At 47.6% G+C, this 144179-nt stretch overlaps 1 protein-coding gene across 2 annotated transcripts; it reads right to left on the bottom strand.

Annotated features, from left to right (window-relative positions):
* Window positions 1-89777: 89777 nt before the first annotated feature.
* lrrc32 (leucine rich repeat containing 32) lies at window positions 89778-131355 on the bottom strand. 2 transcript variants are annotated; one of them, XM_070892555.1, is made up of 3 exons: window positions 131285-131355; window positions 109084-109172; window positions 89778-96104 (listed from the first exon to the last, which is right to left on the bottom strand). In XM_070892555.1, the coding sequence occupies exons 2-3, from the start codon at window positions 109165-109167 to the stop codon at window positions 94197-94199; spliced, it is 1992 nt and encodes a 663-aa protein (XP_070748656.1). In that variant the 5' UTR covers window positions 109168-109172; window positions 131285-131355; the 3' UTR covers window positions 89778-94196. The 2 variants fall into 2 exon arrangements, with proteins under 2 accessions (XP_070748656.1, XP_070748655.1); XM_070892554.1 differs by lacking the exon at window positions 131285-131355 and adding an exon at window positions 129718-130077.
* Window positions 131356-144179: the final 12824 nt, after the last annotated feature.

Below are 144179 nucleotides of genomic sequence, written 5' to 3'. Positions count from 1 at the left end.
AACATTTGCAGGGCTATGGGGAAGGTGTCAGGCAGGAAGTGGGACTAATTAGATTGCTTCTTTCAATGAGTCGGCACAGGAACGATGGGCCGAATGGCCTCCTTCAATGGCCTGAGAGCAACTTGGACTGCAGTGATTCAAGAAGGCGGCTCACCACCACCTTCTCAAGGGGGCAATTAGGGATGGGCAATAAATGCCGGCCTTGCTACCGACGCCCACATCCCAGGAATGATTTTTTTTTAAATTAAGAAAAAATCAAAGAGCAAGTTATTATTTAAATGGAGAAAGATTGCGAAGTGCTGCAGTACAGCGGGACCTGGGGGTCCTTGTGCATGAAACACAAAAGGATAGTATGCAGGTACAGCAAGTGATCAGGAAGGCCAATGGAATCTCGGGCTTTATTGCAAAGGGGATGGAGTATAAAAGCACAGAAGTCTTGCTACAGTTACACAGGATATTGGTAAGGCCACACCTTGAATACTGCGTGCAGTTTTGGTTTCCATATTCAAGAAAGGATATACTTGCTTTGGAGGCAGTTCAGAGAAGGTTCACTAGGTTGATTCCAGAGATGAGGGGGTTGACTTATGAGGAAAGGTTGAGTAGGTTGGGCCTCTACTCATTGGAATTCAGAAGAATGAGAGATGATCTTATCAAAACGTATAAGATTATGAGGGGACTTGACAAGGTGGATGCAGAGAGGATGTTTCACTGATGGGGGAGACTAGAACTAGAGGGCATAATCTTAAAATAAGAGGCCACCCATTTAAAACTGAGATGAGGAGGAATTTCTTCTCTCAGAGGGTTGTAAATCTGTGGAATTTGCTGCCTCAGAGAGCTGTGGAAGCTGGGTTAGTTAATAAAGTTAAGGCAGAGATAGACGGTTTCTTATCTGATAAGGGAATAAGGGATATGGGGAGCGGGCAGGGAAGTGGATCTGAGTCCATGATCGGATCGTATTAAATGGCGGAGTAGCTCGAAGGGACCATATGGCCTGCTCCTGTTCCTATTTCTTATATTCTTATATATTTGTGAGACTTGCTTGTGCACAAATTGGCTGCCGTGTTCCCCACATTATAACAGTGACTACACCCCAAAGTACTTCATTGGCTGTAAATGGCGATGGGGCGTCCTGAGGTCATAAAAGCGGCTGTATAAAGGCAATGGGATTTGTTTGTAATTCGATGAATAATCGTCTGAAAGTCATGTCTCATTTTTCTGGGAAAGGGGCAGGGTTCAACCTTACTTCGAGCAGTGCGTGAGTCATCAGGTGATAATACATGAATCGAGGTGCTTGGCTACGGCGATTGTCAAAGGATGCACTCCTTCATCGCAGCAACATACCGTCACATCGCATGAGTCAACCGGTCGTGGAATCTTCCATCTGACAGAGCAAGGTATGGAGTCAGACAGTGAGCCCTGCAGCAAAGGAAAAACTTGTCTGTTGCCAAGACGCTTGGATTGTTCCCAATTCCGACTGGGAAAGCGCTTACCTGCGAGCTCGTAGTTACAGCAGGTCAGACACGCGCACAGCAGGCAAGGGCACCAATCTCAACCAGCGCTAAACGCTTCCTGTTCGTTACATTGCACAGGTTCTGACAGGATCATGCCTGTCGGCAAACTCCAGCAGCAATAATAACTTATAGAATCATAGAAATTTACAACACGAAGGAGGCCCTTCGGCCCATCGTGTCCGCTCCGGCTGACAAAGAGCTACCCAACCTAATCCCACCTTCCAGCTCTTGGTCCGTAGCCCTGTACGTTACGGCACTTCAGGTGCACATCCAAGTACTTTTTAAATGTGATGAGGGTTCCTGCCTCTACCACCCTTTCAGGCACTGAGTTCCAGACCCCCACCACCCTCTGGGTGAAGACATTTCCCCTCAAATCCCCTCTAAACTTCCCTCCAATTACTTTAAATCTATGCTCCCTGGTTATTGACCCCTCTGCTAAGGGAAACAGGTCCTTCCTATCCACTCTATCCAGGCTTCTCATTATTTTATACACCTCAATAAGGTCTCACCTCAACCTCCTCTGTTCCAAAGAAAACAACCCCAGCCTATCCAATCTTCCCTCATAGCCAAAATTCTCCAGTCCAGGCAACATCCTTGAAAATCTCTGTACCCTCTCTAGTGCAATCACATCTTTCCTGTAATGTGGTGACCAGAACTGCACGCAGTACTCCAGCTGTGGCCTAACTAGTATTTTATACAATTCAAGCATAACCTCCCTGCTCTTCCTCAAAGCCCAGCAAATGTATCCTTTTCAAATATTTCTCCGATTCCCTTTTGAAAGTTATTATTGAATCTATTATTGAAAAACTTTTAGACTTCCTAGTTGTCAGCCGTGGCTCAGTGGGTACCAATTTGTGTCTCTCCCTCAGAAGGTTGTGGGTTCAAGTCCTACCCCAGGGACTTGATCACAGATTCCAGGCTGACTCTCCCAGTGCAGTGCTGAGGGAGTGCTGCACTGCCAGAGGTGCCAACTTTTGGAGGAGGCGTTAAACCGAGGCCCTGTCTGCTCTCTCAGGTGGATATAAAAGATTCCACAGCACTATTTTGAAGAAGAGTAGGGGAGTTAACCCCAGTGTCCTGGTCAATCTTTATCCCACAACCAACATCACTAATAAAACAGATTATCTGGTCATTATCACATTCATGTACTTACTTTGAAAGCAATTCAGAGAAGGTTCACTAGGTTGATTCCGGAGATGAGGGGGTTGACTTATGAGGAAAGGTTGAGTGAGTTGGGCCTCTATTCATTGGAATTCAGAAGAATGAGAGGTGATCTTATCGAAACGTGTAAGATTATGAGGTGGCTTGACAAGGTGGATGCAGAGAGGATGTTTCCACTGATAGGGGAGACTCGAACTAGGGGGCAGAATCTTAGAGTAAGGGGCCGCCCATTTAGAACTGAGATGAGGAGGAATTTCTTCTCTCAGAGGGTTGTAAATCTGTGGAATTTGCTGCCTCAGAGAGCTGTGGAAGCTGGGTCATTGAATATATTTAAGACAGAAATCGACAGTTTCTCAACCAATAAGGGAACAAGGAGTTATGGGGAGCGGGCGGGGAAGTGGATCTGAGTCCATGATCGGATCAGCCATGATCTTATTAAATGGCGGAGCAGGCTCGAGGGGCTGTATGGCCTACTCCTGCTCCTATTTCTTATGTTCTTATATTCTTAACATAGGCCGGAGCTCAAACCTGAGAACTTCCATGTTTACATGCCTCCGTTTTTTTAATCAATAATATAAATATTTTTCTCGAGCAAAGAAGGAAGCAGCGCGTTTATTTTTTTTTAAAAGCCTGCGGAGGCATAACAAATAAATCTAATTTGGGGTCTTCATCCGTCTTGCGAGCTTGGCTTAGCAGGATTCAACCACAATAGATTGGAAGGGAGTAATAGCAACATTTAATAATGTTTTTCAAGCATCGTAGTCAGCTGCCAATTGTATATTTAACTTTTGTTTTAAAATAGTTTGCGGAAAGGCTTGGCACCTGCTCGAGTGGTGTGCTTTCCTGGACTAAGGTTGTTCTGTTTATTCTGGGAGCTTTTCATCCTATTGTGTCCGTGAGCCATGCACAGTCTGCCAATCAAATCCCCTGCTGTTGCCGAGTGCTTTATTTAGAGGTGGCTCATGATCTACAGGACTGTAGCAATACCCGCCCTCCTGTATGGTCAGATACATGGACCATGTACAGTAGGCACCTCAAATCACTGGAGAAATACCACCAACGATAAACCACGCAAGATCTTGCAATTCCCCTGGGAGGACAGACGCACCAACGTCAGTGTTCTCGATCAGGCCAACATCCCCAGCATTGAAGCACTGACCGCACTCGAACAGCTCCACTCGGCAGGCCACATTATCCGCATGCCTGACACGAGACTCCCAAAGCAAGTGCTCTACTCGGAACTCCTTCATGGCAAACGAGCCAAAGGTGGGCAGAGGAAACGTTACAAGGACACCCTCAAAGCCTCCCTGACAAAATGCAACATCCCCACCGACACCTGGGAGTCCCTGGCCAAAGACTGCCCTAAGTGGAGGAAGAGCATCCTGGAGGGCGCTGAGCACCTCGAGTCTCGTCGCCGAGAGCATGCAGAAATCAAGTGCAGGCAGCGGAAGGAGCGTGCAGCAAACCAGTCCCACCCACCCTTTCCTCCAACCACTGTCTGTCCCACCTGTGACAGAGACTGTCACCTGAGTACTGACTTTTAGAGTGGAAGCAAGTCTTCCTCGATTCCGAGGGACTGCCTGATGATGATATTTACAGGGCTGATACGGTGCAGAGAGGGGGGTGGGTTAAACACGACAACTCGATACTCGAAAGCCATTCTACCAGCCCAGGGGTCAGTACCCTCCTGGAGCATGTTTTTGGGGGTTGCTCTTCTGGCCACCTTCTGGTCATTATTTCACAAAAGCAAAATACTGCGGATGCTGGAATCTGAAATTAAAACAGAAAATGCTGGAAATCTCAAGCGGGTGTGTGAATGGGGTATGATTGGCCACCCCTCATGTAGACTCCACTTTTGCTTCCTGACTTGTGCCATTACCATCTCAATTTGGCCCATCATCCCTTTTGTCTCTCAAATCTTTTCTGCCACTGATGGGGGGAGACTAGAACTAGGGGGCATAATCTTAGAATAAGGGGCCGCCCATTTAAAACTGAGATGAGGAGGAATTTCTTCTCTCAGAGGGTTGTAAATCTGTGGAATTCGCTGCCTCAGAGAGCTGTGGAGGCTGGGTCATTGAATAAATTTACGACAGAGATAGACAGTTTCGTAACCGATAAGGGAGTAAAGGGTTATGGGGAGCGGGCAGGGAAGTGGAGCTGAGTCCATGATCGGATCAGCCATGATGGTATTAAATGGCGGAGCAGGTTCGAGGGGCCGTATAGCCTACTCCTGCTCCTATTTCTTACGTTCTTATGTTGTTCCACCCTATCACAGACCCTCCCTTTTGTCCTTTCCTCCCCTCCCCCCTTTCACTCCCCCAGCACTTCCGTAAGAATCTGTTACATTTCGAACTTTTGCCAGTTCTGACGAAGGGTCATCGACCGGAAACATTAACTCTGTTTCTTTCTCCACAGATGCTGCCTGACCCGCTGAGATTTCCAGCATTCTCTGTTTTTAAGTCATTATTTCACCTTTGGCTCGGAGGGACATAGGAACAGGAGTAGGCCATTCAGCTCCTCCAGCCCGTTCCGCCATTCAATTAGATCTTGCCTCCATCTACCCGCGTTGCTTCTGTATCTCTTAATACCCTTTGCCGAACAATAACCTCTCCATCTCAGTTTTGACATTTTCAATTGACCCCTCCCCAGCCTCAACAGCTTTATGAATTGAGAGTTCCAAATTCCCACCAACCTTTGAGTGAAGAAGTGTTTCCTGACATCACCCCGAACGGCCTGGCTCTAAATTTAAGGCTACGGCCCCTTGTTCTGGACTCCTCCCCCCGCCCCCCCCCCCACTCCCCGCCTCTCCCTCCACCCCAGAGGAAATAGTTTCTCTCTATCTACCCTATCAACTTCTTTAATCACCTTAAACATCTCAATGATAACCCACCTTAATTTTCTATAATCAAGGCAGCACAAGCCTAGTCTGTGCAGAGAGGATATTCCCGCTCATAGAGGAAACTAAAACTAGGGGACACAGTCTTAGAATAAGGGGGCCGCCCATTTAAAACTGAAATGAGGAGGAATTTCTTCTCTCAGAGGGTTGTAAACCTGTGGAATTCTCTGCCCCAGAGAGCTGTGGAGGCTGGGTCATTGAATATATTTAAGGCGGAGATAGACAGATTTTTGAGCCATAAGGGAGTAAGGGATTATGGGGAGCGAGCAGGGAAGTGGAGCTGAGTCCATGATCAGATCAGCCATTGAATGGCGGAGCAGGCTCGAGGGGCCGAATGGCCGACTCCTGCACCTATTCCTTATGTTCTTACGTTCTTAACCTGTCCTCAGAATGAAACAATTTTATCCCTGGGTCTCATTCTGGTGAATCTGCGCTGCATTCTCTCCAAGGCCAATACCTCCTTCCGGAGATACGATGCACAGGACCAAACGCAGTTACTCCTTAAATATTTAAACAATGCCTTTGCTTAAGCCACATAAAATACGTCGCTTTTGACAGGAGGGTATGTGTCTGCTGCGGCCCATTGGTAGCTCTCTCACTTCTGAGGCGGATGATCATGGGTTCAAGTCCCACTCCAGAGACCTGAGCACAAAGACTCTCCCAACACTCCAGCACAGTGCTGAGGGGGTGCTGTGTGCCGTCTCTGGGGTGAGACATTAAACCGAGGCCCCCCCCTCCATCTGCTCTCTCGGGGTGGACGTGAAAGATCCTACGGCCACTATTTCGAAGAAAAGTCCAATGTATTTGCTTCATGGGTTCTTTGCTTAAGAATTCATCGCAATATATTGCTATTAAGAACTAGTCGGTTTATTAACAAAAAATTTAACAATCTCACTGCACATTACCAGTTCATCCACCAGGCTCACAACTGCATACCTCATCGTGGATCCCCCCCGAACCCAACTGGCTGGGGTTTTATTGAGTCTTGTGAACATCACGTGACTGGCTAAGCCACTCACAACGCAACAGCTCCACAAACCTGTGAGCATCCTCACAGGTACATACTTTACAAAAAGAAGGGGCGTTCTCCCCAGTGTCGAGGGCAATCTTTATCCTTCAAATAACAGCAACCGAAACAACAACAACAACAACTTTTATTGTTTGTGGGACCTTCCTGTCTGCAAATTGGCAGCCGTGTTTCTTACATTCACAACCGTGACCACACTTCAAAATGTACTTAATTGATTGTAAAGCACTTTGGGTCCTTCCTGAGGTCATGAAAGGTGCGATATAAATGCAAGTTATTTTCTTGTCCCCCTCCTCCCCCATCTAGAATGTTCCATTAAATTGGTGTAAATTCCTGGTTGGAAAACACAATAACGAGGGTCCATGTTTACCAGATGATAAGATAGCCATGGAGTTACAGCGGGGGAGCTGGATCAGCTCCGAGGAGATTCCCAACCCATGCCTCCGCATTAATTGCCGATATTTTCTCCAGTTGGTACAAAATTGCGCCACAAACTCTGTTCCCGAGCCACTGACTCCATCCTTCTCCCCAACGTCTGTCTGAGGCTGAACCACACTGTTCGCAACTGCTCCCTCCCCCCTCTTCCCGGTGTCGGGTGCCACTCCTAACCCTGGCCGAAAGGCTGCCCCACCCCCCTCTCTGCTCTCTCCTCTTCCCCCCCCCCTCCTCTCCCCTCTCTCTCTCTCTCCCCCCCTCTCTCTCCTCTCCCCCTTCCCCTCTCTCCTCTCTCCTTCCTCCCCCTCGCTCTCTCTCCTCTCTCCTCTCCCCCCTCTCTTCTCCCTCCCTCTCTCTCCCTCCCCCTCTCTCCCCTCTCTGTCTCTCCCCTCTCTCTCCTCTTCCCTTCCACTCTCTCCTCTCTCCTCCCTCCCCCTCTCTCCCTCCCTCTCTCTCCCTCTCTGTCTCTCCCCTCTCCTCTCCCCTTCCACTCTCTCCTCTCTCCTCCCTCGCCCTCTCTCTCTCTCCCCTTTCTCCTCTCCCCCTCACCCTCTCTCTCTCCTCTCCCCTTCCCCTCTCTCCTCTACCTCTTCTCACTCTCCCCTCTCTCCTCCCCTCCTCTCTCCCCTCTCTCTCTTCCTTCTCTTTCCCCACTCTCTCCTCTCCCCCTCTCTCACCTCCCCCTCTCTCTCTCCCCTCTTTTCCCCCTTCTCTCTCTCCCCCCTCTCCTCTCCCCCTTTCTCTCTCTCCCCTTTTTCTCTCTCCCCTCTCTCCTCTCCCCCCTCTCTCTCTATCCCCTTTCTCTCTCTCCCCTCTCTCTCTTCTCTCTTTTCCCCACTCTCTCTCTCTCCCTTCTCCTCTCTCTCCTTTCTCTCTCCCCCCTCTCTCCTCTCCCCCTCTCTCCTCTCCCCCTCCCTCTCTCCCCTCTTTCCCCCATTCTCTCTCTCCCCTCTCTCTCTCCCCTTTCTCTCACTCCCTCCTCTTCTCTCTCCTCTCTGCTCTTCCCCTCTCTCCTCTGCCCTCTCTCCTCTCCCCCCCTCTCTCCCCCTCTCTCCTCTCTCCCCCTCTCTCCTCTCTCCCCCTCTCTTCCCCTCCCCCTCTCCCTCATCTCTCCTTCTCCCTCCCCTCTCTCCCCCCCCTCTCTCCTCTCCCATTCTCTCTCCCCCTTCTCTCTCTCCCCTCTCTCTTCTCCCCCTCTCTCTCTTAATAAGAACATAAGAACATAAGAATTAGGAACAGGAGTAGGCCATCTAGCCACTCGAGCCTGCTCTGCCATTCAACAAGATCATGGCTGATCTGGCCGTGGACTCAGCTCCACTTACCCGCCCGCTCCCTGTAACCCTTGATTTCCTTATTGGTTAAAAATCTATCTATCTGTGACTTGAATACATTCAATGAGCTAGCCTCAACTGCTTCCTTGGGCAGAGAATTCCACAGATTCACAACCCTCTGGGAGAAGAAATTCCTTCTCAACTCGGTTTTAAATTGGCTCCCCCGTATTTTGAGGCTGTGCCCCCTAGTTCTAGTCTCCCCAACCAGTGGAAACAACCTCTCTGCCTCTATCTTGTCTATCCCTTTCATTATTTTAAATGTTTCTATAAGATCACCCCTCATCCTTCTGAACTCCAACGAGTAAAGACCCAGTCTACTCAATCTATCATCATAAGGTAACCCCCTCATCTCCGGAATCAGCTGAGTGAATCGTCTCTATACCCCCTCCAAAGCTAGTATATCCTTCCTTCAGTAAGGTGACCAAAACTGCCGCAGTACTCCAGGTGCGGCCTCACCAATACCCTGTACAGTTGCAGCAGGACCTCCCTGCTTTTGTGTTCCATCCCTCTCGCAATGAAGGCCAACATTCCATTCTCCTTCCTGATTACCTGCTGCACCTGCAAACTAACTTTTTGGGATTCATGCACAAGGACCCCCAGGTCCCTCTGCACCTCAGCATGTTGTAATTTCTCCCCATTCAAATAATATTCCCTTTCACTGTTTTTTTTCCCCAAGGTGGATGAACTCACATTTTCCGACATTGTATTCCATCTGCCAAACCTTAGCCCATTCGCTTAACCTATCTAAATCTCTTTGCAGCCTCTTTGTGTCCTCTACACAACCCGCTTTCCCACTAATCTTTGTGTCATCTGCAAATTTTGTTACACTACACTCTGTCCCCTTTTCCAGGTCATCTATGTATATTGTAAACAGTTGTGGTCCCAGCACCGATCCCTGTGGCACACCCACTAACCACCGATTTCCAACCCGAAAAGGACCCATTTATCCCGAATCTCTGCTTTCTGTTCGCCAGCCTATTCTCAATCCATGCTAATACATTTCCTCTGACTCCGCGTACCTTTATCTTCTGCAGTAACCTTTTGTGTGGCACCTTATCGAATGCATTTTGGAAATCTAAATACACCACATCCATCGGTACATCTCTATCCACCATGCTCGTTATATCCTCAAAGAATTCTAGTAAATTAGTTAAACATGATTTCCCCTTCATGAATCCATGCTGCGTCTGCTTGATTGCACTATTCCCATCTAGATGTCCCGCTATTTCTTCCTTAATGATAGCTTCAAGCATTTTCCCCACTACAGATGTTAAACTAACCGGCCTATAGTTACCTGCCTTTTGTCTGCCCCCTTTTTTTAAACAGAGGCGTTACATTAGCTGCTTTCCAATCCACTGGTACCTCCCCAGAGTCCAGAGAATTTTGGTAGATTATAACGAATGCATCTGCTATAACTTCCGCCATCTCTTTTAATACTCTGGGATGCATTTCATCAGGACCAGGGGACTTGTCTACCTTGAGATCCATTAGCCTGTCCAGCAGTACCCCCCTAGTGATAGTGATTGTCTCAAGGTCCTCCCTTCCCACATTCCTGTGACCAGCAATTTTTGGCATGGTTTTTGTGTCTTCCACTGTGAAGACCGAAGCAAAATAATTGTTTAAGGTCTCAGCCATTTCCACATTTCCCATTATTAAATCCCCCTTCTCATCTTCTAAGGGACCAACATTTACTTTAGTCACTCTTTTCCATTTTATATATCGGTGAAAGCTTTTACTATCTGTTTTTATGTTTTGCGCAAGTTTACTTTCGTAATCTATCTTTCCTTTCTTTATTGCTTTCTTAGTCATTCTTTGCTGTCGTTTAAAATTTTCCCAATCTTCTAGTTTCTCACTAACCTTGGCCACCTTATACGCATTGGTTTTTAATTTGATACTCTCCTTTATTTCCTTGGTTATCCACGGCTGGTTATCCCTTCTCTTACCGCCCTTCTTCTTCACTGGAATATATTTATGTTGAGCACTATGAAAGAGTTCCTTAAAAGTCCTCCACTGTTCCTCAATTGTGCCACCGTTTAGTCTGTGTTCCAGTCTACTTTAGCTAACTCTGCCCTCATCCCACTGTAGTCCCCTTTGTTTAAGCACAGTACGCTCGTTGAGACACTACATCCTCACCCTCTCTCTCCACTCTTTCTCTCCCCTCTCTTTCCCCCCTCTCTCTCTCCCCTCTCTCCTCACACCCCTCTCTCCTCTTTCCTCTTTCCTCTCGCTCTCTTCCCTCCCCCTCTCTCCTCCCCCCCACCTCTCTCCCCTCTCTCTCCCTCTCCCCTCGCTCCTTTCCCCCTCTCTCTCTTTCCCTCTCTCTCCCTCTCCCCTCTCTCCTCTCCCCCTCTCTCTCTTTCTCTCTCTCTCCTCTCTCTCTCTTCCCTTTCTCTCTCTCCCCTCTCTCCTCTCATCCTCTCTCCTCTCATCCTCTCTCTCTCTCCCCTCTCTCTCTCCCCTCTCTCCTCGCCCCCATCTCTCCTCTCCCCCTCTCTCTCCCTCTCTGCCACTCCTGTTAACTGCCGAGAAGGTTTTGCCAGAGCGGTCACACACGGCGTGCTAAGAAAAATTGTCGTAAATCGGAGCTGGGCCAAACTTGCTTAAATGGCCAGAATTGGCACGGGTGGCATGATACGCCTCCAATGAGATTAAAAAAATCGTAGCCTTAAAAAAACCCTACCTGTGAATTACGCCTGCGCAGAAACTTTGGGGAAACTTGGAGGTTTTAATTTACTCCAAAAAAAAACGGTGTAGTCCAAAAAAACGGCGCAGATAATTGGGGAAAATTGAGCCCACTGAGTTACAACAAACCAGAAAGGATCAAAAAAAAACTTCCACACAATCAGATAAACAAACAAGCGTTGTGTTTGTCGGCTGCTGTTAACCAACTTAACTCTGGCCAAGTGTTGACTACAAGGTAAATACTTGTGTCGTATTCTGCTCGGAAAATGTTTCAATATCTCTGTGTGTTTATGTTGCGTTAATTTGTCTACATCTGATTAAAATCCCCGGCGAGCATTGTCATTAATATTTTGGGCCTTTTCCTCTGGATGAGGAGGAAAGCAGAGTGCGTTGCCTACTTTTTTACGCCTTCCAGTTCTCCCTTTAGCCACAGGGTACATTGCAGCAACTCGCCAAGGCTTCTTCGGCAGGGGCTGACAGCAGCCTCGCCCTGAACCCTATGTGGGATAAAGCAGAAGGCAGCGTCATTGAATCTTTAATATTCGATGCAGAGCAACGAGGAAGCAATGGCGATTTATGTCCCAGTTGTGGAATGTGTGTGATTTTGAGAGGATGATTCTCACACTCAACCTGCTGCCCTTGCCAGTGGCGGTCAAGGGTTTGGGAAGTGCTTCTGAAAAGGCCTTGGCGAGTTGCCGCAGTGCATCTTGTAAATAGGAGTCGTGTGAGAAGCCAATCACTGCTGTAAGGGATAAATTGTAAGGTTGCAGATAGGGGGTCAGGATTATACTGAAGGTAGTGAACTTATAAATTGCCTATATATGTAACACTTGCTTATATAGTTATAGCACACTTATACGCATTAAACTCTAGTTTAACCTTAGTAACACATAAACAGCCAAAGTCAGCAATTTTATTTAAAAGTCCCTGACACCCTAGGCGTCAGATAGACTGGGGTAGAGAGCAAAATAGAACAAATCAATGATGGGAGATGGACAGTTGCATGTACCACTCAGAGCCCGTCTGATAAGAGTCGACAAATCAATGTAACTTCGCTGATAACAATAGACCTATCGATGATTTGTAGGAGGATAGCTCCTCTCCAAAACCTGTATAAATTATGCTTGAAACCTCTTGTATTTGGGAGGTTCCACGACTGAACCTACCCGTGCATGCTCGTAATAAAACTGGTAAACCTGAGGGTTTGTTTGTTTACTTCCGTGGTCATTATACAGTGGGAAGCTGGGCGAGGTGTCGATTAACTATATCAGTTAATCCACTTTGAGGGAGAGAAGCCTCCTTTTCTACCCCAACAAAAGGGCAGGTGTTGATTAACTATATCAGTTCATCCACATTGAAGGAGTGAAGCCTCCTTTTACCCCAACACTGCAAAATACACAACCTCTGACCTGCTCTCATAGCCACCACTCTCTCGTGGCTGGTCCAGTTGGGTTTCTGGTCAATGGTGATCCCCGCCCCCCCCCCCCCGGATGTTGATTGTGGGGTGTCAGCGAGGGTAATGCCATTGAATGTCAAAGGGCGGTGGTTAAATTCTCCCTCATTTTGGAGATGGTTACCACCTGGCACTTATTACTTGGTGTTGGGGTAAAAAGAAGACTTCTCTTCTTCATGGTCGACTCCCTGATATAAGGAATCGACAACAGCCCATATCCCCGCCCATATAGTGACCGAGGAATCACTCAGACCAAACCTCGGTTCAACCGGTTTTTATTCAAGCATGTAGGGGAAGGATTCATGGATGAACCTTCTAAGAACAAAGGTTTTACATCTACAGTTATACATTTTCTGAGGTGTACGACCCCCCTACAAACCCACCGATTGCCCGACTGCTATCAGCGAAGTTACAATGATTCATTGACCCTTATCAGACTGGCTCTGAGTGGTTTCCTCAACCTGTCCATCTCCCATCACCTGTCAGTCTTATGGAATGTGTGGTTCAGTGGTGTCAACTTTGCCTCAATTCCTCATGATGTGTGGATTAACCTTGTTTCCCAGGGTTTGCTATCTTAATCCCAAAATCCCTTCAGATGTTGCTACAATAGACTGTTGACTCCTTCCTGTCCTTGGTGGATGTGTTATTCAGCACTGAATGTAAGATTCCCTCAGTCTGCATTAAGGTTAACATAACGGATGGTTCGTTAAGCATCAAACTTTGCTGCGTAGCAAGCTTTGGTGCTTCCCCTTCTTAAAACACCTTGTAAGCGAGTGTATAAGTGTGCTTTACATACATTAGCGAGTTTTACATACAATGAAGAAAGACTGGATCGACTAGGCTTATATTCACTGGAATTTAGAAGAATGAGAGGGGATCTCATAGAAACATATAAAATTCTGACGGGATTGGACACGTTAGATGCAGGAAGAATGTTCCCGATGTTGGGGAAGTCCAGAACCAGGGGCTCACAGCCTAAGGATAAAGGGTAAGCCATTTAGGACCGAGATGAGGAGAAACGTCTTCACTCAGAATTGTGAACCTGTGGAATTCTCTACCACAGAAAGTTATTGAGGCCAGTTCGTTAGATATATTCAAAAGGAAGTTAGATGTGGCTCTTATGGCTAAAGGGATCAAGGGGTATGGAGAGAAAGCAGGAATGGGGTACTGAAATGTCTGATCGGCCATGATCATATTGAATGGTGGTGCAGGCTCGAAGGGCCGAATGGCCTACTCCTGCACCTATTTTCTATGTTTCTATGTTAACAGGCACTGTGTTTTCGATATCTAAAACGCAAATTAAAAAGAAATGCAGAATTCAGGATTGTGGGAGGGGCTGCTTCAAACCACATACTCTGCTCTCCCCCCAGCCTCCTGATTACTTACAGGGTCCCTACCCCTAGGCTAGCTTTCTGCTCGACAGTGTTGGCAAGTGCAAGCCAAACAGTTAGCTTCCATTTGCCGCCGCCCCTTTCTGTGGGCCCCTTCACCTAGACTTCACACTGTGCCTCGTAAAACTCTCATAATTGTTTCCTCCTGGTCAGTTTTTTAAAAATTGAAATCTGTTTCAACATGTTTTGTTTGTCGTGAATACATCAGCGACTGTTACTGGTTTGCCGTGTTCTTTCAAACAAATGTGCGTGATTTTCCGCCCCCTCCATTCCCCCCCCCTTTTGTTTCGTGCGTGAGCCGAGATTTAACAACATTTTTGCATTCATTAAGCGCCTTTAACGTAGTGAAGCGTCTCAAGGCGCTTCACAGGAGCGTAAATCACACACAATTTAACAGCGAGCCACATGTTAGGAGATATTATGATTGCTGACCAAAGAGCTTGGTCAAAGAGATGCAGCAGCAGAGTGGTTATGTTGCTGGTCTAGTAATCCCGTGGCTTGAGCTTAAATCCCGGGGAATTTAAATTAAATGTGGCCCTTACGGCTAAAGGGATCAAAGGGTTGTGGAGAGAAAGCAGGAATGGGGTACTGAAGTTGCATGATCAGCCATGATCATATTGAATAGCGGTGCAGGCTCGAAGGGCCGAATGGCCTGCTCCTGCACCTATTTTCTATGTTTCGATATCTGGAATTAAAGAGCTGCTGTCAGTAATGGTGACCATGAAAGTGTCGTTAAAAAGCCACCTGGTTCACTAATGTCCTTTGGGGAGGATATCTGCCGTCCTTACCCGGTCTGGCCTGGTAAATGACTCCAAACCCACAGCCAACGTGGTTGACTCTCAGCAGGCTGGGCCCATTGGAGGGAGCAGCGTGTGATGGTATACCACTGCAGGGAGCAGCGCGTGCTGCTGCAGGAGGGCGACGGCTGCGAAGCCAGGTCGCTGATTGCAGTGCGGGCAGGCAGGAGGGGCGAAGGAACGGCAAGAGTCTGTAGAGGGAAGTGACCGAGGCCCAGGAGAGGCGTGAGTTCGGGGCCCAGAAGAGGCGAGGGCCCAGGGGCAGCACGGGCCCAGCCCACACTGCTATATGTGCGCGCACTAGGTCCGTGAAGCAGAGCTGGTCTCCAGTCGTCTTGGGTAACCCTTGCCACTGGACCAAGACCTAGCTCTGTCAAGCCCGTGTGGTGGCTGGTGTGCAACGGTCACCACACATTAAAAAAATCCACGCACAGGCATCTTCCACCCTTCAACATGTAGTTCGGGACCTGGAATATTAGGTCCTTCCTTGAAACACCTGTGAACTCATCCCTTTTTGGCGTGGAAGCAAGTCATCCTCGCTTCGAGGGCCGCCTATGTTGATGATGATGATGATGATGATGATGACTCTTAACTGCCCTTCTGTGGTTCAAGAAGGCGGCTCACCACCATCTTCTCACGGGCAATAAATGCCGGCCTTGCCAGCAATGCCCACGTCCCATGAGTGAATAATAATTTTAAAAAGTAGGCTTTAAGGAGCATCTTAAAAGGAATAAGGTCGACAGATGGAAAGTTTTCTGAGGGAATTCCAGAGCTTAGGGGCCTCGACAGCTGAAGGTACAGCCGCCAATGGTGGAGCGATTAAAATCAGCCATGCGCAAGAGGTCAGAATTAGAGGAATGCAGAGATCTCAGTGGATTGTAGATCTGGAGGAGATGACCGAGATGGGGAGGGACGAGGCCATTGAGGGAGCGAGGTCATCGAGGATGAGAATTTTAAATTGACCAGGTGCCAATCTAGGTCAGCAAGTGCGGGGCTGGTGGGTAGACAAAGCAATGTGGTTGACTCTTAACTGCCCCCTGAAAAGGCATGGCAAGCTTCTCGGGGGCAATTAGGGATGGGCAATAAATGCTGACTTTGCCAGCGACGCCCACATGCCGCGAAAGAAAAAAAATGATTGACTGCAGATCTCAACAGCACACACCAGAGGTTGAATCTCAGACCTTCCTTGTCTACCAGGGTTAAGAACATAAGAACGTAACAACAATTTGAAGCAGGAGTAGGCCATACAGCCCCTTGAGACTATTCCACCATTCAATAAGATGAGCTTCGATCTCAACTCCACTTTCTCGTCCAATCCTCATATCCCTTGATTCTCCGAGAGTCCAACAATCTGTCGATCCCCGCCCTGAATATACTCAATGACTGAGTATCCACAGCCCTCTGGGGTAGAGAATTGCAAATATTATGGGGGAGAAATTTGGTTGCGACTCTGTGGCGGCGTCAATTGAGGCGGAGCACTACTTTTAACGCCTGGAAAAAGTTTGTGCCTCTTGCCCAGAAAATTGACAGAATCGGTCGAAGAGCTGACAGGGACGATAACCCAGCCAGAGCTGGGGTGGGGGGGGGGCGAGGTGGGGGGGGGGGGGGAGGCGAGGTGGGGGGGGGGCGAGGTGGGGGGGGGAGGCGAGGTGGGGGGGTGGGGCGAGGTGGGGGGGGGGCGATGTGGGGGGGGGTGAGGTGGGGGGTGCGAGGTGGGGGGGTGCGAGGTGGTGGGGGGAGAGGTGGGGGGGGAGGCGAGGTGGGGGGTGGGGGGCGAGGTGGGGGGGGGGAGGCGAGGTGGGGGGGACGGGTGGGGGCGAGGTGGGTGGGGGGAGGTGAGGTGGGGGGGGCGAGGTGGGGGGGTGGGGCGAGGTGGGGGGGTGGTGATGTGGGGGGGGTGAGGTGGGGGGGGGTGAGGTGGGGGGTGCGAGGTGGTGGGGGGAGAGGTGGGGGGGGGAGAGGTGGGGGGTCGATGTGGGGGGGGTGCGAGGTGGTGGGGGGAGAGGTGGGGGGGGAGGCGAGGTGGGGGGTGGGGGGCGAGGTGGGGGGGGGGAGGCGAGGTGGGGGGGACGGGTGGGGGCGAGGTGGGTGGGGGGAGGTGAGGTGGGGGGGCGAGGTGGGGGGGTGGGGCGAGGTGGGGGGTGGTGATGTGGGGGGGGTGAGGTGGGGGGGGTGAGGTGGGGGGTGCGAGGTGGTGGGGGGGGAGGTGGGGGGGGGGAGAGGTGGGGGGTGGGGGTTGAGGTGGGGGGGGGAGGCGAGGTGGGGGGGTGGTGATGTGGGGGGGGTGAGGTGGGGGGGGTGAGGTGGGGGGGTGCGAGGTGGTGGGGGGAGAGGTTGGGGGGGAGGTGAGGTGGGGGGTGGGGGTTGAGGTGGGGGGGGGGAGGCGAGGTGGGGGGGGGAGGCGAGGTGGGGGGGACGGGTGGGGGTGCGATAACAGAAGTTTGGTCGGTACATTTTGAAGACCCATTGCGCACGCGCGGAACTCCGAATCAGATCCCGGGAAAAGCCGAGTCTTAAAGGCGCGGCCCAGTAATACACCCACTGAACTAGGGGGCATAGTTTAAGAATAAGGGGTCGCCCAATTAAAACTGAGATGAGGAGGAATTTCTTCTTTCAGAGGGTTGTAAATCTGTGGATTTCTCTACCCCAGATAGCTGTGGAAGCTGGGTCATTGAATATATTTTCGACAGAGATAAACAGATTTTTGAGCGATAAGGGAGTAAAGGGTTATGGGAGTGGGCAGGGAAGTGAAGCTGAACCCAAGATCAGATCAGCCATGATCTTATTGACTGATGGAACAGGCTCAAGGGGCCAAATGGCTGACTCCTGCTCCGATCTCTTATGCACTTATATTCTTATCTTCTAATCTTACATGTTTCGATAAGATCACTTCTCATTCTTCGAAACTCCAATGAGTATCAGCCCATTGTACTCAATCTTTCCTCATAGGACAACCCTGTCATCCCAAGGCTCAATCTAGTTCCAGGTTACAGAAATCTAAAATGCCAAACGCCCCTCTTTTAACTATTGAAAAGATTGTCGCTAAACTGTAAGAAAATATATCACTTGGTGCAGTACAGAATGCACCAGAGTCAGCTGTGACTCAGTGGGTAGTACTTTCGCCTCTGAGTCAGAAGGTTGTGGGTTCAAGGCCCAGTTCAGGGACTTGAGCACAAAAAAATCTCGGCTGACACTCCCAGTGCAATGCTGAGGGAGTGCTGCACTGTCGGAGGTGCCATCTTTCAGATGAGACATTAAACCGAGGCCCCATCTGCTCTCTCAGGTAGGCATAAAAGATCCCATGGCACTGTTTCGAAGAAGAGCAGGGGAGTTATCCCCGGTGTCCTGGCCAATATTTATCCCTCAATCAACATCACTAAAACAAATGATCTGGGTCATTATCACATTGCTGTTTGTGGGAGCTTGTTCTGCGCAAATTGGCTGCAGCGTTTGCCTTTATAGCGAATGAAGTACTTTTGAAGTGTAGTCACTGTTATATTGTAAGAAGGCCAACATCCCTAGCATCGAAGCACTGACCACACTCGACCAGCTCCATTGGGCGGGCCACATTGTCCACATGCCCGACACGAGACTCTACTCGGAACTCGGCACGGCAAGCGAGCCCTAGGTGGGCAGGGGAAACGTTTCAAGGACACCCTCAAAGCCTCCTTGATAAAGTGTAACATCCCCACCGACACCTGGGAGTCCCTGGCCAGAGACCGCCCTAAGTGGAGGAAGAGCATCCTGGAGGGCGCTGAGCACCTCGAGTCTCGTCGCCGAGAGCATGCAGAAACCAAGCGCAGGCAGCGGAAGGAGTGTGCGGCAAACCAGACTCCCCACCCACCCTTTCCTTCAACCACTGTCTGTCCCACTTGTGACAGAGACTGTAATTCCCGTATTGGACTGTTCAGTCACCTGAGAACTCACAAGTCTTCCTCGATACCGAGGGACTGCCTATGACGATGATGTAAGAAGCGTGGCAGCCAATTTGCGCACAAGCAAGTTTCCACAAACAGGAATTTGATGACAACAATAACAACAACTTGTACTTGTATGGCGCCTTTAACATAGTAAAACATCACAAGGCACTTCACAGGAGTCTTATCAAAAAAAACCTGACACCCAGCCACATAAGGGCAGAGTTTGGTGAAAGAGTTTTAGGGAATGTCTTAAAGGAGGAAAGAGAGGTGGAGAGGCGGAGAGGTTTGGGGAGGGAGTTCCAGAACTTTGGGCCTTGGCAGCTGAAGGCACGGCCGCCGATGGTGGAGCGATGAGTATTGGGAATGCCCAAGAGGCCAGAATTACAGGACGGCAAATAACTCGGAAATTTGGGGGACACAGCGCCAATGTTTTTAGTGATGCAGGTTGAGTGATTTTGGCCAGGACAGCGGGGCAGAATTCCCCTGTTCTTCTTTGAAAATAGCACCATGGCATCTTTTACCACTGAGAGGGCAGACAGGGTCTCAGTCTCATCTGAAAGTTGGCATCTCTGACAGTGAAGCACTCCCTCAGTACTGCACTGGGAGAACATGCGCTCAAGTCTCTAGAGTGGGATTTGAACCCACAAGCTCTTAACGCAGAGAACATAAGAACATAAGAAATAGGAGCAGGAGTAGACCATACGGCCCCTCGAGCCTGCTCCACCATTCAATAAGATCATGGCTGATCTGATCATTGCCTCAGGTCCACTTCCCCGCCCGCTCCCCATGTGAGGTGAGAGTGCTACCCACTGAGCATTGGCTGATCAAGGGATATGCAGCCAAGGTAGGTAAATGGGGTTGAGATATAGTCAGCCATGATCTTATAGAAGGGCAGTACGGGCTTGAGGGGCTGAATGACCCACTCCTGCCCCTAATGCTCCTATGATTCAATGACACTGCTTTCTGCTTTACCCCCAGATGAACCATCAGTCTCAGTGAGGGGTTGCAGTCAGTTATTACTAAAAGGAGGCGGCACATGTGTACAACAACAACAACTTGCATTTATATAGCACCTATAATGTAGTAAAACATCCCAAGGCACTTCACAGGAGCGATTATCAAACAGAGTTTGACAGCAAGCCACATAAGTTGATATTAGGGCAGATGACCAAATGCTTGGTCAAAGATGATTCCGGAGATGAGGGGGTTGACTTATGAGGAGAGTTTGAGGAGGTTGGGCCTCTACTCATTGCAATTCAGAAGAATGAGAGGTGATCTTATCGAGACGTATAAGATTATGAGGGGGCTTGACAAGGTGGATGCAGAGAGGATGTTTCCACTGATGGGGAGACTAGAACTAGAGGGCATGATCTTAGAATAAGGGGTCGCCCATTTAAAACAGAGATGAGGAGGAATTTCTTCTCTCAGAAGGTTTTAAATCTGTGGAATTTGCTGCCTCAGAGAGCTATGGAAGCTGGGACATTTGAATAAATTTAAGACAGAGATAGACAGCTGCTTAACCGATAAGGGATTAATGGGTTATGGGGAGCTGGCAGAGAAATGGACCTGAGTCCATGATCGGATCAGCCATGATCATATTAAATGGTGGAGCAGGCTTGAGGGGCCGTATGGCCTACTCCTGCTCCTATTTCTTACGTTCTTAGAGGAAAGTTTTAAGGCGCGTCTTAAAGGAGGGAGAGGCGGAGAAGTTTAGAGAGGGAATTCCAGAGCTTCGGGCCCAGACATGCTCAAGAGGCCAGAATTGGCAGAACGCACACATCTAGGGCCCTCAAATCTGGCACCAAGTTTATGGTCTACAGGGCTGTAGTGATACCCGCCCTCCTGTATGGCTCAGAGACGTGGACCATATACAGTAGACACCTCATATTGCTGGAGAAATACCACCAACGATGCCTCCGCAAGATCCTGCAAATCCCCTGGGAGGCCAGACGCACCAACGTTAGTGTTCTCGATCAGGCCAACATCCCCAGCATTGAAACACTGACCACACTCGACCAGCTCCATTGAGCGGGTCACTTCATCCACATGCCCCACACGAGACTCCCAAAGCAAGCGCTCTACTCGGAACTCCTACACGGAAAACGAGCCAAAGGCGGGCAGCGGAAATGTTACAAGATCACCCTCAAAGCCTCCCTGATAAAGTGCACTTGGGAGTCCCTGGTCAAAGACTGCCCTAAGCGGAGGAAGAGCATCCAGGAGGGCACTGAGCACCTCGAGTCTCGGCGCCGAGAGCATGCAGAAACCAAGCGCAGGCAGCGGGAGGAGCGTGCGGTAAACCAGACTCCCCACCCACCCTTACCCTCAACCACTGTCTGTCCCACCTGTGACAGAGACTGTAATTCCCGTACTGGACTGTTCAGTCACCTCAGAACTCACTTTGAGAGTGGAAGCAAGCCTTCCTCGATTTCGAGGGACTGGCTATGATGATGATGATCTAGGGCTGGAGGAGATTACTGAGACCATACCCCGCCTCTGGTGGGTTTTGAGTGGCCACTTTGGAATGAATGTGTTATTAAGGCATCCAGACTCTCGACACGTCTGCTTTGCATCAGCGTGATATCATCCCCCTCTGATGTATCTCCAACGCCTGCCACCTTGTTACTAAGCTAACACTTCAGCCTGATCAAGGGGAGAGTGTCACACAATCTTTGACCCTCTCCACTGGATTCACATCACGGGGAAGAGGAAGGGAGTATCACTGGTGTCTCATCGAAACATTTTTCGGCCATTAGTAATGGGCAGACTGAATGTACAGCAGTTGGAAAACAAGTCCTTTCTTTTCTTTTAACAAAAGTATCGAATTTTTACAACTCAAAGTTGAACGTTTGTCATTTCCTCGTGCTAAACGGAGGCTAAAATAGTTTCCCGCAACCCTTCATAAAACTAGGCTGACACTCCCAGTGCAGTGCTGAGGGAGCGCTGCACTGTCGGAGGGGCCGTCTTTCAGATGAGACGTTAAACCGAGGCCCCGTCTGCTCTCTCAGGGGGACGTAAAAGATCCCATGGCACTATTTCAAAGAAGAGAAGGGGAGTTCTCCCCAGTGTCCTGACCAATATGTCTTGCTCAATCGACATAACAAAAAACAGATGATCTGGGTCATTATCACGTTGCTGTTTGTGGGAGCTTGCTGTGCGCAAGTTGGCTGCCGCGTTTCCTACATTACAACAGTGACTACACTCCAAAAGTACTTCATTGGGTGCGAAGAGCTTTGAGATGTCAGGTGGTTGTGAAAGGCGCTATATAAATGCAAGTCTTTCTTTTTTTCTTTGTCGAGTGAGTGCACCGCAGTCAGTCACATGTCACATTGTGGCCCCCCGACCTGCGAGAGAATATTCCGCAGGTCGGGCTATCAAAGAGCTGGAGCGGCATACCACCATAACCTCCAGCGCGAGCTGCTCCAAGATTTTGAGATGGGCGACTGGGTGACGTCACCAAAATCCTGGTCGTCATTTTGGAGCGTGGGCAGAAACATCGGTGTGACCCAGGTACAGAGGAGTGGGAAGGTCGGGGTGGAGGCGCGGTGATTGTTTTTGTGGTGGGGGACCAGCGAGAGATCATGGCGGAGATGCAGCAAATGAGGGTACGTGGCCCAGAAGAGCCGAGGGCCCAGGGGCAGTACAGGCCAGCCCACACTGCGATATGTGCGCGCTCTAGGTCCAGGCAGCAGAGCAGGTCTCCAGTCGTCCTGGTTAACCCTTGCCACTGGATAAAGGCCTAGCTCTGTCAAGTTTGCCGATGACACTAAGCTGGGTGGCAGTGTGAGCTGTGAGGAGGATGCTAAGAGGCCGCAGGGTGACTTGGACAGGTTCGGTGCTTGGGCAAATACATGGCAGATGCAGTATAATGTGGATAAATGTGAGATTATCCACTTTGGTGGTAAAAATAGGATTATTATCTGAATGGTGACAGATTAGTAAAAAGGGAGGTGCAACGAGACCTGGATGTCATGGTAAGTACATCAGTCATTGAAAGTTGGCATGCAGGTTCAGCAGGCAGTGAAGAAGGCAAATGCCATGTTGGCCTTCATAGCAAGAGGATTTGAGTATAGGAGCAGGGAGGTCTTACTGTACAGAGCCTTGGTGAGGCCACACCTTGAATATTGTGTACAGTTTTGTTCTCCTAATCTGAGGAAAGACATACTTGCTATTGAGGGAGTGCAGCGAAGGTTCACCAGACTGATGCCCGGGATGACAGGACTGACATATGAAGAAAGATTGGATCGACTAGCCTTATATTCAATGGAATTTAGAAGAATGAGAGGGGATCTCACAGAAACATTTAAAATTCTTACGGGACTGGACAGGTTAGATGCAGGAAGAATGTTCCCGATGTTGGGGAAGTCCAGAACTAGGGGTCACAGTCTAAGGATAAGGGGTAAGCCATTTAGGACCGAGATGAGGAGAAACTTCTTCACTCAGAGAGTTATGAGCCTGTGGAATTCTCTACCACAGAAAGTTGTTGAGGCCAGTTCATTCGATATATTCAAAAGAGAGTTAGATGTGGCCCTTACGGCTAAAGGGACCAAGGGGTATGGAGAGAAAGCAGGAATGGGGTACTGAGGTTGCATGATCAGCCATGATCATATTGAATGGTGGTGCAGGCTCGAAGGGCCGAATGGCCTACTCCTGCACCTATTTTCTATGTTTTTATGTTTCTAAGACCATGTGGTGGCTGGTGTGCAACAGTCACCACACGTTAAAAAAAAATCCATGCACAGGCATCTTCCATATCCTCAATTGGAGTTCAGGACTGGAACATCGGGTCCTTCATTGAAAGACCTGTGCATTCATGGAAGCAAGTCATCCTTGTTCGAGGGACCGTCTATCATGATGACATCCAGGGTGGACTCAAATGCTAACAGGCCTCAAGGCTTGGCTCGCTCCTGTCACTTTTATGGTTAAGACGATCCATACACAATACAGAAAGAAAGAACTTGCATTTTATAGCAACGGTCATAACCTCAGGACATCCTAAAGCAATTTTCAGCCAATGAAGTACTTTTTCAAGGCGTAGTCACTGTCGTAATGGGAAAAATGCGGCAGCCAATTTGCGCACAGCAAGCTCCCACAGACAGCAATGAGATAATGACCAAATAATCTGTTTTTAGTGATGCTGATTGAGGGATAAATATTAGTCCCAGAACACCGGGGATAACTCCCCTGCTCTTCTTTGAAATAGTGCCATGGGATCTTTTCGATCAAACCTGAGAGAGCAGACGGGGCAACGGTTTAATGTCTCATCCGAAAGACGGCACCTCCGATAGTGCAGCATTCCTCAACACTGCAATGGGAACATCAGCCTATATTTTATGCTCTTGTCCCTGGAGTGGGACTTGAACCCACAGCCTTCTGACTCAGAGGCGAGAGAGCTATCCTATGAGCCAATAATTAACCAGCGACAGGTACAACGGGTTTCTATGGTAACATGCAACACCAAGAATTGTCGGGCTGAGGTTTACATAAGAACATAAGAACTAGGAGCAGGAGTAGGCCATTCGGCCCCTCGAGCCTGCTCCGCCATTCAATGAGATCATGGCTGATCTTCGACCTCAACTCTACTTTGCTGCATCATCCCCATGTCCCTTGATTCTCTTAATATCCAAAAATCTATCGAAATCTGTCTTGAATATACTCAAAGACTGAGTATCCTCTGCCCTCTGGGGTAGAGAATTCCAAAGATTCACCACCTTCTGAGTGAAGAAGTTGCTCCTCATCTCAGTCCTAAATGGCCGATCCTTTATCCTGAGACTGTGAGCCCTGGTTCTAGACTCTCTAGTCAGAGGAAACATCCTCCCTGCATCTAACCTGTCAAGTCCTGTAATAATTTTGAATGTTTCAATGAAATCACCTCTCATTCTTCTAAAATCTCAAGAATATAGGCCTAGTCTACTCAATCTCTCCTCATACCCTGCTATAACTGTATAGGGTATTGATGAGGCCACACCTGGAGTACTGCGTACAGTTTTGGTCTCCGTATTGAAGGAAGGATATACTTGCATTGGAGGCTGTTCAGAGAAGGTTCACTCGGTTGATTCTGGAGATGAGGGGGTTGACTTATGAAGATAGGTTGAAGAGGTTGGGCCTATACACATTTTAGAAGAATGAGAGGTGATCTTATTGAACCTTGAAAGATAATGATGGGGGCTCGACAAGGTGGATGTTTCCACTCATAGGGGAAACTAAAACTAGGGGACTATGGGCTAGAACCTTCACTTTTGTGGTGGGCGATATTTCCGGCATGGGCGGTAAAAAAGGGTTTTCAGGTCGCTGGCTTCTCGCCCATTCTCAAAACACGAGTCTCCACTTTTGAAAATGGGCGTTACCGCGAGCGATATAAAATGGGCGGTAGCGTTAAATTTTTTTGACCTTAGCAATGGCATGGCAACACTCGATTCCCACGATTCTGGAGGTCAAGGGTCACCATGACATGCACAGAAGAGGAGACACAGAGAGAGAGGGAGCTCAGAGGGACTGAAGGTGTGGCTGGGTGTGGTGTGGCTGCTTTGGGAGGAAGGAGGGAGATTTTAGAGCTTCACAGCAAGTCGGCATACAAAAAGTAGCTGTTACCAGCCACATATTTGACCGAATTTGGCCTACAATGGAGAGAGAGGAGGAGACATCACAGCACGCTGTGGAGACTGACACTGGAGAGCGCAGTAAGGTGGGCGAGGAGCACATTGGAGGCCACAAAAGAGCAAGGAGGTTCTCGAACGAGGCAAATGCCTCCCTCCTACAGGAGCTCGAGTTACGCTGCGGTGATTTGACACAGGGAGGGTGTGGGAAGCCCACCCCAAAGTCCTACCAGAGGATATGGACCGAGATAACAGAGGTGGTCTCGTCGGCGACCAACGAGGTGCGTGAGGGCAACCAATGCCGCAAACGATGGAATGACCTTGTGGGATCCGCAAGAGTAAATATTACACTGATTTACATGTACTTATGTATTTATATAATTTGATTTGCAACAGTCATGAGTGACTATCAGCAGATGTGAGGTCTTGCACTTTTACTGGGAATGTTTTACTCAAAGCCTGCGGTCACGTTATGCGTCTTTAGGTAAAGAATGATAATAATCATAATATTCATGATTACATCTGTCGTTCATGTGTTGTATCAGTGTCTGTGACAGTACCTAGTAATGATATCACGCAATGATCTCATGCCATGTCGTCCTGTCACCTTTTACAGAAGAAGCTATCGACGATGAGGTCCGTGCAGAGGCGAATGTGGGGGGGGGGGGGCACCAGTCCCCAACAACATCACTGAGATGGAGGAGCGTGAGCTCGCACTCGTGGGGAAGCACCCCCGGACAGCCACGGACGCAACTGCAGACTCTGAAGTGATGCCACGTGAGTAAAGCTGACACCATTGCGTCATGTAAAGTCCATAGATGCCACACCCACTCATATCTGAACAATCATATATAATAGATGATTTCTAAAAGTGTCATAGAAATAATGCTGGCCTAATGAAAATCATTGCAATGCACAATGTGTTGATGGTCACGAAATGTGATGTCTGTGATGATTTTGATAGCGGTGGTGCTTTTGTCGTGCATATGCTGCGTGTAGCGCTGGGCTCACCTTGTCACCCTAGCATCTCCTTCTCCTCTAATAACCTCATTTGTGTTTTGCAGTTCAGCCAGCAGCGTGGCCCCAGGCAAGACCACAGAGGCCAGAAGGTGGGGGCGCGGGGCAGGAGTCGGCGGACGGTCTTACTACATCTGGTGCTGATGAGCTCCGATTCTCGCCCGTCAATCCGCTGGGTCTGTCCTCCACGGATGAGAGCTCGGACTTCGAAGATCCTTCATCGTCACACTCCAGAAGCCATTCCACACCAAGGCCATCTAGTGGTCCTCCGGTCATGCCCGCCTCCACTCTGGAGGTACCGGCACAAGCACCTCTCCACAGGGCACCCCATTTGTCCTGCGGAGGCAGGTCTGTTCCACGAGCGCGACATGACAGCGGAGAGATGATAAAGTTGTCCAGGAGGACTGTAGACATTGGTGACCAGCTCATCGAAGCATTGGGGGGAATATCCCGACAGCTGGCCACCATGACCGAGTACATTCCGCGCATGGCGGAGCCCCTGGTTGCAATAGCCAGCAACACTGCTGCCACAGGCCTCCCAGTGGTCCCTGAGCACGGCAATACACCCCCAGTTTCCGTACCACCACTGTGAACGACGGATGAGAGCAAGGACCAAGATCCTGTTTCTGCATCAGAGAATGTTGCCCCCTCGGCACCCCCCTCTCCCGTACCTGTGCAACGACTGCAACTGCCTTCATCCTCCCCAATGAGGTAGCGCCTGAGGAGCTCCTCGGCAAGGCGCTATGGAGCAAGAGGGGAAGGGGTAGAGGTTGGGAGAAGGAGGGGGGAAGGAAAGTGAGGTGCATGTGCACAGGTGATGGCTGTGTTATATCTCCATCTGGGTATATGCAATTTAGGGTGTGAAACATAGAAACATAGAAACATAGAAAATAGGTGCAGGAGTAGGCCATTCGGCTCTTCGAGCCCGCGCCGCCATTCAATGAGTTCATGGCTGAACATGCTACTTCAGTACCCCATTCCTGCTTCCTCGCCATACCCCTTGATCCCCCTAGTAGTAAGGACTACATCTAACTCCTTTTTGAATATATTTAGTGAATTGGCCTCAACAACTTTCTGTGGTAGAGAATTCCACAGGTTCGCCACTCTCTGGGTGAAGAAGTTTCTCCTCATCTCGGTCTTAAATGGCTTACCCCTTATCCTTATCCTGGTTCTGGACTTCCCCAATATTGGGAACATTCTTCCTGCATCCAACCTGTCTAAACCCGTCAGAATTTTAAACGTTTCTATGAGATCCCCTCTCATTCTTCTGAACTCCAGTGAATACAAGCCCAGTTGATCCAATCTTTCTTGATATGTCAGTCCCGCCATCCCGGGAATCATTCTGGTGAACCTTCGCTGCACTCCCTCAATAGCAAGAATGTCCTTCCTCAAGTTAGGAGACCAAAACTGTACACAATACTCCAGGTTTGGCCTCACCAAGGCCCTGTACAACTGTAGTAACACCTCCTTGCCCCTGTACTCAAATCCCCTCGGTATGAAGGCCAACATGCCATTTGCTTTCTTAACCGCCTGCTGTACCTGTATGCCAACCTTCAATGACTGATGTACCATGACACCCAGGTCTCGTTGCACCTCCCCTTTTCCTAATCTGTCACCATTCAAATAATAGTCTGTCTCTCTGTTTTTACCACCAAAGTGGATAACCTCACATTTACCCACATTATACTTCATCTGCCATACATTTGCCCACTCACCTAACCTATCCAAGTCACTCTGCAGCCTCATAGAATCCTCCTCGCAGCTCACACTGCCACCCAACTTAGTGTCATCCGCAAATTTGGAGATACAACATTTAATCCCCTCGTCTAAATCATTAATGAACAATGTAAACAGCTGGGGCCCCAGCACAGAACCTTGAGGTACCCCACTAGTCACTGCCTGCCATTCTGAAAAGTACCCATTTACTCCTACTCTTTGCTTCCTGTCTGACAACCAGTTCTCAATCCACGTTAGCACACTACCCCCAATCCCATGTGCTTTAACTTTGCACATTAATCTCTTGTGTGGGACCTTGTCGAAAGCCTTCTGAAAGTCCAAATACACCACATCAACTGGTTCTCCCTTGTCCACTCTACTGGAAACATCCTCAAAAAATTCCAGAAGATTTGTCAAGCATGATTTCCCTTTCACAAATCCATACTGACTTGGACCTATCATGTCACTTCTTTCCAAATGCGCTGCTATGACATCCTTAATAAATGATTCAATCATTTTACCCACTACCGATGTCAGGCTGACCGGTCTATAATTCCCTGTTTTCTCTCTCCCTCCCTTTTGGGGGCTGGGGACCACGCTCCTGGTTTACCTTTGTATTCTGTGCTGCTGGACATGTTGAACATGTGATTTATGTCAATGATGGAAAAAGTGGGGTATGGGCGGGTGTTGGGTGTTATTGGCTGTGATACTTATGATTTCAGACCAACGTTGGTATTAAATTTTTGTTATTGAACATAATTTTGTTGCACATTGTCTCAGATAGCTGGACCGTTACACACTGGTGATTCCTTACCATGAAAGGGTTAAATACAACTTATCAATCAACGTAAACTTTAACTGGCACCAAGGTGATGGGCACCATTGATGTCTGAGCTGCACACACACAGCAGTGTGTCAGCATTGTCACTCACATCAGCGCTCTTTCAGGCAAATCTTTCAGATATCAGCTCCTCACATAAGAGTGGGATTTAACAAATGCAAGCCACACCGCTGCCGTTTGTTCCGGTTAGTTCCACTTTTTGTGGGCGGTTTTTTGAGCAAGTGATATTGTGGGCGATATGTGTGCGAGGTGGTGAAATTGTTGATGTGCGATCTCCTGGCTGCTAGTTTGGGTAAATATGCTCTTTACGACAAAAAACAGTGGGCGGGCGGTCATATTTTTTCTCGGCGTTAAGCACATGGGGAAAGTAACGCTCGGCGATAAATGTCCTAAAAATGCCCATCAGTTTCCATTTTGTGCCAAAATGGGCTATATATGGCCGTTATACATCATTTCAGCGGTAAAATGGATTTTAAGTGGGTGTTAAGCATGCAAAAAAAGTGGATGTTCTAGCCCCATAGTCTCAGAATAAGGGGCCGCCCATTTAAAACAGAGACGAGGAGAAATTTCTTCTCTCAGGGGGTTGTAAATCTATGGAATTATCTTCCCCATAGAGGCTGGGTCATTGAATATATTTAAGGTGGAGATAGACAAATTTTTGAGCGATAAGGGAGTAAAGGGTTATTGGGAGCAGGCGGGGAAGTGGAGCTGAGTCCATGATCAGATCAGCCATGATCTTATTGAATGGCGGAGCAGGCGTGAGGGGTCAAATGGCCTAGTCTGCTCCTATTCCTTATGTTCTTATGTTCATAGGACAATCCCCCCATCCCAGGAATCAGACTGGTGAACCTTTGTTGCACTCTCTCTATGGCAAGTATATCCTTCCTTAGATAAGGAGACAAAAACTGTACACAATACTCCAGTGTGGTCTCACCAGGGCCCGAGATAATTGCAGTAAGATATTCTTAATCCTTCTGCCATCTACTCTATCGAAATCCTTAACCTAATTGTCAATCCTGTGCTACAATACCAAGCAATGATGGGATGCCAGTTTGATAAGCTCCCAGTTCTCCGAACTAAAGACGGGAAGTCATTCCCAGGCCACTTTTATATGGCTCTTTTTGTTTCATTAAGAACTAGTTGGTTTATTAGCAAAGGTTTAACAATCACACTACATATTATCAGTTCATCCACCAGGCTCACAACCACCTGCCTCATTGCGGATCCCTCCGAATCTAACTGGCTGGGGTTTTATTGAGTCGCGTGAACATCACATGACTGGCTAAGCCACTCCCAACTCAACAGCTCTACAACTATTTTAGTAGACGCTCTTTGCCACTCCTGAGTTGGTGGGAGGGCCAGGGAGAGGAGGCTCCCCGAATTCCTCACTCGCTTTTTAGGTGTGGCCTGGGAAGAGAGCGAGAGGAACTGGGGGAGAATCAGAGGAACATGATACACAATCCGTTATCCAAATATTTAACAAAACTGGCTATTTTTATCTGGCATTTACAACAAAACCCAATCCTAGCACAAGCGCAGTTTCAATCGTGTGTTTCTTCCTCCGCTTGGCAAACAGTTCAACCTTCCTCTAGGTTTCGCAGGGCCTTCTCACTCATAAAACAAAGAGAAGTATTTGCTCGTGTTATTCCTAGTTACCCACAATGTGCATTTATATAGCGCCTTGAAGGTAGGAAAAGGCCCAAGGTGCTTCACAGAGATGCAACCAGACAAAAATGGATGCTGAGCCAAAGATTAGATAAGCTCGGTCAAACTGGTAGGTCTTAAAGAGCGTCTTAAAGGAGGAGTATATAAGATCATAAGAGATAGGCCATTTGGACCTTCAAGCTATTCAATAAGGTCATGGCTGATCTTCTACCTCAAGAAGGAAAGTCTTGCATTTATATAGCGCCTTTCATGAACACCGGACGACCCAAAGCGTTTCACAGCCAATGAAGTACTACTTGGAGTGTAGTCGCAGTTGTCATGTGGGAAATGCGGCAGCCAAATTGCGCACAGCAAGCTCCCGCAAACAACAATGTGTTAATGACCAGACTATCTGCTTTTGTTATGTTGATTGAGAGATAAATATCGTCCCCAGGAATAACTCCCCTGCTCTTCTTCACAATAGTTCCATAGGATCTTTTACGTCCACCTGAGAGAGCAGTTGAGGCCTTCGTTTAACATCTCATCCGAAAGACGGCACCTCTGACAGTACAGCACTCCCTCAGTACTGCCCCTCCAACAGTGCAGCACTCCCTCAGCACTGCACTGGAGTGTCAGCCTAGATTTATGTGCTCAAGTCCACCTTCACACATCATCCCCATATCCCTTGATTCCCTTATTCCCTTAATATCCAAAGAACGATTGGCAGGTGGATGGAAAAAGGGAGATGTGGAGGTGGAGAGATTTATGAAGGGAATTTCAGAACTCAGTCGTCAATGGTGGGGCAAGGGAAGGTGTGGATTTTGTCATCGGTGACAATGTTGAGTCTTTATGAATGACGCAACCTGTCAGAGGTTACAGTAGCTAATAAAAGCAGGGAAGTCCTGCTATGACTGTACAGGTCATTGGTGAGACCACACCTGGAGTACTGCGTAGAGTTTTGGTCTCAGTATTTAAGGAGGGATATACTTGCATTGGAGGCAGTTCAGAGAAGGATCACGAGATTGATTCCTGAGATGAAGGATTGGCCTTTGAAGAAAGGTTGAGCAGGTTGGGCCTATACTCATTGGAGTTTAGAAGAATGAGAGGTATTCTTATTGAAACGTATAAGATACTGAGGGGGCTTGACAGGATAGATGCAGAGAGGATGTTTCCCCTCGTGGGGGAATCTAGAACTAGGGGGCATAGTTTCAGAATAAGGGGTCGCCCATTTAAAGCGGAAATGAGGAGGAATTTCTTCTCTCAGAGGGTCGTGAATCTTTGGAATTCTCTGCCCCAGAGAGCTGTGGAGGCTGGATCATTGAATATATTTAAGACGGAGATAGACAGATTTTTGAATAGATAAGAGAATAAAGGGTTATGGGGAGCGGGCAGGGAAATGGAGCTGAGTCCATGATCAGATCAGCCATGATCTTATTGAATGCTGGAGCAGGCTCGAGGGACCAGGTGGCCTACTCCTGCTCCTATTTCTTATATTCTTATTTTCTTTAATTATCCATTGTTCCAACACCCATTATAGCCATGACACCTGGAATCCTGCAGCCCAATTCAGTGGCAGGTGACAGTGGGCTATGCTGATGAAATGATCCAAATTCTGATCTTATTCAGTGGAATTCCAAGAGTTTTAATCGACGTTTTAGAGATCGCTTTACACAATTCCATTCACTGAAGATCATTCCCTCCAGTGACTACTTAATAAGATGAATTCCAGGATTGTTACTGGTGTCCTGGGAATCGCATCCTGTGAATCCATTATTTTTTTCTGTGGAAACTACAAACCAGTGAACTCGGCCTTGATTCGATCTCCATCTGAAGACTGGAAAGATGGTTTTTTTTTGTCATTTTGCCAGTGTCACTGCGGCCCACGACCTGGGTTATTGAGCTCAGCGACATACACTGTCTCGGTTCCCGTGGCAACTTGGCCAGCGCTTCTGTGGAGACATGTCCTGATGCCGCGGGTCTTTGAAAAGCTAAAAATAATACAACATCCTGCCTGGGGAGCATCCTGGGTTATCCCGTGGTCTCAGCCTTTCCCTGGTCACTGAAGACTTCATCATCATCATCATAGGCCGTCCCTCGAAGCGAGGATGACTTGCTTCCACGCCAAAATAGGATGAGTTCACAGGTGTTTCAATGAAGGACCTAATATTCCAGATCCTGAACTACATCCTGAAGGGTGGAAGATGCCTGTGCTTGGATTTTTTTAACGTGTGGTGACCGTTGCACACCAGCCACCACACGGGCTTGACAGAGCTAGGTCTTGGTCCAGTGGCAAGGATTAACCAAGACGGCTGGAGACCAGCTCTGCTGCACGGACCTAGTGCGCACACATATCGCGGTGTGGGCTGGGCCCCTGCTGCCCCTGGGCCCTCGCCTCTTCAGGGCCCCGAACTCACGCCTCTCCTGGGCCCCAATCACATTGCTCCACAGTCTCTCGCCGCTCCTTCGCCCCGACCTCGCCGTTCCTGCTGTACCTGCCCCCGCTCCAATCACCGACCTGGACCTTGATGACGTCACTCTTTGCTGCCGTCGCCCTCCTGCACCAGCTCGCACTGCTCCCTGAAGTAGCATGCTCCAAGCTGCTCCCGGGACCTCCACGCTGCTCCCGAGGCCGCTCACCGCTCCTCTTATGGTCCCGACCTACCAAGGCAAGTGAGAACGTCGGCCGGTGAGGGGATGAAGGCTTTGGCTAAAAGGTCTTCACTGGTAGAATTTCTATTGTGTTTTTTTTATATACACGCACAGCACAGAAACAGGCCAATCGGCTCAACTGTCCATGCCGATGTTTATGCTCCACACTAGCCTCCTCAAACCCTACTTCATCTAAACCCCTTCAAAATAACCTTCTATTCCTTTCTCCCTCATGTGTTTCTCCAACTTCCCCTCAATTGCATCTCTGTTTTTTGCCTCAACCACCCCTTGTGGTGGCGAGTAATCATTTAAAATCTCAGATCGATAGATTTTTTTTGCTCGCCAAGGGTATAAAATTATATGGAGCCAAGGAAGGTGGATGCAGTTAAGGTACAGATCAGCCATGATTTAATCGAATGGCGGAACAGGCTCATTATCATCACAGGCAGAGCCTCGAAATCGAGGAAGACTTGCTTCCACTCTCAAAGTGAGTTCTCAGGTGACTGAACAGTCCAATATGGGAATTACAGTCTCTGTCACAGGTGGGACAGACAGTGGTTGAGGGAAAGGGTGGGTGGGGAGTCTGGTTTGCCGCACGCTCCTTCCGCTGCCTGTGCTTGTTTTCTGCATGCTCTCGGCGACGAGACTCAAGGTGCTCAGCGCCCTCCCGGATGCTCTTCCTCCACTTTGGGCGGTCTTTGGCCAGTTGTCAGTGGGGATGTTGCACTTTATCAAGGGCGGAACAGGCTCAAGGAGCTGAATAGCCTACTCCTGCTCCTATGAGTTCCACATTCTCACCACTGTCCAGGTAAAGAAGTTTCTCCTTAATTCCCTATTTGATTTATTGGTGACTATGTTATATTGCTGGACCCTAGTTCTAGCCTCCTCCACAAGTGGAAATATCTTCTCTACGTCTACCCTTTGAAACCCCTTTACAATTTCAAAGACCTCTATCAGGTAGAAGACCCGTCAGCCTTGTTTCTTGTAGAGAAAAGAGCCCCAGCCTGTTCAATCTTTCCTGATGGGTATAACCTCTCAGTTCTGGTATCATCCTAGTATATCACTTTAAAAAATAATTTATTCGTTCATGGAATGTGGGCGTCACTGACAACACCGGCATTTATTACCCATCCCTAATTGCCCCTTGAGAAGGTGGTGGTGAGCCGCCTTCTTGAACAGCTGCAGTCCGTGTGGTGAAGGTGCTCCCACAGTGCTGACCTTGTCGTAGAGGATTGGTATAACTGAATGTCTCGCTGGGCCATTTCAGAGGGAAGTTAAGAATCAACCACATTGCTGTGGGTCTGGAGTCACGTATAGGCCCAGACTGGGTAAGGATGGCAGATTTCCTTCTCTAAAGGGCATTAGTGAACCGGATTGGTTTTTCCGACAATCCTGGTAACTTCATTACCGATACTAGCTTTTTACACAGAAACATAGAAAATAGGTGCAGGAGTAGGCCATTCGGCCCTTCGAGCCTGCACCACCATTCAATAAGATCATGGCTGATCATTCAACTTCAGTACCCCTTTCCTGCTTTCTCTCCATACCCCTTGATCCCTTTAACCGTAAGGGTCACATCTAACTCCCTTTTGAATATATCTAACAAACTGGCCTCAACAACTTCTGTGGTAGAGAATTCCACAGGTTCACAATTCTCTGAATCAAGAAGTTTCTCCTCATCTCGGTCCTAAATGGCTTACCCCTTATCCTTAGACTGTGATACCTGGTTCTGGACTTCCCCAAAATTGGGAACATTCTTACTGCATCTAACCTGTCCAATCTTATCAGAATTCTATATGTTTCTATGAGATCCCCTCTTATTCTTCTAAATTCCAGTGAATATAAGCCTAGTCGATCCAGTTTTTCTTCATATGTCAGTCCTGCCATTCCGGGAATCAGTCTGGTGAGCCTTCGCTGCACTCCCTCAATAGCAAGAATGTCCTTCCTCAGATTTGGAGACCAAAACTGTACACAATATTCCAGATGTATTTAATTAACTGAATTTAAATTCCCCCAGTTGCCGTGGTGAGATTTGAACTCATGTTCCTGGATTATTAGTCCAGGCCTTGGAATTAGTAGTCCAGCAACATAACCACTATGTACCACACCGGTACATGGTCGAGTTCCTAGACTGATGGGCTGAAAGTCTCTTCCTTTGGAGGGATGCTGAGTTTTCTCAGTCCCAAGATGGTTTCTACTTCATAGCGTTTTCAGTCTGTGCAGAATTCACCCGGATAAGCCAGGAGATGGTTGGGAATCAAGATGTATGGTCGTGATAGAGAAAAGAGAGGTTTACTATGTATCTAACACACGGCCTTCAATTGCGGCCACTCTGTGTGCGTACAATGTGCGCTCGCGCCCAAAGACGTAGCTAAGGAGATCAAGCTAGCATGTGATGCCTCTCCGTATAGAGTTAAGGCAGTGATCTCTCATGTACTCATGTGGGGAGGAGAGACCAATTGCGTATGCGCCTGAACCCAGCACTTGTGATCTGTCAAAATGTCAAATTGCACACACCCTTCGTGGGCGGAGATTTGGATTATTTGCCCAACTCCTGCCCAGCGAATGTCCATCAAACTCTTACACCTGGTAAAGGAGGATGTAAGGCCAGCTTGCCAGGTGTAAGAGTTTTAATAGATAGAAAAAAATTAATGTTATTACTTAGTTTTGTCTTAAAAACCCTGCTCATGAAGGTAAGTTTATTTTTAACACTACTAAAATATATATTATTTAAATTCAAAAAAATTAATTGTTCTCCAAAGCATTTAATTTAACGTAATTTCTATTAATTTTTTAAAAGGTGAAGTGTTTTTTAAATTTATGTTTGTGTTATATTTGATTTTCGGGGTATTCTCATTGATTGTAATGGGAGCTCGGAGCTGGGAGTGCCCATTACTATCAATGAGAATACTACATTGTGATTGGTGGTCCAGGCCCATGTGATCCCACTGATGCCCGAGCTCCTGGATGTGTGGCCCTCTGCACTGGACTGCGCAGTTAATCCCGCGGGAAGCCTCCGACCGCAATTTATGGCCCATAGGAAATTCGTTATGAACGATAGTGAATTGGCAGCTTGCTTTACACTCCGCCCAATCTCCTGTCCCATTGGCTTCACTGGGCAGGGTATACATCATCATCATAGGCGGTCCCTCGAACGAGGATGACTTGCTTCCACACCAAAAGGGATGAGTTCATAGATGTTTCAGTGAAGGTCCTGATGTTCCCGTCCTGAACTCCAGGGGTGGAAGGTGCCTGTGCGTGGATTTTTTTAACATGTGGTGACCATTGTACATCAGCCAACACACGGGCTTGACAGAGCTAGGTCTTGGTCCAGTGGCAAGGGTTAACCAGGACCACTGGAGATCAGCTCTGCTGCACGGACCTAGTGCGCACACATATCGCAGTGTAGGCTGGGCCCGTGCTGCCCCTGGGCCCTCGGCTCTTCAGGCCCCGCACCCTCATTCACCGCACCTCCGCCACGATCTCTTGCCGCTCCTCCGCTGTGCCTGGTCCCCGACGATGTTCCTTGCCCACGCTCCAACCGGCGACCTTGGCCTTGATGACGCCACCCAGTCGCCCACCTCAAAGTCGTCGCACACTTGGGACGACTCGCGCTGGAAGCTGTGGTGTCCGTGCTCCAGCTCTTTATACTCCCGGCCTGCGGTGGTGTCCTCTCGCAGGTCAGGGTAGCCCACGACAAGATGCCGAATCGCCACGAGTCCGTTATCTCTGCTGTACTCAGCGCCGAGCCTGCGACCAACATCTCGCCATAGGCAACGAGGCCCATACCGCAGCGCCTGGTCTCCAGTCAGCTTGAACCCCTTTGCCACTGGACCAAGACCTTGCTCAGCTAAGCCCGTGTGGTAGCCAGTGTGCAACGGCCACCCCACGTTAAAAGAACCCACGCACAGGCATCTTCCGCTCCTCTAACATGAAGTTCGGGACCTGGAACATCAGGCCCACCTGTGACAGGGAATATAATTCCCATATTGGACTGTTCAGCCACCTAAGGACTCACTTTTAGAGTGGAAGCAAGTCTTCCTCGATTCCAAGGGATTTCCTATGATGTTGAGACCAACCTCAGCCGCCTTCATATCCACGTCGGATACACAGACTAGAATGGTTTTCCGTTTACTCAACACTGGTATCCTTCATGTTGAGAGGCATGACAGTTCTCTCCATAAACATAGAATTGCAAGGTCAATCCTCTGCCCTCCACTTAGTTTTCACGATAGCCAACCCCCTGAAATAATTTACGGGGATTGTTACAGACACAAACAAGTAGCTTAAATAGCTCATCCTTATCATAGAACAACAGGGCCAACAATCTGGAGCACTGTGCACAGTTCTGGTCTCACTAACGAAGGAAAGATATACTTACCTTAGAGGGAGTGCAACGAAGGTTCACCAGATTGATTCCTGGGATGGAGGGATTGTCCTATGAGAAGAGATTGAGTAAACTGGGCCTATATTCTCTAGAGTTTAGAAAAATAAGAGGTGATCTCATTGAAACACGAAATTCTTAAAGGTGCTTGACAGGGTATATGCTGAGAGGCTGTTTCCCCCCTGGCTGGAGAGTCCATTGGTCGGCCATTTAGGACTGAGATGAGGAGAAACTTTTTCACTCAGAGGGTGGTGAATCTTTGGAATTCTCTACCCCAGAGGGCTATAGAGGTTCAGTCATTGAGCATATTCACGACAGAGATTGATAGAATTTTGGACACTAAGGGACTCAAGGACTATGTGGATAGTGTGGGAAAGTGGAGTTGAGGTTGTAAATCAGCCATAAACTTGTTGAATGGCGGAGCAGGCTCCAGGGGACGAATGGCCTACTCCTGCTCTTAATTCTTATGTACTTATGTAATCAATGGTACTTAATAATGGATTATTTTGGGGACGAAGGTTTAGAACTCTAAGACACCGTTGTTCACATGAAAAACCGTGGTGATGAAAATGCAGGATGGATGATAAGCGGTGATCTTATCGAGACATATAAGATTATGAGGGGGCTTGACAAGGTGGATGCAGAGAGGATGTTGCCACTGATGGGGGAAACTCGAACTAGAGGGCACGATCTTAGAATAAGGGACCGCCCATTTAAAACAGAGATGAGGAGGAATTTCTTCTCTCAGAGGGTTGTAAATCTGTGGAATTCGCTGCCTCAGAGAGCTGTGGAAGCTGGGTCATTGAATAACGTTAAGACAGAAATAGACGGTTTCTTAATTGATAAGGGGATAAGGGGTTATGGGGAGCGGTCGGGAAAGTGGAGCTGAGTCCATGATCGGATCAGCCATATCTTATTGAGCAGGCTCAAGGGGCCGAATGGCTACTCCAGTTCCTATTTCTTATGTTCTTATGTTCTTATTATCTGGATGTTAAGCCCTTTCCTCACAGCACCCAGACTGAAAAGGTTCCTGGGTAAAGAAGGAATTGCAATGATATAGCACCCTTCACATCTTCAGAGTGCTCCAAAGTGCTTCACCAGCCAATGAGTTCTTTTTAAATGCTGTCATGGTTCAGTCCTGGATATGACTGACGGGAGATCCGAGAGTTCAGGAGGTCAGAAGGTCTGAGAGTTCGGGAGGTCAGGAGCTCACCGCCATCATTCGGGCAGGTAAGTGATTGGCTGTTTGATTGGTAAGTAATCTCTCTCTTTTATAATCGGATAAGTCTAACTAGAGGGATGGCAGGGCAGCTCAGACCCGTGGAGTGCACATCCTGCGACATGTGGGAAGTCCTGGACGCTTTGCGTGGCCTAGACAACCACGTGCGCAGGAGGTATCTCCAGCTTCAACTGCTCGAGTTCCGCGTTTCAGAGCTTGAGCGGCGGCTGGAGTCAATACGGTGCATCCGCGAGGCTGAGAGCTACGTGGATAGCTCGTTTCAGGAGGTGGTCACCCCGCAGCTTAAAGGCGTGCAGGCAGAGGGCAGTGGGTGACCACCAGACGGCGGAAGAAAGTTAGGAGTTCTCCCCCCCCACCCCACTCCGCCCCGAGTCCATCTCAATTTCAAACCGTGGGGATGGTGGTGCCTCTGGGGAGTGCAGCCAGAGCCAAGTCCAAGGCACCACAGGTGGCTCAGCTGCATAAGGGGGAGGGACAAAGAATGAAAGAGCTGTAGTGGTGCAGGATTCAATAGTTAGGGGAATAGAGAAGCGTTTCTGCAGCCATAGACGTGACTCCAGAATGGTATGCTGCCTCCCTGGTGCCAGGGTCAAGGATGTTACAGAGCGGACGCAGGGCATTCTGTGGGGGGAGAGGGTAAAAGCTAGAGGTCGGGGTCCATCTCAGGACCAATGACAGAGGTAGAAAGAGGGATGAGGTCCTGCAGGCAGAATTTAGGGAGCTAGGAGAAAAATTAAAGGATAGGACCTCAAAGGCAGTAATCTTCAGGTTACTACCGGTGTCACATGCTAATGATTACAAGACTAGAAGGGGAGAGAGGATGAACACGTGGCTGGAGAGTTGGTGTAGGAGGGAGGGCTTTAACTTCCTGAGGCATTGGGACCGCTTCTGGGGGAGATGGGACCTGTACAAACCAGACGGGTTGCACCTTAACAGCGCCGGGACCAATATCCTCATGGGGAGTTTTGCTAGTGCTGTTGGGGAGAGTTTAAACTAGCTTGGCAGGGGGATGGGAACCTGAGAACTAATTCAATAGGGAAGGAAGTAAAGCTGAAATTTGAAAGCAAGAATGTAGAAAGTGAATTTGTAAGGCAGAGGAAACAAGGGTTAGTAAGTAGTAATCAAGGTGGTCTTCCTGTGCTAAATGTTATATACTTCAATGCAAGGAGTATGGCGAATAAGGCGGATGAGCTGAGAGCACAGGTAGACACTTGGGAGTATGACATTATAGCCATTACAGAAACATGGCTGAAAGAGGGGCAGGTTTGGCAGATCAATATTTCTGGTTACAGGACTTTTAGACAGGACAGAGAGGGGGTAAAAAAAGGGGGGTCATGGTATTGATTAAAAAACTATGAAGAAGGATGATATGTTAGAGGCATCATCAAATGAGGTCATATGGGTCAAACTGAAAAATAAAAAAGGGGAAATCACACTGCTGGGCGTGTGTTATAGACCCCCAAACAGTGGGAGAAAGATAGAAGAGCAAATATGTAGGCACATTTCTGTGAAGTCCAAAAACCATAGGGCAGTAATAGTATGGTGTTATACTCATAATAAATGGTCAGACCAAGTACTGTGTGTAATGAGCAAGTGTGACCTTAGCTCCTTGATTGTAGTTCCAGAGTGCAGGTACCTCGTGGGTGGCCTGCTTATATACTGTACTCCCAAGGGATGCTGGGATCCCTTGGGACTCCAACAGGTAGGCCCTCTGGTGGACAGGTGTGATGCAGGTTGCAAGGTTACAAAGGGTTAAATACATAACATAGGGGATTTCAACTATCCTAATATTGATTGGGACAAATATAGTGTGAAGGCTATAGAGGGTGCGGAATTCCTAAAATGCATTCAAGTGAACTTTTTTAGTCAGTATATAACAAGCCCAACACGGGAGGGGGTGGTTCTGGATTTAGTTTTTGGGGAATGAAGCTGGGTAGGTAGAAGGGGTATCAGTGGGAGAGCACTTGGGTGCCAGTGACCATAGTTCAGTCAGATTCAAGGTAGTTATGGATAAGGACAAGGATAGACCAGGAATAAAAGTCCCAAAAAGCTAACTTTGCTAAGTTGAGGAGTGATTTGGCCACAGTGGGCTGGAAACGGCTACTTGAAGGTCAGAACAGAGGGAGGCATTCAAGGAGGAGATCCGGAGGGCTTAGGCCACACATGTGCCCTTAAAGAAAAAGGGTGGGAATAACAAATCTAGAGCCCACTGGATGTCTAAGGGCTTACAGGGAAGGATAAAGAAAAAAAGGGAAGCTTATGTCATAGACCGAAGGCTAAATACTTTAGAATCTCTGGAGGAATATAAAAAGTTCAGAGGTCAAATTAAAAAGGATATTAGGAATGCTAAGAGAGAGCATGAAGAATTCTTGGCAAGTAAAATCAAGGAAAACCCAAAGATGTTCGATAAATATATTAAGAGTAAGAGGGTAACTAAAGCAATGGTAGGATCTATTAGAGACCATGAGGGTAATCTTTGAGTGGAGGCGGAAGATGTTGGTAGGGTTCTTAACGAATACTTTGCATCTGTGTTCACAAAGGATACTGCTATCGAGAAGGAATGTGAAATTCTGGATGAAATAAACATAGTGCAAGAGGAGGTATTAAAGTGTTTAGCAGCTTTGAAAGTGGATAAGTCCCTAGGCCCGAATGAAATGCATCCCAGGCTGTTGAGCGAAGTAAAAGAGGAAATAGCAGAGGCCTTGACTATCATTTTTCAGTCCTCTTTGGATCTGGGAATGGTGCCGGAGGATTGGGGGACTGCTAATGTGGTTCCCTTGTTTAAGAAGGGAGAAAGGGATAGGCTGAGTAATTACAGGCGTGTCAGCCTAACCTCAGTGGTGGGAAAATTATTGGAAAAAAATCCTGAAGGACAGGATAAATCTATATTTAGAAAGGCAAGGATTAATCAGGGACAGTCAGCACAGATTTGTTAAGGGAAGATCATGTTTGACTAACCTGATTGAATTTTTCGAGGAGGTAACCAGGAGGGTCGATGAGGGTAGTGCTTACGATGTAGTGTATATGGACTTTAGCAAAGTTTTTGATAAGGTCCCACATGGCAGACTGGTCACAAAGGTAAAAGCACTTGGGATCCAGGGCAAAGTGGCAAGTTGGATTCAAAATTGGCTTAGAGGTAGGAAGCAAAGGGTAATAATGGTTGATGGATGTTTTTGGGATTGGAAAGATGTTTCCAGCGGGTTCCGCAGGGCTCAGTTTCTTTTTGTGATATACATTAATGATCTAGATTTGAATATAGGGGGTATGGTTAAGAAGTTTGCAGCTGACACTAAAATTGGCTGTGTGGTTGATAATGAAGAAGAAAGGTGTGGAACTGCAGGAGGATATCAATCTACTGGTCATGTGGGCGGAACAGTGGCAAATGGAATTTTATTTGGAGAGGTAATGCATTTGGGAAGGGCTAATAAGGCAAGGGTATACACATTAAACGGTAGACCACTTAGAAGTGCAGATTAACAAAGGGACCTTGGAGTGCTTGTCCACAGACCCTGAAAGTAGGCCAGGTGGATAAGGTGGTTAAGAAGGCATACGGAATACTTGCCTTTATTGGCCGAGGCATAGAATACAAGAGCAGGGAGGTTATGCTTAAATTATATAATACTCTGGTTAGGCCACAGCTGGAATACTGCGTGCAGTTCTGGTCGCCGTATTATAGGAAGGATGTGATTGCACTGGAGAGGGTGCAGAGGAGATTTACGAGGATGCTGCCTGGAATGGAGAATCTGAGCAATGTTGACAGATTGAATAGGCTGGGTTTGTTCTCCTTGGAACAGAGGAGGCTGAGAGGAGACCGCATTGAGGTGTATAATATTTTAAGGGGTCTGAATATAGTGGATAGCAAGGGCCTATTTCCCTTGATGGAAGGGTCAATTACGAGGGGGCATAGGTTTAAGGTGGTTGGTGGAAGGTTTAGAGGGGATTTGAGGGGATGCTTCTTCACAGAAGTGAGGGTGTGGAACTCACTGCCTGGAAGGGTGGTGGATGCAGAAACCCTCACCACATTTAAAAGGTGCTTGGATGGGCACTTGAAGTGCCGTAACCTGCAGGGTTACGGACCTAGATCTGGTAAATTGGATTAGACTGGGTAACCTCTTGTTGGCTGGCGCAGATACGATGGTAAGTACTTCAGGAAATCAAATATGGCCAGGGTGAACTCCTGGACAAGTTTTGATCACCTGGATGGGTCAGAGAGGAACTTTCCCAGATTATTTTTCCCCAATTGGCCGGGGTTTTTATCTGTGTTTTTTGCCTATCTCAGGAGATCACATGGCTCCGGTTGAGGTGGAGTGTAGAATGATGGTGTATCGCAGTTGTGTGGGGAGACTGGTTGGGCCGGGTGCTCTTTACCTTTCCGCCGTTGTTCATTGTTCATAGGTTTATATGTAACCTTCAGGGCTGCTGACCGAGGGCCGTGCGGCTCTTTGTCGGCCGGCGCGGAGAGCGGACACGATGGGCCGAAATTGCCTCCTTCTGCGCTGAAAACTTCTAATGTTTTTAAATTTCTATGTAAAGTGTAGTTACCGTTGTTAGGTAGGAAAACACCGCAGGCAATTTGCGCACAGCAAGCTCCCACACGTAACAAATGAGATGAAGGACCAGTTAATCTACTTTTGGTGGCATTGGTCGAGAGGAGGAATATTAACCAGGAATATTGCACTCGGATCTTTTACATCCACGTGAATAGGCAGCTGGGGCCCTGATTTGCTCGAAATGGCACCTCTGACAGTGCAGCACTCCCTCAGTGCTGCTCTGAAGTGTCAGCCTAGATTACGAGATCAAGTCCTGGAAAGGGGCTTGGAGCCCACAGCCATCAAATACAGAGGTGGGAACGCTACCAACTGAGCCATGGCTGGATAGAGACCATGAGGGCTCTTTCTGTTCTCCTGGACATAGACTAATCGATTCGGGTGGTGGAACATTGCTCGAACATTCTTCTTAGTGTCAACTGTGGCTCAGTGGGTATTGCCCTCACCGCTGAGTCAGAAAGTTGTGGGTTCACGTTCCACTCCAGGGACTGAAGCACATGAATCTAGGCTGACACTCCAGTGCAGTACTGAAGGAGTGCTGCACTGTCGGAGGTGCCGTCTTTGGGATGAGATGTTAAACCGAGGCCCCATCTGCTCTCTCAGTGGATATATAAGATCCCAGGGCACTATTTAGAAGAAGAGCAGGGCAGTTATCCCTGGTGTCCTGGCCAATATTTATCCCTCAACCAACATCATTAAAAGATCAGATTCTATTTGCGGGATCTTCCTGTGCGCAAATTGGCTGCTGCGTTTTCTACATTGCAACAGTGACTACACTCCAAAAGTACTTCCTTGCGCTTTAGGACATCCTAATGTCACGAAAGGTGCTGTATAACTGCAATTCTCTTTTTTCTTTTACGAATACCAAACACTACCTCAATTGCGTACAGTTTTGGTCTCCCGTATTTAAGGAAGGATATACTTGCATTAGAGGATGTTCAGAGAAGGTTCACTAGGTTGATTCCAGAGATGAGGGGGTTGACTTATGAAGATAGGTTGAGTAGGTTGGGCCTGTACACATTGGAGTTCAGAAGAATGAGAGGTGATCTTATTGAAACTAATAAGATAATGAGGGGGCTCGACAAGGTGGATGCAGAGAGGATATTTCCACTCATAGGGGAAACTAAAACTCGGGGACATAGTCTTAGAATAAGGGGCCTTCCATTTAAAACTGAGATGAGGAGGAATTTCTTCTCTCAGCGGACTGTGGAATTCTCTGCCCTAGAGAGCTCTGGAGGCTGGGTCATTGAATATATTTAAGGCGGAGATAGACAGATTTTTGAATGATAAGGGAGTTAAGGGTTATGGGGAGCGGGCAGGGAAGTGGAGCTGAGCCCATGATCAGATCAGTTATGATCTTATTGAACGGCGGAGCAGGCTCGAGGGGCCGAAAGGCCGAATCCTGCTCCTATTTCTTATGTTCTTATGTTCTTTTGTAACTGCTACCATATAAAATCGATACACTCAGTTTCTTGACGAGGGAAACTTTATGTGGATCACCTCTACAGGAGGTCTGGTCTTGTAATTGAGAACAGTAAAATTCAAAGTTTGCACAGTTACAGATTTGAACAACAACCCAGGAGACAACCCACCGACATTGCAAAAACAAGGAGAAATTCTTTGTGCCGAATGAACCACTCTGCCTAACTTCATAGTGATGTCGGCTGAGTGACCACAACCATGTGTGTTCCATTAGCGAGGAATGTCTGCTTGCCTGTGGCAGCCTGGGCCCGTTGCGTCCATTTACAATTGAATCTGGTAAAGGTTGGGACGCTGGTTGAGGACGGGCAACAAGCAGCCAGGCCTTAATTAGGCTGTGGCCCTAACAAAACAGAATGAATCTACGGCGAGTTTAAATACACATCGTCAGAGCAGCGCAATGTAATAAATGGGTTCATCGCCTCAATCAGCCCAGACCACAGCACTGATAACTGTGTAATGTGGTCTGGGACATTGATAGTACAGACCGCAAACATTTGAGATTCAATAAATACGCGAGTCAGTTTTTGTGAATAGACCCAGTATCTATTTCTCCCCCTCCAAATTTGAAAACAGATTTTATAAACATGGAAACATATCGCCTTGAATGCACCACTGTTTACATAGGTAAATTGGAATTGCTAGATGAGAAACGAGTTCCCCATCTACCTTCTTGGGAGTCGCATGATCCACCGAGATCATCATCATAGTCAGTACCTAGGAATCGAGGAAGATTTGCTTCCACTCTAAAAATGAGTCCTTAGGTGGCTGAACAGTCCAATACGAGAGCCAGTCGCAGGTGGGACAGATAGTCGTTGAGGGAAAGGGTGGGTGGGGAGACTGGTTTGCCACACGCTCCTTCCGCTGCCTGCACTTATTTTCTGCATGCTCTTGGCGACGAGACTCGAGGTGCTCAGCGCCCTCCCAGATGCATTTCCTCCACTTAGGGCAGTCTTTGGCCAGGGACTCCCAGGTGTCGATGGGGATGTTGCACTTTATCAGGGAGGCTTTGAGGGTGTCCTTGTAACATTTCCTCTGCCCACCTGGGGCTCGCTTGCCGCGTAGGAGTTCCGAGTAGAGCGCTTGCTTTGGGAGTCTTGTGTCAGGCATGCGAACAATGTGGCCCGCCCAACTGAGCTGTTCAAGTGTGGTCAGTGCTTCGATGCTGGGGATGTTGGCCTGATCGAGGACGCTAACGTTGGTGCGTCTGTCCTCCCAGGGGATTTGCAGGATCTTGCGAAGACATCGTTGGTGGTATTTCTCCAGCGATTTGAGGTGCCTACTGTATATGGTCCATGTCTCTGAGCCATACAGGATGGCAGGTATCACTGAAGAACAACGAGAATGGAGTTGTTGACTAACCTCAGCAATCGTACGAACAATGATGGAGAGGTAAAGAACTTGGGTCCATCCAGCCTGTGCCACACGATTGCGATGTCTTGGTATCATAATATACACATTCCCCACCCACCCCTCCCTGCAACCATGCGATCATCTGGGAGAGGCGGGAAAACCCAGGCCAAGTTGGGAAAAAAAACAAGTCTGGAAAATTCCTCTCCGACCGATCTAGGCGATCGAAACTAGTCTGGGAGATCACTCTGGCCCTGGATTCCCTACCCTTCTGGAAGAGGTGATTTCCGTCCCCAGCCAGAAACAGTTCCAGCTCTTGCTCGAAGGAATTTAGCCAATCAGCATCCACCGCACGAGACGCAGCCTGTTTCAGAGGCAATCAATCTCTATCAAAGACTATACAACAGACCCATACAGGAGATGAGGAAAATCCCCGGTGGTGGAGAGCTTTGGAAACCATAGGTCGAAGTGGAGGAAGAGCATCCGGGAGGGCACTGAGCACCTCGAGTCTCATCGCCGAGAGCATGCAGAAAGCAAGCGCAGGCAGCGGAAGGAGCGTGCGGCAAACCAGACTCCCCACCCACCCTTTCCTTCAACCACTGTCTGTCCCACCTGTGACAGAGACTGTAATTCCCGTATTGGACTGTTCAGTCACCTGAGAACTCACTTTTAGAGTGGAAGCAAGGCTTCCTCGATCTCAAAGGATTGCCTATGATGATGTCTAATACGTTATGTGGACCACTTTCCATACCTCGGGAGCCTATTATCAGCAAGGGCAAACATTGACGACGAGGTCCATCACTGCCTCCAGTGTGCCAGCGCAGCCTTGAGGAAGAGAGTGTTTGACGACCAGGACCTCAAATCTGGCACCAAGCTTATGGTCTACAGGGCTGTAGTGATATCCGCCCTCCTGTGTGGCTCAGAGACGTGGACCATATACAGCAGACACCTCAAAGCACTGGAGAAATACCATCAACGATGTCTCCGCAAGATCCTGCAAATCCCCTGGGAGGACAGACACACCAACGTCAGTGTCCTCTCATAGGCCAACATCCCCAGCATCAAAGTTCTAACCACACTCGGCCAGCTCCGTTGGGCAGGCCACATTGTCCGCATGCCCGACACAAGAGTCCCAAAGCAAGCAATCTACTTGGAGCTACGACATGGCATGCGAGCCCCAGGTGGGCAGAGGAAACGTTTCAAGGACACCCTCAAAGCCTCCTTGATAAAGTGTAACATCCCCACCGGCACCTGGGAATCCATGGCCAAAGACCGCCCTAAGTGGAGGAAGAGCATCTGGAAGGTCGCTCAGCACCTCAAATCTCGTTGCCAAGAACATGCAGAAAGCAAGCACAGACAGCGGAAGGAGCGTGCGGCAAACCAGACTCCCCACCCACCTTTTCCTTCAACCACTGTCTGTCCCGCCTGTGACAGAGACTGTAATTCCCGTATTCGACTGTAGTCACCTAAGAACTCACTTTTAGAGTGGAAGCAAGTCTTCCTCGATTTCGAGGGACTGCCTATGATGATGACCACATCCTACAGTGGGATCGATTTTCAACTTTCCGCCTGGGGGTAAAACTGGCTTTGCGGATCAGTTGTCCGTTATTGAAACCGTCGCATTTGAATTCCCGTTGGTACAAGCATATTAAGGAACAGGAGGAGGCCATTCAGCTCCTCGCATGTCAGCTGTGGCTCAGTGGGTAGCACACTTGCCTCTGAGTCAGAAGGTTGTGGGTTCAAGTCCTACTCCAGAGACTTGAGCACATAAATCTTAGTTGACACTCCCAGTGCAGTGCTGAGGGAACGCTGCACTGTCGGAGGTGCCGTCTTTCAGATGAGGCATTAAACCGAGGCTCCTGTCTGCTCTCTCAGGTGGGCGTAAAAGATCCCATAGCACTATTTTGAAGAAAAGCAGGGGGGGTATCCCCGGTGTCCTGGCCAATATTTATTCTTAATCAACATAACAAAAACAGATTAGCTGGTCATTATCACATTGCTGTCTGTGGGAGCTTGCTGTGCGCAAATTGGCTGCCGCGTTTCCCACATTACAACAATGACTACACTCCAAAAGTACTTCATGGCTGGAATGCGCTTTGAGACATCCGGTGGTCGTGAAAGGTGCTATATAAATCCAAGTCTTTCTTTCTCGAGCCTGTCCCGCCATTCAATTGGATCATGGCTGATCTGAATCTCAACTCCATTTACCCACCTTGGCTCAATGTCCCTTGCTACTGGTACCTAACACAAATCTAGCGATCCCTGTCTTGAAAGTTCCGATTGACCCCCCAGCATCCACAGCCTTTTGGGGGAGAAAGTTCCATATTTCTGCTACCCATTGTGAGAAGAAGCACTTCCTGACTTCACTCCTGAACAGCCTAGCTCTAAGTTTAAGATTATTGCCCCTTAATTTTGACTGCACCCCACCAGAGGAAATAGTTTTTCTCCATCTATCCTATCAACTCCCTTAATCCCCTGGAACACCCCGATCAGATCATCCCTTAATCTTCCAAACTCAAGAGAATCATCATAGACAGTCCCTCAGAATCGAGGAAGACTTGCTTCCACTCTTAAAATGAGTCCTTAGGTGGCTGAACAGACGAGAACCAGGTGGGACAGATAGTCATTGAGGGAAAGGGAGGGTGGGACTGGTTTGCCACACGCTCTTTCCGCTGCCTGCGCTTGGTTTCTGCATGCTCTCGGCGATGAGACTCGAGGTGCTCAGCGCCCTCCTGGATGCACTTCATCCACTTAGGGCGGTCTTTGGCCAGGGACTCCCAGGTATCAGTGGGGATGTTGCACTTTATCAGGGAGGCTTTGAGTACTCAAGAGAATACAAGACTAGTTGATGCCACAAGGTCACATAATTTAACTCCTTTAGTCCCCGGTATCATTCTGGTGAAACATGCGCTGCACTGCCCTCCAAGGCCAATATATCTTTCCTGAGGGGCGGTTCCCAGAACTGAACGCTGTTACTCCAGACGGGGTCTGGCCAAGACTCTATACAACTGAAGCAGGTTTAATTTTAAGAAACAAATTCCACTGTTAAGTGCCGCAGTCACAGGAGGGCATCAATTTAAGAACTTCACCAAAAGAACGAAGTTAGGCAAATCTTTTTAGCGCAGACGATTTCTTACTCTCTGGAGTTTAGAAGAATCTCGAGAATCGAAGAGTTCAGAGTTGTTAACCTGTGTAATTCCCTGCCGCAGAGAGCTGTTGATGCCAGTTCATTGGATGTATTCAAGAGGGAGTTAGATATGGCCCTTATGGCTAAAGGGATCAAGGGCTATGGAGAGAAAGCAGGAAAGGGGTACTGAGGGAATGATCAGCCATGATCTTATTGAATGGCAGTGCAGGCTCGAGGGGCCGAATGGCCTACTCCTGCACCTATTTTCCATGTTTCTATGTTTCTGTTCTGGACTTCCCCAACATCGGGAACATTCTTCCCGCATCTAACCTGCCCAGTCCCGTCAGAATATTATACGTTTCTATGAGATCCCCTCTCAGCCTTCTAAACTCCAGTGAATAAAGGCCCAGTTGATCCAGTCTCTCCTCATATGACAGTCCAGCCATCCCTGGAATCAGCCTGGTGAACCTTCGCTGCACTCCCTCAATAGTAAGAACGTCCTTCCTCAGATTAGGAGACCAAAACTGAACACAATATTCCAGGTGAGGCCTCACTAAGGCCCTGTACAACTGCAGTAAGACCTCCCTGCTCCTAAACTCAAATCCTCTCGCTATGAAGGCCAACATACCATTTGCCTTCTTCACTGCCTGCTGTACCTGCATACCAATTTTCAATGACTGATGAACCATGACACCCAGGTCTCGTTGCACCTCCCCTTTTCCTAATCTGCCGCCATTCAGATAATATTCTGCCTTCGTGTTTTTGCCCCCAAAATGGATAACCTCACATTTATCCACATTACACTGCATCTGCCATGCATTTGCCCACTCACCTAACCTGTCCAAGTCACCCTGCAGCCTCTTAGTGTCCTCCTCACAGCTCACACCACCACCCAGATTAGTGTCATCTGCAAACTTGGAGATATTACACTCAATTCCTTCATCTAAATCGTTAATGTATATTGTAAAGAGCTGGGGTCCCAGCACTGAGCCCTGCGGCAAATCCACTAGTCACTGCCTCCCATTCTGAAAAGGACCCGTTTATCCCAACTCTCTGCCTCCTGTCTGCCAACCAGTTCTCTATCTACGTCAGAACATTACCCCCAATACCATGCGCTTTGATTTTGCACACCAATCTCTTGTGCGGGACCTTGTGCGGGACCTTGTCAAAAGCCTTTTGACAGTCCAAATACACCACATCCACTGGTTCCCCTTGTCCACTCTGCTAGTTATATCCTCAAAAAATTCCAGAAGATTTGTCAAGCATGATTTCCCTTTCATAAATCCATGCTGACTTGAACCGATCCTGTCACTGCTTTCCAAATGCGCTGCTATTTCATCTTTAATGATTGATTCCAACACTTTCCCCACTACTGATGTCAGGCTAACCGGTCTATAATTATCCGTTTTCTCGCTCCCTCCTTTTTAAAAAAGTGGTGTTACATTAGCTACCCTCCAGTCCATAGGAACTGATCCAGAGTTGATAGACTGTTGGAAAATGATCACCAATGCATCCACTATTTTTAGGGCTACTTCCTTAAGTACTCTGGGATGCAGACTATCTGGCCCCGGGATTTATCGTCCTTCAATCCCATCAATTTCCCTAACACAATTTCCCGCCTAATAAGCATATCCTTCAGTTCCTCCTTCTCACTAGACCCACTGTCCCCTAGTACATTCGGAAGGTTATTTGTGTCTTCCTTCGTGAAGACAGAACCAAAGTATTGGTTCAATTGGTCTGCCATTTCTTTGTTCCCCATTATAAATTCACCTGAAACCGACTGCAAGGGACCTACGTTTGTCTTCAGTAATCTTTTTCTCTTCACATATTTATAGAAGCTTTTGCAGTCAGTTTTTATGTTCCCTGCAAGCTTCCTTTCGTACTCTATTTTCTCCCTCTTAATTAAACCCTTAGTCCTCCTCTGCTGAATTCTAAATTCTCCCAGTCCTCAGGTTTGTTGCTTTTTCTAGCCAACTTATATGCCTCTTCCTTGGATTTAACACTGTCCTTAATTACCCTTGTTAGCCATGGTTGAGCCACCTTCCCCGTTTTATTTTTACTCCAGACAGGGATGCACAATTGCTGAAGTTCATCCATGTGATCTTTAAATGTTTGCCATTGCCTATCCACCGTCAACCCTTTAAGTATCATTTGCCAGTCTATTCTAGCCAATTCACGCCTCATACCATCAAAGTTGGGAGTCTCGTGTCGGGCATGCGGACAATGTGGCCCGCCCAACGGAGCTGGTCGAGCATGGTCAGTGCTTCGATGTTGGTGCGTCAGTCCTCCCAGGGGATTTGCAGGATCTTGCAGAGACATCGTTGATGGTATTTATCCAGCGATTTGAGGTGTCTACTGTACATGGTCCATGTCTCTGACCCAGATCTTCAGAGTCTAGAACTGGGGGGCACAGTCTCAGAATAAGGGGTCGGCCATGTAAGACTGAGATGTGGAAGAATTTCTTCACTCAGAGGGTTACGAATCTTCGGAATTCTCTACCCCAGAGAGCTGTGGATGCTCAGTCGTTGAGTATATTCAACGCTGAGATCGATAGGGGCCAAAATTGAAGGCCTTGCCGCGGACTGCCGCTGAGATCTGCCGACGTTTCTCTTCGGGTTCCGCCCTGTGCCAGTTTGCACTTGGGCTGGAGTGGGCAGGAGGGGAGAACTGCCGGGAATTGCCCGCTGACATCAGCAGACGGCCGAGTGGCACAAGGGACCTCCCGCCCACCGAGGTGCCAGATTGGTGCGAGCGGGAGTTGGCGCCAGAACGGGGAAGGACCGCTTCGTGGAGGCTGGTCTATCCCCGATGGTAGGCATGAAGACCTGCAAAAAAAGGTTAGTGAACATTGAAAAAAAAATTCTTACACTGACTTACCTGCATGGGGTCCCCTGAAGGTGTTCCTTTTTTTTTTCATTGATTCTTCTTTTCAGCTCTTCGACCTTCCGTGGGCCCGACTCCTTCCTCAGCGGCACTTGGACAGCAAGAGCTTTTGCCGCCGAGATTGGGAGCTCCCGTCCGCTGCCGCCCAGATTGACGGCGTAAGTCCCTCGATGGCCGCCGGACGCCCTTTCAAGGACCTTTTTGCCGAAACTCCCGCCCTACCATCAGGTATCTCGGCGACCATCGGTGGTCCTTTGGGCGGCACTTGGTCTTCACCAATTTCGGTCCCATTGATTTTTGGACTCTAGGGGAATTAAGGAATATGGAGATCAGACAGGAAAAGTGGAGTTAGGGACGAAAATCAGCCACGGTCTCATTGAATGGTCAGAAATCAGTGCGGTCACAGTCTGCAAGACCATCATCAGGCCAGGACCACTGCAGGGAGCAGCGCGTGCTGCTGCAGGAGGGCGACGGCTGACTCTAGTGTGGGCAGGTACAGCAGGAGCGGCGAGGTCGGGGCGAAGGAGCGGCGAGAGTTCGTAGAGGGATGCGATTGGGGCCCAGAAGAGGCGAGGGCCCAGGGGCAGCACGGGCCCAGCCCACACTGCGATATGTGCGCGCACTCGGTCCGTGCAGCAGAGCTGGTCTCCAGTCATCCTGGTTAACCCTTGTCACTGGACCAAGACCTGTCGAGCCCGTATGGTGGCTGGTGTGCAACGGTCACCCCACGTTAAAAAAAATCCACGCACAGGCATCTTCCACCCTTCAACATATAGTTCGGGATCTGGAATATTAGGTCCTTCATTGAAACACCTGTGAACTCATCCCTTTTCGGCGTGGAAGCAAATCATCCTCGCTTCGAGGGACTGCCTATGATGATGATGAATGGCGAAGCAAGCTCGAGGGGCCATGTGGCCTCCTCCTGAATCTAATTCTTATGTTCTTATGTTCTAACTGAGTCGTGAAATGCCTGACCTGAAAGAGCGGTGGGGGTAGAATCCCTTGTAGCTTTAATAAGGGAGGTGGATAAACGGTTAAAATAAGTAACAATTTGAAAGGATAGGAGGAGAGGAAAGAGGAATGTTTAGGTGGAGTGCTCCTTCAGAGAGAGCAATGGGCCGACTAGTGTGACGTTGTCTGATTCCACAATCCACAGTCATTTTCTGCTAGTTGATTTATGAGATTCTAGGAGTCGTGTATCCGGCCAGATCCATACTCTGTCTGGCCTGCTGTTCTTTGGAACTTATAGCCACGGTGTCTTAATCGCAAAAACACCAAGAGTTGATGAATGCCAGACAGGTGGGGCATTGCACCTGACAAGTTTCTCTCAGATAAGCAAAAACACTAAATAATCCACAACGGAGGGTTAATGTATTATAGGAGCTGATTCTTAAAGGGGAATTGCAGTCCAGAGGAGGTACATTTTGTTCAAAGTACTTTTCCTTTACTTTTATTTTTCCTTTAGATTGCAATCACAGATAGATAGATTTTTAATCAATAAGGGAATTAAGGGTTACGGGGAGCAGGCGGGTAAGTGGAGCTGAGTTCACAGCCAGATCAGCCATGATCTTGTTGAATGGCGGTGCTGGCTCGAGGGGCTAGATGGCCTACTCCTGTTCCTAATTCTTATGTTCTTTATGTTCTTATTATCTGGTCACTTGGAAACATAGAAACATAAAAAATAGGTGCAGGAGTAGGTCATTCGGCCCTTCGAGCCTGCACCACCATTCAATATGATCATGGCTGATCTTGCAAATTTAGTACCCCATTTCTGCTTTCTCTCCATACCCCTTGATCCCTTTAGCCGTAAGGGCCACATCTGACTCCCTTTTGAATATATCCAACGAACTGGCCCCAACAGCTTTCTGTGGCAGAGAATTCCACAGGTTCACCACTCTCTGAGTGAAGAAGTTTCTCCTCATCTCGGTCCTAAATGGCTTACCCCTTATCCTTAGACTGTGACCCCTGGTTCTGGACTTCCCCAACATTGGGAACATTCTTCCCGCATCTAACCTGTCCCGTCCCATCAGAATTTTATATGTTTCTATGAGATCCCCTCTCATTTTTCTAAATTCCAGTGAATATAAAAGTTCATAGCTGTTTGTGGGAGCTTGCTGTGTGCAAATTGGCTGGCACCTTCCCTGCATGTGGCTCAGTGGGAAGCACTCCTGCCTCTGGAGTCAGAAGGTTGTGGGTTCAAGCCCCACTCCGGGGCCTTAAGCACACAATCCAGGCTGACACTCAGCGCAGTACTGAGGGAGTAAAGCACTGTCGGAGGTGCCGTCTTTCGGATGAGACGTTAAACCGAGGCCCCATCTGCCCTCGCAGGTGGATGTAAAAGATCCCTAGCGGCATTTTGAAGAAGAGCAGGGGAGTTCTCCCCGGTGTCCCGACCAATATTTATCCCTCAGTCAACATAACAAAAACAGTTTATCTGGTCATTATCACATTGCTGTTTGTGGGAGCTTGCTGTGCGTAAGTTGGCTGCCGCGTTCTCACATTACAACACTTCAAAAGTACTTCATTGGCTGTAAAGTGCTTTGAGACTTTGAAAAAGGCGCTATATAAATGCAAGAATTTCTTTCTTATTATCACGTTGCTGTTTGTGGAAGCTTGCTGTGTGAAAATTGATTGCCGCGTTTCCTACATAACAACAGTGACTGCACTTCAAAAAAGTACTTCATTGTAGCGAAGCGCTTTGGGACATCCTGAGGTCACGAAAGGCGCTACAGAAATGCAAGTTCTTTCCTTTCACGACCTCAGGACGTCCCAAAGTGCTGTACAGCCAATGAAGTACGTTTGAATTCTGGTCACTATGACATCAACAGAATTGATACTCATGGCCAAATCGGGATCTCTGATATTTCGCAGTGGAGTATGGTGAGCTGTAGAACTTTGTGATTGGCACTGTGCAGTACATGAATTTAGCCAACAGCTGTTAAAGCTTGGGAATGACATTAAGCAGGTCCCCAGCTCTATGTCACGCCAGCCTTTGGCTGCTGGTTCTGATGCTTTTATTACCAGCCAGAGATTAACCATTTTCTTTTTTGAGAATAGATCAAAATTGGCACAGGCTATTTATATCGTTAGATTTCAACACACGGCAGGGCGCCTGCTTTTCCGAAGGCACCGGCCCATGCTCGGGCATAGTTCCACGGGTGCTGGCAGCCCCCTGTTGCCTTGCCCGACGGGCCAGCCATCAGGTCTTCGCAAACTATTCGTCCACCAAAGGCATCACTGGCGAGGACAATTCTGTCCTCAGACGTCAGCCGTGGAACAGTGCTAGCTCGCTCACCTTTCTTTCTTAAATTCTCTCTTCTCTTTCATTCTCTTTCTCTCTCTCACTTTCTATATTTCTATCTTTCTATCTTTTACTCTCTCTTTCGCTCTTTCTTTCTCACTCTATTTTTCTCTCTCTTTCTTTCTTGCTATCTCTTTCTCTTTCTTTTGGTCTTTCTTTCTCTCTTTTTTCCTTCCTCTCTTTTTTTCTTTCTTCTTTTCTTTCTTCTCTCTGTCTCTGTTTTTTTCTTCCTTCTCTTTCTTTCTTCTCTTTCTTTCTCTCTTTCTTTCTTTTTCCCTTCCTTCTTTTTTCTTTCCTTCTTTCTTTCTCTCTTCACGCACTTGCGCTTTGCAGTAGGAGTTAATGAAGTGCGGGAACCCTGGTTGATCTTTTGCTGTCATTTCCCAGCCTGGGTACACTAAGACTACTTGCAATCTCTTGATTTAGCTTCCCAACTGTTGCCCAAGTTGTCATCATCCGAAGAGATGCATAGCATCGTGCCTTGGTGCTAAGATCACACCTTGGCCCAGGCTTGAGGGAGTTGAATGCCAATGATTCCCACTTCCAAGCAGACTAATGAGCGGTGAGGGTTTGGAAGGGTTGCAGAGTCAATATAGGGCATCTCCTCCAATCTACGATGGACTCAGACCCTCAACTAAAGAGCAGACAGAGGAATTTCCCTCATTACTAATGCTGTCTAGGAGGCTCGCTGCGCTTATACTCTGTCATCATCATCATCAAAGGCAGTCCCTCGAAATCGAGGACAACTTGCTTCCACTCTAAAAGTGAGTTCTTGAGTGAATGAACAGTCCAATACGGGAATTACAGTCCCTGTCACAGGTGGGACAGACAGTGGTTGAAGGAAAGGGTGGGTGGGGAGTCTGGTTTGCCGCACGCTCCTTCCGCTGCCTATGCTTGATTTCTACATGCTCTCGGCGACGAGACTCGAGGTGCTCAGCGCCCTCCCGGATGCTCTTCCTCCACTTAGGGCGGTCTTTGGCCAGGGACTCCCAGGTGTCCCTCAGTACCGCCCCACCGACAGTGCAGCGCTCCTTCAGTACTGCCCCTCCGACAGTGCAGCAGCGGCTCCCTCAGTACTGCCCCTCCGACAGTGCATGCTCCCTCAGTACTACCCCTCTGACAGTGCAGCGCTCCCTCAGTACTAACCCTCCAACATTGTGGCACTCTTTCAGTACTGCCCCTTCGACAATGCAGCACTCCCTCAATACTGCTCCTCTGACAGTTCGTTGCTCCCTCAGTACTACCCCTCCGACAGTACAGCACTTCCTCAGTACTGCCCCTCCGACAGTGCAGCGCTCCCTTAGTACTGTCCCTCCGACAGTGCGGTGCACCCTCAGTACTGCCCCTTCGACAGAGCGCACTCCCTTAGTACTGCCACTCCGACAGTGCAGTACGCCCTCAGCACTGCCCCTCCGACAGTGCGGCGTTCTCTCAGTATTGCCCCTCCGACAATGCGGCGCTCCATCAGCACTGCCCCTCCGACAGTGCGGCACTCCCTCAATACTGCCCCTCCGACAGTGTGGCGCTCCTTCAGCACTCCCTCAGTACTGCCCCTCCGACAGTGCAGCACTCCCTCAGTACTGCCCCTACAGCAGTGCAGCTCTCCCTCAGTACTGCCCCTCCGACAGTGCGGTGCTCCCTCAGTACTGCCCCTCTGACAGTGCGGCTCTCCCTCAGTACTGCCCCTCCGACAGTGCGGTGCTCCCTCAGTACTGCCCCTCTGACAGTGCGGCGCTCGCTCAGTACTGCCCCTCTGACAGTGCGGCGCTCCCTCAGTACTGCCCCTCTGACAGTGCGGCGCTCCCTCAGTACTGCCCCTCTGACAGTGCACACTCCCTCAGTGCTAAACTGGGAGTGTCAGCCTAAATTCTGTGCGCAATTCCCTGGAGTGGTCCTTGAACCAAAAATCTTCTGGCTCAAAGGCGAGTGTGTAACCTATTGAGTTACAGCTGACACCTTTAGAATGCAGATAAGGGAATAAAGGGTTATGGGGAGAGGGCAGGGAAGTGGACCAGAGTCCATGATCGGATCAGCCATGATCATATTAAATGGCGGAGCAGGCTCGAGGGGCCTTATGGCCTACTCCTGCTCCTATTTCTTATGTTCTTATGTAGTGCATCGTTTAATTTAAAAAAGAATTAAAACAGTTTATCCTGCCCAGTGACAGGTGTCACTGTGCCTCCTGTTGCAGTGTCTGCCGCAGTCACCCTATTGTCTCCTCCTCTCTCGGATAAACAGCCTCGCTAATCTGAACACGGAATGCCTTTCCAAGCAGTGTTAAGACAGAGAAGAATTCTGCAGACCCATTAATCTGCATTGTTATGACAAACTTATAACCCTTCCCAGACATAGACAGTGAAAGCATTTCCTTATGACGTGAACAGAGCCTTGATAAGAGTTTCAGCAACTAAGTTTCATGAGGATTTGTCGGGTCAAAGATTCGTCACTAGGATCCGGTCTAAATGTGACTCACCACTGGCTTTGTTTGGCCAGTCAAGCGTCTGGAGACGTCCACTTGAGATGGTCTTTTAATGCCGGCTGTTATCGGCGATGTTACTTAATCAAAACAACCAGGGTCAACAACCACGGGGCATAGATTTAAAGTAACTGGGGGAGGTTTAGATGAGATATGAGGGGTAGTTTCTTCACCCAGGGGTGGTGGGCGTCTGGAACTCACTGCCTGAAAGGGTGGTAGAGGCTACGGACCAAGAGCTGGAAAGTGGGATTAGGCTGGATAGCTCTTGGTCGGCCGGCGCGGACACGATGGGCTGAAATGGCCTCCTTCCATGCTGTAAATTTCTATGATTCTATGTTTCTAAAACCCAATCTTCTTCTTAGGCAGTCCCCCGGAGTCGAGGATGACTTGCTTCCACACTAATACGAGTTCTCAGGTGACTGATGAGCCCAATGCGGGATCTACAGTCTCTGTCACAGGTGGGGGCAGACAGTGTTTGGAGGGACGGGTGGGTGGGGTGCTTGGTTTGTCGTGCGCTCCTTCCGCTGTCTGTGCTTGGCTTCCGCGTGCTCCCGGCGAAGAGTCTCGAGGTGTTCGTCGCCCTCCCGGATGCTTCTCCTCCACTTTGAGTGGTCTTGGGCCAGGGACTCCCAGGTGTCGGTGGGGATGTTGCACTTTTTCAAGGAGGCTTTGAAGGTGTCCTTGAAGCAATTCCTCTGCCCACCTGGGGCTCGCTTGCCGTGTCGGAGCTCCGAATAGAGCGCTTGCTTTGGGAGTCTTGCGTTGGGCATGCGGACAATGTGGTCCGCCCAACGGAGCTGGTCGAGCGAGGTCAGTGCTTCGATGCTGGGGATGTTGGCCTGAGCGAGCACACTGACGTCGGTGTGCCTATTCTGCCAATGGATTTGCAGGATCTTGCGGAGGCAGGGTTGGTGATACTTCTCCAGTGCTTTGAGGTGCCGACTGTACATAGTCCATGTCTCTGAAGCATGTAGGAGGGCGGGAATCACTGCTGCTCCGTAGACCATGAGCTTGGTGCCTGGTTTGAGGTCCTGATCTTCAAACACTCTCTTCCTCAGGTGACCGAAGGCTGCACTGGCACACTGGAGGCGGTGTTGGACCTCGTCATCGATGTCTGTCCTTGTTAGATATAGAAACATAGAAACATAGAAAATAGTTGCAGGAGTAGGCCATTCGGCCCTTCAAGCCTGCACCGCCATTCAATGAGTTCATGGCTGAACATGCAACTTCAGTACCCCATTCCTGCTTTCTCGCCATACCCCTTGATCCCCCTAGTAGTAAGGACTACACCTAACCCCTTGTTGACAGTAGGCTTCCGAGGTATGGAAAATGGTCCACGTTGTCCAAGGCCTCGTTGTGGATTTTGATCATCAGGGAACAGTACTGTGTGGCACAGCAGACAGGCGCTAGTCAAAGACCCATCATGCTTTTCTGAAGGCGAATATTGGCCAAATGATACATAGTCTTGTACCTATTAGTGACAAGGAAATTCTTTGACAAGATAAACTGAACTCCTTCCCCTCCCGTGCACCGTGAAGGGGAGGGAATCTATGTCTACCTTAATTCTGTGTGAAACATTCAGTGATATCTGTTGCAGGAAATATGAGCCAAACGGATCTGGAACCTCAAAATGATCCATCTTCTGGGTTGCTTTGCAAATATAATGTATTTGCTTCATGGGATCTTGCTTAAGAATTCATAGCAACACATTACTATTAAGAACTAGTTGGTTTATTAACATAGATTTAACAGTCATGCTACACATTACCGGTTCATCAACCAGGCTCACAACTGCATACCTCATCGTGGATGACCTAGACCCAACTGGCTGGGGTTTTATTGAGTTTTGTGAACATCATGTGACTGGCTAAGCCACTCACAATGCAACAGCTCCACCATGCAGCATACTCACATTACAGCAAATTCGATCCTTCCCAATTACATCACAACAGTGACTTCACTTCCAAAAGCACTTCATTGGCTGTAAAGCGCTTTTAGAAATCCTGACGACATGGAAGGTGCTATATAAATGCAAGTCTTGTTATTTTCCAATTAGGTTGGCCTTTCCCTTTGAACAATGTCCTTGGGCGCATTCACAGTGGTCAGTTCATCTACCATAGCATTAGTCACACAACCTAGAAAGCACTGATTTCCACCAGCAGTTTTAGTTGGAGCTTTGCACCCAAGACGCATCTCTAGCAATACATAGCTAACATCCTCTCCCCCACCTCGCCCCGTGTGCCCCTGCCACTTTGGTACTAAACACTTAGTATAGGAAGATGAGGGACTTCAGTTATGTGGAGAGACTCGAGAAGCTGGGGCTGTTCTCCTTAGAGCAGAGAAGGTTATCATCATCATAGGCAGTCCCTCGGAATCGAGGAAGACTTGCTTCCGCTCTTAAAATGAATCCTTAGGTGGCTGAACAGTCCAATACGAGAACCACAGTCCCTGTCACAGGTGGGACAGACAGTGGTTAAAGGAAAGGGAGGGTGGGACTGGTTTGCCGCACGCTCCTTCTGCTGCCTGTGCTTGATTTCTGCATGCTCTCGGCGATGAGACTCGAGGTGCTCAGCGCCCTCCCGGATGCACTTCCTCCACTTAGGGCGGTCTTTGGCCAGGGGCTCCCAGGTGTCGGTGGGGATGTTGCACTTTATCAGGGAGGCTTTGAGGGTGTCCTTAAAACGTTTCCTCTGCCCACTTTTGGCTCGTTTGCCGTGAAGGAGTTCCAAGTAGAGCGCTTGCTTTGGGAGTCTCGTGTCTGGCATGCGAACTATGTGGCCTGCCCAGCGGAGCTGAACAAGTGTGGTCAGTGCTTCAATGCTGGGGATGTTGGCCTGGTCGAGGACGCTAATGTTGGAGCGTCTGTCCTCCCAGGGGATTTGTAGGATTTTGCGGAGACATTGTTGGTGGTATTTCTCCAGCGACTTGAGGTGTCTACTGTACATGGTCCACATCTCTGAACCATACAGGAGGTTAGGGTTAGGGAGGAGATTTGATAGAGGTGTTCAAAATCATGAATGGTTTTGTTAAAGTAAATAAGGGGAAACTGTTTTCAGTGGCAGGAGGGTCGGTAACCAGAGGAGACAGACTGAAGATAATTGGCAACGAACCAGAGGGGGGGCTGAAGAGAATTGTTTTTACGCAGCGAGTTGTGGTGATCTGGAACGCGCTGCCTGAAAGGGTGGTGGGAGCAGATTCAACAGTAACTTTCAAAAGGGAATGGGATAAATACTTGAAAGGGAATAATGTGCAGAGCTGTGGGGGAGGAAAAGGAGAGTGGGATTAATTGGAAAGCCCTTTCAAAGAGCCGGCAGAGGCACGGTGGGCTGAATGGCCTCCTTCTGTGCTGTACGATTGCATGCCTGCAAGTCTACCGATTGGTGGGGGGCTTTCGAACCCCTCAGTAAATACGTTGACTATGACTTGAAGTTCAGCCTCTGTATGTGCACAGATGCAGGCGTCGTCTGCGTACTGTAGCTTGACGCCCTCCTGTATGGATCAGAGACATGGACCACGTACAGTAGACACCTCAAGTCGCTGGAGAAATACCACCAACGATGTCTCCGCAAGATCCTGCAAATCCCCTGGGAGGACAGATGCACCAACGTCAGTGTCCTCACCCAGGCCAACATCCCCAGCATCGAAGCACTGACCACACTCGATCAGCTCCACTGGGCAGGCCACATTGTCCGCATGCCAGACACAAGACTCCCAAAGCAAGTGCGCTACTTCGGAACTCCTTCACGGCAAACAAGCCAAAGGTGGGCAGAGGAAACGCTACAGGGACATCCTCAAAGCCTCCCTGATAAAGTGCAACATCCCCACCGACATCTGGGAGTCCCTGGCCAAAGACCGCCCTAAGTGGAGGAAGAGCATCCGGGAGGGCGCTGAGCACCTCGAGTCTCGTCGCCGAGAGCATGCAGAAAGCAAGCGCAGGCAGCGGCAAACCAGACTCCCCACCCACCCTTTCCCCCAACCACTGTCTGTCCCACCTGTGACAGGGACTGTGGTTCTCGTATTGGACTGTACAGCCACCTAAGGACTCATTTTTAGAGTGAAGCAAATCTTCCTTGATTCCAAGGGACTGCCTATGATGATGATGAGTTGAAGTTAATATTGGTCATGCAGTACAGTGAGGTTGTGCAAGTCACATGTGTTCGTTTTGAGATTATGGGGTAGAAATTGCGGTTGGAGGCTTCCCGCGGGCAGATACCTCCAACCTGCAAAATATCTACACATTTACCTGGAGGTTCGTAGATTCATGGTCCTGGGCCTCCCTGGGTACCCACGGGTGGGGACCCACGCATCCCAGGAGTGCAGGCGGGTTGCAAGCGCCCTATAGATCACGTGGGCCGGACCAACCAATAAAGGAAGGGAATCCCCATTCATACTCTTGGGGAGTTCCTTATGTACAGAATCACCATTAGTATGCATGGAGATCATTTCAAAAACACACGCACACATGAAATATATATTTTTTAATTACATATTTAAAATGAATTAAAGTGCCATTTAATTAAATATTTTAAACAAATTTGTAATAAAAAAAATGGTATGTTTTAACGGGGCTAAAATAAACTTACGTTAATGGACAAGGTTTTTAAGGTATAAGTCATGAAATCATAGAAAATTACGATACAGAAGGAGGCCATTCGGCCCAGCGTGTCTGTGTCGGTCGAAAAAGAGCTACCTAGCCTAATCCCACTTTCCAGCACTAGGTCGGTAACCCTGTAGGTTCCGGCACTTCAAGTGCAGATCCAAGAACCTTTAAATGTGGTGAGTGTTTCTGCCTCTACCACCCTTTCAAGCAGTGAGTTTCAGACCCCACTACCCTCTGGGTGAAAACATTTCCCCTCAAATCATCTCTAAACCTCCTACCAATTACTTTAAATCCATGCCCTTTGGTTATTGACCTCTCTGCTAAAGGAAACAGGTCCTTCCTATCCACTCTATCTAGGCCCCTCATAATTTTATTCACCTCAATTAAATCTTCTATCAGCCTCCTATGTTCCGTGAGTGATAACATTTTATTTTTCTAATTTTTTAAAATCCCTACGCTGGTAAAAGCAGGCCTTACAGCTGCTTTTACCAGGTGTAAGAATTTCAAGGACATTCGCTGGGCAGTAGTTGGGCTCTCCACCCACGGAGGACCTTTTCTTTCGAATTCATACGGTTTGTCCAGAGGATTCTCGACAGATCGCAAGTTCCGGATTTCAGCGCATGCCTAAACCCAGAACTTGCGGGGCCCCACGGGCACGCGCGCACCTCATACAAATTCAGCATCATTAACTATCTTCTCCTCAAGTCTAAATCTTGTCAGTTCATCTAATCGAAATAATGAATTTGTCTTCTCCCTCCCCCCACCACCACCACCATCATAGGCAGTCCCTCGGAATCGAGGAAGTCTTGCTTCCACTCTAAAAATGAGTCCTTAGGTGACTGAATAGTCCAATACGAGAACCACAGTCCCTGTCACAGTTGGGACAGATAATCGCTGAGGGAAAGGGTGGGTGTGGAGTCTGGTTTGCCACACGCTCCTTCCGCTGCCTGCGCTTGGTTTCTGCATGCTCTCGGCGATGAGACTCGAGGTGCTCAGCGCCCTCCCGGATGCACTTCCTCCACTTAGGGCGATCTTTGGCCAGGGACTCCCAGGTGTCAGTGGGGATGTTGCACTTTATCAGGGAGGCTTTGAGGGTGTCCTTGTAACGTTTCCTCTCCCCACCCGTGGCTCGCTTGCCGTGAAGGAGTTCCAAGTACAGCGCTTGCTTTGGGAGTCTCGTGTCTGGCATGCGGACAATGTGGCCTGCCCAGCAGAGCTGGTCGAATGTGGTCAGTGCTTCGATGCTGGGGATGTTGGCCTGGTTGAGGATGCTAATGTTGGTGCGTCTGTCCTCCCGGGTGATTTGCAAGATCCTGCTGAGACATCGTTGGTGGTATTTCTCCAGTGACTTGAGGTGTCTGCTGTACATGGTCCATGTCTCTGAGCCATACAGGAGGGCGGGTATTACTGCAGCCCTGTAAACCATGAGCTTGGTGGCAGATTTGAGGGCCTGATCTTCAAACACTCTTTTCCTCAGGCAGCCGAAGGCCAATACAATCGGCAATTGAGTTTTTTGAGCTGAACAGGAATTTCAGATTTATAGCACGTGTTATTGCATCAGGAAATGTACAAAAATTGGCCTCATCCAAAAGACTCATAGATTATGAAATTGTGAAAGAAAGACATATTATAGATGATATTTTATCCTCTTATGATCTGATTCTGTAATATTTGTACCATATTTAGAGTACGCTAGCATAGTGGTTAAATTACGGGACCAGTAATCCAGAGGCCTGGACTAATGATCCAGAGGCGCATGTTCAAATCCCACCACGGCAGCTGGGGAATTTAAATTCAATTAATTAAGTAAATCTGGAATAAAAAGCTAGTATCAATAATGGTGACTATGAAACTACTGGATTGTCGTAAAAACCCATCTGGTTCACTAATGCCCTTTAGGGAAGGAAATCTGCCGCCCTTACCCAGTCTGGCCTATATGTGACTCCAGACCCACAGCAATGCGGTTGACTATTAACTTCCCTCTGAAATGGCCCAGAAGCCACTCAATTCTATAAGGCAGCTCACCACCACCTTCCCGAGGACAATTAGGTATGTTCAATAAATGCTGGCAACGCGAACATACCATGAAGGAATGCAAAAGAAATCTTGAGGCTCATTGATGCTGCATATTCTCTTACTTGTAAATAAACCTGACTAGTATTTACAGTCTTTTGGAGTAGATAGGAGAACATCGTGGGTATCCCCATGTGATCGCTGGTAGTAGGGTGTTTAAGAGGGAATTCTTAGTCGTGTGGCGTACTGCCTCAATCATAGTCGGCATAAAGGAAATCGGTTTGCCTGTAGAAACAATTTTTTTTAAGTTAGCATAGCCGGGAGAAAGTCTGAACTGTAACAGTGCAATACCTGGTGATTGCGTAAGTTCTGTGATTCAAAACATCCTTAGGTTCCCTAATTCATGAATCAGCCTCATTACATCCTATCCCTCCCTTCTTATTTTGCCTTAAACCAATTCTTTGCCACCAATTTCATTCCTTTGCCAATAATAGATTGAGTCCCTTTGGTTGCCTCTCTACCACTCTTTCTTCCTTCAAGACGCTCCTTAAAACCTACCTCACTAACCAGCTTTTGGTCATCTGCTGTAATTTCTTCTTCAGTGTCAAATTTATCTGTTTTGTCTTATATCACTGCTTGGGGCATTTTGCTACGTTAAACGGTGGTAAGTACTGCAGGGAATTGAATACGGCCAGGCTGATCTCCTGGACTAGTTTTGATCGCCTGGATGGGTCGGAGAGGAATTTTCCCAGATTTTTTTTCCCCCAATTGACCTGGGTTTTTATCTGTGTTTTACATCTCCCAGGAGATCACATGGCTCCGGTTGGGGTGGAGTGTAGAATGTTTCAGTGTAAGGGGTGTCGCAGTTGTGAGAGGCGGACTGGTTGGGCCGGGTGCTCTTTACCTGTCCGTCATTGTTCATTGTTCATAGGTTTATATGTAACCTTCAGGGCTGCTGACCGAGGGCCGTGCGGCTCTTTGTCGGCCGGCACGGACACGATGGGCCGAAATGGCCTCCTTCCGCGCTGTAAATTTCTATATTTCTATGTTTCTAAAGGTGCTATATAAATAAAAGTTGTTGTTGTTGTGGTTGCGAGAAAACATTAAAGACTCTTTGCCCGTACCTTATGCTATGAATAGCCAGTACAATTAATAAGCACAGTTTCATGACTTAGCAGAGTAAGACAAGGCCACGTAACTTCTTTGCCCAGGGGTTGAATTGCAACAAGCCAACTCCCTTGCATTGTTGGCTCGAGGTGAGCAGAGCTTGCACAACACTCTCGGTAAACAACTAAATTATTCACTGAATTCCATTTCAACCCAAATGTTACCTTTCCACCAACCTCGAAAGGCAAGTTGTTTCTCGTCAGTACAGAGAGGGAGGGCGAGGAAGATGGGGGAGGAAGGTAAGGCTTTCATATATCTTCTCTACATTCTAAACAACTGTCCCCAGTCAAGAAATGCTTCACATATAATGAATTACTTGGAAATGTTGTTTATGTAAGCAAAAATTGGCAGTCATTTTGCACACAGAAAGATTGCACAGTAGTAAGGTGATTGACCAGTTATTCTATTTTTTTAAAATTAATTCTTAGGATGTGGGTGTCGCTGGCAAGGCCAGCATTTATTGCCCATCCCCAGTTGCCCTCGAGAAGGTGGTGGTGAGCCGCCTTCTTGAACCGCTGCAGTCCGTGTGGTGAAGGTGCTCCCACAGTGCTGTTAGGGAGGGAGTTCCAGGTAGGGATTTCTAGTGGGGTTGGTTGAGCAACGAATGTTAGCCAGGACACGCTTCTTCAAATAATCTCATGGAACCGTTCACATTTACCAGAACCACTGGAACAGGTAAAAGGGCTCCTCTTCAAAAACTTAGCCCTCCGACAATGCAGCAGTCCCTCAGCGCTGCCTCGAGTGGCAGCCTAGATTATGCTATCAAGTCTTGAAGTGGTTCAGATGCGAGCGTTCTATTGAATGAGCCAAACTGAGACTCAACGGACACCGTGTTGGCAATTATGTAGGGGCAGAAATTCTGGCCTCCCCGGGTCCGTACGGAATGTGTACGGGGTGTGTACGGAGTGTGTACGGGATGTGTACGGAGTGTGTACGGGATGTGTACAGGGTGTGTATGGAGTGTGTGTGTACGGAGTGTGTACGGACTCAGGAAGATCGCAAAAGCCGGTTTTCAGTGCACAATGCGCATGCATTGAAAACCGACTTTTCTGATCAGTCGAGCTGGAGCTTGACAGATCTTCCGTATCTCGGGAGCAAGGACATTTGCATGGGCAAGATTGCGGGATTTACCCATATCCTGCCCAGCAAATGTCCTCAAAACTCTTGCGCCTGATAAAAGCATAGCCTACTTTTACAGGCATAAGAGTTTTAAAATGCACAAAAACATTTTAAAATAAAATTATAAAAACATATTTTATTGTTAAAAACCCTCCCCACTACGGTAAGTTTATTTTAAACCATAATTAAAAAAACTTTTTTAAAAATCGGAAAAATGTTTTTTTTATAATACGTAAATAACTTTAATTTAAATTAATAAAAATATGTGGTGTATTTTTTCTATTTTTTTATTAGAGTTTTGTGTGTTGGGGGGGGGAGTTTCTCATTCATAATAATGGGAATTCCAATTTACGGAGTTCCCATTATTATGAATGGGAACATACTTGACCTGATTGGCTGCCAAGAGCCATGTGACTGCAGCTCCAGCCCTGCGCATGTCCTGACGTGCACGCGCTGCGACGTGCAGTCAGTGGAGGCCTCAGGACCGGGAACTCGCGTGGGGCCCAGCAGGAACAGATCGGTGCGCATCTTTTTAAAACTTTTTCCCCTCGATTGCCCGCGGGAAGCAGCCGACCGGGATTTCTGGGATATTGTGTTTAGTTATTGCCCGAGTAACATGGGGGAACGGTAGTTTAATGGTTATGTTACTGGACTAGTAATCCAGAGGCCTGGACTGATAATCTGGGGACATGAGTTAAATCCCACCACGGCAGCTGGGGAATTTAAATTCAGTTAATTAAATAAATCTGGAATTAAAAAAGTTAGTATCAGTAATGGTGACCATGAAACTACTGGATTGTCGTTAAAAACCCATCTGTTTCACTAATGTCCTTTAGGGAAGGGAATCTGCCGTCCTTACCCAGTCTGGCCTACATGTGACTCCAGACCCACAGCAATGAGGTTGGCTCTTAACTGCCCCTCTGAAATATCTCAGCACTGTCTTCTCAAGGGCAATTTGAGATGATCAATAAATGCTAACCTTGCCAGCAACACCCATATTCCATGAATGAATAAAAAAGAAAGTGGGATCCCTTGCTCTATCAATTGGATAGTTATTCGAAGGGACTTCACGCAACCAATATGTGAAAGAGAGAGGAGGAAACTGTGGAACAACCCAAGATCACCTTAATGCAATAACAAGCAAGTAAATCTTGGTTTGACGATCTCTTCAAAGAAGAGGCGTATAATTATAAGGTATCTTGTGTGTGTTTGTTGACATAATGATTGAGTGCGTAATATAGATTGTAAGAGGGTGGGAAGGCTAGGGAAGGTGACGAGTTCCACAGTTTTAAAGTGCTTGTTTGATAGAGGTGTTTAAAATCATGAAGGGTTTAGATAGAGTAAGTAAGGAGAAACTGTTTCCAATCGTCTCAGCCGTGGCTCAGTGAGTAGCACACTCTTAGTCAGAAGGTTGTGGGTTCAAGTCTCACTCCAGGAGCTTGAGCACATAAAGCTAGGCAGACACTCCAGAGGTAGTGCTGCACTGTCGGAAGTGCCGTCTTTTGGATGAGACGTTAAACCGAGGCCCCGTCTGCTCTCTCAGGTCGACATAAAAGATCCCATGGACACTATTTCGAAGAAGAGCAGGGGGTATCCTGGCCATTATTTATTCCTCAATCAACATAACAAAAACAGATTATCTGGCCATTATCACATTGCTGTTTGTGGGAGCTTGCTGTGCACAAATTGGCTTCCGCGTTTCCCACATTACAACAGTGACTACACTCCAAAAGTACTGAATTGGCTGTAAAGCGCTTTGAGATGTCTGGTGATTGAGAAAGACGCTATTTAAATGCAAATATTTATTTTTATGGCCGAAGGGTCGATAGCCAGAGGGCACAGATTTGCAAAAGAACCAGAGGCGATATAAGGAAAAGCTTCTTTATACAATGAGAGGTTAGGATTTGGACTGCACTGCCTGATAGGGTGGTGGAGGCAGATTCAATAGCAGCCTTCAAAAAGGAATTGGATAAATACTGGAAGGAGAAAAAATTGCAAGGAAATTGGGGAAAGAGCGGGGGAGTGGGACTGACTGGTTTGCTCTTCGAAAGTGCCGGCGCAGACTCGATGGGCCGAATGGCCTCCTTCTACGCTGTATTATTCTGTGATTCTATGAATGAGCTAGAGTCGGAGATGGTACAATGAGTCTTTTATTTCAAAAGCAAGGATCGGTAGAGCAGGAAGAACGAATGGGACATATCTTGGAGCTTACGAGGAACAGGAGAAGCTGAGAGCAATGGCCATCGTGGACAAGAAAGTCATAGACAACCTGGTGACCATGAGGAGATGAGTGCAGTGGTGTGATATATTCACAGAGCACAGCACACACAGCTTCCTACATGGCAGGCAGCTCTCTCTCGGAAGCCTCCGGAATCTGCCTGGTTCTGTTTATTATTAACTCTGCAGTTGCAGCACACAATATGTCCACATCCACAGTGTGGAGCTACAAACATTGCAAGCTTACAGACATTACACTTCTCCCTCCTTAATGAAGAAGTTATTATAACAAACGTCATACATAACTTTCATGTTTATACATAACACAGGATATAAACTTAATTTTTTTCCATATTTACAAATTTAACTTTACCAGTTGTTTTCTGTTTCGAAGAGGATACCTTCGCTCTTGAACAGAACCTTCCAAACATGGTGTCGAATCTACTCTCATTCGTGGTTCATCCTGAGGAACGTTTTCCTCCACGGAATTTCCTTGATTTTCATTTGAACTCACTCTAACTTCAGGCTCTTTGTTTTCCTGACTTGGACTCAGACTTTCATTCTGATTCTCTCCTGGATTTGTTTCCAGTACATTGGATTTAGGATTTGCTACTGGTATATCAAAACTATCTGATGAGTCAGAAATAATTGAATCATTCCCACCTTCAACTCCTTCCATGTCTGTAGCTAAAATATGATCAATATGAACAAACCTAACCTGTTCATTATCAAACATCTTTACCAAATATGTATGAGGACCACATATCTTCACCACTCTGCCTGGTAACTACTTTCACCATTTATGGTGACGGTTCTTCACTCTCACCTTCTGGTTTAATTTCACATTTCTCTCTTTTACTCTACCTCTATCATGATTCTCTTTCTGTCTTAATTGTATCTCTTCAACGGACTGTGCAAAATTTGGCTTTAACAACGAGAATCTGGTTCGTGGCTGTCGTTTGAGAAACAACTCTGCTGGTGTTCTACCAGTAGTGGTATGAGGAGTATTTCGATATGTAATTGAAAAATTAGCCAATTTGTGATCCAATGACAACTGTCGTTTCCTTGGAGTTGGATCTAACATTTGTTTTATGAGGGCACGTTTTACAATTTGTACAGTGCGCTCTGCTGTACCATTCGAAGCAGGATGGTATGGTGGAACCTTGGTATGTTTCATACCATTCTTGCTCGTGAATTGTGCAAATTCTTCTGAACGAAATTGTGGTCCATTATCCAAAACAATCTCTTCAGGGAGGCCAAACGAAGAAAATCATTTTTACAAAATGTCCAATGTTTTATTTGTTGTTATTTTCCACATTGGAAACACCTCAACCCACTTCAAATGGCTATCAATCACAATGAATAATTGTTGTCCTTCTAGCTCAGCAAAATCAACATGTAGCCTTTGCCACACCCTGGGAAGCCATTTCTATGGCTGTAATGGTACTGGTGGTGGTTGCTTGCTTACCGATTGACATGTCGTACACTGACTCATGATGTATTCTATATCTTTATCAAGACCTGGCCACCATAAATAACTGCGTGCAAAACTCTTGGTCAAGCACATTTCCAGCTGCTGGTCATGGAGGTCTCCTAATAATTTGGACCTGAATTTATTTGGTATAACCACTCTTGCACCCCACATGATACAATCTTTATCGACTGATAATTCATTCCTACGAATGAAGAATGGGTGTGTATCTTTGTCTGTTACATGGTTTGGCCATCCATTTGCAATATACTTGTACACCTTTGACATCACTGGGTCACGTTTGGTTGCTCTACCAATCTCTTCAGCTGTGACTGGCAGTTCATCAATGTATGAAAAATAAAACACTTCTTCTCTATCGGGTGTAACTTGTGATGGGGAAGGCAATCTAGACATTGCATCAGCATTACTGTGATCAGCTGATCGTCTGTATTCAATATCATATGTATATGCTGACAAAATCAAAGCCCATCTCTGCATTCGGGCTGCAGCTAATGTTAGAACTGGGAACTTTGGATGGAGGATTGCTGTTAGGGGCTTATGGTCCGTAACGATGGTAAACTTACAAGTATTTCTGAAACTTCTTGACCCCAAAAATTAATGCCAAAGCTTCCCTTTCAATTTGCGCATAATTACTCTCACTGGCACTGAGTGCGTGAAGCAAAAGCAATTGGTCTCTCCTCCCCACTATGTGATACATGAGAGATCACTGCTCCAACTCCATACGGAGAGGCATCACATGCTAACTTAATCTCCTTAGATATGTCATAGTGAACTAACATGGTGCTATCTACCAATTTGCTTTTACACTCCTTGAATGCTGTATCGCATTCTTTTGACCACTTCCAATGGACCTGTTTTTTCAAAAGTTCATTCAGTGGATGTAATACTGCAGCCAAATTTGGTAGGAACTTTCCATAATAGTTCAAAAGACCCAAGAATGAATGAAGTTCAGCGACATTCCTGGGAATGGGTGCATTTCTAATTGCATCCAATTTTTCCATGGTTGGAAGTAAACCATCTTTGTCTACTCTATACCCTAAGTACTCCACTGAGTTTTTAAATAACTCACACTTACGAGCAGACAGTCGTACTCTGTGCTTCTCTAGCCGTTTGAGGACTTCATTCAATATGTTATTATGAATTTGCCTATTTGATGCTGAAATTAGTATGTCATCCAAATAACATACTACCTCTTCAATACCTTGCAAATCTGGTTCATTACCCCTTGGAATATGGTAGGGGAGGAAGACACTCCAAATGGTAGCCTATTAAATTGATATAGGCCTAGATGAGTATTTATAGTCAAACATGACTTGGACTCTTCATTTAGTTCAAGCTGTAAGTAGGCATTTGTAAGATCCAGTTTTGAGAAGATCTGACCACCTGTCAGTGTTGTGAACAAATCTTCTATATTCGGCAATGTATTGGGGGCATTACTCTCTAGAACCTGGTTTACGGTTACTTTATAATCATCGCACAATCTTACCTTACCATCGGACTTAGGTACAACAACAATGGGTATAGCCCAATTACATTGATCTATCTTACAAATAATGTTCTCAGTCTCTAGTCTTTTGAGTTCTTGCTCAACTTTCTCCTTGAGTGCATATGGTAAGGAACGTGGCTTGTAGTAAACCGATCTAGCGTCCTTCTGTACCCTGACACTCACCTTGAAGCCTTGGATCGGACTGCCCGTTTCGCAGAACACCTTCGGATACTTCTTGATAACCTCAACCGTTGATGAAAATCTCGCTTCCGCACAGAAAATCTTACTCCAATCCAGCTTCAGTGAGCTCAACCAATTTCTTCTTAGTAAGGCAGACTTGTCTCCTTTCACTACTATTAGAGGCAAGTTCTGAAATTGATCTTTATATTTCACCGGTACGGTGATACGGCCTACTACAGGAATTTTCTCTCCCGAGTAGCCTTGCAGCTCTATCTTGGATTTCTCCAGTTGGAAATCACGCAATTTGTCGCGGTACAGTGACTCCAATACTACGTTCATGGATGCGCCCGTGTCAATTTCCATTGGTATCTTGAATCCCGCAACTTGGAGTATGAGAAGAAGCTTGCAGGGAACATTAAGACGGATTGCAAAAGTTTCTATAGATATGTAAAGAGAAAAAGGTTAGTAAAGACAAATGTAGGTCCCCTGCAGTCAGAATCAGGGGAAGTCATAACGGGGAACAAAGAAATGGCGGACCAATTGAATAAGTACTTTGGTTCGGTATTCACTGAGGAGGACACAAACAACCTTCCGGATATAAAAGGGGTCGGAGGGTCTAGTAAGGAGGAGGAACTGAGGGAAATCCTTATTAGTCGGGAAATTGTGTTGGGGAAATTGATGGGATTGAAGGCCGATAAATCCCCAGGGCCTGATGGACTGCATCCCAGAGTACTTAAGGAGGTGGCCTTGGAAATAGTGGATGCATTGACAGTCATTTTCCAACATTCCATTGACTCTGGATCAGTTCCTATGGAGTGGAGGGTAGCCAATGTAACCCCACTTTTTAAAAAAGGAGGGAGAGAGAAAACAGGGAATTACAGACCGGTCAGCCTGACATCGGTAGTGGGTAAAATGATGGAATCAATTATTAAGGATGTCATAGCAGTGCATTTGGAAAGAGGTAATATGATAGGTCCAAGTCAGCATGGATTTGTGAAAGGGAAATCATGCTTGACAAATCTTTTGGAATTTTTTGAGGATGTTTCCAGTAGAGTGGACAAGGGAGAACCAGTTGATGTGGTATATTTGGACTTTCAGAAGGCTTTCGACAAGGTCCCACACAAGAGATTAATGTGCAAAGTTAAAGCACATGGGATTGGGGGTAGTGTGCTGACGTGGATTGAGAACTGGTTGTCAGACAGGAAGCAAAGAGTAGGAGTAAATGGGGACTTTTCAGAATGGCAGGCAGTGACTAGTGGGGTACCGCAAGGTTCTTTGCTGGGGCCCCAGCTGTTTACACTGTACATTAATGATTTAGACGAGGGGATTAAATGTAGTATCTCCAAATTTGCGGATGACACTAAGTTGGGTGGCAGTGTGAGCTGCAAGGAGGATTCTATGAGGCTGCAGAGCGACTTGGATAGGTTAGGTGAGTGGGCAAATGCATGGCAGATGAAGTATAATGTGGATAAATGTGAGGTTATCCACTTTGGTGGTAAAAACAGAGAGACAGACTATTATCTGAATGGTGACAGATTAGGAAAAGGGCAGGTGCAAAGAGACCTGGGTGTCATGGTACATCAGTCATTGAAGGTTGGCATGCAGGTACAGCAGGCGGTTAAGAAAGCAAATGGCATGTTGGCCTTCATAGCGAGGGGATTTGAGTACAAGGGCAGGGAGGTGTTGCTACAATTGCACAGGGCCTTGGTGAGGCCACACCTGGAGTATTGTGTACAGTTTTGGTCTCCTAACCTGAGGAAGGACATTCTTGCTATTGAGGGAGTGCAGCGAAGGTTCACCAGACTGATTCCCGGGATGGCGGGACTGACCTATCAAGAAAGACTGGATCAACTGGGCTTGTATTCACTGGAGTTCAGAAGAATGAGAGGGGACCTCATAGAAACGTTTAAAATTCTGACGGGGTTAGACAGGTTAGATGCAGGAAGAATGTTCCCAATGTTGGGGAAGTCCAGAACCAGGGGACACAGTCTAAGGATAAGGGGGAAGCCATTTAGGACCGAGATGAGGAGGAATTTCTTCACCCAGAGAGTGGTGAACCTGTGGAATTCTCTACCACAGAAAGTTGTTGAGGCCAATTCACTAAATATATTCAAAAAGGAGTTAGATGAAGTCCTTACTACTAGGGGAATCAAGGGGTATGGTGAGAAAGCAGGAATGGGGTACTGAAATTGCATGTTCAGCCATGAACTCATTGAATGGCGGTGCAGGCTAGAAGGGCCGAATGGCCTACTCCTGCACCTATTTTCTATGTTTCTATGTTTCTAACTTCTATGTGGATTTTGATGCTTTCCGAATCGCTGTCCATTAACCTCATGCTCCTGATGACGTGTAACTCTAACATCTCATCGTCCTGTTGTTGCTCTTCCATGCTCGGTAGTCTCTTGGGATTTCTACTCATAGCTTTGAACGCTGGACTCATAGCTTTTAAAGCTGGTTTACCCTTCAGTCGGCATGCCTTCGCAAGATGCCCAGTCTTTCTGCAGAAGAAACACTCTGCCTTCACGTATGGACAACTTTGAGCAAAGTGTTGTCCCAGGCACCTATAGCACGACTTTGACGCTCTGTTAGAATTTCCAGTTTCTGCGACTTTGGGCCCCCACCATCTTTTACTTTGAACCTGCAGGTGATTTACCTCAGTTGACTGACGACCGTAATCATTATTTAATTCTCGGGAATATTGTTCGGCCATGCCCGTCGACCTCGCTGACTGACAAGCAATCTCAAAAGTCAAGTCATCCGTCACCAAGCTGGAGGGTACAGAAACAGCAGATAACAATAAAAACGGAAAATGCTGGAAATCTCAGCGGGTCAGGCAGCATCTGTGAAGAGGAAGCAGCGTTAATGTTTCGGGTCGATGACCCTTCGTCAGAACATGACAATGTATGGGTGGTCTCCAATGGACTCTTCATGTGTGCTGACATGTGAAAGTGAAAACCTCGTTGTGAGTATAAAATGAGTTTCCCCATTTCGTATGTGCATGGAGCCAATCGCGTCAGCCATTATGTTTCATAGGGAGGTCACCACCTAAGTGTATGGAAGTAAGTCGTGTTTATATAACTCCTCCCGCAGGAGATTAAATATTTACATGCTTTCATTTTTTCCTGTAAATAGAATGAAGCGGATAATTCACTCATGCAGAGCAATTCAACTCTTAGTCCCCGCCTACAGATGAAGGAGCCTGCTTTTCGAAATACTCACAAGCCAGGATTCAGCAAAAGGGCCCCTGCAGTTCGGACAATGGACATCTAGGATCAGTTGTTCTTGAAGAGCCGGCTGTAATGTATGCAACTGTGAGGTTTGTAGAGCTGTTGTGTGGTGGATGGGGGCAGGTCCGAGGGCCTCCTCGTAGGACTGCTCCTGGGCCTGGCCATGGTGGCCATCAGCCGGTCCAGGCAGCGGGCGGTCGAGGGGGTCGTTCAGCCCGACTGCCTGCCTCTCTTCCGCGCTTACATCCGAACCAGGGTGTCCCTGGAGATGGAGCACGCGGTGTCCACCGGTACGCTCGCGGCCTTCCGCAAGAGGTGGGCGCCGGAGGGACTGGAGTGCATCATCACCCCAGGCAACCAAATTTTAATTTGAATGGTTTAAGTTCACTGTAAAGTTATATTTGGAAATTTATGGATTCTAATGCTCTTGCCAAAAGGGGGCATTGATTTAATGTTTGACTCAAATAGTTGTAGAGCTGCTGCTCTGTAGGCTGGAGGAGTCCGTGTTCCATGTTTACGTACAATGTGTGAGGCTGCAGCCCCTCTTCCATTATTTGAAGGGGCTGCTACTCAATTTTTGGCTACACTTCAATCACACGCTCCTGATCTTTGGGCACCTAGTGCGGAGGGGAGCGGGCAGGTCGGAAGGCCTCCTCGTAGGACTGCTCCCGGGCACGGCCAAGGGACCCATTAACCGGTCCAGGCAGCGGGCGGTCGAGGGGGTCGTTCAGCCCGACTGCCTGCCTCTCTTCCGCGCGTACATCCGAGCCAGGGTGTCCCGAGAGGTGTACGCTGGAGGGACTGGAGTGCATCATTTCAACAGGGAACAAAATTTATATTTAATTTAGTTTGACAAGGTTTCCTTTAATGTTTAATTATTAATTTGTTGGAAATTAGTGCCCTTAAAAAAAGGGGGCACTTGATTTAAAGTTATGTTAAAATAGTGTAGAGCTGTTGCATTGTGAGTGGCTTAGCCAGTCACGTGATGTTCACAAGACTCAGTAAAACCCCAGTCAGTTGGGTCTAGTCATCCACGATGAGGTATATTGTTGTGAACCTTTTTACATATTTACATATTTAATATATTTACATATTAAACATATTTACGAAAGGATATACTTGCTTTGGAGGCAGTTCAGAGAAGGTTCACTAGGCTGATTCCAGAGTTAAGGGGGTTGACCTATGAGGAAAGGTTGAGTAGGTTGGCCCTCTACTCATTGGCATTCAGAAGAATGAGAGATGATATTATCGAAACATATAAGATTATGAAGGGGCTTGACAAGGTGGATGCAGAGAGGATGTTTTCCACTGATGGGGAGACTAGAACGAGAGGGCATAGTCTTAGACTAAGGGGCCGCCCATTTAAACAGAGATGAGGAGAAATTTCTTTTCTCAGAAGGTTGTAAATCTGTGGAATTCGCTGTGGAAGCTGGGACATTGAATAAATTTAAGACCGAGATAGACAGTTTCTTAAACGATAAGGGATTAACGGGTTATGGGGAGCGGGTGGAGAAGTGGACCTGAGTCCATGATCAGATCAGCCATGATCTTATTGAATGGCGGAGCAGGCTCGAGGGGCCGTATGGCCTACTCCTGCTCCTATTTCTTATGTTCTTATAACCTGTTGCATGAACTGGTAGCGTGTAGTGTGATTGTTAAACCTTTGTAAATAAACCAACTAGTTCTTAATAGAAATGTGTTGCTGTGAATTCTTAAGCAAAGAACCCATGAAGCAAATACCGGTGACTCCAGATTTCCACACCCTGCCGACCTGGCATTTCCGCTGGGACTGTGCGCATCGGTGCAACCTAGAGCTTCCCAACTGGAGCCTGAGGGCACTGGGTTTGGGCACATCTTGGCTGCTCCAAGCTCTCAGGCAGTCTGGCCTCTGCTGCCAGGTCTGAGAAAGGAGTGGCGGTGGGAGACGAGTTTACTGTTGGCAGTGAGCCCTCAGAGAGGCTGAATTTCAGACCACAGGGAGAAAATGAACTGACTGCCAAACTACCTCGGCCAAGATCCATGTTGGCTCCCAATACCTGTCCTTGCAATAGGCTCAGTGGGCAGCACTCTCGCCTCTGAGCCAGAAGGTTGTGGGCTCAAGTCCCACTCCAGGGACTTGAGCACATAAATCTAAGCTGACACTCCAGTGCAGTACTGAGCTGCACTGTCGGAAGTCCCATAGTTCAGGTGGAACATTAAAATTGATGTTATTAGGAGGGGTGGCCAACAGCTTGGGCAGAGAAATGGGTCGTAAGAGAGGTTTAGGGAGGGATTCCCTGCATTACAAAAGTAGTTCATGGCTGTAAAGTGCTTTGGGGTATCCTGAGGTTGGCAAAGGTACTATGTAAGTGCAATTAATTTATTTATTTTGTTCATTCATTCGTTCGTTCCTTCCTTCTTTTGTTCTCTTCTCTCTTTCCTGCTCTCTTTCTTTCTTTCTCTCTTTCTCTCTTTCTTCCGTTCTCCACAAACTCAACGTGAGCATCTTTATTTACTGCAAGGTAAGGTAGCCAGGGCAGTACAGAGGAACATGGGAAAGGAGGAGGCCATTCAGCTCCTTGAGCCTGTTGCACCATTGAATTAGATCACAGCTGCTCTGTATCTTAACTCCATCAACTTGCCTTGGTTCGGTAACCTTTACCTAACTAACTCTGTCAATCTCAGTTTCAAAATTATTAATTGACCTCCGGCCTCAACAGCTTTCTGGGGGAGAGAGTTCCAGATTCCCACCGCCCTTTGTGTGAAGATGTGCTTCCTGACATCACCCCTGAACGGCCGGGCTCTGATTTGAAGGTGACGCCCCCTTGTTCTGGACTCCCCTCACCACAGGGAATAGTCTCTCTCCATCAACTCCTTTAAATCTTCTTGAACACCTCAATTAGATCACCCCTAAACCTTCTATACTCGAGGGAGTATAAGCCCAGTATGGGCTGGGGCAATCGGAGGGTGCTACACTTGGCCATCGCAACCTTGGGCTACGAAGGGGGAAGAGATTCAATCGGAGTTCCCGCTACTGACCGTTAACCCTGTAAAAACATGGATCAAGGTGAGGACAACAACGGCAACTTGCATTTATATAGTGCCTTTAATATAGTAAAATGTCCCAAGGTGCTTCACAGGAGCGTTGTCGAGCAAAATTTGAAAGCGAGCCGCATGGAGCCGATATTAGAACAGATGACCAAAATGTTTGGCAAAAGAGATAGGTTTAAAGGAGCATCTTCAAGGAGGAAATAGAGAAGTGGAGCGGCCCAGTTGTGATGGCCTCTAGCAGCAAGTAGCCCAGTGACACTCACTGTCCAGTGACGGTCCCAGAGGCCTACCAATGCCTTGTGGAACCGCACCCTAACACGAGTCAGGAGAGGAGGGGAGAAAGCTGAGAAACGTGGACATCCAAAAGCGCTCCCCTGAAGCACCTTGGGACGTTTTAAGAGAGAAAGACTGGCACCTTTCACGACTGCTTGACGTTCCAAAGCGCTTTGCAGCCTTTGGAGTGTAGTCACTGTTGTAATGTAGGAAACGAGGCAGCCAATTTGCACACAGCAAGCTCCCACACATGGCAATGTGATAATGACCCAGATCACCTGTTTTATTTAGTGATGTTGATTGAGAGATAAATATTGGCCCCAGGACACCGGGGAGAACTCCCCTGCTCTTCTTCAAAATAGTGCCGTGATAAATTTTCTGTCCACCTGAGAGTGTAGATGGAGCCTCAGATTGGCGTTTCATCCGAAAGACGGCACCTCCGACAGTGCAGCACTCCCTCAGTACTGCCCCTCCATCAGTGCGGTGCTCCCTCAGTACTGCCCCTCCGACAGTGCGGCGCTCCCTCAGTACTGCCCCTCCGACAGTGCAGCGCTCCCTCAGTACTGCCACTCCGACAGTGCAGCGCTCCCTCAGTACTGTCCCTCCGAGAGTGCAGTGCTCCCTCAGTACTGCCTCTCTGACAGTACAGCGCTCTCTCAGTACTGTCCCTCCGACAGTACGGCGCTCCCTCAGCACTGCCCCTCCGACAGTGCGACATCCCTCAACACTGCCCCTCCGACAGTGCAGCGCTCCCTCAGTACTGCCACTCCGACAGTGCAGCGCTCCCTCAGCACTGCCCCTCCGACAGCGCGGCGCTCCCTCAGTACTGCCCCTCCGACAGTGCAGCGCTCCCTCAGCACTGCCCCTCCAACAGTGCGGTGCTCCCTCAGTACTGCCCCACCGACAGTGCAGCACTCCCTCAGTACTGCCCCTCCGACAGTGTGGCGCTCCCTCAGTACTGCCCATCCGACAGTGCGGCGCTCCCTCAGTACTGCCCCTCTGACAGTGCGGTGCTCCCTCAGCACTGCACTTCCGACAGTGCAGTGCTCCCTCAGCACTGCCCCTCTGACAGTGCAGCATTCCCTCAGTACTGTCCCTCCGAGAGTGCAGTGCTCCCTCAGTACTGCCTCTCTGACAGTACAGCGCTCTCTCAGTACTGTCCCTCCGACAGTACGGCGCTCCCTCAGCACTGCCCCTCCGACAGTGCGACATCCCTCAACACTGCCCCTCTGACAGTGCGGCGTTCCCTCAACACTGCCCCTCCGACAGTGCGGTGCTCCCTCAGTACTGCCCCTCCGACAGTGCGGCGCTCCCTCAGTACTGTCCCTCCGACAGTGCAGCACTCCCTCAGTACTGTCCCTCCGACAGTGCGGCGCACCCTCAGTACTACCACTCCGACAGTGCGGTGCTCCCTCAGTACTGCCCCTCCGACAGCGCGGCGCTCCCTCAGTACTGCCCCTCCGACAGTGCAGCACTCCCTCAGTACTGCCCCTCCGACAGCGCGGCGCTCCCTCAGTACTGCCCCTCCAACAGTGCGGTGCTCCCTCAGTACTGCCCCACCGACAGTGCAGCACTCCCTCAGTACTGCCCCTCCGACAGTGTGCCGCTCCCTCAGTACTGCCCCTCCAACAGTGCGGCGCTCCCTCAGTACTGCCCCTCTGACAGTGCAGTGCTCCCTCAGCACTGCACTTCCGACAGTGCAGTGCTCCCTCAGCACTGCCCCTCTGACAGTGCAGCACTCCCTCAGTACTGTCCCTCCGAGAGTGCAGTGCTCCCTCAGTACTGCCTCTCTGACAGTACAGCGCTCTCTCAGTACTGTGCTCCCTCAGCACTGCCCCTCCGACAGTGCGACATCCCTCAACACTGCCCCTCCGACAGTGCAGCACTCCCTCAGTACTACCACTCCGACAGTGCGGTGCTCCCTCAGTACTGCCCCTCCGACAGCGCGGCGCTCCCTCAGTACTGCCCCTCCGACAGTGCAGCACTCCCTCAGTACTGCCACTCCGACAGCGCGGCGCTCCCTCAGTACTGTCCCTCCGACAGTGCGGCACTCCCTCAGCACTGCCCCTCAGTACTGCCCCACCCCCTCAGTACTGCACTTCCGACAGTGCAGTGCTCCCTCAGCACTGCCCCTCTGACAGTGCAGCACTCCCTCAGCACTGCCCCTCCGACACTCCCTCAGTACTAACCCTCCGACTGTGCGGCGCTCCCTCAGTACTGCCCCTCTGACAGTGCAGCGCTCCCTCAGTACTACCCCTCCGACAGTGCGGCGCTCCCTCAGTACTGCCCCTCCGACAGTGCGGCGCTCCCTCAGCACTGCCCCTCCGACAGTGCGGCGCTCCCTCAGCACTGCCCCTCCGACAGTGCGGCGCTCCCTCAGCACTGCCCCTCCGACAGTGCGGCGCTCCCTCAGCACTGCCCCTCCGACAGTGCAGCGCTCCCTCAGTACTGCCCCTCCGACAGTGCGGCGCTCCCTCAGCGCTGCCCCTCAGCATTGCACCACCGATACTGCGGCGCTCCCTCAGCACTGCCCCTCCGACAGTGCGGCGCTCCCTCAGCACTGCACCACCGATACTGCGGCGCTCCCTCAGTACTGCACTGGGAGAGTCAGCCTAGATTTTTGTGCTCAAGTCTCTGGAGTGGGATTGGAACCCACAACTTTTTGTCTCAGAGGCACTGGTTGCTAACCACTGAGCCACGGCTGACACTGTTTAGATGCTATATCAATGCAAGTTGTTGTTAACACATACCAGGCAACTGCCTTGTAAGGTATGCAAATGGAGAAAAAAGCCTCAGTGAATCAGTTGCTGCTCATTCCCAAAGAATTGTTCGTCATTGGACCTCTTTTAATACTCAGAGAATTTCTTTTGATGTTTGCAACAAGGGAATTGTTTTTCTAATGGATCCCCATTTGGAAATCGTTAAGCATGTGTGTTTTATTCCTAATAATTAACTCGTTGGAACATTTGCTGAGTGCAATACTCAGTTGTTTTGCTTTGTTTTCTCCACATTTTATTCAGCCATCCTGAGTTGTTTGGCTTGAACCCAATGCTTGAGCCCAAAATACATTAGTGCTGCAAATAGCGATGCATTACTGCCGCTTATTCCTGCCGCCCTTTGATGAGATTCTGTACCAGTGCCGATTGTTTATTATCACCCAGTTCCCCACCCTTCCTGTGGAACAAGCCATCAGCTGTCAGAAAGTGTTAGCAAACTCCGTTTTATTAGCTGGGATTTCAGACGGGACGTTAAATCGAGGCCCCATCTGCCCTCTCAGAAACATAGAATATAGGTGCAGGAGTAGGCCATTCGGCCCTTCGAGCCTGCACCACCATTCAATCAGATCATGGCTGATCATTCACCTCAGTACCCCTTTCCTGCTTTCTCTCCATGCCCCTTGATCCCTATATCTGTAAGGGCCATATCTAACTCCCTCTTGAATATATCCAATGAACTGGCATCAACAACTCTCAGCAGTAGAGAATTCCACAGGTTAACAACTCTCTGAGTGAAGAAGTTTCTCCTCATCTCGGTCCTAAATGGCTTACCCCTCATCCTTAGACTGTGTCCTCTGATTCTGGACTTCCCCAACGTCAGGAACATTCTTCCTGCATCTAATCTGTCCAGTCCCGTCAGAATTTTATATGTTTCTATGAGATCCCCTCTTATCCTTCTAAACTCCAGTGAATACAGGCCCAGTCGATCCAGTCTCTCCTCATATGTCAGTCCAGCCATCCCAGGAATCAGTCTGGTGAACCTTCGCTGCACTCCCTCAATAGCAAGAACGTCCTTCCTCAGATTAGGAGACCAAAACTGAACACAATATTCCAGGTGAGGCCTCACCAAGGCCCTGTACAACTGCAGTAAGACCTCCCTGCTCCTATACTCAAATTCCCTCGCTATGAAGGCCAACATACCATTTGCCTTCTTCACCGCCTGCTGTACCTCCATGCCAACTTTCAATGACTGATGTACTATGGCACCTACTTTTCCTAATCTGCCACCATTCAGATAATATTCTGCCTTCGAGGTGGCTGTAAAAGATCCCACAGCCACTATTTCGGATAAGAGCAGGGGAGTTCTCCCAGGTATCCTGCGGCTAATACTTGTCCCTAATTAACGTCACTAAATGTAGATTATCTGGTCATTTATCACGTTGCTGTTTGTGGGAGCTTGCTGTGCACAAATTGGCTGCCCTGTTACCCTGTGACTACATGTCAAATGTACTTCATTGGCTGTAAAGCGCTTTGGGACATCCTGAGGTGGTGAAAGGCGCTATATAAATGCAGGACTTTCTTTCTTTTTTCTTTCTGAGTGCAAATTGGCCACCGCGATTAGACAGTGGTAATGCAGTGAATACAATTTATCTAGATTTTCAAAAGGCCTTCGGTGAGGTACTCCATAATGGACTGATGAACAAGGTTCGAGAATGCGGAGTCAGGGGACAAGTAGCAGAATGGATCATGAGCTGGCTTCAAGACAGAAAGCAGAGAATAGGGGTAAAGGGTAGCTATTCACAGTGGCAGAAGGTGGACAGTGGTGTTCTCCAAGAATCAGTGCTGGGACCACTGTTGTTCACAATTTATATTAATGATTTAGACTTTAGAATCAAAAATACAATTTCTAAATTTGCAGGTGTCACCAAATTGTGGGGATAGTCAATACTGAGGAGGACTGCAACAAATTACAGGGGTACAAAAAGTCCTTCACTGGCTGTAAAGCTAAATTATAAGCTCATAAGAAATAGGAGCAGGAGTAGACCATCTGATCCTTCGAGCCTGCTCCGCCATTCAATAAGATCATGGCTGATCCGATCATGGACTCAGCTCCACTTCCCTGCCCGCTCCCCATAACCCTTTACTCCCTTATCGCTCAAAAACGTGTCTATCTCCACCTTAAAATATTCAATGACCCAGCCTCCACAGCTCTCTGGGGCAGAGAATTCCACAGATTTACAATCCCCTGAGAGAAGAAATTTCTCCTCATCTCAGTTTTAAATGGGCGGCCCCTTATTCTGAGACTATGTCCCCTAGTTTTAGTTTCCCCTATGAGTGGAAATATCCTCTCTGCATACACCTTGTCGAGTCCCCTCATTATCATATGTGTTTCGATAAGATTACCTCTCATTCTTCTGAACTCCAATGAGTATAGGCCCAACCTACTCAACCTATCTTCATAAGTCAACCCCCTCATCTCCGGAATCAACCTAGTGAACCTACTTTGAATTGCCTCCAATGCAAGTATACCCTTCCTTAAATACGGAGACCAAAACTGTACGCAGTACTCCAGGTGTGGCCTCACCAATACCCTGTACAGTTGTAGCAGGACTTCTCTGCTTTTATACTCTAACCCCTTGCAATAAAGGCCAGCATTCCATTTGCCTTCCTGATTACTTGCTGTACCTGCATACTAACTTTTTGTGTTTCATGCACAAGGACCCCCAGGTCCCTCTGTACTGCAGCACTTTGGAATTTTTCTTAATTTAAAAAGTAAGTTACTTTTTTATTTTTTCTGCCAAAGTGGATAACCTCACATTTTCCCACATTATACTCCATCTGCCAAATTTTTACCCAGTCACCTAGACTGTCTATATATAATCCCTTTGCAGATTTTTTGTGTCCTCCTCACAATTTGCTTTCCCACCCATCTTTGTATCATCAGCAAATTTGGCTACACTACACTCGGTCCCTTCATCCAAGTCATTCATATAGATTGTAAATAGTTGAGGCCCCAGCACCGATCCCTGCAGCACCCCACTAGTTACTGTTTGCCAACCGGAATATGACCCTTTTATCCCTACTCTCTGTTTTCTGTTAGCTAGCCAGTCCTCTATCCATGCTAATATAGTACCCCCAACCCCATGAACTTCTACCTTGTGCAGTAACCTCTTATGTGGCACCTTTTCGAATGCCTTCGATAAGATCACCTCTCATTCTTCTCAACTTCAATGAGTATAGGCCCAACCTACTCAACCTATCTTCATAAGTCAACCCCCCCTCATCTCCGGAATCAACCTAGTGATTACAGCAAATACACCACATCCACTGGTTCCCCCTATCCACCCTGTTCGTTACATCCTCAACGAACTCTAGCAAATTTGTTCAACATTATTTCCCTTTCACAACACTATGCTGACTCTGCTTGACTGCATTATGCTTTTTCAAATGTCCTGCTATTAGAAATGACCTCTTCAAGAAATGATCAAACCAAAACCAACCATGCTCCTCTCCTGTCCCACATTGGGAGGTCACTCCGAGTGGCAGGATTTGCTGCGAGTCGAATCTGGTCGAGAAGAGAAAGACTTGACGTCCTCAGTCCGTCCTCCGGGAGATTAGTTTGGAATTCTAAACAGAGTCCTGTGAGCAGCGGGACGCTGATCAACAGGAAGCCGCCCCACTCAGTGACTGCAATGCAGCTTCGATGTCTGTGAACAAAAACATCCTGGAACAATTAGACCAGAAAAGCATTGGTGACGGGACTTGTCAGAGTCCGTAAAGGGAAGCGCCATCCTGCCATAGCGTCTGAGTGGCAGTCCTGGGACCTGGTCATTAGGATAACCGATTGCCACCTCCAGCCCATACTTGCCCGCCATTATCATAGGCAGTCCCTCGGAATCGAGGAAGACTTGCTTCCAGTCTTAAAATGAGTCCTTAGGTGACTGAACAGTCCAATATGAGAACCACAGTCCCTGTCACAGGTGGGACAGATTGTCGTTGAGGGAAGGGGTGGGTGGGACTGGTTTGCCGCACGCTCTTTCTGCTGCCTGCGCTTGTTTTCTGCATGCTCTCGGCGACGAGACTCGAGGTGCTCAGCGCCCTCCCGGATGCACTTCCTGCACTTAGGGCAGTCTTTGGCCAAGGACTCCCAGGTGTCAGTGGGGATGTTGCACTTTTTCAGGGAGGCTTTGAGGGTGTCCTTGCAACGTTTCCTCTGCCCACCTGGGGCTCGTTTGCTGTGAAGGAGTTCCGAGTAGAGCGCTTGCTTTGGGAGTCCCGTGTCAGGCATGCGGACAATGTGGCCCGCCCAGCGGAGCTGACCAAGTGCGGTCAGTGCTTCGATGCTGAGGATGCTGGCCTGGTTGAGGACGCTAATGTTGGTGCGTCTGTCCTCCCAGGGGATTTGTAGGATCTTGCGGAGACATCGTTGGTGGTATTTCTCCAGCGACTTGAGGTGTCTACTGTATATGGTCCATGTCTCGGAGCCATACAGTAGTCTTCGGCCACCTGAAGAAAAGAGTGTTCGCAGACCAGGCCCTGAAATCTGGCACCAAGCTCATGTTGGAATCAATCATTAAGGATGAAATAGCAGCGCATTTGGAAAGCAGTGACAGGATCGGTCCAAGTCAGCATGGATTTATGAAAGGGAAATCATGCTTGACGAATCTTCTGGAATTTTTTGAGGATGTAACTAGCAGAGTGGACAAGGGAGAACCAGTGTATGTGGTGTATTTGGACTTTCAAAAGGCTTTTGACAAGGTCCCACACAAGAGATTGGTGTGCAAAATCAAAGCACATGGTATTGGGGGTAATGTACTGACGTGGATAGAGAACTGGCTGGCAGACAGGAAGCAGAGAGTCGGGATAAACGGGTCCTTTTCAGAATGGCAGGCAGTGACGAGTGTAGTGCCGCAGGGCTCAGTGCTGGGACCCCAGCTATTTACAATATACATTAACGATTTAGATGAAGGAATTGACTGTAATATCTCCAAGTTTGCAGATGACACTAAACTGGGTGGCGGTGTGAGCTGTGAGGAGGATGATAAGAGGCTCAGGGTGATTTGGACAGGTTAGGTGAGTGGGCAAATACATGGCAGATGCAGTATAATGTGGATAAATGTGAGGTTATCCATTTTGGGGGCAAAAACACGAAGGCAGAATATTATCTGAATGGCGGCAGATTAGGAAAAAGGGAGGTGCAACGAGACCTGGGTGTCATGGTTCATCAGTCATTGAAAGTTGGCATGCAGGTACAGCAGGCGGTGAAGAAGGCAAATGGTGTGTTGGCCTTCATAGCTAGGGGATTTGAGTATAGGAGCATGGAGGTCTTACTGCAGTTGTACAGGGCCTTAGTGAGGCCTCACCTGGAATATTGTGTTCAGTTTTGGTCTCGTAATCTGAGGAAGGATGTTCTTGCTATTGAGGGAGTGCAGCGAAGGTTCACCAGACTGATTCCAGGGATGGCTGGACTGACATATGAGGAGAGACTGGATCAACTGGGCCTTTATTCTCTGGAGTTTAGAAGGATGAGAGGGGATCTCATAGAAACGTCTAAGATTCTGACGGGACTGGACAGGTTAGATGCGGGAAGAATGTTCCCAATGTTGGGGAAGTCCAGAACCAGGGGACATAGTCTTAGGATAAGAGGTAGGCCATTTAGGACTGAGATGAGGAGAAAGTTCTTCACTCAGAGAGTTGTTAACCTGTGGAATTCCCTGCCGCAGAGAGTTGTTGATGCCAGTTGATTGGATATATTCAAGAGGGAGTTAGATATGGCCCTTACGGCTAAATGGATCAAGGGGAATGGAGAGAAAGCAGGAAAGGGGAACTGAGGTGAATGATCAGCCATGATCTTATTGAATGGCGGTGCAGGCTCAAAGGGCCGAATGGCCTACTCCAGCACCTAGTTTCTGTTTCTATGTTTCTGTGGTCTTCAAGGCTGTAGTAATACCTGCCCTCCTATATGGCTCAGAGACATGGACCATGTACAGTAGACCTGTCCGTACCATCAGTGGATTAGCACTTACTCCTGCATCAGCTCCGTCAACCGATTGGCAATGACGTCCATATATGGTCATACTGACCAGTGATTAGAAAGAACATAAGAATGGCGGAGTAGGAGTAGGCCATTCGGCCCCTCGAGCCTGCTCCGCCATTCAATAAGATCATGGCTGATCTGATCCTGGCCTCAAATCCACTTCCTCGCCCACTCCCCATAACCCTTGACTCCCTTATTGTTCAAAAATCTGTTTATCTCCACCTTAAATATATTCAAAGATCCAGCCTCCACAGCTCTCTGGGGCAGAGAATTCCAAAGATTCACGACCCTCAGAGAAGAAATTCCTCCTCATTTTGTTTTTAAATAGGCGACCCCTTATTCTGAAACTATGCCCCCTAGTTCTAGATTCCCCCACGAGGGGAAACATCTTTTCTGCTTTTACCCTGTCAAGTCCCCTCATTATCTTATATGTTTCGATAAGATCGCCTCATTCTTCTAAACTCCAAGGAGTATCGGCCCAACCTACTCAATCTTTCCTCATAAGGCAACCCCCTCATCTCAGGAATCAACCACTGAACCTTCTCTGAACTGCCTCCAATGCAAGTATATCCCTCCTTAAATAAGGAGAGCAGAACTCTAAGCAGTACCCCAGATGTGGCCTCACCAATACCCTGTACAGTTGTAGCAGGACTTCTCTGATTTTATATTCTATCCCCCTTGCAATAAAAGCCAACATTCCATTTGCCTTCCTGATTACTTGCTGTACCTGCATACTAACTTTTTGTATTTCATGTACAAGAACCCCTAGATCCCTCTGTACTACAGCATTTTGTAATCGCTCCCCATTTAAATTATAATTTGCTTTTCTATTTTTTCTGCCAAAGTGGATAACCTCACATTTTCCCACATTAAAGTCCTCTGCCAAATTTTTGCCCATTCACTTAGCCTGTCTATATTCCTTTGCAGATTCTTTGAGTCCTTCTCACAATTTGCTTTCCCACCTATCTTTGTATCATCAGCAAACTTGGCTACATTACCCTCGGTCCCTTCATCCAAGTCATTAATATAGATTGTAAATAGTTGAGGCTCCAGCACTGATCCCTGCGGCACCCCACTAGCTACAGTTTGCCAAACTGAAAATGACTCATTTATCCCGACTCTGTTTTCTGTTAGTTAGCCAATCCTCTATCCATGCTAATGTATTATCCCCAATCCTGTGAGCTCTTATCTTGTGCAGTAACCTTTTGTGTGGCACCTTATCGAATGCTTTCTGGAAATCTAAATATACGACATCAACAAGAAGCAAGACTTGCATTTATATAACGCCTTTCGCCACCTTGGGATGTCCCAAAGCCCTTTACAGTTAATGAACTACTTTCTGAAATGTAGTCGTTGTTGAAATGTAGGAAACGCAGCAGCCAATTTGCACACAGCAAGCTCCCACAAACAGTAATTAACGTCCATTCTTCTTAATAATGTTGGTTGAAGGATAAATATTGGCCAAGACATTGGTAGAATTCCCCTGCTCTTCCTCAGGATAGTGCCATTGGATCTTTTACATGCACCTGAGAGAGCAAACGGGGACTCAGCTTAACATCTCATCCAAAAGCTGGCATCTCCGACAATGCAGCATCCTGCTGGCACTGCACTGGAGTGCCAGCCTAGATTTTGTGCTCAAGTCTCTGGAGTGGGACAATGAACTCAAAACCTTCTGACTCAGAGATGACTGTGCTACCCACTGTGCCACGGCAACAGGATTTGCGCCGGGAAATACATGGAACTGACTGGCATCTTCAGTACTGGTCATACTGTCAGTTGATTGTTGCATTCTCAGTTTTTCAAAATTTGTTACAGGATGTGGGCGTCGCTGGCAAGGTCGGCATTTATTGCCCATCACTAATTGCCCCTTGAGAAGGTGGTGGTGAGCCGCCTTCTTGAACCGCTGCAGTCCGTGTGGTGAAGGTGCTCCCACACAGTGTTGTTAGGGAGTTTGAACCAGCGGCGATGAAGGAACGGCCGATATATTTCCAAGTGGGGAATGTGGAGGTGGTGGTGTTCCCATGCGCCTGCTGCCCTTGTCCTTCTAGGCGGTAGAGGTGCTATCGAAGAAGCCTTGGCGAGTTGCTGCAGTGCATCTTGTAGATGGTGCACACAGCAGCCACGGTGCGCCGGTGGTGGAGGGAGTGAGTGTTTAAGATGGTCACACTGTCAGCAGATAGGTACATCAATCAGTATTGATCATGCCATTAACACATGTTCTGTACGTACTCCCAACATCTGAGCCCCATTGTAAAACCACAGATGCAGTTACAGATAACTAACCTTCCCCCATCATGGTTGTGACGATCTTATATCAATGATATCAACAAGCAATTAGTGAACGGCACAAAAAAAATGCAAGGTAAAGTTATTTGAAGTTTGTTTTATTTCTTCATTAAACACAGTTTAAATAAGGCATTAACCTTTACACTGCTAAACACACAGGAACTTCACAGAAGGGTAGAGATTACGGTTGGTGATGTTATCATGTGAATGCGCTGTGTCAAATTCCTTTTCCCGCTGGTTTAAAGGAAGTGCTAGCCAGCTTTAAATAAAATGGAGTAATCAGCTCCCGTTAAAGTTGCGGAGAGCAATTGGATACGAGCAGAATGTGTCCATAAATCATTACGTAGCTCATAGTAACTTCTACTCTCTCTTTTTTGGACGGCACGTGCTATGGTTTACGTGTAAAAGGAGTTGTGTTCAATATTTCATTGGCCTTGGATTCTCAATCAACTGTGTCAGCCGTGGCTCAGTGGGCAGCACTCTCGCCTCGGAGTCAGAAGGTTGTGGGTTCAAGTCCCACTCTGGCAACTGCAGCACAAAAATCTAGGCGGACATGCCAGTGCCAGTTCCTAGGGAGCGCTGCACTGTCAGAGGTGCCATCTTTCAGCTGAGATGTTAAACCGTCTGCCCTCTCAAAGAAAAGCAGTGGAGTTCCCCCTAGTAATCTGACCAATATTTATCCCTCAACCATATCAATGAAAGTAAAACTAGATGATGTGGCTGTTTTCACATTCCTGTCTGTGGGTACTTGCTGTGTCTAAATTGGCTACCGCGTTTCCTACATTACAACAGTGACTACACTTCAAGAAGTACTTCATTATTTTTTGAAGCGTTTTTGGACGTCCCGTGGTCGTGAAAGGCGCTATTTAAATCCAAGGTCTTTCTTACTCTTTTCAATCCTGGTTTCTTACACTCTGTGGCATGTCCCTTTGGCTACATTGAAATAAGAATAGACACAGATAGTAAGGTACTGATACTCAGTCAAGGGAGGTCTCAAGGACAGGAATTTGTAAAGTTGTCTTCAAGGAAACTCTCACACTGCCGCTTGTTTAAATATATATATATATTATACAACACAGTAATATTTTTCATTTAAAACATAGAAACAATCGCGTAAGCAAAACACCAGTCTACTCAATACAGTTCTCACCTTGTTTAACAGACATAATATCAGCAAGTGCATTATCAATCTTCTTGTATATTGTGTGACATGAGCAAGTGAACATTATCAATTCCCACGATTGACTACTTGCAGATTGCACTTGTCAGCTGGCTAGAGAAGGGGATTGTTGTTAGGCAAGGAATATGGAACCAAGGTGGGTAGAAACGTAGAAAATAGGAGCAGTAGTAGGCCATTTGGCCCTTCGAGTCTGCTCCGCCATTCAATATAATCATGGCTGATCCTCTATCTCAACACCATACCCCTTGATGCCTTTTGTGTCTAGAAATCTATCTATCTCCCTCGTAAATATATTCAGTGACTTGGCCTCCACAGCCTTCTGTGGTAGAGAATTCCACAGGTTCACCTCCCTCTGAGTGAAAACATTTCTCCTCATCTCGGTCCTAAATTTCCTACCCCGTATCCTGAGACTGTGACCCCTTGTTCTAGACTTCCCAGCCAGGTAGATGGAATTAAGATACAGGTCGACCATGATCTCGTTGAATGGTGAAACAGGCTCGAGGGGCTGAATGGCCTCCTCCTGTTTCTACGTTCCGATGAGAGGCACTATTTTGTGTATAACACAGAAATGTTTATTCTTTTATTATTTATTTTTTACCAAGACACATCAAAGATTCATGGTCACATCTTCTACTTGAATTAGTTCTTTGGCAGCACCTGAAAACTGCATGGCTTCCTATCTTCACTCTTCCTTAAAACCCAAAATGGCTCCATGCTAACCATTACATTCTTAATTTATCTAATCCTTTCTCCTGCTCTTTTCAAACTTGGTGTGACATCTTCCACTGTATTCCTCAGCCCTTTTCCTATGTTCTTCAGTCAAGAAATTGTACATTCATGGTCTGTCCAAATTAAACGCAAGCAGAAGGTTTATTGTTTTCTTAGACCATAAGAACATAAGAATTAGGAGCAGCAGTAGGACTTATGGCCCTTTGAGCCTGCTGCGCCATTCAATAAGATCATGGCTGATCTTCGACCTCAACTCCATTTTTCCTCCCGATCTCCAGATCCCTTGATTCCTTTAGAGTCAAAAAATCTATCTATCTCAGCCTTAAATATACTCCACAACTGAGCCTCCACAGCCCTGTGGGGTAGACAATTCCAAAGATTCACAACTCTCGGAGTAAAGAAATGGCTAACCTTTTATCCTGAGACTGTGACCCCTGGTTCTAGACACTTCTGCCAGGGGGAAACAACCTCTCAGCATCTACCCTGTCAATCCCTCTCAAAATCTTACATGTTTCAATGAGATCACCTTGCATTCTTCTAAACTTCAGAGTGCATCAGCCCTTCTACTCAATCTCTCCTCATAGGACAACCTATATTCCTAATTCTTCACTACCTCGATTGTCGAGCTCCTTGTCTATGCCAATAAGTGAAAAGTGGAAGAAAAGGAGGCGCTGATTAACTAAGTCCATTTTCTAGGTGGCACACAATGTTATTCACTGCACTGCATATTTTTCTCTCAAATGCTCTCCTCACTTTTCCTGAAGGCGATGAATTTTGTTGCGTAACACTTTCCGCGCACGCTAGCAGTCCTCCTGTACTTCACGCAAGTGGCCTTTCTTCATGTGTGCGTGAGCCGAGGTATTGAGTACGGGTGGGCAATTTGACTGTGGGGGGAAATCACAGCTGATTGTCTTATGCAGACACTTGCCAGAAGAGTCCGACATAGAATGTACTGCATAGAAACAGGCCCTTTGGGCCTACTCGTCTATGCTCGTGTTCATACACCTCCCACCCATCCTCATGGAACCTTATCAGCATATCCTTTGCCTTTTTTCAGGCCCCAGCTGCTGCTCAGTGGGTAGCACCCTCGCCTCTGAATCATGCAGGTTGTGGGTTCAAGTCCCACTCTGGAAACTGGAGCACAAAAATCTAGGCCGACACTCCCAATGCAGTACTGAGGGAGTGCTGCATTGTCGGAGGTGCCACCTTTAGGATGAGACATTAAACTGAGGCCCTGGCTGCTCTCTTAAGCTGGGTATAAAAGATCCCACAGTACTATTTCAAAGAAGAGCAGGGGTAGTTATCCCTGGTGCCCTGGGCCAATATTTATCCCTCAATTAACATCACTAAAATGGATTATCTGGTCATTATCACAGTGCTGTTTGTGGGAGCTTGCTGTGTGTAAACTGGCTGCCGCGTTTCCTACATTACAACAGTGACTGCACTTTAAAAAATACTTCATTGGCTGTAAAGCGCTTTGAGATGTCTGGTGGTCATGAAAGGTGCTATATAAATGCAAGTCTTTTGCCCTCGTGATCATCGGTTAGCTATCAGAAGCAAGGATCTTTTTCTTCTCCCCACCCCTCGAGGACAATTGCATTCTCCTAGGTTGAGATTGATTAATTCAGCAAAGACTGAAGATTGAATTTAGGATCCTTGAGTCTCTGTCTCAGTACTGCACCACTCAGTCTATCATCCCAAGTAACTGAAAAACAATTCTCTTAAGGATTTTAAAATATAATTAGGATGGGTGAGCTTGTTTAATATAGAATCACAGAAGGATAGAGTACAGAAGGACGCCATTTGGCCCATCGCATCTTTGAAAGGGCTATTCAATCAGTCCCACACCCCCTGCTCTTTCCCCAGTCCTGTAGATTGTTATCCAATTCCATTTGGAAAGTTATTATTGAATCTGCTTCCACCATAATATACTGCCTGATCGCCCAGATCATAAATCGTGGGTAGTCGAGTCTGGGGCAGAATTATGATCTTAAGGTGCTAAATGGATCTTGGTTTAACTTGGCTCATACCTCGAAGGCCACTGTTCTCAGACACCACTCGCCTATAATTGGGGAAGTGGTCCAAAGAGGCACATTCTGAAGTCAGTTAAGAAGTAATTGCCGAGGGAAACTTCAGTCGATTGGTTGCCACCTGTAAATCTCTAGCTCTTGAGGAGACACCAGGTCACCCAAAAGCCAGTAGGAAATGGCTGGCTTTCTTTATATTAAAAAAAAAACCCTTTGAGTGGTGATGGCCGTGAGGTATGAGCTAATATAAAGATTTACCTCAGATTTACAAAAGTTGGGTAACCCTTGCCACTGGACCAAGCCCTCGCTCTGTCAAGCCCGTGTGGTGGCTGGTGTGCAACGGCCACCCCACGTTAAAAAAATCCACGCACAGGCATCTTCCACCCTTCAGGATGTAGTTCAGGACCTGGAATATTTGGTCCTTCATTGAAACACCTGTGAACTTTGTGACATGGAAGCAAGTCATCCTCGATTCGAGGGACTGCCTCTGATGATAAAGATTTAGTCTCCTCATTTTCACTTCATTTAAACATTGACAAAGAAGGGGGAGGGGGAAATCTATTGCCTAGGCTTTTATATGGTGCATGAACATATCGTGGACTCTCTGCCTTCGCACCAGGCAACATCCCAGAGCTGTGGCGATGCCGAAGATCGCCACGATCATTAACACGAGCATCAGCACACTCCAGGTGGTCCAGTCCTGGGTGAGCTCTTGGCAGAGGCTGGGCTGCGCGTTGAACAGGTAGGTCTGCGAGTGGCCATCCCTGGTCGGGTAGCGACACAGCGCCGACCACTTGTCCAGGATGTTGACCTGGGCCAGCCACCGGAGCCAGGTGGAGCGGCAGCAGTTGAAGGGGTTGCCCGAGAGCAGCAGGGTGCGCAGGGTGCCATTCAGCATCTCCATGGAGCTCTCAGGCAGGGCGGCGAAGCGGTTGTTGCGGAGGTCCACGCTCTCCAGCGACAGGTTCTTGCTGGTCACCAGCAGCTCGGTCAGCTGGTTCTCCGACAGGTCCAGGGTCCGGAGGTTGGCAAAGCGCGAGAGGTTGACCGTCAACGAAAGGAGCCCGTTGCCCTCCAGGGACAAGTAGGTCAGGGGGGCTTCCAGGCCGGAGAGAGCCTCGGGGTGGATGTATATCCCAGGGTTCATGGAGAGGTCCAATTCCGCCAGGGGACTGTGCTGAAAAGCGTGAGGAGGCAAATACTTAATGTTATTGTTGTGCAGGTATAAATAGCGAAGGGCGTGGATTCCAGAGAAAAACATGCACTGGTCCTGGTGGTCCTCAGCTCCACGGACGCCTCGACACACGCTGAAGTTGTTGTTGCGAAGGCTGAGGATTCGGAGACTGTAGAGACCCCTGAAGATGCTGGATGGCAGATGCTCCAGGTAATTGTCCTGCAGGTAAAGGTACTCCAGGAAGTAGAGGCTGTTCCTGGCCACCGAGAGGTTGAGCAAGGCGTTGGAGCTGAGGTCCAGGTCCACCAGCGAGCTCAGCACGTCCATCTGGTCCACCACAAAGCTCTGGAGGCAGTTCCTGCTCAGGTTGAGGAACCTCAGCGAACTCATGCTGCGGAAGAAGTCCTGCGGGATGGAGGTGATCTCGTTGTAGCTGAGGTCCAGGTAGAGCAACTCGGACAAGTGGGCCGGCGGGACGGCCTGGGCTAGATTGGTTGGGGGCTTCTGGACCGCCTTCCCATGGAGGTGGTCCAACCGGAGCGTGGTGGAAGGCGGGGAAAACTCTTGGATGGAATTGTGTGACAGGTCCAAGTGCCGGAGGCGGTTCTTCTTGGGGAAGACCGGAAAGTAGGGCAGGTTGTTGTCGCTCAGGTCCAACCACTGGAGGTGGTACTCGTCATCTGACTCGGCCATGGCAAAGTGCTCGATGCTGTTCTTGCTCAGGTTCAAGACCTGGAGTGGCCGGAGGTCGAAGTTGGAGATGCAGGGTATGGAGTTCATGGCCAGGTCAAGCACAGACAGGTTGCGAAGCGACTGGAAGGCCCCCGACTCGATCTCGATGATGACGTTGTGCTGCAGGTCGATGTGAGTCAAAGAGGGTGACCCTCGGAAGGTGCGCTCCGAGAGCTTGGTGATGCTGTTCCTCGCCAGGGTCAGATGCTCCAACGAGGGCGCCTCTTGGAGAAAGTCCTCAACGACGCCGTTGTACAAGCTGTTGTCCGACAACTCCAGCCTTTTCACATAGGGCAGCCGGCCGAGCCCGTACTTGCTGAGATCCAAGAGGTTGTCAGCAAGGTTCAGCACCTCCAGATGAGACAGTTTGGCAAAGGTGCCCGGCTGGATGAACTCCAGGTGGTTGGACTGTAAATCCAGGTGCTGGATGGAGCTGTACAGAGTCAGATTCTCCGTCGTCAGCTTCCGAATGCGATTATCAGATAGATCCAGCTTCCATATGTCAAGGGGGAGTCCCTCGGGGATGATGTTCAAGCCTCTGTTCTGGCAAAATGCTTCTGCCTCTATCTAAAAAGGCAAAGGAAAAAAAACAAGGCAAGTTTGTATTGTACACAACATGCGAATCCAAACAATGTCAGAAATATCTTGGCTCACTTCCCCTTCCCACTCCTCGACTGTCCTTTCCTGCTGCAGTCCACTGGCATTAAAACCCACATCTTGTTTTTTAATTCAAGGCCAGCATTTATTGTCCGTGGTGGTGGTGAGCCACATTCTTGAATACAATGGACTGGCTTGATTGGCATTTTGGAGGGCAGATAAGAGTCAACCACATCGCTGTGGGTCTGGAGTCACATATCAGCCAGACTGGGTAAGGACGGCAGATTTCCTGAAGGATATCAGTGAACCAGATGCATCTTTACGATAATCCAGTACATTCATGCTCACCATTACTGATACTAGCTTTTTATTCCAGAATTATTTAATTACATTTAAATTTCCCAGCTGCCGTGGTGGGATTTGAACGAGTGTTGCCACATTATTAGTCAAAGTGGGCGGGGCCACATGTGTCGGGCATGCGGACAGAGACTCCCAAAGCAAGCGCTCTACTCGGAACTCCTGCACGGCAAGCGAGCCCCAGGTGGGCAGAGGAAACGTTACAGGGACACCCTCAAAGCCTCCCTGATAAAGTGCAACATCCCCACCGACACCTGGGAGTCTCTGGCCAAAGACCGCCCTAAGTGGAGGAAGTGCATCCGGGAGGGCGCTGAGCACCTCGAGTCTCGTCGCCGAGAGCATGCAGAAACCAAGCGCAGACAGCGGAAGGAGCGTGCGGCAAACCAGACTCCCCACCCACCCTTTCCTTCAACCACTGTCTGTCCCACCTGTGACAGAGACTGTAATTCCCGTATTGGACTGTTCAGTCACCTGAGAACTCACTTTTAGAGTGGAAGCAGGTCTCCCTCGATACCGAGGGACTGCTTATGATGAACATAACCACTATACTACCGTTCCACTATCACTTAGTATCAGTTAATCACTCCTCTCCTATTCTTCCTAGCCCTGCTGGTGTTCCACCTTGCCCTTTCCCCCAAATTTCTCCTTGTTGTTTCTCAAGAAAAAGAACATTGGCGATGATAGTGATGGATTTGCAAATGTGAGTCAGCTAATAATATCTGCCAAATTAAATATTAGTATTTTTAACAAATAAAAACTGCCCTTTCACCTCCAAGGGATTCAAATCCAGACTACTAGCATTAAAGTCTGTTTACATAAGTCTAACTGCCCAATTTCATGTTTTAATAGTTTGTAGTAGACCTACAGCTTGACCAGAGAGGAACTTTCCAGGGTATTTTTTTCCCTTATTGATCCTGGGTTTTTCTTTTGCCTCATGGCTGCGGAGAAGGGTGGAGGGGACTGGGAAGGGGTGGAGGGTTGGAGGGTTGGAGGGTTGGAGGGTTGGAGGGTTGGAGGGTTGGAGGGGACTGGGAAGGGGTGGAGGGGTCTAGTTATGATGCTCCCAGAAATCTAGCGATGAATTAGCAACAAATTCGCTGCACTTTCATACGAACCCACGAAATGGACCAGCTGGTCTTTTCCTGCCCGTCTAGGTTTGTACAAATTGGCACTAGAGAGAGACTGCAGGATGTCACAAGGACACGAACATAAGAAATAGGAGCAGGAGTCAGCCATTCGGCCCCTCGAGCCTGCTCCGCCATTCAATAAGATCATGGCTGATCTTCGACCTCAACTCCGCTGTCCCGCCCGATCCCCATATCCCTCGATTCCCCTAGAGTCCAAAAATCTATCGATCTCAGCCTTGAATATACTGAATGTCTGGCTGAAATGGGAGCGGGAGAGATCACAATGGACCTTCTTGAGGTCGAGGTAAAGGAATCTTGTAACCCAAATACCATGAGACTAAATGTGAGGTTATCCACTTTGGCAGACAAAATAGAAAAGTAAATTATAAATTTAAATGGAGAAAAATTGCAAAGTGCTGCAGTACAGAGGGACCTGGGGGTCCTTGTGCATGAAACACAAAAAGTTAGTATGCAGGTACAGCAAGTGATCAGGAAGGCAAATGGAATGCTGGCCTTTATTGCAAGGGGGATGGAATATAAAAGCAGAGAAGTCCTGCTACAACTGTACAGGGTATTGGTGAGGCCACACCTGGAGTACTGCGTACAGTTTTGGTCTCCGTATTTAAGGAAGGATACACTTGCATTGGAGGCTGTTCAGAGAAGGTTCACTAGGTTGATTCCAGAGATGAGGGGGTTGACTTATGAAGAAAGGTTGAGAGGTTGAGTAGGTTGGGACTATACGCATTGGAGTTCAGAAGAATGAGAGGTGACCTTATCGAAACGTATAAGATAATGAGGGAGCTCAACAAGGTGGATGCAGAGAGGATATTTCTACTCTTAGGGAAAATTAAAACTCGGGAACATAGTCTCAGAATAACGGGCCGCCCATTTAAAACTGAGATGAGGGGGAATTCTCTACCCTGTGGAGGCTGGGTCATTGAATATATTTAAGGTGGAGATAGACAGATTTTTGAGTGATAAGGGAATAAGGGTTATGAAGAGCGGGCAGGGAAGTGGAGTTGAGTCCATGATCAGATCAGCCATGATCTTATTAAATGGCGGAGCAGGCTCGTGGGGCCAAATGGCCTACTCGTGCTCCTATTTCTTATGTTCTTATGTTCTTCTCATAGAAACATAGAAACATAGAAAATAGGTGCAGGAGTAGGCCATTCAGCCCTTCTAGCCTGCACTGCCATTCATTGAGTTCCTGGCTGAACATGCAACTTCAGTACCCCATTCCTGCTTTCTCGCCATACCTCTTGATCCCCCGAGTAGTAAGGACTTCATCTAACTCCCTTTTGAATATATTTAGTGAATTGGCCTCAACAACTTTCTGTGGTAGAGAATTCCACAGGTTCACCACTCTCTGGGTGAAGAAGTTTTTCCTCATCTCGGTCCTAAATGGCTTACCCCTTATCCTCAGACTGTGATCCCTGGTTCTGAACTTCCCCAACATTGGGAACATTCTTCCTGCATCTAACCTGTCTAAACCCGTCAGAATTTTAAACGTTTCTATGAGGTCCCCTCTCATTCTTCTGAACTCCAGTGAATACAAGCCCAGTTGATCCAGTCTTTGATAGGTCAGTCCCACCATCCCGGGAATCAGTCTGGTGAATCTTCGCTGCACTCCCTCAATAGCAAGAATGTCCTTCCTCAAGTTAGGAGACCAAAACTGTACACAATACTCCAGGTGTGGTCTCACCAAGGCCCTGTACAACTGTAGCAACACCTCCCTGCCCCTGTACTCAAATCCCCTCGCTATGAAGGCCAACATGCCATTTGCCTTCTTAACCGCCTGCTGTACCTGCATGCCAACCTTCAATGACTGATGTACCATGACACCCAGGTCTTGTTGCACCTCCCCTTTTCCTAATCTGTCACCATTCAGATAATAGTCTGTCTCTCTGTTTTTGCCACCAAAGTGGATAACCTCACATTTATCCATATTATACTTCATCTGCCATGCATTTGCCCACTCAGCTAACCTATCCACAGTAGCAAATCTGGCCATTTGAGGGTTGGCACCAGTAAAAAAGACCATGAGACCTTCTCAATTTTGTTGTAAAAACCCAACTGGTTCACTAATGCCCTTCAGGGAAAATCCCACGGCATTATTTCAAAGAAGAACAAGGGTGTGCTTCCCGGTGTGCTGGCCCAATATTCATCCCTCAACCAACATCACAAAAAAAACAGGTTATCTGCTCATTTATCACAGTGCTGTCTGTGGGAGCTTGCTGTGCGCAAATTGGCTGTCGCGTTACAACTGTGACTACACTCCGAAAAATGTACTTCATTGGCTGTGAAGTGTTTTGGGGTGCCCCGAGATCCCAAATCTGGAAGATGTGAGTTCAAATCCCACCATGGCAGCTAAATTCAGTTCATTAAATAAATCTGGAATTCAAAAGGTAATCAGTACTGGTGACCATGAAACTACCAGATTGTCGGGGAAAACCCATCCGGTTCACGGATGCCCTTTAGGGAAGGAAATCCGCCGCCCTTACCTGGTCTGAGCCTATATGTGACTCCAGACCCACAGCAATGTGGTTGACTCTTAACTTGCCCCTCTGAAATGGCCCAGCGAGACACTCAATTGTACCAAACCGCCACTGTGGGAGCACCTTCACCACACGGACTGCTGCAGTTCAAGGCGGCAGCTCACCACCACCTTCTCAAGGGCAATTCAGGACGGGCAATAAATGCCGGCCTTGCCAGCGATGCCCACATCCCGTGAATGAATTTTTTTTTTAAAAAAGGTCAAGAAAAGCACTACGATATTACAAGACTTTCTTTTCCGAGTGCGTACAGTGCAACCTATCCAAGTGCGTACAGTGACCTAGCTTCTATCGAAGGAACATCCTGTTTCAATTGTCAGCGGGAATGAAATGACATTGTATTATTTCCCCAGGTATTTCCCTTTTGTTACTCAATGCTGCTCTCTTCTATTGTCCATCGCTTCCTTATTGAACTCTCCATTACATGTACCGCATTATTTGACATTAAGCCGTTTCATCTTTCGATCAGGTTACACGCTAAACAACAGCAGCCAGTCCCAGCCCATGAAGGCAATACTCTCAGTTCTTGTGCATGTTAGCCGATTTGCATTTGAAGGCACAGGACTCAATCTGTTTCCTTGGTATCATAGAATCACAGAATAGAGGCACAGAAGGAGGCCATTCAGCCCATCGAGTCTGCGCCGGCTCTTTCGAAGAGCAATCCAGTTAGTCATTCCCACTCACACCATCCCACCCTGCTCTGTTCCCATACCCCTGCAATTTTTTTCTCCTTCCTTTTGAAGGCTACTATTGAATCGGTGTCCACCTCCCTGTCAGGAGTGCATTCCAAATCCTAACCACTCGCTGCGTAAAAAGGTTTTTCCTCATGTCGCCTCTGGTCTGTTTGCCAATCACCTTAAATCTGGGCCCTCTGGTTATCGACCCGTCAGAAATTGGAAACAGTCTCCCTTTAGTTACTCTGTCTGAACCCTTCATGATTTTAAACACCGCCAGCAAATCTCCTCTTAGCCTTCCTTATTCATCTGTCTCGGACTCTGCAACATTTGAACACTTCCAAAGACTTTTACACAGAGAATGACATCAAATGGCAGCAGCATAGAGTGGCATTCGTGAGTTTGGTAAGTGGGGGAGTTTTAAGGGTTATTCTCTTTAAACCATTTGGAATCTGGAGTAAATTGTTAGTGGCAATTGCTAGTAGCTTCTAAGTAAGTAGCAGTTTAATTTAAAGGGGAAAAGTTAAATAGTTGGGAATCTTTCAGGTTTAGGCAGAGAAAAACAAGGTAACTCTCCAGTAGGAGGCAATTAGCAGCTAGTTAAAGCCAGTTCTGTAAACGACTGACCAGTAGTGAGTCATCTGACCTAGATACAGTTTAAAAAGAGGCAGTTCGTGCAGAGCACGGAGTGCAGCAGCATAGAGTGGCATTCGTGAGTTTGGTAAGTGGGTGAGTTTTAAGGGCAAGTGGGGGTGGTGTGTGCTGTTTTGTCTTGTTTTTCCAACCAGTGCTGACACTAGAGCAGCTGATTAGGAGTGCGAGAGTAGGAGATGGAGGCCAGAGACCAGCCCAACCAGCTGCAGAAAAAGATAGAGGGGTGTGAAATCGAGAGGTGACATCACAGCCAAGCTGGTAAGTGGTTGGCTGTTCGACTGGTAAGTATAACTCTCTTTTAGACTGACTTTTAGATTGGTTTAATTGGCAGTGAACTAAGTAGCTGTTTGGTGTTTAAGTAAATTTTAGCAAGTAAATTAATTTAAGGGTTTTGTCATGGCATGAGAGTTCGGACCCGTGTCATGATCCTCCTGTGCTATGTGGGAAATCAGGGACACTTCCAGTGTCCCTGACTACTATGTGTGGGGAAGTGTGTCCAGCTGCAGCTCCTGACAGAACGCATGACGGCACTGGAGCTGCGGATGGACTCACTCTGGAGCATGCGCGAGTCTGAGAATGTTGTGGATAGCACATTTAGTGAGTTGGTCACACCGCAGGTAAAGGTTAGGACAGATAGTGAATGGGTGACCAAGAGACAAGGCAAGAGCAGGAAGGTAGTGCAGGAGTCCCCTGCGGTCATCTCCCTCCAAAACAGATATACCGTTTTCGATACTGTTGGGGGAGATGACTTACCAGGGGAAGGCACCAGCAGCCAGGTTCATGGCACCATGGGTGGCTCTGCTGCACAGAAGGGTGGGAAAAAGAGTGGGAGAGCTATAGTGATAGGGGACTCTATTGCAAGGGGAATAGATAGGAGTTTCTGCGGCCGCAACCGAGACTCAAGGATGGTATGTTGCCTCCCTGGTGCAAGGGTCAAGGATGTCTCAGACCGGCTGCAGAGCATTCTGGAGAGAGAGGGTGAACAGCCAGTTGTCGTGGTACATGTAGGTACCAACGATATAGGTAAGAAGCGGGAAGAGGTCCTACAAGCTGAATTTAGGGAGCTAGGAGTTAAATTAAAAAGTAGGACCTCAAAGGTAGTAATCTCTGGATTGCTACCAGTGCCACATGCTAATCAGAGTAGAGGGAGCAGGAGAGTTAGAATAAATATGTGGCTTGAGCAGTGGTGCAAGAGGGAGGGATTCAAATTCCTAGGACATTGGAAACAGTTCTGGGGGAAGTGGGACCTGTACAAAAGGGACGGTCTGCACTTGGGCAGGACTGGAACTGATGTCCTGGGGGTAACATTTGCTAATGCAGTTCGAGAGTGTTTAAACTAATATGGCAGGGGAATGGGAACCTATGCAGTGAGACAGGGCGAAGTAATATGGAGTCAGAAACAGATGGTAGAAAGGTAAAAAGCAATAGTGGAAGGCCGAGTAAACAAAGGCAAGAAACAAAAAGGGCCACACTACATCATAATTCTAAAAGGACAAAGGGTGTTAAAAAAACAAGCCTGAAGGCTTTGTGTCTTAATGCAAGGAGTATCCGTAATAAGGTGGATGAATTAACTGTGCAAATAGATGTTAACAGATATGATGTGATTGGGATTACAGAGACGTGGCTCCAGGATGATTAGGGCTGGGAACTCAACATCCAAGGGTATTCAACATTCAGGAAGGATAGAATAAAAGGAAAAGGAGGTGGGGTAGCATTGGTTAAAGAGGAGATTAATGCAATAGTTAGGAAGGACATTAGCTTGGATGATGTGGAATCTATATGAGTAGAGCTGCAGAACACCAAAGGGCAAAAAACGTTAGTGGGAGTTGTGTACAGACCTCCAAACAGTAATAGTGATGTTGGGGATGGCATCAAACAGAAAATTAGGGATGCATGCAATAAAGGTGCAGCAGTTATCATGGGTGACTTTAATATGCATATAGATTGGGCTAACCAAACTGGAAGCAATACAGTGGAGGAGGATTTCCTGGAGTGCATAAGGGATGGTTTTCTAGACCAATATGTCGAGGAACCAACTAGGGGGGAGGCCATCTTAGACTGGGTGTTGTGTAATGAGAGAGGATTAATTAGCAATCTTGTTGTGTGAGGCCCCTTGGGGAAGAGTGACCATAATATGGTGGAATTCTATATTAGGATGGAGAATGAAACAGTTAATTCAGAGACCATGGTCCAGAACTTAAAGAAGGGTAACTTTGAAGGTATGAGGCGTGAATTGGCTAGGATAGATTGGTGAATGATACTTCAGGGGTTGACAGTGGATGGGCAATGGCAGACATTTAGAGACCGCATGGATGAACTACAACAATTGTACATTCCTGTCTGGTGTAAAAATAAAAAAGGGAAGGTGGCTCAACCGTGGCTATCAAGGGAAATCAGGGATAGTATTAAAGCCAAGCAAGTGGCATACAAATTGGCCAGAAATAGCAGCGAACCCGGGGACTGGGAGAAATTTAGAACTCAGCAGAGGAGGACAAAGGGTTTGATTAGGGCAGGGAAAATAGAGTACGAGAGGAAGCTTGCAGGGAACATTAAGACGGACTGCAAAAGCTTCCATAGATATGTAAAGAGAAAAAGGTTAGTAAAGACAAACGTAGGTCCCCTGCAGTCAGAATCAGGGGAAGTCATAACGGTGAACAAAGAAATGGCGGACCAAGAACAAGTACTTTGGTTCGGTATTCACTAAGGAGAACACAAACAACATTCCGGATATAAAAGGGGTCAGAGGGGCTAGTAAGAAGGAGGAATTGAGGGAAATCCTTATTTGTCAGGAAATTGTGTTGGGGAAATTGATGGGATTGAAGGCCGATAAATCCCCAGGGCCTGATGGACTGCATCCCAGAATACTTGAGATGGCCTTGGAAATAGCGGATGCATTGACAGTCATTTTCCAACATTCCATAGTCTCTTGATCAGTTCCTATGGAGTGGAGGGTAGCCAATGTAACCCCACTTTTTAAAAAAGGAGGGAGAGAGAAAACAGGGAATTAGACCGGTCAGCCTGACATCGGTAGTGGGTAAAATGATGGAATCAATTATTAAGGATGTCATAGCAGCGCATTTGGAAAGAGGTGACATGATAGGTCCAAGTCAGTCTGGATTTGTGAAAGGGAAATCATGCTTGACAAATCTTCTGGAATTTTTTGAGGATGTTTCCAGTAGAGTGGACAAGGGAGAACCAGTTGATGTGGTGTATTTGGACTTGCAGAAGGCTTTCGACAAGGTCCCACACAAGAGATTAATGTGCAAAGTTAAAGCACATGGGATTGGGAGTAGTGTGCTGACGTGGATTGAGAACTGGTTGGCAGACAGGAAGCAAAGAGTCGGAGTAAATGGGTACTTTTCAGAAATGGCAGGCAGTGACTAGTGGGGTGCCACAAGGTTCTGTGCTGGGGCCCCAGCTGTTTACATTGTACATTAATGATTTAGAAGAGAGGATTAAATGTAGTATCTCCAAATTTGCAGATGACAAAGTTGGGTGGCAGTGTGAGCTGCGAGGAGGATGCTATGAGGCTGCAGAGCGACTTGGATAGGTTAGGTGAGTGGGCAAATGCATGGCAGATGAAGTATAATGTGGATAAATGTGAGGTTATCCACTTTGGTGGAAAAAACAGAGAGACAGACTATTATCTGAATGGTGACAGATTAGGAAAAGGGGAGGTGCAATGAGACCTGGGTGTCATGGTACATCAGTCATTGAAGGTTGGCATGCAGGTACAGCAGGCGGTTAAGAAAGCAAATGGCATGTTGGCCTTCATAGCGAGGGGATTTGAGTACAGGAGCAGGGAGGTGTTGCTACAGTTGTACAGGGCCTTGGTGAGGCCACACCTGGAGTATTGTGTACAGTCTTGATCTCCTAACTTGAGGAAGGACATTCTTGCTATTGAGGGAGTGCAGCAAAGCTTCACCAAACTGATTCCCGGGATGGCGGGATTGATATATCAAGAAAGACTGGATCAACTGGGCTTGTATTCACTGGAGTTCAGAAGAATGAGAGGGGATCTCCTAGAAATTCTTTAAAATTCTGACGGGTTTAGACAAGTTAGATGTAGGAAGAATGTTCCCAATGTTGGGGAAGTCCAGAACCAGGGGACACAGTCTAAGGATAAGGGGTAAGCCATTTAGGACCGAGATGAGGAGAAACTTCTTCACCCAGAGAGTGGTGAACCTATGGAATTCTCTACCACAGAAAGTTGTTGAGGCCAATTCACTAAATATATTCAAAAAGGAGTTAGATGTAGTCCTTACTACTAGGGGATCAAGGGGTATGGCGAGAAAGCAGGAATGGGGTACTGAAGTTACATGTTCAGCCATGAACTCATTGAATGCCGGTGCAGGCTCAAAGGGCCGAATGGCCTACTCCTGCACCTATTTTCTATGTTTCTATGTTTCTATGAATATACAGCACAGAAAAGGGCCATTGAGCTCAACAGGTCCGTGCCAGGGTTTATGCTCCACACAAACCTCCTCCCATCCCTCGTCATCTCACCCCATCACCATATCCTTCTATTCCTTTCTCCCTCATGTGTTTATCCAGCTTCCCCTTTAAATACATCGATACTATTCGCCTCAACCACTCCCTGTGGTCGCAAGTTCCACATTCTAACCACTCATAGAAAGGTATGCCATTCAGCCCCTCAAAACTGTTCCTCCATTCAATGAGATCATGGCTAATCTGTATCTTAACACCAGCCACCTGCCTTGGCCTCCTTTTATACTCTTGTCTAACAAAAATTTATCGATCTTAAATTTAAAATGATTAAATTACTCTCTGGTTTCTCCTGAATTTCCTATTGGATTTATTAGTGGCTATCGTATATTTATGGCCCTTAGATTTGGTCTCCCCCCACAAGGTCTATCAGGTCACCCCTCAACCTTCTCTTTTCTAAAGAAAGATTTGGATTTATATAGCGCCTTTCACAACCACCGGATGTCTCAAAGCACTTCACAGCCAATGAAGTACTTTTGAAGTGTAGTCACTGTTGTAATGTGGAAAACGCGGCAACCAATTTGCGCACAACAAGCTCACACAATTATACATAACAAAAGCAGTCTGATCATTGCTGAGGGATAAATATTGGCCAGGACACCAGGGATAACTCCCCTGCTCTTCTTCAAAACAGTGCCAAGGGATCTTTTATCTCCACCTGAGAGAGCAGACAGGGCCTCGGTTTAATGTCTCATCCGAAAAACGGCACCTCCGACAGTGCAACACTCCCTCAGAACTGCACTGGGAGTGTCAGCCTAGATATTTTGTGCTCAAGTCCCTGGAGTGGGACTTGAACCCACAACCTTCTGAGTTGAGAGTGCTATCTGCTGAGCCACAGAGCCCCCCCCCCCATCTTTCCTGATAGTTAGAACCTTTCATACAGGAGCATGGCCTGATGGCCTTCTCTTGTAGGCTGACTACAAAGGGACCTACCCTCTAGAGGATGGACAGCATTGCAGAGCCCTGAACAAGTAGTCCCATGGATCAGGCTCCCGAGCATAGGAACGGGAGTAGGCCATTCAGCCCATCGAGCTGTTCAATTGGATTCAGGCCTCTGGATTATGAGTCCAGTAACATAACCACAACACTACCACATTCAGTCAGCTTTCCTCAGTGTGATATGAGGCCTCAAGTTTTTTGAAGTATATTTATGTGTATACAAGTCTAAACTGCCACTTATGCAACATTACTCTACTTGATTTGACACCAGTTCCCTTCGGCAGACAGTGAGAAGAGGCCAGACTGAATCCTGCAGATATTTATACCTCAGTAAAACTGGTTTTAACTAAACCAGTTATAGAGATGTTTCCTTATTATGAAGCCAGCTGACGGTCTAGATGGAACAGTAATTGTGTACAGTTTTTGGTCTCCTTATTTAAAGGAGGGATATACTTGCATTGGAGGTAGTTCAGAGAATGTTCATGAGGTGGATTCCTGGGATGAAGGGGTTAACTTATGAAGAAAGGTTGAGTAGGTTGGGCCTCTACTCATTGGAGTTTCGAAGAATGAGGGGTGATCTTGTTGAAATGTATACGATTCTGAGGATGCTGGACAAGGTCAATTCAGAGAGGATGTTTCCCCTCGTGGGGGAATCTAGAACTAGGGGGCATAGTTTCAGAATAAGGGGTCGCCCATTTAAAACTGAGATGAGGAGGAATTTCTTCTCTCAGAAGGTCGTGAATCTGTGGAATTCTCTGCCCCAGAGAGCTGTGGAGGCTGGGTCATTGAATATATTTAAGGTGGAGATAGTTAGATTTTTGAGCGATAAGGGAGTCAAGGGTTATGGGGAGCGGGCAGGGAAGTGGAGCCGAGTCCATGATCAGATCAGCCATGATATTAAATGGCGGAGCAGGCTCGAGGGGCCAGGTGGCCGACTCCTGCTCTTATGTTCTTATGTTCTTATGTAAAGAAGTCTTCATTCAAAGAACACTGGTGTGCCACCGATCTCTCCACCTCACGATGTCAGCCATGGCTTACTGGGTAGCACTCGCACCTCCAAGTCAGAAGGTTGTGAGTTCATAGTCCCACTCCAGGGACTTGAGCACCAAATTCTAAGCGGTTATTCCAGTGCAGGGTTGAGGCAGTGCCGCACTGTCAGAGGTGCTGAGTTTTGGGTGGGACATTAAGGTTCAGCCTGCTCCTACTTCTTACATTCTTAAACCCAACCTTGAGACTGCCCTCTCAGGTGGATGTAATGGATAGCAATATTTAAGAAGAGCGAGTTCTCTTCAATGTCCTGGCCAATACGTCAAGCACGACCAACATCATTAAAAATTAGCTGGTCATTATCACATTGCTGTTTGTGGGAGCTTGCTGTGCACAATTTGGCGTTTCCTACCATACAACAGCGACTACACTCCAAAAAGTACCTCATTGGCTGTAACCTGGAGTACTGTGCACAGTTTTGGTTTCCTTATCTGAGTGAGGATATACTGATCTTGGAGACGGTGCAAAGAAGGTTCACTGGATTGATTCCCGCGATCGGAGGGTTGTCCTATGAGGAGAAATTAAGTAGATTGGGCTAATGTTCTCTGGAGTTTAGAAGAATGAGAGATGATCTCATTGAAACATATGAGATTCTGAAGGGGATTGACAGGGTAGATGCTGAGAGGTTGTTTCCCCCTGGCTGGAATGTCTAAAACTAGGGGGCACCGTCTCATGATAAGGGGTCGGCCATTTAGGACTGAGATGAGGAGGGATTTCTTCACTCAGAGGGTGGTGAATCTTTGGAATTCTCTACCCCAGAGGGATGTAGATGCCGAATCGTTGAGTATATTCAAGAAAGAGACAGATTTTTGGACTCTTGAGGAGTCAAGGGATAGGGGGATAGAGCAGGAAGGTGGAGTTGAGGTAGAAGATCAGCCATGATCTCATTGAATGGCGGAGCAGGCTCGAGGGGCTGTAGGGCCTACTCCTGCTCCTAGTACTTATGCTCTTAAAGCGCTTTCGGACGTTCCGAGGTGGTAAAAGGCGCTATAGAAATGCAAGCCTTCCTTTCTCTGCAATGCTCTCCCGGCCCCTGTCGCGACAGTGGTACACTCCGTGGCAAGCCTTATCTCAAGAGTCTTTCGGTACTTACCGTCCGGCAAGGGGGAAGTTCCTTTGGTCGATAAGATGCTGTAGTACTGTGTGCAGCCACAAGAAGCAGTAGAAAACACTCCATTGTTTCTGCAAGGAAAACCAGGTGGACAAGGAAAAATGTTTAGCAACAAGAATTCAGTGACATAGCTCAGACAAACTATAATATAAACTCAACTGTAATTTAGACAGCATTATAATATATTAAAAAAGTGCTGGAATTTTTACAGTGCTATAATATAAATACCAAACAGTGCAATAATATAAACAGTTCTATGATACATAAATAACGCTGCAATATGTAATTAAAGGCACTATATCATTAAATGTCACTTAAAGCACATTATGTTAAATTATATCCATCAGGAAAGATTGAACAGGTTGGGGCTGTTCTCTCTCAAAGAGAAAGCTGAGGGGTGACCTGATAGAGGTCTTTAAAATTATGAAAGGGTTCGATAGGGTAGACGTAAAGAAAATGTTTCCAATTGTGGAGGGGGTGTCCAAATTGAGGGATCATAAATATAAAAAAGATAGTCACCAATAAATTCAGGGGAGTCAGGAGAAACCTCTTTACCCAGAGAGCGGTGAGAATGTGGAAATCGCTGCCACAGGGAGTGGTTGAAGCGAATAGTATCGCTGCCTCTAAGGGGAGGCTGGATAAGTACAAGGGGGAGAAAGGATATGGTGATGGGGTGAGATGAAGAGGGGTGGGAGGAGATTCGTGTGGAGCATAAACACCGGCATGGACCTGTTGGAACAAATGGACTGTTTCTGGGCTGTAAGTACTATGTAATAACTATATAAATAACACTCTACTATAAAGAGTGTTATAATATGTAAGCACTGCTACTTTGTATAACAAGTGCTTTAATGTAAATAAGCCCATAACATAATCAGCACTGCAATATAAACAGAACGATAATGCATATTCACTATAACCAATGCTGCAAATCCGATTATAAGGGGCCGAATATTCCGGCCTCTCTGGGTGCGTATGAAGTGCACACGGACCCAGCGAGACCTCGCTAAAGCCAGTTCTCATCACATAATGCGTATGCGCCGAAAACCGGCTTTTCCGATCTGTCACAATGTCTTCAGACAGAATCTACACATCCCCGCAGGAAGGATATCGGCATGGAGAGATTGGGCTATTTGCCCAACGAATGTCCTTCAAACTCTTACGCCTGGTAAAAGCAGGCGTATAACTTACTTTTACCCGCGTAACATTTTTCAAACAGAGAAAAGTTAAATTTAATCTTTCATTTTTATATTAAAAACCCTGTCCATTAAGGCAAGTTTATTTTTAACCCTATTAAAACACATTAAAAAATATATATATTTTTCAAAAACATTTAATTTCAATTAATTTTAAATGTGAGTTTTTTTTTTAATTTATTGTGCTGTGTTTCGGTATTTTAGGGGGTTATTCTCATTGATGGTAATGGGAACTTGTACAGAGTTCCCATTTTTATCAATAGGAATACTAGATAGTGATTGGTGGTTCTGGCCCATGTGATTGCAACATAGACGTCCACGCATGGAAGACAGATCCCCGTGCACTGCGCAGTGAATGAGGTTGTTTCGTAGATTTTTTTCGGGTCGGATGTGTTCGTATGAAGGAAGCCTCCAAACCACAATTTTCTGCGCAATATGTGATCAGCATTACAATGTATAAATAACACAATAATTTCTAAACAGCACCAATGTAAATGGTGGTATATTATGAACAGTGGTATAATAAACGGTGCTATATTATAAACAAGAACTTGTATTTATATAGCGCCTTTAACATAGTAAAACGTCACAAGCTGATTCACAGAAGCGTTATCAAACAAAAATTGACACCGAGCCACACAAGGAGATATTAGGACAGGCGAGAGAGAAGAAGGTTTAAGGAGCGTCTTGAAGGTGGAGAGACAAAGAGGTTTAGGGAAGAAATTCCAGGGCTTGGGCCCAGACAGCTGAAGGCATGGTGGTTAAAATGGAGGATGCACAAGAGGCCAGAATTAGAGGAGCGCAGATATCTCGGAGGATTGTGGGGCTGGAGTAGATTAGAGAGATTGGGAGGGGATGAGGCCATGGAAGGATTTGAAAACAAGGATAAGAATAAATAGCCCTATAATATATAAACAGTACTAGAATAATAGCAGAATAACGTAGAATCTTTAATATAAACAGCTCAGCAATATAAATAGCGTCATAAGATAAATAAAACATAGAATCATAGAAAATAGGTACAGGAGTAGGCCATTCGGCCCTTCGAGTCTGCACCACCATTCAATAAGATCTTGGTTGATCATTCCTGCTGTCTCTCCATACCCCTTGATCCCTTTAGCTGTAAGGGCCATATCTAACTACCTCTTGAATATATCGAACGAACTGGCCTCAACAACTTTCTGTGGTAGAGAATTCCACAGGTTCATAATTCTGTGAGTGAAGTTTCTCCTCATCTCGGTCCTAAATGGCCTACCCCTTATCCTTAGTCTGTGACCCTTGGTTCTGGACTTCCCCAACAGCGGGAACATTCTTCCTGCATCTAACCTGTCCAATCCCGTCAGAATGTTATATGTTTCTATGTGATTCCCTCTCAATCTTCTAAATTCCAGTTAACATAAGCCTCGTCGATCCAGTCTTTCTTCATATTTAAGTCCTGCCATCCCGGGAATCAGTCTGGTGAACCTTTGCTGCACTCCCTCAATAGCAAGCATGTCCTTCCTCAGATTAGGAGACCAAAACTGTACAGAACTATTATATAAAGAGTGCTATGATATAAGCAGCGCTGTAATATAAACAGCACAATCTGAACAGTCTATAATATAAACACTTCTATCATACGAACAGCGCCATAGTATAAACAGTGTACAATATACATAACTCTGGAAGCAGTGCTGTAATACAAAGTGTGGTGTGATATAAGCACTGCAGCAATTTAAATGGGGCAACAATGTTCACAGAATCATAGACGTTTATGGCACAGAAGGAGGCCATTCAGCCCATCATATCTGTGCCAGCTGAAAAAGAGCTATCCCGCCTAATCCCACTTTCCAGCTTTTGGTCCGTAGCCCTGTAGGTTACAGCACTTGAAATGCACATCCAAGTACTTTTTTTAATGCAATGAGGGTTTCTGCCTCTACCACTCTTTCAGGCAGTGAGTTCCAGACCCCCACCACCCTCTGGGTGAAGACATTTCCCCTCAACTCCCCTCTAAACCTCCTACCAATTACTTTAAATCTATGCCCCTGGTTGTTGACCTTTCTGCTAAGGGAAATGGGCCCTTCCTATCCACTCTATCTAGGCCCCTCATCATTTTATACACCTCAATTAAATCTCCCCTCAGCCCCCTCTGTTCCAAAGAAAATAGACTTAGCATCTCCAATCTTTGCTCATCGCTAAAATTCCCCAGTCCAGGCAACATCCTCGTAAATCTCCTCTGTACCTTCTCTAGTTGCCATGTGTGTATTTTTGGGATCACTAGCCACTAGATGGCATCACTGTTGGAGGCCATTGGCCTGCATGCACGTATAAAAGGCCAGCCATTTTGTTTATTAGTCACTTTGGGCCTTAATAAAGCAGAGCCAAGGTCATACCTCTTGGAGTTAAACAGTACTCAGTCCAACAGTCATTGCATACACAACATTTGGATACACAATCCGAGATACCAGAGGAGAGTGTATGGACTGTACTCGTTCCTAACTAAGAGCAAACCGATATTTATCAACATGAAATTTAATAGGGTGCCGGTATCAATGGAACTGGACACAGGGGCGAATCAATCGATAATGAGTCAGAGGGCATTCGACAAGCTGTGGGATACTAAGGCTGTGAGGCCCAGGCTGAATCCAGTCAATGCCAAGTTGCGCACGTACACCAAAGAACTGATAACGATGGTTGGCAGTGCCACAATTAAAATGTCGTATGATGGTGCAGTTCACGAGTTACCTGGTTCGAACCAGGCAGGCATGGCAACTTCACAGGAGCCAAGGTGCAGATCCCCGTGGACTCAGATGCAAGACCCGTCCATCACAAAGCTCGGATGGTTCCGTATATGATGAGGGAGAAGGTCGAAATTGAACTGGACAGACTCCAGCGTGAAGGGATCATTTGACTGGTTGAATTTAATGAATGGGCCAGCCCCATTGTTCCTATGCTAAAAAGTGATGGCAGTCAGAATCTGTGGAGACTACAAGGCTACGATCATCAGGGTTTGGAAACAGGATCAGCACCCATTACCGAAGGTAGATGACTTGTTTGCTAGCCGGGGCGGTGGGGGGGGGGGGGGAAGTCGTTCACCAAATTGGACTTGATGTCGGCCTACATGACACAGGAGCTGGTCGAGACGTCGAAGAGACTTACGTGCATTAACACACATAAAAGACTGTTTATTTATCACAGGTGCCCTTTTGGAATCCGCTTGGCTGCAGCAATATTTCAGAGGAACATGGAGAGTCTACTGAAGTCCATTCCCAGAACCGTCGTGTTCCAAGATGACATCCTGATCACCGGTCGTGACTCCGAGGAACATCTGAACAATCTGGAAGAGGTTCTACATCGTCTGGACAAAGTGGGACTCAGACTGAAATGCTCGAAGTGCGACTTCACGGCACTAGAGGTCGAATTCCTGGGGAGGAACATTGCTGCTGACGGCACCAGTCCCACGGACACGAAAACCAAGGCCATCAAGAATGCACCCAAGCCGCAGAATGTGATGGAGCTGCGTTCATTCCTGGGTCTACTCAACTGCGTTTCTATACCACAGAAAGTAGTTGAGGCCAATTCACTAACTATATTCAAAAGGGAGTTAGATGAAGTCCTTACTACTCGGAGGATCAAGGGGTATGGCGAGAAAGCAGGAATGGGGTACTGAAGTTGCATGTTCAGCCATGAACTCATTGAATGGCGGTGCAGGCTAGAAGGGCTGAATGGCCTACTCCTGCACCTATTTTCTATGTTTCTATGTTTCTACTTCATTAACTTTCTACCTAAATTGAGCACCTTATTAGAACCACTGTACATGCTGCTAAGAAAAGGGGACAACTGGATGTGGGGTGCGTCTCAAGACAGAGCTTTTGAGAAAGCCACTAATCTGCTTTGCTCTAACAAGCTGCTGGTACATTATGACCCATATAAACGTTTAGTATTGGCCTGTGATGCTTCGTCATATGGAATTGGTTGCATACTCCAACAAGCTAACGAGTCGGGTAAACTTCAACCAGTCGCGTATGCTTCAAAAAGTTTGTCTAAAGCAGAAAGAGTCAACAGCATGGTAGAGAAAGAAGCACTAGCCTGTGTGTATGGGGTTAAAAAGATGCATCAGTATCTGTTTGGTCTTCGGTTTGAACTGGAAACAGATCACAAGCCGCTCATTTCACTGTTCTCTGAAAACAAACGTATCAATACCAATGCTTCATCCCACATGCAGAGGTGGGCGCTGACATTATCCGCTTATCATTATGTCATTCGCCATAGACCTGGCACCGAGAATTGTGCCGATGCTTTGAGCCATCTGCCGTTGCCCACACCGGAGGCGGAACTATTGTTAGTTATGGATGCTTTTGAGAGTGAAGGAACCCCTGTCATGGTTCAACAAGTTCAGACCTGGGCCAGCCAGGACCCGATTTTATCGATGGTGAAGAGTTGCATCCTCAAAGGTGATGGGTATGGCAGACCCAAGCAAATGTGCGAGGAGACCAAACCTTACATTCGTCGCAAAGACGAACTGTCTATTCAGTCAGATTGTATACTGTGGGGCAATCTTGTTATACCCAAGAAAGGGAGAGAGAAATTTATATGTGAGCTACATAGCACACATCCCGGCATTGTAATGATGAAAGCCATCGACAGGTCTCATGTATGGTGGTCGGGAATTGACTCTGAGCTGGAATCATGTGTGCATCAGTGCAACACTTGCATGCAGCTCAGCAAAGCACCAGCGGAATCGCGGCTGAGTCTGTGGTCGTGGCCGTCCAAACCACGGTCCAGGTCCCTTCCTGGAGAAGATGTTTTTAGCTGTGGTGGATGCTTATTCGAAGCGGATAGAGTGTATAATCATGTCATCCAGCACATCCACAGCTTGAGAATCTCAGTGTCATGTTCACGACACATGGTCTGCCTGACATCGTTGTTAGCAACAAGGGATCGTGCTTCACCAGATAGGAGTTTCAAGAGTTCATGATACTCAATGGTAGCAAACATGTAAGGTCAGCACCATTCAAACCTGCATCCAATGGGCAAGCAGAACATGCTGTCCAAATCATAAAGCAGAGTTTGAAGTGAGTAACTCAAGGTCACTGCAGACCCGCCTGTCATGCATACTGCTTAGTTACAGGACAAGGCCACACACGCTTACCGGGGTCTCGCCTGCTGAACTAATGATGGAGAGGTCTTAAGACCAAGCTATCTCTTATACACCCTGACTTGAATAATTATGTTGAATATAGAAGACAAAGTCAGCAAGGGTATCACGATCGCGCAGCTGTGTCACGCGATATTTCTGTAAATGATCCTGTATATGTTCTGAATTATGGTCAGGGTCCCAAGTGGATCGCTGGTATTGTCATGGCCAAGGAGGGCAACAGAATATTTATTGTCAAGCTCAAAAATGGGCAAACATGCTGGAAACATATAGATCAGACAAAGCTGCGGCACACAGACGAACCGGAACAGTCGGAGGAAGAGACAATCGACGACCAACCAACCTACCCCCAGTCATCAGAGGACTCGGTCATCAGTGGATCGGGACTTTCAATCACTGACATGTTCAATGAAAATGGACTTTCAATCCCTGGCATGGCCATTGCCACTCCCACCAGGTCAGCCACCCAGCCACCAGTCACAACAGACTCTGAACACTCAGCCAAGGCTGGAGTTGAACTGAGACAGTCAACCCAGGAGCGTAAAACACCGGACCATCTCAATTTGTAAAAGACTGTGTTAATATCTCAGAGGTGGGTATTGTCATGTATGTATGTTTGGCATCACTAGCCACTAGATGGTGTCACTGTTGGAGGCCATTGGGCTGCACACACATGTGCGCAGCCCAAGTATAAAAGGCCAGCTATTTTGTATATTAGTCACTTTGGGCCTTAATAAAGCAGAGCTAAGGTCATACCTCTTGAAGTTAAACAGTACTCAATCTAACAGTTATTGCATACACACTAATGCAATCACATCTTTCTTGTAATGTGGTGACCAGAACTGCATGCAGTACTCCAGCTGTGGCCTAACTCGTGTTTTATACAGTTCAAGCATAACCTCCCTTCTCTTGTATTCTGGGCCAAGGCTAATAAAGGCAAATATTCCGTATGCCTTCTTAATAAGAACATAAGAAATAGGAGCAGTAGGCGGCCATATGGCCCCTCGAGCCTACTCCGCCATTTAATACGATCATGGCTGATCCGATCATGGACTCAGGTCCACTTCCCTGCCCGCTCCCCATAACCTCTTATTCCCTTTTCGATTCAGATCAACTAATCACCTTATCTACCTGGCCTGCCACCTTCAGGGATCCGTGAACATGCACTCCCAGGTCCCTTTGTTCCTCTACACTTCTCAATGTATTCCCTTGCCTTGTTAGCCCTCCCCAAATGCATGACTTCACACTTCAGGAAGTATAACCTTACCGATATCAGTTAGGAGCCAGATGTTTGTTTGAGAAATGCAATAGAGGGCGAAACGCATTCGCCAGAGATGGTTTAAGAAGTTGACCACAGGCAGAAGGGAGTGAACTGCAGCCTTGTGGGTTTTGCAGAGCTACCCCTGACCTCCTCAAATCATTTACAGCTCCGCGTCGTGGCAAACGGAGTTTCTGATTGTTACTCTATCTACAGTTAACAGAACAGTCAGAGTACTTCAGACTCTGACCTCATCACTTCAGACATCAAGGTCAGAGCAAGAGGCACTGCATCTTATCATTCGATGACAAGAGGTCTCTGGGAGTCTTTCTTCCCGAGCCCGAGTTAATATACAAGAGTTAACAAACAACAGACAGCTGGTAACAGGTCATGCACTTTGGCAGAAAAAAAATCAAAGAGCAAGTTGTTATTTAAATGGAGATAAATTGCAAAGTGCTGCAGTACAGCAGAGCTGGGGGTACTTGTGCATGAAGCACAAAAGGTTAGTATGCAGGTACAGCAAGTGATCAGGAAGGCCAATGGAATCTTGGCCTTTGTTGCAAAGGAGATGGAGTATAAAAGCAGGGAAGTCTTGCTACAGCTATATAAGGTATTGGTGAGGCCACACCTGGAATACTGCGTGCAGTTTTGGTTTCCATATTTACGAAAGGATATACTTGCTTTGGAGGCAGTTCAGAGAAGGTTCATTAGGTTGATTCCGGAGATGAGGGGGTTGACTTATGAGGAAAGGTTCAGTAGGTTGGGCCTCTACTCATTGGAGTTCAGAAGAATGAGAGGTGATCTTATCGAAACGTATAAGATTATGAGGGGGATTGACGAGATGGATGCAGAGAGGATGTTTCCACTGATAGGGGAGACTAGAACTAGAGGGCATGATCTTAGAATAAGGGGACGCCCATTTAAAACTGAGATGAGGAGGAATTTCTTCTCTCAGAGGGTTGGAAATCTGTGGAATTCGCTGCGTCAGAGAGCTGTGGAAGCTGGGACATTGAATAAATTTAAGTCAGAGATAGACAGTTTCTTAAACGATAAGAGATTAGAGGATTGTGGGGAGCGGGCGGGGAAGTGGAGCTGAGTCCATGATCAGATCAGCCATGATCTTATTAAATGGTGGAGCAGGCTCGAGGGGCCGTATGGCCGACTCCTGCTCCTATTTCTTATGTTCTTATGTAACAAAGGATGGCAGCGAGGGACGAGGGACAATCCCTCAAGCCCCCCCCTCACTGTCAACCCTTCCCGAGTGCAGAATCGGTTTCACAACTTGATCACAGTTTCAGCTGCGTTCATTTTAAAAATCTACTATGGGGCGCCCCGAGATTGTGAAAAAGACTTGCATTTATATAGCGCCCTTCACGACCACCAAATGCCGCAAAGCGCTTTACAGCCAATGAAGTACTTTTGGAGTGTAGTCACTGTTGTAATGTGGGAAACGCAGGAGCAAATGTGCGCACAGCAAGCTCCCACAAACAGCGATGCGATAATGACCAGATAATCTGTTTTTTAGTGAGGTTGATTGAGGGATAAATATTGGCCCCAGGACACCGGGGAGAATTTCCCTGCTCTTCTTTAAAAGCGCTTTGGGACGTTTTACTACATTAAAGGTGCTATACTTGCTTCCACTCTAAAAGTGAGTTCTCAGGTGGCTGAACGGTCCAATACGGGAATTACAGTCTCTGTCACAGGTGGGACAGACAGTGGTTGGAGGAAAGGGTGGGTGGGGAGTCTGGTTTGCCACACGCTCCTTCCGCTGCCTGCGCTTGGTTTCTGCATGCTCTCGGCGACGAGACTCGAGGTGCTCAGCGCCCTCCCGGATGCTCTTCCTCCACTTAGGGCCAGGGTCTCCCAGGTGTCGGTGTGATTGTGCCACGGGATCTTTTATGTCTACCTGTGAGTGCAGGTGGACCTCCGACAGCGCAGCGCTCCCTCAGCACTGTACTGGGAGTGTTGGGCTGGATTCAGGTGTTGCAAGGCCCTGGTGTGGGCCTTGAACCCACAACCTTGTGACATCGAGGCGAGAGTGCTACCCACTGAGCCACAGCTGACAGGTACTATATTAAATGCAGGACTTATCCGGGGTACGGGCTGATCGTATTTTAAGAGGTTACAGTGGTCGAGCAGGGGAATTAAAAACTAAAAACATGGAGTCACAGTGGGTTTCAGGGTGGGTAACCGGCTCGCTCCTCGCTTCCTCACCAAACCTCACTGTGTTTCAGAAACTTGTGTTTCTTCTGAGGCTTGGACTCCTCAAATATTAACGAATGAATACTTAAAGATGTTTGTATCAATTTATTCTCGATAGGGGGCTGAGCGTTACGGTGGGTTAGGCACTATCGTCAGGATCTTCTCCATGGGTTCTCCTGATCGATCGCAACCTCAGAACAAGATCAGCAGAAATCCCGGTTTAAAAAAAAATATCTAACTTGCATTTGTATAGCGCCTTTCACGACATCTGGACATCCCCGAGTAGTAAACGTTGCTGCCAATTTGAACACAGAATGTCCCATGAACAGCAATGTGATAATGACCAGATAATCTATTTTTAGTGATGTTGGTTGAGGGATAAATATTGGCCCCAGATACCTGGGAGAGCTCCCCTGCTCTTCTTCAAAATAGTGGCCACCGGGTCTTTTATGTTGACCTGAGTGAGCAGGCGGGGCATCGGTTTAACATCTCATCTGAAAGACGGTACCCCTCCGACAGTGCGGCACTCACTCAGTACTGCCCCTCCGACAGTGCGGCACTCACTCAGTACTGCCCCTCCGACAGTGCGGCGCTCCCTCAGTACTGCCCCTCCGACAGTGCGGCGCTCCCTCAGTACTGCCCCTCCGACAGTGCGGCGCTCCCTCAGTACTGCCCCTCCGACAGTGCGGCGCTCCCTCAGTACTGCCCCTCCGACAGTGCGGCGCTCCCTCAGTACTGCCCCTCCGACAGTGCGGCGCTCCCTCAGTACTGCCCCTCCGACAGTGCGGCGCTCCCTCAGTACTGCCCCTCCGCCAGTGCGCCGCTCCCTCAGTACTGCCCCTCCGACAGTGCGGCGCTCCCTCAGTACTGCCTCTCCGCCAGTGCGCCGCTCCCTCAGTACTGTCCCGTAGGTCAAATCTACCCCAAAATTTTATTTTAAGTGGATTAGCATCTCCCCTTTAGTAGCCAAAGGACTGTCACCCAAATCTGTTAAGGATTCAGCCACTAATCCTCTACTCGAGATTGAGGCTTCAATTCCTAAACAGTCTATTGCTGCCGTTAAATCAATGGGTTGGGTAGTACATCCTATAATGTGTCAGCTGTGGCTCAGTGGTAACACATTTGCCTCAGAGTTAGAAAGTTGTGGGTTCAAATCCCACTCCAGGAACTTTAGCACAAAAAAGAATCCAGGCTGACACTCCAATGCAGTGCTGAGGAAGCACTGCACTGTCATAGGTATCGTCTTTCAAATGAGACGTTAAACCGAGGTCCCATCTGCTCTCTCAAGTGGATGTAAAAGATCCCATGGCACTATTTCAAAGAAGAGCAGGGGAGTTATCCCCGGTGTCCTGGCCAAAATTAATCCCTCAATCAACATAACAAAAAAAAAAACAGGTTATCCGGTCATTGTCACATTGCTGTTTGTGGGAGCTTGCTGTGCGCAAGTTGGCTGCCGCGTTTCCCACATTACAACAGTGATTACACCCCAAAAGTACTTCATTGGCTGTAAAGCGCTTTGAGACATCCGGTGGTAATGAAAGGCGCTATATAAATGCTAGTCTTTCTTTCTTTATAATCCGACTGTTTAAAAAATGAACCGTTTGATATTTTTTCCGAAAGGACACATCAGATTCACAGGTACTCACCAGCCAGAAGTGCCCCACCAACCTCTCAAAATTCTCATCCTTGTTTTCAAATCCCTCCATGGCCTCGTCCCCTCCCCATCTCTGTAATCTCCTCCAGCCCCCCCTGCCCCCCCAACCCCGAGATGTCTGCGCCCCTCTATTTCTGGCCTCTTGAGCATCCCTGATTATAAGTCGCTCAACCATTGGTGGCCGTGCCTTCTGTTGCCTGGGCCCCAAGCTCTGGAACTCCCTGCCTAAACCTCTCCGCCTCTCTTTCCTCATTCAAGATACTCCTTAAAACCTACCTCGTTGACCAAGCTTTGGACCACCGGTGCTAATTTCTCCTTATGCGGCTGTTTTGTCTTATAGCACTCCTGTGAAGCGCCTGGGGGTGTTTTACTCTGTTACAGGCGCTATATGAATACAAGTTGTTGTTGTTGTTGAGGTGCCGTGCGCAAACAGTAGATCTTACATCCCTCGCTTAAAAAAAACCCACAAACGTTATCTCTGGAAGAGAATTTATAACCGTCAAATTGATTGGCAGCACAATGTCATCTTCACCCCCCCCCCCCACCCCCGCACACCCCCTCGCGTGGAATATTGGAACAGGAGAGAGACCATTCAGCCCCTCGAGCGTGTTCCGCCATTCAATCAGACCATGACTGATCTGCGACCTAACTCCATTTACCCGCCTTTGGCTCATATCCCTTAATACCTTTAGTTAACAAAAAGCTATCAATCTCCGATTTAAAATTAACAATTGATCTAGCATCAGTTGTCGTTTGCGGAAGATAATTCCAAACTTCCACCACCCTTTGTGTGTAGGGGCGTTTCCTAATTTCACTAAAAGTCTTGCTCTAATTTTTAGACTGTGCCCCCCCCCCCCCCCCGCTAGTCCTAGACTCCCCATCCTATCTGTTCCCCTTAACTTCTTGAACACTTTGATCAGATTTCCCTGAACCTTCTAACTTCCAGGAAATACAACCCTAGTTTGTGTAACCGCGCCTCGTAATCGAAGTGGAACTCACCAAATATCCCAAACGCCGCCACCATTCGACCCGATTGGCATCAGACAGCACAGAAGCGTTGCGCAGAAAATCGCCACGGTGGCGATGGGCAAGCTGGGGTGAACAGCGCCCAAGGCCAACGGGGTCACCTGGGCGATGGGGGCAAAAAGGACTTGGCACCGACTTTCCAAGCGACCGTGACAGGCTGGTTCCCAATATCACCGGGCTCTGCTCATCTGGAAGCAAGATCGAGGGAACTAGCCTTTGTGTTGCCATCGGCAGCAGGGGGAATAGAAAGTACTGAGCTGGGAAAACCCAGCTTGCCGGTTTCGGCCTATCGGATTACTCTGCACATCAAACATGCTCTTCAGGCTTGTTTGATGAACAGTACAAGGGAGAAAGCATTCTCCAGTCAGGTGGCACCACTCCACGAGCTCTCAGTGTGGCCAATCCCGGAGTTTCCATGTGATGCAAGATAAGTGGAGTTTATTTATAAACCTACAGCAGCGGCAGCAACTTACATCTCGGAGTGAGACATCGTCCCAATGTGCTTCACAGGACCTTAATCAGACAAATAATTGACACCACGCCAAAGGAGACAGAAAGTAAGAATTTGTATTTATACAGTGCTTTTCACCAGCTCAAGACATCCAAGAGCGCTTTACATCTTTTTTAAAGTGTAGTTACTGTTGTAATTATCATCATCATCATCATAGGCAGTCCCTCGGAATCGAGGAAGACTTGCTTCCACTCTTAAAATGAGTCCTTAGGTGGCTGAACAGTCCAATACGAGAGCCACAGTCCCTGTCACAGGTGGGACAGATAGTTGCTGAAGGAAAGGGTGGGTGGGACTGGTTTGCCGCACGCTCCTTCCGCTGCCTGCGCTTGGTTTCTGCATGCTCTCGGCGATGAGACTTGAGGTGCTCAGCGCCCTCCCGGATGCACTTCCTCCACTTAGGGCGGTCTTTGGCCAGGGACTCCCAGATGTCGGTGGGGGTGTTGCACTTTATCAGGGAGGCTATGAGGGTTGTCCTTGTAACATTTCCTCTGCCCACCTTTGGTTCGTTTGCCGTGAAGGAGTTCCGAGTAGAGCGCTTGCTTTGGGAGTCTCGTGTCAGGCATGCGGACAATGTGGCCCGCCCAGCGGAGCTGATCAAGTGTGGTCAGTGCTTCGATGCTGGGGATGTTGGCCTGATCGAGGACTCTAACGTTGGTGCGTCTGTCCTTCCAGGGGATTTGTAGGATCTTGCGGAGACATCGTTGGTGGTATTTCTCCAGCGACTTGAGGTGTCTACTGTACATGGTCCATGTCTCTGAACGGCGACTAGGCCTCTCCCCAGTGGCAACCAAATCCCCTCCATGATGGAGTCTGGGCATCGACCGTGGTAATGTAGCAAACACGGCAGGCAATTTGCGCATAGCAAGCTCCCACAAACAACAATGTGATAATGACCAGGTCATCTGTTTTAGTGATGTTGGTTGGCACAGGCTCGCCGGGCTGAATGGGCTCCTTGTGTGCTTGTAACCATTCCACGGTTCTGTGGTTGAGGTATAAATATTGGCCCTAGTGTACCGAGGAGTACTTCCCTGCTCTTCTTGGAAATAGTACCCATGGGATCTTTTATACCCTTCCAGAGAGAGCAGACGGGGCGTCGTTCTCATCCAAAAGACAGCGCAGCACTCCTTCAGTACTGCACTGGAGTGTCAACCTGGATTGTGGGCTCAAGTCCCTAGAATAGGCCTTATGTTTCAACCTACAAAGGTGAGAGATTGCTACCACTCAGGTGTTCCTGGAGCAGAGCTTCACGTACGCACCCGAAGAAATTGAAGCCCAGTGATTAGCACACCCAACAATTTTCCACTGAATCACAGAATCATAGAAATTTACAGCACGGAAGGAGGCCATTCGGCCCATCGAGCCCATGCTGACAATCTGCAAGAGCACTTCAGCTAGTCCCGCTCCCCACCCTTTCCCCGTAGCCCTTCAAATTTTTTGCCCCTTCAGCTACTTATCCAATTCGCTTTTGAAAGCCACGATTCAGTCCGCCTCCAACACCATTTCAGGCAATGCATTCCAGATCCCAACCCCTCGCTGCGTAAAAAAAGTTTATCCTTGTGTCACCTTTGACCTCTTTGGTCACCTACCCCAAGATCTTTTTATCTGCCTCGGTGTCAGACTTTGATTGCTAACACTCCTGTGAAGCGCCTTGGGACATTTTACTACATTTAAAAAGGCGCTATATAAATGCAAGTTGTTGCTTTTGGAGGGGAGTTCTGCATAAATACTCGCCCGATAGCTAACACTAATTAGAGGAAGTTTTTTGATCTAGCAATAACTAGCTTTCGAATGGAGCGCACTCCTCTTATATCACTTTATTCATGCCATCAGGAGAAAGTGCTTCTACAGCAGTGAGTTACTCTTGAACCACTGCCACTGCTGTAACAAGGCAGAGACAGCAGCCAATTTGCACGCGCCAGATTATTTGGGGTGAATGTCAACCTCGATACCAGGAGAGGTCCCGTCTCTTGTATGAATTGGTCCATGGGATCTTTCACAGCCACTTAATCTTGCCAGTAAGGGCCTCGGCTTAACGTCTCATTCTGAAAGACGGCATCTCCGACAAACAGCAATTACCGGAGCATTAACCTAGATTATGTGCTTGAATCCTGAACTCGGCTCGAGTCCATACCTCTGTGACTCAGAGAGCGCTAGCAGGTGAGCCAAGGCTGATGTACAAACACTATAAGCACTGCAGTAGCAGCAGCTCACCGCTCTCCTGTAAACATGGTCTGTACAGACTCCCGAATTCCCCTCCCCTCAAAAATCTGTACTAACATAGGAACAGGAGGAGGCCATTCAGCCCCTCGAGTCGGTTACATAGAAACATAGAAAATAGGTGCAGGAGCAGGCCATTCGGCCCTTCGAGCCTGCTCCGCCATTCAATCAGATCACAGCTGCTCTGTATCTTAACTCTATTCACCCGACGTGGTTCCTTATCCCTCAATACCCTTTGCCTAACAAAATCCTATCAATAACATTTTCAGTTGACCCCCGGCCTCAACAGCTTATTGGGGGAGAGAGTTCCAGATTCCCAGCACCCTTTGTGTGAAGAAGTGCTTCCTGACATCACCCCTGAATGGCCGGGCTCTAATTTTAAGGTTATGCCCCCTTGTTCTGGACCAGAAGGACTAGTTTCTCTCTAGTTACCCCAGCGAAGCCTTTAATCATCCTAAACACGTTAATCAGATCGCGCCTTAATCTTCCATATTTTTCCAAGAATTGTCTATGCAACCTCTCCTCATAATTTAACACTTATCACTCTGACTAATTCAATCTATAATCCTATGGATGAGTTCACAGCACAAAGCTGCATTTAACTGGGGCAGCTGTGGCTCAGTGGGTAACACCTCTTGCCTCTGCATCAGAAAGTTGTGGGTTCAAGCCCCACTCCAGGGATTTGAGCATTAGATCTTAGCTGACACTCCAGTGCAGTGCTGAGGGTGTGCTGCTTTGCTGGAAGTGCCATCTTTCAGATTGGATTTTAAACCGAGGCCTTGTCTGCCCTCTCAGGTGTAAAAGATCCCACAGCGCTATTCAAAGAAGAACAGAGGAGTTCCCCCTGGTGTCCCAGCCAATATTTATCCGCAGCCAACATCACAAAAAAAAACAGACTATCTGGTCATTATCACATTGCTGTTTGTGGGAGCTTGCTGTGTGTAAATTGGCTGCTGTGTTCCCTACATTACAACAGTGACTACATTTCAAAAGTATTTCATTGGCTGTGATGTGCTTTGGGACGTGGGGTGGTCATGAAAGGCGCTATAGAAATGCAAGTCTTTACATTAAGGAACGTACTGCTTAATTATGACACATGGAATCCTTAACTTATTGGTAAACTGCTTATCACTCGAAATATATTCAAAAGAAAGTTAGATGTGGCCCTTACGGCTAAAGGGATCAGGGGGTATGGAGAGAAAGCAGGAATGGGGTACTGAAGTTGAATGATCAGCCATGATCATATTGAATGGTGGTGCAGGCTCGAAGGGCCGAATGGCCTGCTCCTGCACCTATTTTCTATGTTTCTATGAAATACAGCACTTTTTAAAAAAAAACTGTAGGAAAAAAAGTCTTTTCTGTCAGAAATTTGACCTGACTTCGTTCTTATTCTAGAGCACCTAATGTTTAACCTGTGACCCTGGTTATTTGTTGTGTGTGGACATCAGGTGAAGATATGGGTCTGATTTGGCTGTGATATCTTGTCCCCCTCCTCCCCTGTACGGTGGGTGTCTAGGCTGACATGTGAACCACCATTTGGGCAGGAGGGATGAAAGGGATTTTCAGCACTTGTATCACACACCCTCGTGAGTCGGTGACAGGGGAGAGAAAATAAAGGGAAGACGACAAAGAAGCCTCTTGGCCCAACAAGCTCACTCCTTCTACAGACCATTCACAATGGACTGTAACCCATCCATTACATCCCCTGACTAAAGATTCTCCCTGCACTCCTCATTACAGAGTTAACAACAATTTGCATTTATATAGTGCCTTTAATATAGTAAAATGTCCCACAGTGCAATTATCAGACAAAATTTGACACCAAGCCACATAGGAGAAATTAGGGCAGATGACCAAAAGCTTAGTCAAAGAGGTAGGTTTTAACATAAGAAATAGGAGCAGGAGTAGGCCATACGGCCCCTCAAGCCTGCTCCGCCATTCAATAAGATCATGGCTGATCTGATCCTGGCCTCAAATCCACTTCCCTGCCCGTTCCCCATAACCCTTGACTCCCTTATCTTTCAAAAATCTGTCTATCTCCACTTTAAATATATTCAATGACCCAACCTCCACAGCTCTCTGGGGCAGAGAATTCCACAGATTTACAACTCTCTGAGAGAAGAAATTCCTCCTCATCTCCATTTTAAATAGGCGGCTCCTGATTCTGAGTCTATGCTCCCTAGTTCTAGATTCCCCAGGAGGGGAAACATCCTCTCAGCGTCTACCCTGTCAAACCCCCTCAGAATCTTATACGTTTCAATAAGATCACCTCTCAGTCTTCTAAACTCCAAGGAGTGTCTTAATGGAGGAAAGAGAGGTAGAGAGGCAGAGAGGTTTAGGGAGGGAGTTCCAGAGCCCTTGGGGTCTTGGCAGCTGAAGGTACGGCCGCCAATGGTGGAGAAATTAAAATCGGGGATGCTTAATAGGCCAGAATTACAGGAGCGCAGATATCTTGGCGGGTGTGGGGCAGAAGGAGATTACAAAGATAGGGAGAGACAAGACCATGGCGGGATTTGGAAACAAGCATGATCATTTTAAAATCGAGGCGTTGCTTAACTGGGAGTCAATGCAGGTGAAGGACTACAGGCATGATGGATGAACGGGACTTGGTATGAGTTAGGACACGGGCAGCAGAGTTTGGGATGACCACGTTTAAATCAAAGAGAACTTCAGAATATTTACCAAACAATACAGCCCACATTTGTGTGAAATTCTTCTGTCCATTACTTCAGCAGTGGCTCAGTGGGTAGCACTCACTGCTAAGCAAAAAAGTTGTTGGTTTCAAGCCCCACTCCAGGGATTGGAGCATAAAATCTTGGCCGACACTTCAGTGCAGTACTGAGGGTGTGCTGCACTGTCAGAGGTGCCGTCTTTCAGATAAGGTGTTAGACAAAGGTCCCATCTTCCCTCTCAGGTGTATTTAAACGCACTGGCACTGTTTTTGAAGAGCAGAAGAGTTCGCCCTGGTGTCCTGGCCAATACTTATCCCTCAACCAACATCACAAAAACAACAGATTATCTGGTCATTATCTCATTGCTTTGCTGTTTGTGGGAGCTTGCTGTGCACAAATTAACTGCACATTTCAACAGTGACTACACTTCAAAACACCAACATTTTCTATTTTCTCACCATTTAAAAAATATTCTAGTTTTCCATTCTTCCAATCAAAGTGAATAACCTCACAATTTCCTTACATTATACTCCACCTTATTGCCCACTCACTTAACCTGTCTATAACCCTTTTCAGGCTCCGTGTGTCCCTCTCACAGCTTATTTTCCACTTAGCTTTGTACTGTCAGCAAACCTGGATACATTGCGCTCGTTCCTCTCATCTAAGTCATTAATATAGATTGTAAATAGCTGAGGCCCCAGCACTGATCCCTGCAGCACCCCACTAGTTACAGTTTGCCAACCTGAAAATTACATGTTTATCCCAACTCTCTGTTTTCTGTCCGTCAGCCAATCCTTTATCCATGCTAATATATTACCCCCAACCCCATGAGTCCTTATCTTGCCTAGCAACCATTGATGTGACACCTTCTCGAATTTCTTTTGGAAATCTAAATATACTACATCCACTGGTTTCCCCTTTATCTACCTAGCTAGCTACATCCTCAAAAAACTCTAATAAATTTGTCAAACACTTCATTGGCTGTACCAGACTTATTCCCGGGATGGCAGGATTGACATATGAAGAAAGATTGGATCGACTAGGCTTATATTCACTGGAATTTAGAAGGATGAGAGGGGATCTCATAGAAACATATAAAATTCTGACAGGATTGGACAGGTTAGATGCAGGAAGAATGTTTACGATGTTGGGGGAAGTCCAGAACCAGGGGTCACAATCTAAGGATAAGGGGTAAGCCATTTAGGACCAAGATGAGGAGAAACTTCTTCATTCAGAGAATTGTGAACCTGTCGAATTCTCTACCACAGAAAGTTGTTGAGACCAGTTCGTTCGATATATTCAAAAGGGAGTAAGATGTGACCCTTACGGCTAAAGAGATCAAGGGGTATGGAGAGAAAGCAGGAGTAGGGTACTGAAGTTGCATGATCAGCCATGATCATATTGAATGGTGGTGCAGGCTCGAAGGGTCGAATGGCCTACTCCTACACCTATTTTCTGTGTTTCTATGTAAAGCACTTTGAGACAGCATGAAAAGTGCTTTACATAGAAACACAAGAGATTAATGTGCAAAGTTAAAGCACATGGGATTGGGGGTAGTGTGCTGACGTGGATTGAGAACTGGTTGTCAGACAGGAAGCAAAGAGTAGGAGTAAACGGGTACTTTTCAGAATGGCAGGCAGTGACTAGTGGAGTGCCGCAAGGTTCTGTGCTGGGGCCCCAGCTGTTTACATTGTACATTAATGATTTAGACGAGGGGATTAAATGCAGTATCTCCAAATTTGCGGATGATACTAAGTTGGGTGGCAGTGTGAGCTGCGAGGAGGATGCTATTAGGCTGCAGAGTGACTTGGATAGGTTAGGTGAGTGGGCAAATGCATGGCAGATGAAGTATAATGTGGATAAATGTGAGGTTATCCACTTTGGTGGTAAAAACAGAGAGACAGACTATTATCTGAATGGTGACAGATTAGGAAAAGGGAAGGTGCAACGAGACCTGGGTGTCATGGTACATCAGTCATTGAAGGTTGGCATGCAGGTACAGCAGGCGGTTAAGAAAGCAAATGGCATGTTGGCCTTCATAGCGAGGGGATTTGAATACAGGGGCAGGGAGGTGTTGCTACAGTTGTACAGGGCCTTGGTGAGGCCACACCTGGAGTATTGTGTACAGTTTTGGTCTCCTAACTTGAGGAAGGACATTCTTGCTATTGAGGGAGTGCAGCGAAGGTTCACCAGACTGATTCCCGGGATGGCGGGACTGACCTATCAAGAAAGATTGGATCAATTGGGATTGTATTCACTGGAGTTCAGAAGAATGAGAGGGGACCTCATAGAAACGTTTAAAATTCTGACGGGTTTAGACAGGTTAGATGCAGAAAGAATGTTCCCAATGTTGGGGAAGTCCAGAACCAGGGGTCACAGTCTGAGGATAAGGGGTAAGCCATTTAGGACCGAGATGAGGAGAAACTTCTTCACCCAGAGAGTGGTGAACCTGTGGAATTCTCTACCACAGAAAGTAGTTGAGGCCAATTCACTAAATATATTCAAAAGGGAGTTAGATGAAGTCCTTACTACTCGGGGGATCAAGGGTTATGGCGAGAAAGCAGGAAGGGGGTACTGAAGTTTCATGTTCAGCCATGAACTCATTGAATGGCGGTGCAGGCTAGAAGGGCTGAATGGCCTGCTCCTGCACCTATTTTCTATGTTTCTATGTAAATGTAAGTTTTTACTTTTAAACCAAACACTTCAACATTTTCAAAAGTAGTACTGAAACGAGTGAACTTACCTTTATAGAGTGAGCTCCACATCCTTACAGCAGTTCAAAGCACTTCCTAGCGAATGAATTACTTGTTTAAGTAACCAAACGGAGCAAGCAATTTGCATACAGTAAGACCCCACAAACGGCGATGGCGTTAAACGACCAGTCAAGCAGCTTCAGTTGAGGGAACAGATATTGGCCAGGACACCGAAGAAGAAGAAAAAAAATACTCCCCTGCTCTCCCTCGAAATAGCGGACGTGGGATTTTTAACATCCGCCTGAGAGAGCAGTTTAAGGTGCCCTCCGAAGGCACCTCCGACAGCGCGGCACTCCCTCAGCACTGCACTGGAGCGTCAGCCTGAATTTCCTCGGACTTGCTGCTGCTGTTTCGTCGTAACTGTGTCCGCCCCTGTGGTCGTGTCTTTGGAGTGAGTCTCCCAAACTTATGTCCCTCTGACTCAAAGGCGAGAGTACCATGTACTATTTACATTCCACGAGTGCCATTTTTAGCACATGTCTAGTTAACTCAATCGCATTCCTCGGGAGACTTCCATCCATTTTTTAAAAACGTGTCTGATTAACACAACTTTCTGTGGGAACCCGTTCGACATATCCAGCGCTTCATGGGGAGGGAGCTGAATTCACCATCCCTCCTCGCCTCTCACTCAAAGCCCAATTCATTCTCTCCAAATTCCCAACCCCGCTCGCATCGTTAACATTTTACACATCAGTCCCCAACTCCTCTCCCGGGTCGGAACCTTTGGGTTTATTCCTGTAAACAAAATTGGGCTCCGCACGAATTGTCGCCACCCCTTTAAATGCCTATTTAAAGATATTAAAATTGCGGTTAATCGTTTAATTGCATTTTGGCAAGCGACTGGAATGCGAGGAGAAGGGTTTTGGGAAAGACAATGTATCGGTTGAGTGATATTCCTGACGAAGTATATTTTTTTTCTGAGAGGCTGCTGTATGACACTCCAACAGTGACGACACTCCAAAAATACTTCATTGGCTGTAAAGTGCTTTATGAGACATCCGGCGGTGGGTGACAGGCGCTATCTAAATGCACGTCTTTCTTTTCTGCAAATTGAGACAGTTCCCTCCGTTGGAAATATTTCCCTTCTGGACATCTAGCAAGCCAGGATCGGCGGGTGTAAGTTACATTAAGTCACATTTGTGACACAGAGAGGGATTTTTTTTTTGGCCAAGGGTGAAACCAAAAGTTACAAGTCGTATTAAATAAATGTAGCTGGATATTCACCGGGGAACAGACACACTGGTGATAGTCTGGGGAAAGGGATCTGTCCCGGACTGCTTCACCGAGACAGATACATCAGTGAGAAATCGACACATTTGTGTCAATTTCACCCAGATGATACTTGTTTCAAAAGGTCCCGGGGTCGCAGCGACAGCGGGGGCGAGTTACTGAATGGACTGAAATGAACAGATTACTTTTAAAAAAATAAAAAAGATATATTGCAACAGTCTGGATTCACCGGAATTATAAAAACAAGAGAGAAGGAAAAAGCAACTTGCAGACCAGAAATACAAAACATCTTTTAAAATCAACAAATAATGATCTTTCAGTTATTACCTGACTGGAAGCAGATTTCGATGGAAAGAAAATATAAATAAACCGTGGCGTCTCACATTTTTGAAGTCTGTTCCCCCCCCCCAGCCCCCCCCCACCAACCCCCACTTCTCCCTTCTCGACCCTTCAAGTCACTCGCTGTGGACCCATTTAACACCAGAGAAGTCGATTTGCTGCAGCACGCTCGCATGCACATCCCATCCCATTGACTGACCGGGAGAGGAGAGTAGAGGGGGGGGGGGGGGGGGGGGCGGTGGGGGGGTGGGGAGAAGTTGGGAACATATTTCTGGTCGCTGTGGAATTTCAACCTTATAAGGAAAATTGCAACAACAACAACATATTTTTAAGTTATATTGGAATATCTGGGAAGATCTGTCACGATTGGTCTTAGAAACATAGAAAATAGGTGCAGGAGTAGGCCATTCGGCCCTTCGAGCCTGCACCGCCATTCAATAACATCATGGCTGATCATTCCCTCAGTACCCCTTTCCTGCTTTCACTCCATACCCCTTGATCCCTTTAGCCGTAAGGGCCACATCTAACCCCCTCTTGAATATATCAATGATTGCACGCTGGGTTCTGATGAGTCCCGTGTACAGGGGAAAAGCAACTCTTGTTGAATGACATAGAATGCAGAGAGCACGGAAAGGTCCGGTGTTTCTGTGAAAGCTCCGCACGAGTTTCTGCCCAACCCCTTCATCTCACCCCATCAGCATATCCTTCTGTTCCTTTCTCCCTGGTGTGTTTATCTGGCTTGCCCTTCAATGCATCTCCTTCACGGCAAGCGAGCCAAAGGTGGGCAGAGGAAACGTTACAAGGACACCCTCAAAGCCTCCCTGATAAAGTGCAACATCCCCACCGACACCTGGGAGTCCCTGGCCAAAGATCGCCCTAAGTGGAGGAAGTGCATCCGGGAGGGCGCTGAGCACCTCGAGTCTCGTCGACGAGAGCATGCAGAAACCAAGCGCAGGCAGCGGAAGGAGCGTGCGGCAAACCAGACTCCCCACCCACCCTTTCCCTCAACGACTGTCTGTCCCACCTGTGACAGGGACTGTGGTTCTCATATTGGACTGTTCAGCCACCTAAGGACTCATTTTAAGAGTGGATTCCGAGGGACTGCCTATGATGATGATGATGTTTGCCTCAACCACTTCCTGTTTACTCCGTAAACTTGAGGTCCTCCGAAACTCGGCTGCCCCGTACCCTAACTCGCACCAAGTCCCATTCACCCATCACCCCCTGTGCTCGCTGACCGACATTGGCTCCCGGTAAAGCAACGCCTTGGTTTTAAAATCCCTCCGTGGCCTCGTCCCCTCCCTATCTCTGTAGTCTCCTCCAGCCCCACAACCTCTCCGAGATGTCTGCTCTTCTCTAATTCTGGCCTCTTGAGTATCCCCGATTTTAATCGCTCCACCATTGGTGGCCGTGCCTTCAGCTGCCTAGTCCCTGAGTTCTGGAACTCCCTCCTTAAACCTCTCGGCCTCTCTACCTCTCTTTCCTCCTTTAAGACGCTCCTTAAAACCTACCTCTTTGATCTGTCCTAATATCTCCTCAGGTGGCTCGGTGTCAAATTTGGTTTCATAACGCTCCTGTGAAGCGCATTGGGATGTTTTATTGCACTAAAGGCGCTATATATATATACAAGTTGTTGTTGTTGTGGCAGAAAGTTCCACATTCTCACCATTCTCTGGGTAAAGAAGTTTCTCCTAAATTCCCCATTGGATTTATTAATGACCATGTTATATTGATGGCTGCTAGTTATGGTCTCCTCCACAAGTGGAAACATCTTCTACTCTATCGAATCCCATTTATTATTTTAAAGACCTCCATCAGGTCCTCTCTCAGCCTTCTCTCTTCTAGAGAAAAGAGTCTTTCCTGACAGGTATAACCTCTCGGTTGAAAACATCTGGATGAAGATTGGATCACCCTCTGAGTCTGTTGGTGATGTCAGTGAACTAGGGCTTAACTTCTTGGGATGTCTTATCAACACAGGGGGTCAACCCTGTTGTGTATGGAGAAAGAGTCAGACTGAACACTGTGAGCTCAAAGTAACGTGTGACTTTAGTCTTTTATTGCAGGTCTCCAGAGTGCCTCTCCAACCTGTGAAGCCTCCTTAAATAACTGTAGTCCCAAGGGATTATGGGATGATGATGATGATGAGCCCTCTGGTGGCTGTACAGAGTAAATACAAGTTTACATATATAACAAACCCCATTTTATTTAAATGGCTTAATGCCCCTGCTAAAATAATGGGCACAGGAGTGTTGACTGGTAAGGGTTTGCCTGCTAACACTGGTTGCAGCGTGCAGTAAGAATTGCTTAGCTCTTCAGTGGCTTCATCAATGACCTTCCCTCCAAGGTCAGGATTGGGACTGTTCCCACAGTGTTGTGCTCCATTCGCAACTTCTCCAATAATGAGGCAGCCCTCACCAACAGGACCGGGATAACATCCAGACTTGAGCTGACAAGCGACAGCTAACATTCACAGCACGCACGTGCCAGGGAACGACAGTTTCAAGCAAGGGGAAGCCCACCCATCTCCCCTTTACCTTTGCTGAGACCCTGACCATCACATCTTAAGGGGGGGGGGATTGGGAGCAAGTGGTGGTGGGGGGTGGGGGGGGGGTACCATTGGCCAGGAGCTGAACTGGACCAGTCATATCAATCACGTGGCTACCAGGGCATGACAGAGGCTGGGTACTCTGCAACAAGTGGCCCCTCAAAGTCTCGGCATCAATCTACAAGGCTCGAATTCACCATCATCATAGTCGGTCGCTCGAACGAGGATGACTTGCTTCCACACCAAATCACCATCATCATCATCATAGGCAGTCCCTCGGAATCGAGGAAGACTTGCTTCCACTCTAAAAATGAGTCCTTAGGTGGCTGAACAGTCCAACATGGGAATTACAGTCTCTGTCACAGGTGGGACAGATAGTCGTTGAGGGAAAGGATGGGCGGGACTGGTTTGCCACACGCTCCTTCCGCTGCCTGCGCTTGATTTCTACATGCTCTCGGCGACGAGACTCGAGGTGCTCAGCGCCCTCCCGGATGCACTTCCTCCACTTAGGGCGGTCTTTGGCCAGGGACTCGGTGGGGATGTTGCATTTTATCAGAGAGGCTTTGAGGGTGTCCTTGAAACGTTTCCTCTGCCCACCTTGGGCTCGCTTGCCATGAAGGAGTTCCGAGTAGAGCGCTTGCTTTGGGAGTCTTGTGTCAGGCATGCGGACAATGTGGCCCACCCAACGGAGCTGGTCGAGTGTGATCAGTGCTTCGATGCTGGGGATGTTGGCCTGATCGAGGACACCAAAAGGAAAGTGTTCGCAGATGTTTCAATGAAGGACCCGATATTCCAGTCCTGAACTCGATCAGGACGACTGGAGACCTGCTCTGCAGTGCGCACACATATCGCAGTGTGGGCTGGCCCGTGCTGCCCCTGGGTCCTCGGTTCTTCTCCTAACACAGCTGTGGTGTGAACAGAACATATCTGTGCCTACATGAATCATTCTGAATAGTGATACCACTTAAACGAGTTAGAAGTGTGATGGAACAATCACCATGCACCTGGATGTGCACTAGAAGCCCAACACCATCCAGGACAGAATCATTTGTTTGACGGGTGCCCATGCCCCTGGACTCTTTATCCATCCCCTCCATCACTGGGGCACTTTGCTGCCCCTAGCTCCCCTGCAACCTCCAAGTTCCACTTCAAATCGTACCGCATCCTGACCTGGAATAAATACATCGTTGTCTTTGGGTCGATTTCCTTGAAACTCCCTACCTAACACCATTGTGGGAACACCTTCACCATACGGACTGCAGCACATTGAAACTAGAAACATAGAAACATAGAAAATAGGTGCAGGAGTAAGCCATTCGACCTTTTGAGCCTGCACCACCATTCAGTATGATCATTGCTGATCATGCAACTTCAGTGCCCCATTCCTGCTTTCTCTCCATACCCCTTGATCCCTTTAGCTGCAAGGACCACATCTAACTCCCTCTTGAATATATCTAACGAACTGGCCTCAACAACTTTCTGCGGTAGAGAATTCGACAGGTTCACAATTCTCTGAGTGAAGAAGTTTTTCCTCATCTCGGTCCTAAATGGCTTACCCCTTATCCTTAGACTGTGACCCCTGGTTCTGGACTTCCCCCAACATCGGGAACATTCTTCCTGCATCTAACCTGTCCAGTCCCGATGTTCCGCCGCCACCTTCTCAGGGAAACTAGGGATGGGCAATAAACACCAGCCTTGCCAACATCACCCACAAACACATTTTAAAGGAAAGAGTTTGTGCAATTTCGATATTCCTAGCGAACTTTTGAACACAATTTGGAAACAAATACTGAACAGACGACATCGTCCTGAATGTTGCCATGTTGCAATAATCAGAGGAATCCATACCCTTCCCCAATATCAACAAGAACTGCAAACACTTCCCTATAGTCAGACAGCATCGATCCTCTCTACACTGAGATACACCAGTCTGGGACTGAATTCCTACATCCCAACAGCGACTACACTTCCAAAAAATACTTCATTGGCTGTGAAGCCCTTTGGAACGTTCTGGGGATACAGAAGGTACTATATAAATGCAAATTCTTTCTTTCTCCATTTCTCTCTTCTTTCTTTTTGTCTTTCTTTCTCCCTTTCTCTTTCTCGCTTTCTTTCTCCCTTTATTTCTTTATTGTAACATTTCCTCTGTCCACCTTTGGCAAACGAGCCCCAGGTGGGCAGAGGAAACGTTACAAGGATCACCCTCAAAGCCTCCCTGATAAAGTGCAACATCCCCACCGACACCTGGGAATCCCTGGCCAAAGACCGCCCTAAGTGGAGGAAGTGCATCCGGGAGGGCACTGAGCACCTCGAGTCTCGTCGTCGAGAGCATGCAGAAACCAAGCGCAGGCAGCGGAAGGAGTGTGCGGCAAACCAGACTCCCCACCCACCCTTTCCTTCAACCACTGTCTGTCCCACCTGTGACAGGGACTGTGGCTCTTGTATTGGACTGTTCAGTCACCTAAGGATCCATTTTAAGAGTGGAAGCAAGTCTTCCTCGATTCCGAGGGACTGCCTATGATGATGATGATGATTTCTTTATTTATTCATCTTTCTCTCATTCATTTTCATTTTCATTTGTTTTTTTCTTTCTTTCTCTCTTTCTCTTTCTTTTCTCTCTTTCCAAATCGGCTGTGTTCCTCGATGTCATCATCATAGGCGGTCCCTCGAAGCGAGGATGACTTGCTTCCACACCAAAAAGGATGAGTTCATAGGTGTTTCAATGAAGGACCTAATATTCCAGGTCCTGAACTACATCCTGAAGGGTGGAAGATGCCTGTGCGTGGATTTTTTTAACGTGTGGTGGCCGTTGCACACCAGTCACCACACGGGCTTGACAGAGCTAGGTCTTGGTCCAGTGGCAAGGATTATCCAAGACGACTGAAGACCAGCTCTGCTGCACAGACCTAGTGTGCACACATATCGCAGTGTGGGCAGGGCCATGCTGCCCCTGGGCTCTCGCCTCACCTGGGCCCCAAATTCACACCTCTCCTGGGCCCTGGTCACTCCCCTCTACAAACTCTTGCCACTCCTTCTCCCTTCCTGCTGTACCTGCCCGCACTGCAATCAGCGACCTGGCTTCGCAGCCGTCGCCCTCCTGCAGTGGAATGCCGCCGCACGCTGCTCCCTCGATGTAAGCGTGATAACAGGGAGGGACGTCGACAAGATACCATGTGGAAGTAGCCTCATCCTATCATGAGAGATGTTTATCTCTTTTAACGCTGACTGTGGCATACTGTAATCGAGTTCCCGCCTGCATATGGTAATGGCTCTCACTGGGCTACGTTTCCAATGGGACTGGTAGCTATGAGCCTAAAGTTGGGTGCCAACCAGCTATTCGACCAAGGGAGGGTGACATCTCCTCCAGCGCGCTGCAGTCCGTGTGGTGAAGGTGTTCCCGCAATGGTGTTAGGTAGGGAATTTCAGGAAATCGACCCAGAGACAATGATTCCTGATTCTGCCCTTACACATAGATATATTCATAGCATTGGGTCACTTGATGGTGTTCAGGAGCCGGGCGCCTGGTTGAATATTTTATCTCAGGCACCCCAACGCCTCCCAGCTCTGTTTAACTGACTCAGAACATATCGTGTTGAATATAATATACAATACTGTGGAATTGTTTCGAATGGAAATACTTCATGTACATTAACATATATATTACCTGCACGTTAATATCATACTCATATCCGGCAAACTAAAATGATTAGTATCACATTAATTGTAGATCTTAACTTGTATGGACAGTAGTTCCAGGGATGAGGGATTACAGTTGCGTGGATAGACGGGAGAAGCTGGGGTTGTTCTCCTTGCAGCAGAGAAGATAAACAGGAGATTTGATCGAGGCGTTCAAAATCATGAAGGATTTCGATAGAGTGAGGAGAGAGAACCTGCTTTCAATGGCTGAAGGGTCGATAACCAGAGGGCACAGATTTGCAAAAGAACCAGAGGCGACATGAGGGAAATAAAATTTACACAGCGAGTGGTTAGGATTTGGAATGCGCTGCCTGATAGGGACACAGAGTCAATTGTAGTCTTCAATAGGGAATTGGGTAAATAGATGAAGGAGAAAAGATTGCAGGGATATGGGGGAAGAGCGGGGGAATGGGATTGACTGGGCTGTTCTTCGAAAGAGCTGGCGCAGAATCGATGGGCTGAATGGCCTCCTTCCATGCAATAATATTCTCTGATCCCATGATGCTATGAATAGGACATCATTAATTAACAGAGCATTGGTTTAAAAGCAAGTACCATGATTTAAAGCTTTTCTCGATCGCTCTCTTGCTCTCTCTCTACATTCATTTCTTCCTTACTCTTTTCCTTCTCTTTATCTCTTTTTCTTTGTCTCGCTTTCCTCTCTCGTCCCCTTTTCCTCCCTCCATTCATTTCTCTATCTTTTATTTTTCTCTCTTTCTTTCCCTCCCTCCTTCTACTTCTCTCTTTCCTTCAGCTCAGTCACCTCCAATGCTTCGCCCTGTCTTTCCCTTCACTATTCATCCCTAACTATACATCCTTAGCTGTTGCAACACTTGATTCATCTACGCATCGATATAGAATTGTACAGCACAGGAGGTGGCCATTCGGCCCATCATGCCTGTGCCGGCTCTATGGAAGAGCGATCCTATCCAATGTGGATAAATGTGAGGTTATCCACTTTGGGGGCAAAAACACGAAGACAGAATATTATCTGAATGGCGGCAGATTAGGAAATGGGGAGTTGCATCGAGACCTGGGTGTCATGGTTCATCAGTCATTGAAAGTTGGCATGAAGGTACAGCAGGCAGTGAAGAAGGCAAATGGTATGTTGGCCTTCATAGCTAGGGGATTTGAGTATAGGAGCAGGGAGGTCTTACTGCAGTTGTACAGGGCCTTGGTAAGGCCTCACCTGGAATATTGTGAGCAGTTTTGGTCTCCTAATCTGAGGAAGGACATTCTTGCTATTGAGGGAGTGCAGCGAAGGTTCACCAGACTGATTCCCGGGATGGCAGGACTGACATATGAGGAGAGACTGGATCAACTGGGCCTTTATACATTGGAGTTTAGAAGGATAAGAGGGGATCTCATAGAAACATAGAAAACATAGAAACATAGAAAATAAGTGCAGGAGTAGACCATTCGGCCCTTCGAGCCTGCACCACCATTCAATAAGATCATGGCTGAACAATATAAGATTCTGACGGGACTGGATGCGGGAAGAATGTTCCCGATGTTGGGGAAGTCCAGAACCAGGGGACACAGTCTTAGGATAAGGGGTAAGCCATTTAGGACTGAGATGAGGAGAAACTTCTTCACTCAGAGAGTTGTTAACCTGTGGAATTCCCTGCCGCAGAGAGTTGTTGATGCCAGTTGATTGGATATATTCAAGAGGGAGTTAGATATGGCCCTTACGGCTAAAGGGATCAAGGGGTATGGAGAGAAAGCAGGAAAGGGGTACTGAGGTGAATGATCAGCCATGATCTTATTGAATGGTGGTGCAGGCTCGAAGGGCCGAATGGCCTACTCCTGCACCTATTTTCTATGTTTCTATGTTTCTAATTAGTCCCACTCCACCGCTCTTTCCCCCCCATAGTCCTGCAAATTTTTCCTTTTCAATTACTTATCCAATTCCCTCTTGAATCTGCTTTCACCATCCTTTCCAACAGCGCATTCCAGATCACAACAATTCACTGTGTTAAAAAGTTCTCCTCATCTCCCCCTCTGATTCTTTTACCAATTATAATAAATCTGTGTCCTCTGGTTACCAACCCTCCTGCCAGTAGAAATAGTTTTTCCTTATTTGTTCTCTCAAAACCCTTCATGAATTTAAACTCCTCTTAAATCTTCCCTTTAACCTGCTGGCTGATCATTGGCATAGCTCATCTATCCAACAATATAACTCTCCAAGTGACTGAGGTTAAATTGCAGCGCAACAATCAGTAGTCTGGATATCATTAACTGGTAAAACGCTTTAATCTTTCATAAGGTTAACCCCCTCAACCCTTGTTAATATTGAAATTCTTTTTTATCTTGGACACTACTATCAAATGACATGTGTCCCTGAACACCAGCGCCTTATTAGCTGTGTGTATCTTCATTTCATTGGAGAAACACAGCTGAAGGGACTTGTCACAGAGTACAGAATAAAACCCACCAAGATTGAAAAGAGTAAGAAAGAAAGAACTTGCATTTAGATAGCGCCTTTCATGACCTCAGGATGTCCCTAAGCGCTTTCCAGCCAATGAAGTATTTTTGGAGTGTAGTCACTGTTGTAATGCAGGAAACGCGGCAGCCAATTTGCGCAAAGCAAGCTCCCACAAACAGCAATGTGATGATAAATGAAAAAGGAAGGAAAGACTTGCATTTCGATAGGGCCTTTTACAACCTCAGGATGTCCCGAGGCACTTTCCAGTCAATGGAGTACCTTTTGAAGTGTAGTCGCTGCTGTAATGTGGGAAGTGACCAGGTTTGCTGATGTTGGTTGAGGGATAAATATTGGCCAGGACACTGGGCGAGGGATATTTTACATCAGCTGAGAGAGCAGACATTGGTTTAACATTCACCTGAAAGACGGCACCTTCGACACTGCAGCACTCTCTCAATACTGGCACTGGAGTGTCAACCTAGATTTTTGTGCTCAAGTCTCTGGAATTAGGTAATGGTGTTAGGGGATATGGAACCAAGGCGGGTAGATAGAGTTAAGGTATAGATTGGCCATGATGCAACTGAATGGTGGAATAGGGCTCGAGGGGCCGAATGGCGTCCTCATGTTGCCATGTTTCTAAAAACAAAAACAGAACTGAGGAGTGAACCTCCAACTACCAAGGAATCAGATAAGGCTGGTTTCCTGTACCAGCAATGGAATTCTAAATTTCCTCTTGTTTGTTTTCCCAACAAGCGCGTACGGGCCACAACTCTTGGTTGGCATGGCGGTGGCTTATAACAGTCCACCACGTCTCTAACACTTCGCAACCAGGTCCACCCCCGTGCAGAGCGATCGTTTGATGACGGTGGAAGCCGGGGTAATTTGCTTTTCAATGTCCGAGGCCTCGTTCGCTCAGTCCCTCTCAGCTGCCTGTGCATGAATCAAACCAGGGGCAGGGTGGGTCACTCGCTGGGCAGGAAGAGGCTTGTTCATGGATACACGATAAATCAGATACGGCAAAGGTCACAGTGAGGTCCTCTTCTGTGCTGGTGGGTAAGGGAGTTGTGTCTGCACATTGCAGGAATCCACAGGATCATGGGTCAGTGAATGAATTGCAGTTAAGCCACACCCAAAGCCAACTAAATATGAACATTTTGATTGTTTAATTGAACCCAGATTTTTTTTTTCCTCCCTTGTAAAGGTAAACAGAAACATACTTTTGCACAATGTCTCCTCCTTTCCTCTCCACATTACACTCATTTCCTTGTCCGCCCAAGCCATGGTATATTTACGGGATCTTATTTGGCAACTCATCAGTTATCACAGTGGCATACCTGGATTTCCCCCTGCAAATCCCCTGGGAGGACAGACGCACCAACGTCAGTGTTCTCGATCAGGCCAACATCCCCAGCATCGAAGCACTGACCACACTCGACCAGCTCTGTTGGGCGGGCCACATTGTCCGCATGCCTGACACAAGACTCCCTGAGCAAGCGCTCTACTCGGAACTCCTGCACGGCAAGCGAGCCCCAGGTGGGCAGAGGAAATGTTTCAAGGGCATACTCAAAGCCTCCCTGATAAAGTGCAACATCCCCACCGACACCTGGGAGTCCCTGGCCAAAGACCGCCCTAAGTGGAGGAAGTGCATCCGGGAGGGCGCTGAGCACCTCGAGTCTCGTCACCGAGAGCATGCAGAAATCAAGCGCAGGCAGCGGAAGGAGCGTGCGGCAAACCAGACTCCCCACCCACCCTTTCATTCAACCACTGTATCCCACCTGTGACAGAGACGATAATTCCTGTATTGGACTGTTCAGTCACCTGAGAACTCACTTTTAGAGTGGGAGCAAGTATAGCACCTTTAATGTAGTAAAATGTCCCAAGGCGCTTTTGAAGAAGAGCAGGGGAGTTCTCCCTGGTGTCCTGGACCAATATTTATCCCTCAATCAACATAATAAAAAGACGGATTATTTGGTCATTACCACATTGCTGTTTGTGGGAGCTTGCTGTGCACTAATTGGCTGCCGGGTTTCCCACATTACAACAGTCACTGCACGTCAAAAAATATTTTATTCGCTTTAAAGTGCTTTGAGACGTCCGGTGGTCATGAAAGGCGCTACAAAAAATGCGAGCCTCTTTTTTCTTTCGTACACTCAGAGAGATGTGCGATTTTCAGCAGTTTGGTGCGACAGGATCTTTAACACCAAACTTAGCTCAAGGGAAACACTCTCTGAGTGAGAGCACGGTGGGTTTAAACCCCACTCCAGAGACGTGACTGTCTGATCCAGGCTGACACTTTGCCGGTTCTTGGAAATCAAGGTCCATCCCAGCGCCCCCTGCCCCCCACCGCAACCCTCGGTCTGCCCTCTCAGGCAGGGGTCAAAGATCTCTTCGAAACATAGAACCATAGAGAATAGGTGCAGGAGTAGGCCTTTTGGCCATTCCAGCCTGCACCACCATTCAATGTGATCATGGCTGATCATTCACCTCAGTACCCCTTTCCTGCCTTCTCTCCATACCCCTTGATCCCTCTAGCCAAAAGGGCCACATCGAACTCCCTTTTGAATATTTCCCTTGGCCAACGTTTATCCCTCAACCAGTGTCATTCAAGCGGGGGATCATAGAATGGTTACTGCACGGGAAAAGGCCATTCGGCCCATCGAGCCCATGCCGGCTCTGAGCTAGTCTCACTGGTCATTATCTCATTGCTGTTTGTGGGATCTTGCTGTGCGCAAATTGGCTGCTGCATTTCATAGAATCGCAGAAGATTACATTCGGCCCATCGTGTCTGTGCCAGTTGAAAAAGAGCTACCCAGCCTAATCCCACTTTCCATCTCTTGGTCTGTAGCCCTGTAGGTTACGGCACTTCAAGTGCACATCCAAGTACTTTTTAAATGCAATGAGGGTTTCTGTCTCTGCCACCCTTTCAAGCAGTGAGTTCCAGACCCCCACCACCCTCTGGGTGAAAAATGTTCTACTCTATCTAGGCCCCTCATAATTTTATACACCTCAATAAGGTCTCCCCTCGGCCCCCTCTGTTCCAAAGAAAACAACACCAGCCTCTCCAATCTTTCTTCATAGATAAAATTCTCCAATCATGGTGACATCGTAGGATCATACAATGGTTACTGCACGGAAGAAGGCCATTCGGCCCACCGAGCCCATGCCGGCTCTGAGCTAGTCCCACTCCCCCCCGCCCTTTCCCCGTAGCCCTGCTAATGTTTTTTCCTTCAGGTACTTATCCAACTCCCTTTTGAAAGCCACGATTGAGTCTGCCTCCCCCACCCTCTCAGGCAGCGCATTCCAGATCCTAACCACTCGCTGCGTAAAAACGTTTTTTCTTACATCACCTTTGGTTCTTCTGCCAATCGCCTTAAATCTGTGTCCTCGGGTTCTCGACCCTTCCACCAATGGGAACAGTTTCTCTCTCTCTACTCTGTCTAGATCCCTCATGATTTTGAACACCTCAATCAAATTACCTCTCAAACTTCTCTGCTCCAAGGAGAATGACCCCAGCTTCTCCAGTCTATCCACGTAACTGAAGTCCCTCATCCCTGGAACCATTCTTGTAAATCTTATCCGCCCCTTCTCGAAGGCCTTCACATCCTTCCTAAAGTGCGGTGCCCAGCATTGAATGCAGTACTCCAGTTGGAGCCGAACTAGAGCATATCCTTGTAAATCTCCTCCGTACCCTCTCCAGCCTCCTACATTACAGCGGTGGCTACACTTAAGACACTTAAGCAAGCGCTCTACTCGGAACTCCTTCATGGCAAACGGGCCCCAGGCGGGCAGAGGAAACGTTTCAAGGACACCCTCAAAGCCTCCTTGATAAAGTGTAACATCCCCACCGACACCTGGGAGTCCCTGGCCAAAGACCACCCTAAGTGGAGGAAGTGCATCCGGGAGGGCGCTGAGCACCTCGAGTCTCGTCGCCGAGAGCATGCAGAAATCAAGCGCAGGCAGCGGAAGGAGCGTGCGGCAAACCAGACTCCCCACCCACCCTTTCCTTCAACCACTGTCTGTCCCACCTGTGACAGGGACTATGGTTCTCGTATTGGACTGTACAGCCACCGAAGGACTCATTTTTAGAGTGGAAGCAAGTCTTCCTCGATTCTGAGGGACTGCCTATGTTGACTCTTAAGATGGTACTTCATTGGCTGTGAATTGCTTCGTGATGCCCTGAGATTGTGAAAAGCGCTCTATAAACGCAACCTCCATTC

This window comes from Pristiophorus japonicus, chromosome 10, assembly GCF_044704955.1.
Source record: "Pristiophorus japonicus isolate sPriJap1 chromosome 10, sPriJap1.hap1, whole genome shotgun sequence".
Taxonomy (NCBI): Eukaryota; Metazoa; Chordata; class Chondrichthyes; family Pristiophoridae; genus Pristiophorus; species Pristiophorus japonicus.
Note: the sequence above shows the minus strand (reverse complement) of the source record. Positions and strands in the feature narration are given on the sequence as shown.

Bases quoted from the DNA above. Each gene is read 5' to 3' on its own strand.
- lrrc32 (XM_070892554.1), bottom strand. From the start codon at position 129,739: ATGTGGAGCTCACTCTATAAAG. The intron at 109,173-129,717 runs GTAAGTTCACTC...TTTTCCTTGCAG, and splicing joins GTGGAGCTCACTCTATAAAG to AAACAATGGAGTGTTTTCTA. The intron at 96,105-109,083 runs GTAAGTACCGAA...TTGCCTTTTTAG, and splicing joins AACTTCCCCCTTGCCGGACG to ATAGAGGCAGAAGCATTTTG.